Below are 121,896 nucleotides of genomic sequence, written 5' to 3' on the forward strand. Positions count from 1 at the left end.
AAAACGCCTGTTGCAGATAAAGGCCTGGATCTCTCTGAAGAAGACATCCAAAAAAAGGGTGCATTTCAAAACTTTAGAATTTAAGGTAATTCAAAGCCTACAGAGCTACAGCTATATTTTAACTATTTAATGGTTGTCATAGATACAAATGTGCTAAACAAGCCAAACAACAACCACTCAGTCACTGTGAAAATGAGACATGTCTGGCAGGACAAAGTGGCGAGATTTAAACACTGTTTGGAGAGATGTTCAGTCAGAAAAAACGTGTGAATTTGTTTGTATTTTAATCATGTTCTTCCAGCCGAAATGCATCAGTCTGTCTTAATAACACAGGACCTCCGATACACTTTTTTTTGTTACTTTAATCTACAAGAATAATTCTCTTGTGTCATTTTAATATGTGACTATTAATGTAAAGTAGAAGCCACTGTAGCATTAACACATACTGTAAATGTAACACTAGCTTTTTGAATTGTGTCACAATTTTGTAAGATCTTGCCTCGATGTCTACAATGTAAATCATTAAAACTTTATAAAAACTCAACATGCGAATTTGTGTTTTTACTATAAAGCATGCAAAATTGTGACACAATATGCTCATAAAGTCTATAACTCACCCAGTACGTTGTTCTAATTCAGAGAGTCTGAATGCCTAATTAAGCATTTCAGTACCATATTTATGAGCACACATTTTTAAATTGATTCCTCATAAAAAGTTACGCAAAAGTTCGCATCATTTGAGAGGATCATTTAAATTTAAAGTGTTATATACTGTTACTGTAATTATGAACACAGGTTTTTACGTTGATAACTAGTAAAAATGTATTGGTCCAAATTTTTCAACATTTAAAGTGTTATAAACTTAATTAACGTAATTATGAACAGTTGATTCCTCATGAAAGTATGTTATTGCAATTTTTCACAATATTTTACATTAATTTTTAAGTGTTAAGCAAAAAAAGAAGCAATAAAAAGCAAATTTCAAAATGACGCCAAAATTATTATTTTTAAAAACATATGTATACTTTTCATATACGCACTCACCTCAAGGTTCCCAAGATATATGGAGGACATAAAGACAGATTTTTTACTTTATAGTTAGATTTTGATATGTGTACACACACTTGGCCATTAACCCTTTGAAACCTGAGAAAATGGACTTGATTTTTTTTTTTCAAGAATATAGGAAGAGGGCAATTAGCAACGAAAGAAGAAATGACCCAGAAAATTAACAAGAAATTAAGAAATTAGTTTTTAAATGAAAGAACTACAACATTTACCTGAAAAGATTTAAAAGTAAATAAATGGATACATTTTTTTTTTTAAAAAAGCTGCTTGAAAAAGTGCTTTAAAATAATAATAATCCAGTAACCATTTTAATTATGTGATTATGATGATAATAAATAATTTTTCCCTAGCTTTTTTCTTTTCCCTCGACATTTTTCTCTAGACATTTTGCCTAGCTTTTTTTTTTAAAAACAATTCTAAATCTACTAATTTCTTGCAATTTGTGGAACAATTCTCCCTAAATTGTTCATTGCCTTTTTCCCCATGTTTTGAAAGCAATCTCAATCTGCTCAGGGTTCAAAGGTTAAAATAGATGTCTGAAAGAAGCACAAGAAAAGTGATGTTGCCCAAAACTTCAAAGGGTTCTTCTGATGTTTAGTGTGGACGTGTCTGGTCATCTCTGCGTCTTTCTGTCGACTTTACATCAATTTGTGGAGAAGCGTCACTAAGCCAGTTAGAGGAGGAACTTGCAACAGCGTATTTTTAGTAGTTTCTGCAGTTTCTGCTTGCATTATAGCAGTTCTGGTGTTTACTTCACCTGCAGCTCTGTACTTCATGAGTTGTTTTCTCATCTAATTCTCTGCAAGAAAGCATGAAAAAATAATATTTCTCAAAATGTCCAGCTGTTTGTTTGAATCCATGAATGTACCCTGATGAGATTTAAGTTATTAACCTGATCTTAATGCTGCTGTGTCCCTCTCACCCCCCCTGCTCCCTCTCCTCCACAGTCTGCAGCACCTCAGTCGACGCCTGTGATATCTCTAGACCCCAGCAGCTTCGTGGCCGTCCAGCTGAGGGTACCGGACACCAACACACCAGCCAACCCCAAAACACAACCGCAGCAGAGACCCAGTAACAACCCTCTCAGCTCTGAATACTCTCTGTTCGAACTGGAGACATTCTTCAACCGCTGGGCCCCTGATAACGAGTCTGTATCGGCCCACGGTGGCCCCCCGTGTCCTTTCACCACTGATGACTCAGCAGAAGGTGACCAGGATGGAGTTATTATTGTAGAGAGTGAAACTAAAGCTCAACCTGTGCTTCAGGCACCACAAGGCTCCGTGTCGTCAGCAGGGAGGAGGAGCGGAGGACAGAGTTTCTCCTCGGTTCAGATCCAGCCGTCTGCGTCACAAGGTAAGAGATCCCCTCCTTTACTTAATAAACTGGCTGTTTTTGTGGTTCTTGTTTTGGTTGTGCAGAAATGACACACATATATAACTGTTACAACAACAAAAAGCATGAAAAAGGATCTCACTATGTCTTACTGACTGAAATTGGGGGAAATGCATAGATAATAAACCTAGAACCTACTATTAAACATCAAAAAAGAGCTCCTAGGATAAATCATAACTTCTGATTTTACAGATATTGACACTGTGTATTTAAAAACAATGGAAATGCTTTTTTGAGTTGTAACAAAAGCCTTCTGGTCTGTATTCAAACTTGAACTAAAGTAGGAGAAGAAAATTATAATTTAAAAGGGTGAGAACAAATGTGAAATATAGATGTATTTCAGTTTTGGGAGTCAAATTATGGAATTGACTTGGTGCTGAGATGAGATTGTGTTGCTCTTATGAGTTTTTAAAAAAGCTTTATAATGTTAAATGATTACAAATTCTAATGTAAAATGATTATAGTGGGAAATAATTCAAGAGTGATTATAATGTGAAAGAGGATTACAGTTTAGAGTATATTTTTTTAATTCATTCAGTTATTTTGTTTCTCTGGTGTTGCTGTTATTCTGGGTTATACTTTGGAAGATTTAGGATAGGAAATGTTGCCATGCGGTCGTCAGCAGAAATGTGATGTGTTTTTGATAATTGTTTTGACTCTATACCACCTTTTCTTACAGTTTCAATGTTTATCTGTCATAGAAATGAGGAAATACAAATATATCTGTTTTACTCAAACTTTCCTGCTTCCGTTTCAGAATAAAAGTCTGTCGACAGAATCCCATCAGACACAAGGCATTTTATTGTGAAATATTTGCAGGACAGTGCTGTTGAAAATGCAGGAGCTGCACAGCTTCATAAATGAGCGAAATATGTATCTAAAAATGTAGAAATACAAAACTCATAGCAGCAGGCAGCTGTGCAGAAGCATCGCGGCAACAACGCTGCCAGTGTGAACGCTGTGAGCGTTGAACTCGCTGCAGGTCGGCGAGGGGTTTGTCCTGCACTGCTCAAGCAGGCAGTGTGTTCCAGGTTTAATAATGAGTATTAGTAGTTATGCTTACATTTTCAAGGCAGTTGTTTTCCTAGATTTTTTTAAGCAAAATCAACTTGTCAGATTTTACAGTGTAGTTACCCCCCAACACTGGTGGAGACGTGTCTTCGATCTTTATATACAGTACAGCAGAAGATACTGTCTCATGGGGTATGTGGACAGAGAAGCCCCGTGTCATGTTTCAGTCTTTCTCAGAGAGTGAGGTCATGAATTTAAGTGCTTGTGTTTTCTGCTCCCAGCCCTGACAGCGGAGCCGTCTGGGTCCATACCTCTGAGGATGCAGGCTCCGTTCTCTCAGCCTCCATGGAGCAGGAAACCAGTGATGCTAAGAAGTGAACAGAATCAACCACAGCAGCACAGCATCCCCTCTGCAAAGACCACCGCACTGTCCTCCACGGCCGCTGTCACCAACACTCACACTGATAACACAACTCTCTGTGGTATCAGCTCAACCAGCAGGACTCTGAGCTCCACAGTGGCTCCATCTGTCAGAGGATCCACAGCAGTGCTGTGCAGCATCGCCCTCGCTGCGCAGCATCGAGCCAGCCTCCAGGCTCGCCACACTGACAGCCAGGCCGTGAGCATCGTGCCCTGCGAGCGTCGCCGGAAGAGCTACATATGCCGAACCTGCGGCAAGGCTTTCTCCGGCCTGTCCAACCTGGAGTCCCATGAAAGAGTCCACACGGGGGAGAAACCCTTCCGCTGCGACACCTGCGGGAAACGCTTCTCAGAGGCTGGCAACCTGAAGAAGCACCAGAGAGTTCACACCGGGGAGAAACCCTTCAGCTGTGAGCAGTGTGGAAAGAGGTTCGCTTGGATCTGCAACCTCAGGACGCACCAACAGTCTGCCACAGGCTGTGGACTGCAGGCCAGGGGGGGACTGGGACTGGGCTGAACACAGAGTGGACAGAGGGGGACAGGACTGTTAGTGATAGTAGCATTTTATTCACACACACGCACACACACACACACACACACACACACACACACACACACAAACACAGCAACATTGCCATTTACTCATTCTTAAATTGTGATGCAGCAACAATACAAAGTGTGGAACAATGCCTTTTATACTTTCCACATTTTGTATCTGTGATACATGATGAGACTCTGTGCGACTGTTAGCTCTCAGTTAGACCAAACCAGTGATTTTCGTCAGCTACAAATCATACGTGCGTGACATTCCTGCTGCTCGGTTACTGAAGTAGCTTATGTTGTTTTATAATTTTAAATATATTGTTCCAGGCAAAACAACAACAAAAGGAGCAGCTAGGATTCCTTCATTTTTTGTTGTTCAGGAGGTTTATTTCAGAGTCGAGTTATCCACAGAAGTCTCCTCCTCTCTAAAACAAACAGACCCGGTCATTAAAATCGTTATATATGCCAAAAAAAGCTGTCTCAAGTTGAAAATCAGTATTTCTGCAAAACTGTTTGTCTTGTTGTGGAGAGGCTTTTAGCCTAGCGCCTGCTAATGTTTGCTCGCCGGTTCTCTCTGATAGTGATTTTAAAATTTGTTTAAAAAATGTCTGATAAATCTACCTTCTCCCTTCCTTCTACCTTCGGGAGATTTTTAGGGGTAGCTGAACTGTCTGTGGAGGTCTCCTCCTCTCCAAAACAAACAAACCAGGTGAACACAACCGTTTTATACACCAAACAAAGCAGTATCACTTTAAAAATCGATGTTTTTCCAATGCTGTCTGGTTATTACGGAGGGGCTCACCCCTTTTCTCTGATCATTTCAGATCCAGACATTCACAAGGTTTTTACTAGGAGCTGAATTATCCACAGTGGTCTCTTCCTCTCCACAACAAACAAACAAATGATTAGAACCTCTAAAAATACTGAATAAAGCACTTTCAGCTGTTGATGCTGTTTGCTCAGCCAGTTTCTTTGATAACTGAAGACCAAGATGTCAGGAGCTGGTTGCACCAACTGGTCTTTACTAAGCCTGGCCCTCACTGCTAAGCCGGTCTTTGTTGAGGGCAGTCTTTAGAACAGACTTTACATCTGTTGCACAAACCAAACATATGCCAAGTCTTAGCTACGCCCAGTCTTACTGGGAAAAAGGCTTTAGCCTGGACGGTGCGACCGGCTTGACAATCAGGTCAGACTTGGCCTAACTGGCCCCTGATGGCTGAAATCCTTCATCTGGTTCAAATATATAGTTAACAACCAAGATCTAAGTAGGGTATCATAAACATTTGGCCTTAAACTAGAGAAGAAGTCAATTAACAGCTTCTTGCATACAACCACAACCCTGACACATGACGCCACTGACGGACAACAGTGACACGGATTGTGTCCTTGACTAAAACTACAAATTTCTATGGTTCTGAACATCGTTGTTAACTTTTAGAACAGTGTAAAAACACAACTCAACAGAATAATATTTTACATTACATTAGTCATTTGTAGACATTTTAACGCATAAAAGTAATATTTTTCTACCTGAAATGCCGTTTGTAGTGCAGTTGGAGTTGAGCGTCAGCTCTGCAGTACACCGCAACAATTAGCTGACTTATACAACATCAGACATGATGTTCACCGTGTCTTTTTTTCCAAGTGTCTGCAGGTTGATTCTCATGCTTTACAGAAATGAAGTGAGACTAATGGCGGCCTGGATGGGAGAGAAAGCACACTAAAAGATCCGGCAGACTTTGATATGCTTTGGGAAATTGTTGGGAGTCATTTTTCCAATTAACTCCTGTTAAATTAGCTTAAATATTGTCTGGTCTTCCCTTAAACTTGTTCCCAAAAATACCCAGGTGTTGTTCCATCGCCAGTTAACCCTTTCCGCTGCAAACAGAAAAGTTTATTTTAATAAAATATAATCATTCTGTACTTAGTAATACAAGTGATACAACATTTCTACAATGGATTAAACACAAAGAACAAATACATATTTTAATCCGACATCCATGTTTTTATACTGTGGGGATGAAGTGTTCATGGTGCCAGCCCAAGCCAAAATCTTGTCATTGTGGATGGCAAAATGATCCCGGAAATAATTGTGTTTTCATAAATGTATAAATTTCGAGCCATTGGTAAACACCGTAAACAAATGAGACCAATCTCATTGTTAGAGTTCTCTTTCAGCCCTGCAGTCCAAACAAAAGACACTGGGATGTAGCTTTCAGGGTTTTCTGGTCTTACTTTTGAGAGACACCACAGGTATAATTCCACAGGTGAGAAAGTTGTGTCATAAGTTGTTAACAGTAGTCTCAATAAATCTGACAGTGATGCCCTCGAGGTGCTACTTCAGTTTTTCTCTTTATTTCTGGCTGTCTTTGTATGTCCCACCACACCTTGAGCCTTTGTCAGTGCCCAGCTTTGGGATCAACTGGATGATATGACTTTGTGCTTTAAAAATATCGAGTATGTTTTGTTAAAATGTGCAATAAACATTATATGAGGCACAATGACAGTTTAATCCTGTCTAATGCCATTTTGGACAATATACCGAAGTATAATGTATTTATGCCATTTGGATGACATACTATAATATAAAGTTTTTCTACCATTTCGGATGACATACTATAGTATGACGTTTTCTTGCCATTTTGGAGGACAAACAGCTCTGTCATATACAGTATTTCTTCAATGTATCGCGCTTTGGCATTGTAACGTTTATGATAGGACGTCTGTTACATAGATATAACTGTCCCTGGTGGTCTAGTGGTTAGGATTCGGCGCTCTCACCGCCGCGGCCCGGGTTCGATTCCCGGTCAGGGAACATCGTTTTTGTAGTTTTCTTTAAACATTTCAGCATATGTAATACCAGGCATTCCAAAAGACAACACATCTTTATAAAGGTTTCAAGTGGTTGAGTGTAAATGCATTTTCTAGCGTTTTCTAAATGGCATCGGGCCTTAGTGGGTTGGCAGCAATTACAGTAAAAACGGACACAATATTATATAATCTGTAATAACCACAGCGAGAGTACAGTTACAAACTGTAGCAGTGTAAACATGCAGTATATTTGGACTCTAATCAAACAATATTGTTATTATTATTATTAGAATTATTAGGACATATCATACCTCCTAGAAGCTGTGTAGGGTTTGAAGCGATTGGCTTTTGTTTCAGTACTTCGATAATTGTGAAATGTCTCTGCACTTCTATACACTACATAGGTCAACTTCAGACTAAACGAGAAAAGGAACCTCCTTCGAGCCGGATTCGAACCAGCGACCTAAGGATCACTGCGTGTTACACCTACAGTCCTCCGCTCTACCAACTGAGCTATCGAAGGGGCGTGCATGAAGACCGTGGTTGTCTGAGCAATAAAATGGAACGGACATCTCTGCTCACTGATGATAAAATGTAAGTAGGGTATATTCATTCGTTACACTTTTTTATAATAATCTTCCACACTTCAGCGATTACATTACATTATATTGTGACAGAATACAGTGAAGTGTAACTAATGTCCACAGACTCAGGTAAAAAAAAATACAGCAGAACTTTAAAAGCAAGTGAAGAGATGTAACGCTTCTACTGAGAAACACTGAACTAGTACAAGCACCAAAAGGATTCTATGACTAGTACGACTTTTTACCTCATTTTCTCAGCGTTTAAGGTCCCTGCAAACTTCACCAACTACGAATCCAACTGGAAGCGCTGGGGGCGGGATAACGAGAATCATCCTGTACTGTCATTGGCCGCTTTGTCAAAGATGGAAAAGCTCGACGCCGTATGGTTACAAATGACGAGCTGTGATTCGATGACAGTAAAAATAAATAAATAAATAATGTAATCAATTAGTACAGGAAGAAATAAGTTAGCAATTAAAGACATGCATGAATAATTGTTTAAATAAATGCCGAAATGATAATAAAACAAACAACACAATAAACATAAAAAATGCATACGTGAAATACCAAATACGTTAATAAATGCATAAATAAATAAATGAAAGTTGATCATTAAACGGGAGATAAATATTTAATTTAAATATATATATATAACTACATTTATTTAATTATTTCTTTGTGTAACTAAGTAGTGTAGTAAACACAATGCAACTAAGTACTAAATAGATGAGAAATAAAAAAGATTATTAAAGAATAAATAAATATATGAAAGGTAATAATTAAATACGATATATATAATTATCTTAAATTTATTTACAACTACATATATATATATTTATGTATTTCTGCGTTTGTATGTTACTTTTTTCCTGAACTGTCTGAAACTACAGGCTATTTTTTACTCAAAACTCTCCACACAAACTACAAAATCCTACACAAAATAATTTGACATTTCCTGTAATATTAAAATACACAAACAATTTGAATAGGCACATTAAGTACCAACTACACACTAAATTAAAAATACTTGTGGCTTTGGCTTCTGTGTGTAGGGCATAACTGTGCAATAAAGGTACCATACAGGTAGTTAAACACACATTCACACAGGTATCTAAATGTGCAGAATAGATGTGAGCAGCGAGAATCATCTTCTCCTGTCATTGGCCGTTCTGTCGGAAAAGCTCAGTGCCGATTGGTCATAAAATGATGGAGAAAAATAGAAAAGGTCTCTAATGATTGACTTTGTAATGGAGAAAAAAGGCTATGAAAAGTGATTCAATGATAGTACAGAGACAGGTACCTTCAAAGAGGGATGCTCATTTGTTTTGACTGTTTTAATTTTTCTTTTTTCGTGGAATAGAAGTGTAGATCAGAAATATGTTTTCAAATATAAAAATGAATATTCTCAGGTTTCCCTTTATAAAGCTTTGTCAAAGGACACAACAGACAGCTACTAGAAAACAGAAAACAAGTAAGTTTCATTCATTCTTTATTTTTTTCTTGTATTAATCATCCATACTTCAGCAATTATTTTGCAATATGTACACTTTGCTGTTGATGCTCTCTCTCCATACCAGCACCCCGCCCCACCCCTCACAAACAAGAGGACAACGTCACAGAAGGCCCTGATCCACACACTTCTGGAGCAGGTTTGGCCCTCAGCAGGGATGAGAACTGGTGATGGGAAAGAAATCCACATTTTTAAGACAGGGACAAAACTGACACGGTGAGTTACGAGTCGTAGCTCACGTTGGCTTCACACACTGCACACTGTGGACCGAAGCCTTCAAATCAAACATTATGCTCTTCTAAAGACACATGGGGTTCAAGATAAACACACTTCAAGGTCAAATCAGATTCAAATCATACCGTTATCAAGTCAAGAGAAATATTTAAATTTCTTGTTCATTGCTTTTAAAAGGATTTTTTTTTAATGTCAAAAAGACGAGTTAAAATTAACAAAGTGATTTATGGATCATAGAAAATCAGGGTTTTCCCATGTCATTGTGCAGTGTTTGGGCCAACGGAGCAAGAAAACTGCACCAACACCAGAGAAAACTGTGATTTTATTACATTTTACAATGTTTAAAAGGATCATTTTCATCATGCCTGCGCTCGAACTATTCTGCTGCTTTAAGACAGTTGGACATAAGACAAACACCAATGTCCATCATCATATCTGCTACGAAACCTTCCAGGGTCACACATGTTGAGAGGTCCGGTGGACAGATAAAGGCTCAGTGCAGAACAGAAGCAGGACAGATGATATGTAGAAAATAAAAATATTTTTTTACCTCACAGAAGAGCAAGTGTACATGGGTTTGCTGCTTAAATTCATTACATTTCACACTCAGATAAAAGTCTACCATCAAAATCCTTTTCCAAAGAAAAGATGATGCAAATCAGCTTAACTTTTGTATACAATGAAAAAAAAAGACAATATTTAACAACATCGTCTTTGTAAACCAACTGTAACAAATGAAAAGGGGCATAATTAATACAACATAAACATACAAAATGAAAAAAGGCAGTTTACTCTAGAATAGTGTCAAGAAATGCTATAAAAAAGCAAAGGTGTAACTACATTTCATATTAAAATAACATAATAAAAAAGGAAGGGAGTGCCATCATCAGTCATCACTACAGTTAAAGGATGATGGGAGTCCCGTGGAGTACCGAAATAATACCCGAAACTGGGAGCATGTTGGTAGTATACACAGTACACAGATTCTCTTTTTTTCTCTCTCTCTCTCACACACTCACACACACATTTCGTAACATTATGATTTTCAGACCCAACTCAAAGACCGGGCAGTGTGTAATCAGTCAGGAGAGGCAGAGATTCAGGGAGTTGTCAAGATAAGAATGATGCTAGTGATCTCCATAAAGAGAGAAAGAAAAGCCGTAAATCATAGATTAAAGGTCCCATATTATGTATCTTTTAGATTTTAGCTTTTTTTCAAACACATTGCTTGTCTGGGGCAAAATATTTTTTTTCCCTAAAAAATCTGCTAAAAAAGTTACCAGAATATTGATAGCATTATTTCAAATTCTCAGAGAAATTGTAACACCGTCACAGAAAGAAATGACATCACAGACTGGCCGAATTATTTACATGCTGAAGTGATTCACTGTGTGGTAGATCTTTACTTAATATATGCACTGTTTTTGTTTTTCTTTCACACTTACTTTGGCAATACAGGTGTAAGTTTTCCCACCCCAATAAAACCTCTTGAATTACTCTGACCAAACCCTGTAGTTTTTAAAGGAAGCCCGAAACTGTGGTTAATGTCTGATCATTTCTTATGCTTTTTGTTATGCCCATAAGACCCTAAATTACATATGAAGAAAGTTTTCCCAGAGGCTTTAAAAAAATGACTGTATTATGTTTTGTCGCTTTCAGGAACTTTCAATTTAACTTCTCACGTAACAATTAAGAAATAGTCTTACTTTTTTTTTAATCTCTGATGACACACCAGAGGGGGATTTATATTTTAAAAAATATGGGACCTTTAATAGATGTCTGTTTTATTGTGATGTTTCACTGTCAGTTTGGGAGTTTAAAGATTGACCAATTTATTTGAACATTGCTTTTATATATTTTTTAATATGTTTGACCCGGCCTTGACTTCTGCTTCAGGTCTACTTAGAGTCTGTCCTCTCCATCCCCCTAAACCCTCCGGCCGTCTGCCCAGTCTGAGAGGCTTTCTGGACGTAAGCTCGGCACCAGGCTCCTGCTTCATTTCTCTTGCAGCGCTGTCAGCAAAGCTCATTCAACTCAAATGAAACACTTAGGCTTTGAAGTAAATCCTCAGCTTTTCATCTAGAAACCTGCAAACATCTTCATCATGTTTCCCCTCACATCCTCGCCTTCTCTCCCTGGTGCCGCGCTGCGTACAGGATACAGCCTTTACATCCACTCACACCATGTGAACCAACAGAGGGGACACAAATAAACATATTTAAGTAAATACTGGTACCTGTGTATCTAAGATTAACTTGTACCACAGTGGCTCAATAGTAAGACTCCAAATAGGCCCGGGTGAGCAGGCCTTCATTTGGTCTTTTGTCATTTCACACACAATCATAAACACGCAGAGCCGAGGTCGCGTGAACCCATCGAGTCACAAGTCGGAGGTAATGAATGGAATGGCGTTAAATGTAGTACCACAGGTGGATAACTCAGAGTAACATTTGGATGTGTTCCAGTAGCTCGCAGGCTGAGGTGTAGTTCATCGGTACCGCCACGAGAGGGCGCAACAGCACTTTGAGCACAGACAAGCAGGTGGTTTGAACAAAGCCAGCACACAGTCTCAGTCTCTCTCCCTTCATCACTCTTAGTTTTTGTGTTTTTAGTGATAGTCAAAGTACCTGTTAAGTACCATACAAGTTAATTTTACTCTACTCCTATCCTACGCTGCATTCGTACACCATCTTTGTCTCTTTCTGCTACATTATTCCTGCGTTCCCTCCTCCTGTCCCCTCCCCCACTGCTACAACTTCTCTCTCTTTGTCCTTTCTCTCCCAGTTGTCGTTGAACTGCTCGAACATGTTACCTTCTTTCCCCGGTTATTCTCTCTCTCAGTAAAGTGAACTTGTTTTTGTCCTAAATATAAGTACCTATTCATTCTCACTTTTAGTACCTAGCTGTTTAGTAGCTAAAACCATGAGTGCTATCATTCTTTCTGCTGGTTTCTTTCTGCCTCCTCCTCCTCCTCCTCCTCCTCCTCTCTGTGCTGTAGCTTCCTCAAACTCCCTCCTGCTTCTGTTGTGTGCTTGCTTACGAATCTGTGAAGTTTGGACAGACCTGCACTGACGGGAGAAACCAGCAGTGACTCAGTCAACATCTTGAAAAGTGGTTTCCATTGCAACACAATATCAATGTTTTCTACAACCCAAAATGTCCCCCTGCAACCATTTTAAGTGCTGGCAGAGAGTGTGTGTCTCAGTCCAGACCTCCTCTTTTCGTCCTCCTGCTTGTGTTATTTTCTCTTCCTCCACTCCTCGTCCTGCCCTCCACTCTTCACTGCTCTCGCATGGATGTCTCTTCCTGCTCGGCTGCTCCGGTCGCTTGTCCTTTCACTTTTCCATCAGTCCATCATCCTCTGTGATGCCCTGAGCCCGGAGCTCTTCCAGGACGTTGTCGAGGTGTCCGGGGTCGGGGAAGCCGTGGCCCGTCAGGTTGGAGCCAAACTCTGTCTTATGGTGGACCTGGAAGAGAGAAGAAAAATGTCATCTTTGGTTTCTATGACCATAAACCTGATGTAAGTGTATCACAATCAGGCCTGTAAGAAATCAACTTTTGTTGGATGATATATTGTCACAGAAATGATTGTGACAAACATTATTATAATTATAAGACCATTTTATACCATTGATTTAATAATATAATAGCACAATAAAGCAAGTACACTCTTTCAAAAACTTGCTGCTTTATTTTTATCTTGTGTGTGTCCCTTTTTTAACATTCTGTGTCCCCCCTCTAAATTCAGATAAATATAAACTAAAATTATAAACAGTATAGATGGAGCTTGTAATGAGTACATTGAGTAGTGGGGTTAACGATTGATCTACCAATACGGTCAGAGCTGATCAGATCGATGAATGAAAGGGGCAGCTGCTGCAGAGGAACGGTTAAGCTTCACTGTCACTGCGTGACGTTCTGTTGCGCCGTCTGTGCTGAGGGTGCGTGCTGCACTCCCATAATGTGGTGCAAAGAATAACTGTATATACAGTATATTCCAACAGTGCTCCTGATGAATGGTCCAGCTCCAAAAATATAAAATCAATATGAGGCAGAAGATCAGGCCTTCAGAAGGCTGAAGGCCTGAAGGCTTCCGGTAAGCTACACTCTGTCATCTTTAAAGTGTTGTTTTATTTACTTCGGAGTCAAGCAAGTAGGCGGGATGTAGATAAAAACAAACTGCTGAGTCTAAGTCTTACAGAGGTTGGGAAAACCCAGCTTTTTACTCTGGCATCCTGTTGTCTAAAATGTTATTGACTGATGAAAAGAGCGAGGTCATGTGCATTTATTGTACTGTAAGTCAATAGCAGGATTTTCATGACAGGCCTAATCAAAGACCACAGTCGATCAAATTCAGTCTTGAGCGACAGTCTTATGTTATTGTTTATGTACCTCGTTCCAGATGACGGTGTCAGACTCTCCAGTAGTGCTCGAAGTCCCAACTGAGAAGATCAACCTGCGGTCCCATGCTACCAGGAGCAGTCTCAGTACCTGACAACAAGTTAGGGTAAAGGTAAAGACAAAAGCTTTATTTTTAAACAAATACCTTAAAAATTGTATTTGTATTCAGAATAGATCTACATGGCTGATCAGTGTCTGTATCAGTCGCTGGATTGTGTTTACCTTGCGTCCTCGCTCGCTGTCTGGGAGGTAGCAGTGTCGGGGAAAGCCTCTGGCAGTGAAGGGCTTCCCTGGATTCGGATGCTCTGGTCCCTGAAAGGAGAAGAAGAGGATTGACATTAGTGGGTGCTCACGCTTATCAACCTTCCTCTGAGTATGTTATACCTCATAAGGGATTAAAACCAGCACTGCTGTGAGCCCACTTCCTGGTGAGTACCTGAATGCCTGGTGGTATGTTGTAGATGATGCGTATGGTTTTGCAGTCAGGATGCCCTGGTAGAGAGTGCGGGATGACGTGGTACTCCATCTTCCCTGCTGGTTGGTTGCCTGTCTTTACGCCATAGATGGTTTTGCAAGTTGGACACTGAAGACTGTGAAAAGAGAAAAAATGATGAGCTATATATTCATCAGTTCAGAGAGGACAGAAATGGTCTCTCTGTGTCTAACCTACCTGCCGTCCTTGTTGCCATTATTATACATGGCCACCAAACATTGGAAATGGTACTGGTGTCCACACTGTGCTAGCCGCCCAACAGACTCTGCTCGAGACACAGGCCCCACCCCTGGACCCTTATATCCAGACGGCCCCCCCAACGGCTCCATACAGATGGTACAGTCCTGGAAAACACAAAGAAAAAGAAAGAAAAGACGTCAGAAAAACTTTATTTTTCTATATCGTTCTAAGTGAAACAAACATTATGTGTCATTTGAGTTGAAAGACAGATACAAAGACTGCTCATACCTCCTCTGGTGGACTTTTTACTTTCTGCAGGTACTTCTTTACCACCTCCTCTGGAGTTTTACCTGCAGACAGGAGGAAGAGGGAACAGAAGGAGGGGGTGAAAGGCAAGAAACAGCCCCGGCTGTTAACCTGTGTGGCACCTGCTGGTGAATCATTTTTAAAACTGATGGCAGGAATATCTCACTCAGAACAAGCTACGGATGCACTGATTTATCAGCTGAATATCTGTGTCTCCCAGTGTTTGCCTTTTTGACTGCCATCGGCCTATCTGCAAATAAGATGACATTAACTGATGGCAGTGGCCAATGTTTTTCCATTGTGTCACATGAATTTTGTGCAGGATAAAAAGCAGGAAAAACAGCATTCCACCCTCACATTAGAAACCGTGTTTGGGATGGAGATCTCACCCAGGAGGCTTTAAGGACGCAGTAAACCTACTATTGACTCGACAGAGAACAAACCCTCCCTCCTACCCTGATAATGCTACATTGTGAACAACATATTTGTGTTGAAATCACCAGAGGGCGAGCTGGTTAACATTAGCTGTTAGCAGCCGGTGGCAGAACTAGCAGCTAACAGAGATTGCCTTGAGTTACATTATGATGCCTTCAAGCTCTGTTTAGTAAAAGTGACTATTGGTCAAGGATAAATTAGAATTATTATTATTATGTTGATGTGTTCAAATGTAACTTGTAAAATTTAGTTTTTGGCAAGAAACTTGAATAAATACAGTTGTTTGAAGGAAATATTTGTTGTCACAGCAATGTAAAACAGATATTAGAAAATGTCTGATATATTAAGTAAAAAGGCTTTTGAATTGGTTTAAAAATGTTTTTCCACATGAATGATTATATTAAAGGTTGTCTAATAAATTTTAATACAATGTATTGAATTTATGCAAATTCAAATCTAATGTAATAAAGGGCTAAATAATCTTAAAAAAGAATTAGAGAGACTGGCACTTTTATCAGGCACATGGTGATGTCCATGAATGATGACATTTCATTGGCAGAAACCATAAAACGAATTTGTGAGGCATGACTTTTTTTTCTGCTTATCTGTGGTTAGTCTCTATTCGGGTTCTTACCCTTGCGAGCCTGTTTCTTGGTGGTCTTCCTGCAGCAGTGGCCAAAGCCTGGCACAGGTTTGATGTCGCTCTTGCTGACAGGCGGAGGGTGCAGCACGAGTTTTGGAGGTCTAGTCAGACACACGGGTAGAGCGGCAGCGCTCATCAGGATACCTGTGATCCCTGCAATACAGCAGAAAAATTGTGTTAAAACAGAAAACACTTTCCTCTTGCAAAATTCCCCAATGAATCAGATCAAAATAAAACTTTTTTTTTTTAATCTGACACCAGCAGCATCCCATGGTGAGTGTGTGTAATTTACCAGCCAGTGCAGGGTGAACCGGACTGGATCCATTGAGGTTCTTCACTGGGACAGTGGGCACACTGCAAGAGAAGACACAAATGGTTTTGGCACCATGTATTCCCAACACTTCCTCACAGGTCCACAGTGAATGTCAGATCAGACAGAAGAAGCTTTGAAGTTCCTATATACTCAACCAGATACTCACTTTAAAAAACTGATGACTGTCATTTTTATACCCAGAGGTCACAATTGTGAAGCCAAGTTTCACAAAAAGACAAAAAAAGATGACAAATGAAGGCAATTTGCTTAACAAGTTAGTGTCAAATATTCCCAAAGCGGAAAAAAAAAGTCACAAAAAAAGCGACTGAGCTCTCCTCTGTTCCTCTCCCCTCTCTCTCTGATGTATCCTTTCCCTCTGTTTGTATCTGTTTGTTGTCTCTCAGTGTACTACGTCGTTCAGCTGCTGCAGAGCGTATGAATGACTACAGTCGGCTGTCTGTTTGTGTTTATGAGAGCTAATCCGCTGAGTTTCCATCTTCTCAGTGATCTCACAGAGATGGACGTCATACAGCTGCTTCCTGAGGATTACCTGCCTTGTCACAAAGCCCATCATCATCATCATTTCTGAACACACACATATCACACACACGGACCTGACCTGCTTTCTTCATAGAATTGCATAGAAATGTCCAGAGTCCAGTACATTTGAAGACAATGCTCTGCAGATCTGTTTAGCTCTATTTGAGCTTATAAACATAAACATGTTGTGCACTGTCTGAATATTCAGAGCATTTTGGTCTGAGTCCTACAGATGATATATTTACGTGGTTCTGTGCATTCACTGAAACTCTGAGGTTGGATGATAATACTGTAATTTAATTGTTATTTACAGCATCTATTGCACGTCTGTCTGTCCTTTAATCAAGCCTGTCCAAGGCAGAAATATGGCACTGTTCTGCCATCTCGCCGTTCTGTATAAAAGGTAAGATTGCGGAATGAGAGGACAGAGTTGCTTTGCCGTTGAGCCAACAAGGGGGATGGTAACAGTGCCCAAACTGTGTCTATGTATAGGGGACAGTCAACAAGACGGAACCATGAGCGGGACATGTGTGACGTTATGTGGACGACCCACAGCAGGAGATTTAAAAAGTAGCTGATAGCAGTTAGTGATTAACTAAAAGAACAGAAAAAGAAGAGACTGTACATGTCCACAAATTAGGAAAACAACAGGCAAGTTTCAACTAACCCTCAAACTGCACAAATGGAAATTGCGAACATAAAATATGCCAAATAGAAACATGTCAATTTTGAAGACTCGTTTATCGCCTTAAAAGTTTTTACACTCACATGAGGTGGTATTTCAGGTGTCCAAAAATCCATATTTCTCAGTAGAAACTGGCTCCCTCATGATGCAGCAGGAGCTACAAGAGCTGTTATTGTATCGCATAACTCTTCAAAAGTTGAGCGGATCATCCGAAAGTTTTGAATCCACAATTCCTCTGTGAAATCGTGGACTATCAGCTCCGAGAAATCCCTCATACATGGCCACTCTCAAGTATAAGGGGCTTGTCTTTTCATTATCACTCGCATAACTCCTACGTCTCCTTCAACTGGAAATTGTAACAGTTAGTGTGGTGGCTGCAATAGAAATAAACCTGCTAATGTTTTGAACATCCATTACTGTGCTTCTTGTGTTATCACCAGAAAAGAGGTCACATAATCTTGAGAGAAGTCACAGAACATCACTCACTGGAAACATAGTCATCTTGCTATTGTGTTTTATCGACATTTTGAAAATATCGCTCATGTTTTGTGCAAAGCTGTAATGGAAAGCTATATATTAGAGAGGAGGTGAACGATTGTTATTGTCATGTTATGCATTTTTTATTGTTTAGAAAGTGCTGACGATGTGTTGAATGTCACGCCTCTTTTGTTGTCACGATGCCAGTCTGCTGTCTATAATCGCGCACTGGAGCGGAATGATGCCATCGTCTTTTGGTTCTGTGTTAAGGAATAAATAATAGTAATAAAAAGGAATAAAAAAGGGACTTTGTAGCAGCTCTACAGTGCCATCTCTTTTTAAAAAGGGCTGGTGTCTGCAGGTTGTGTTCAAGAGTCTGATTACAGACTGTTGTTCTGAAAATCTGAGTAATGTGTCAGTGAAGCCATGTAAGTAAATGTAAAAATCAACTCTTAAGCTAGGGAGCCATAGCAGCTGAAAGAACACAACAATCCCACACAAGACACAGTTTTGATGAGGTCCATATAAAACAACACCTCCTTTGAGCTGGATTCAAACCAGCAACCCAGGGATACCAGTTTCACTATACAGTCCCCCAGCTAAGCTATCCGGGGGGCAGTAATGAAGCTCCTCTTATCATCCAAATGCAAACACAATCACTCATACTAACAAAGCAGCGTAGGCAGCGTGACAGGCAGAGGGACAGAGTGATGATCTGTTGTTTCCTGTTGTTGGTTTAGCTTTAACAGGCTTTCTGTCACTGCACTAAGCTGCTTTCACTTAACCCCACTCAGTGACAAATGACGACACGCCAATGACTCACTGGGATGTGTGTGTGTGTGTAAGTCTGCACTTGTGTTGATGAGGGAAAGAGTGCGAGGGGATGAGTCTGTGTGTGAAATGAGGTGTTATTTCACATACTCCTGAGAGGAAAAGCAAAACAGGAAGTGAGAGTAGAAGAACAGCAGATATACAGAGTGAGGAGTAAACAAGAGAAATGACTGGTTTCATCTGCATCAACACAAATGAGTAGATGTCACCAGATGACACTGCTTCACTGTGAGCTCCCGAAACACACTCGGAATTCAAGTGCCAACACATCACAGCATTATGACGTGATTGTTAGAAAACCGATACACAGACAGGGCAACACTGGTGGGTTTCCCTCTCTGCCCAACTATGATACACAATAGTTGTCAAGCAGATCTCCACAGAGGATATGATGATTCGAGCAGCAGTTGGACTTGTCACAATTTACATTTTTTTAAGACACATTAACCCTTTGAATCCTGAGTATATTGGTTTAATTTCTTTAAAAACATGGGAAGAAGGCAATGAGCAATGAAAGAAGAAATTACCTAAAAAAAATAAAAAATAAAAAAAAGTAAAAAAATGAAAAAAAAAACACAGAATTGACCTGGAAGAATTTTGCAATACAAGGTTAAATTCACAGCTGGCCTGGGAACGCCTCAGGGTCCCCCGGGAAGAGCTGGACGAAGTGGCCGGGGAGAGGGAAGTCTGGGCTTCCCTGCTTAGACTGCTGCCCCTGCGACCCGACCCCGGATAAGCAGAAGAAAATGGATGGATGGATGGAAGTTTAAATATGTAATTATGATTATCGAAATAGTTTTTCCCTCGTGTTTTTCTTTTCCCCAGACACTTTTTCCTAGCTTTTTTCTTTTTCGCTAGCTTTAAAAAAAGAAAAAAAATCAACTAAACAAATTGATTTTCTAAAACGACTTAGCTACAGAAAAGCTGTAATTTTCTCTTTTTCCTCTACACAACTGACTCTGCAATGGACATGGAAAGTGGACCTGGACACTCTTCTGTTCACACTTATTTACATTAGGTACCTGTAAAGGTATGCAGATTTTTTCCACACATTTATTCATTTGTAGCGCCCCCCACAATTAAAACATCTGCCGCCATAAATAGATTTTCTATTTTTGGAGCTGAATTCTTCATATGGAGTGCTATTGGAGTATACTGTATATACTATTACATTTTATTTTAACACAACTTAAGAAATTAAGATTTCATTTTATTTTTTTTACTGAGCACTTGAAGGCAGAATGTTAAAGTAATGGTGTCATAAAACATAAAAAACGCTTATTTTGTTGCAACTGTATGTTTGTGAAATTAGTAATGAAATATTTTCCGTACTTTAAAGAAAATGGAAAAAATAGCCTGAAATATCGTTTTATTACTTTAGGGCTACATCACCCACCCCTAGCAGGTTTATGATAAATGTCACTAACAATTTCTTCAGAAAAGAACAAATTGCCTCACACATAACGATGTTGTACAGGTACAAATGTTACATGTCACTTTACAAAATGTCAATCCTACCGAGCAGTAGTATTTCTAGTTTAGGTAGACAACTGTCCAGATGGATTGGAGTGGGAAACCAGCTGTCCAACAACAGACTGGAGAGACTGCATGGCACAATGTGGCTCCCACCACTTCTTAATCACATCAAATTTCCATCTACGTTTGATACGTCAGATTAGTCTGAGCCTCGATCTGTAATACGAGCGCTCTGCTGTCGCATGCAGTCAAAGTGGTTTAAGATCTTACATTTGTCATACAGATTTATTTATTTATACAGTGCCTATAATAGATCTGTGCAGGACTGAGTCAATGGGTAACGATCACAGTGATCTCACACACACACATACACACACACTAAGCACTTGTTGCCAGTCCCTGGATCTATTAATATTTAATAAGCTGCTGCGTTAGCAAGGAAGGCTTTACAGGGTGAGGTAAGGAAGACAGAGGGGAGTGCTGAGTCACGTCTGATCCTGGATTAGCTACATGAAGCTCATTAACACACTTTCCAGCTGCCCCACTGATGTGCAGATGACACACGCCCACACATGCACGCACACACACACACACCTTGTGATTTCTGAAAGACAGCTGCGGACAGCTGCTTTTCTTGTGTCAGTATACACACTTAGGGTATATACTGCAGGGTTTCCCACACAATCATTTATTTGTGTTTATTAGCAGTGCTATTGGAATATATATATATATATATAGTTTGGTTATTCATTACTCCGCACCCTCAAAGTGCACAGAAATCAAGTTGAAATAATTAAAACAAAACAAAAATGTATATAGTTATCCAGGACACTTCCATGTCTTTATGTTGAAGAACATTTTGCTTATAACAAAAGACAACTTGAAATGTGAATTTACGATGGGGACACCAGCAGCAATTTCCACTTCACAGTTATTGAAAAAAACTACTTAAATATATGTGCGTGTTTACATAGTCATAAATATATATATTTATATGCATATGTTATTTTTGGTCCTCCATGAAACATAATCCAAGAAGAGGAGGAAGTATTTGGGGAGAAGCAGAAAGTCAGGCAGTTTTGATGGATGATAAATATATACTTTGCAGCTCTTTCATTTTAAACGGTTGCATTTCACTTAATTTTGAAACAGAATATTTCAATATTTTTAGTGTAATTATTATTATCTATTCTATATTTACTGTGATTTTTGTCTATGCACAAAATCACCAAAGCAATTTCCTTGTACCTACTAATAAATACTAACAACAACAGTAAACTGGATCAGATCTGGATAAGAAAGAGCTGCACGAGAAAAAAGAGAAAAGGAGGATCCCGTCCCTGACTGGAGGGGGTGGGGGCTGGGGGGGCGAATGGGACTCCAGTCTCTTGACCCCCTGCGACCTCAAACCCGCCCTCCTACCCTCCGCCCGCTTCCCACCAGATCACACATTCCCTCAGCTTTGTCTCACACTCTCTCCATCCCCAGATGGACATCAGCTGGACTGATTTAGACACCAGACAATAACACACTCCCACACATTCTCACACACATATTGTCACACGCACATAAAGCTGCACCCACAGCCTCATACACATAGACACACTTTTAACACACACACTTGCTAATAATGTGTCACAGAAACTTCCCCTTCTTAAGTAAAAAAAAAAAAAATGTGATGTGACAAAAGGTGGTGGACAGGTTTACTGCTGCGAGGTGACATAAAATCATGCTATATTCCAAATGCGAGCTGGAAATTTCTTTAGTCAATAAACAGAGAAGGACATACTTTTGTTGAATAAATAATGCAAAGCTAAACAAGTCTGACATAAAATGTTCAAAAACATGTACCATATTTGTTTCTGGCATGTTTGGAAGCTGACTGAACCACTGACGCTGACCTTCTTGAGTGAACTCGCCAAACATAAACTTTTTCCAAACATATTGAGAAACACTGTCCTGGATGTAAATTTAAGATGCAGACAGACAGGCTGGGAGGCATCAGCCACTGACACCAAACAACAGATGACTGTTTGCTCTGGCTGTCTGTCTCCTCTCGCTCGATGCTCCTTGAGGTTAACTTGGATGTTTCCTATTCTTTATTTTCTGTTACTCCCCAAAAAACAAAGAGTTTAAAAGCGTAAAGAACACCATTTCACTGGCTGCCTGGTCAGCTAAGACAAATAGATCAAGTTTTGTGATGAACTGTTTAAAATGTGTATCATCCAACATACATGCATATAAGAGATTTTGTTTTTTTGGTTTTTTTTTGGTAGTTGTTTGTTTCAAAAGCTCTTGGTCCTCCTCCCATTGATTAAACCCTTAAACTCATCTCTGTTCCAAAATGACATATTCAGAGTCTTTCTCCTTGGGAAGGAAAACCCCTTTATTCCTTAAAATGGGTTAGATGTAACTGCGCCTTTGTCTCATTTTGTATATGTGGATCTATGAATATGCAAATTGATCCCTGCGACCAGCCGCTCACCTGCAGCTCAAGCGTACCTGCTCATCAAACACAAGCTGTTTCTACACAGACATCACGCTATAGGGCTGTTAACTAAGACCACATTTAGACAAGAAGAGCTCTACTAAACCAAGAGAGTATTTCCTTTACATTTTAAAAAAATCCATGTTCATATGATAACACAAAACAATCCTCGTGCACACAAATCTGTCCTTCCAGCTGTCCAGACTGTATAGTGATTATACAGGGTGATATTTCTTTCACCTCATAATAAATTTTTGAACAAGAACAAACACCAGCTTACAGAAAGCACACATATCCTTTTTAACAGAGCAAAGACAGCAGACAGCAGAGACAGTTAGCCTGGGAACTATTTATCAAGGTCAGATATTCACCTTGTAAACTTTCCCGTCTCATTACTTCATTTTTCACAATCATTCAAGAAGATCATTTTTGCCCATGGTCTCTTCTGCATAGATTCCTTGAATGTGTGAAATACATGAGATGTTTTTCTCTGTGGTTACAGCTCCATCTATGGGCCACACGTGATTAGAGGTAAGACTCCAGAGAGCCGTCTGCAATCTGTAAACAGGTGCCAACTCATTCTCACTGCCCACTGCTGCTCATCTGTCCTTATCCCTCCCAAACTAAGTCACGGAGCTCTCTCTTTCTGACACCTCTTCCTGTTTAATTTGCTTTTTTTTCCTCAGTACGCTGTCTGTCCAGCCCCCTCCCCTCAACACCCCCCCACAAACACACACACACTCATTCACTGCCTTTGTATCATTCCTATAATCCCCCACTGGAGATAGAGAGCACACATTCTTCACTGCTTCTGCTGTTAGGATTGTCAATATTTACTTTTACTGTGTGTGAGAGAGAAGGACAATGAGTGAGTGTGTGTGTGTGTGTGTGTGTGTGTGTGTGTGTGTGTGTGTGTGTGTGTGTGTGCATATTTGTTATATGCCTTCACAGGCGGGTATTGCTCTGTGTGAGTGTGTGTGTATGTCACCTCTCTCTCTCCCTCTCTCTGGTGTTGGCCTGATTTCTTGCACCACTGTGTGATCAATCTTTGACAGTTTGCTGACTCGTTTCTTTGTCTTGTACCCCCCCTCCCCATTCCCATAAGCCCTTGTCTTGGGCACTGTCTGAGACTGTGACTGTCTACACACAGACACACACAAATGTATCTACATACCCCTCCCGCTGTCTGAATTGTGATTGTCTGGGGGTAAAAAAACAATGAGTGGACCGGTACTATTGTCTACCTCTCCCCCACCTGAAAAATATTCCCATAATGAAAATGTCACTTAATCAGTCATCTGTCAATCTTTCATTTTTATTATGTTTCCACCACATCCACCCGACTCCATAAAATCCAACTTGTTTATTAAATTATGAGGGCCGTGTAAGTAAGGGATCTTTATCAAACGGGAGTTGTTTAAAATAGCCCAAAACGCTACAGGCTGCTAAAAGTCAAGCAGAGCCAGACACACAAAACAGTGAGATCTCATGATTTTTTTTTTCAAAAAGGCTGGCAAATACCTAGGAGCAAAGGAGGGGAAAGTAAAGAAATGGCAGGAAGAGAATACAGAAAGGTCTGAGCAGCGAGAGGGGGAAGGAGAAGAGAGTAGAAAGAAGAGAAACTCGCAGAGGCTCAGCATTGTGCTGCTAATGCGGCCCAGGCTTGGGTAATCCAACAAAGGTTACTGTGGAGACCAACAATGAGGCTCTGAGGGGCCCAGACTGCTGAGACGCGACGGGAGAGGAGGGAGGAGAGGAGTCCGGGAAAGAGAGGGGGGCAGGGAACATTGGACAGGGTTGAGGGAGGAGGGGGAGTACGACCAAAAAAAATCTACATCTCAAAACCATCTGACCTTGCTTTTAGTTGGAAAGTGATTATCTGGAAGAATCCCATTTTTTTGGTCTCTGATATCAAACTAAAAGTGAAAATGCATCACTTCCTGTGCAGCTGGGATTGAAACTCACACCTGCTGCTGAAACCAAAGATGGGAAAGCTTTCGTGACATTGCTTTAATCACGGTGGTATGACATCACGGAAAGCTGGAAAGTGTCAGTAAGAGATGCAGCTTCTCAGTACTGAGGAATCTGTTTGAAGAGGTGGAGTTGTGGCTGGAGGCTGATTAAAATCAGCCTCTGTGGGTAAATGAGAAACACTTTCCGCTCCTCTGTATGACTGTGAAGCATGACAACGGCAAGTGCAACCAGCAGTGCTGCCTGGGTTTAAACTAGAAAGTCTATAATAATGATAGCATTTTTATAAGACCTAAGCCCATTTCTATTACACTTGACGTACATGACCCATACAGATTCCTAACCCTTGATCCGTTTAGCATTTCCACATAGACTATATAAATAATGGACGTAGCCACTGTGGTGTCACCCACTCATTTGTGGACTGACATTTTTAAGCCTCCAGTTCAGCATTTCAGCTGTTGCCCTCTCGCTCTTTGGAGCTAGAGGTGACCACATTTATAAGTGGTTGGAGCTGTTAGAGAACGAGGGGTGGATGTGACTCACAGACTGTAGCAAAGACTTGAAGACAGGCTGTCATTTAAGAATTGAAATTTAAGGTGTGTTGATGGATTCATGTTATCATCTCTTGCATTGAATACCATTTCAAGTAAATGTTAAAAAGTTGCCAGCAGTCAGCCCAGTCAATTAAATATTTTTTCTCAATCTATGGAGGCAGCCTATCATCCTTTCATTTTATAGTTTACTAATGTATGAAAAACGTATCACAGTATGAACAGTGGTTAAAGCAGCCACAACTCAGCTTCAGCTTCAACTGACGGTTAAATTTTGACTTTAGAATCAACTGAAATGAGTGCAAAAAAGGACAACTGCAGGATGGCTTATAATGTATTTGAACATGGACATGTGAGGCAGCAGTTAGAGACAGAGGAGGCCAAAGTAGCATGGAGGGAGTTGTTTTGGAGATTTGGTTGGAAAGTCTTAGCTCAGATCAAAGGCGGAGAAAATATTATGATGAAAGAGAGCTGACAGGGAAGAAAAGGAGGAGGATAAGGGCTAGAGAATAATTGTAAAGGACACGAGAGTTCAAGAGTTCTTGGGGAGGTGAAAGAGCCAGAGAGCAAGTTTAGGCTGAGAGGAGAGCAGGTAAGGCTGGCTGTTTACTCCAAATCTGGCGTGTCTGCACATGTCAAGGTTATGATCATTGTCACACAGTTCATTCACCAGCCCCCGATTCACTGTCATCTGAAAACTGGTCAACAAATGTGTTTTTGGATTTTGGCTTCGAGTATGCTACTTCTGCTCATGAGATTCCAATTTGAGACGGTTATCAGAATGGAATCCTCGCAGAGCGGCTCTCTGCTCAGGCCTCTGCACCGTGCATACCCTTATACGCATAAAACAGCTTTAGAGAGAGGGGGGTACTGCTGACCCGTGGCCTTCACACTCACACAATCCCTCCCCCTCTGCTCTACAGATGCCACTTCACAGATGGACTTCATGCAGAAAGCACGGCTGCCTTTTAACACACACACAACACACACACACACACACACACACACACACACACACACACACACACACACACACACACACACACACACACACACACACACACTGACATGGATGCATATTCCAAGTAAACAGTTACAAGGTCAGCTCAACATTTTATAACTTTAGTTTGGCCTTGCTTCCACTTTATGCTGAAGACTGTTTGAATTCTCAGTGATTTGTTTTTTATCACTTAACATGGATTTGAATTTCAAATCTTAAGGTCACCAGAATGTACTGCCTGCTAGTGCTGTTGGCACAAGACACATGAATGGAGGGTAGGTCCTACTGAATCTCCTCCTAAAGTTCGTCCTCACTGTCACTCACTTTTATCAGGAATCCATTAGCAACATTACTTTTAATTCTGCATTTGCTCAACACAACAAGTTTTTAAATGAAAACAAGGATGTTAGCGCCTAACAGGTGTGAAACACCAAGACAAAACCAGAACTACGACAAACAAAATCAGGGATGAATGTGAAGAGTCACACCTCTGAAATCACATCCCTCACAGGCAGTGCAGTGTAACAAGTGACTCATTTCAACAATAACACCCTCCGACGGGAGTTACAAGGATTTATGTATGCATGTGTTTATGTGTACATATTTAGCGCTGTACGCCCAGTCATGCAACAGTGTTTTTGCATGTTTGAACATGCATTTGTCTCTGCATGTCTGCACAGGCTTAATAAATGTTTGTGGTTGCAGCAGCACTGATGGTGTGGGAAAATATTCATTTTGAGACACACTTTGGATTTTGCGATGACAATGTGAGGTGCATATAAATATTCAAATATAATATGGCAGGTATATATTGCCAATACATCCCCCTAAATCTTTCACACTGGCCCTTTGAATCATTTTCAACTTTAAAGCCTAATAAAAATAACAACAACATTCAGTCAGTCTAGTATGATATTATTTGCATCTTTTATGAGTCTTGGTTATAATGACACTGCAGCTCCTTGTGATTTGTATTATGGAAATTCATATTGCAATTAAGATAAAAATATATGGTAGCTTATCAGCCCTAGAGTGCACCATTATCACCTTCATCTTCCTCAGACCTCGTAAAATACCATATAAGGTCTTTGATGAGGCTCCCAGTGTTGTGTCAGCTGTCTTGATGTTTGTATGTTTGATTTACTCACCCTGATGCTATGAGCGCTCTGGACTGGGCCATTGCAATCCTCTGTAATGCTGGTCTGCTCAGCCCGGCTAAGCTTGATCTCTGTGGCAACGGGGCATGGCACACTGTCGCTGCCGAAGACGGCGTGCGCTGCGGCTTCATCACCACCGGCGACGGAGATGGCACAGGAGAAGGCGGCGTGGTCACGCTGTTGGCAGGGGTAATCAATGTGGCGGTTGGCACTGATTCGTTGGCTGAAGATGAGGAGTGCTTGGCCGGGATGGACGGAGGGTTCAGATTTGGATTGGATGATGGAGGCTGGGGAGGCGGGAGGGATGGTGGAGGCGGCCTGCTGGAAGACGAGGAGATACCCAGAGAGGAGGTGCCGGCGGTGAGGGCAGCCAGTGACTGAGCAAAGAGCTGGGCGTTCCTTCTCGGAGAGGCGACGTTTTTGGAGATGGCGAGGCCGTGTGGCAGCGTCTGATAGTAGTTGGAGTTGGAGTTGGAGTTTTGCTGCTGTCCTCGTCCCAGAGTGGCTGATTTAGATGGACTCAGAGGTTTAGAGGGGATGGGTACTGAATTCTTGGGCCGCTGCAAGGTTAGTGAGCGTCTACCTAGAGTCTGTATCCCTACACCTCCTCCCCCTGCTCCTCCTGTGTTGGTCTTCACACTAAGGACCAGCATGCACTGCTGGCAGGAACAAGGCTGGCCCAGTCCAGTGGGCGGTAAGCCCCCATTGGGGTAAACAGAGCTTCCGATCCCCATGCTGGCCCCCGACACACCAACACCCAGCAGGGCTCCTGTTAAGCCTCCACCTCCTCCCACACCGCCTCCTTTGGGTATCGGGAGAGGACCGGACACTAGAGGGTAGGCCATGTCAGCACGTCTCTGAATCCTCCGAAACCTCTGGCTCTGTCTGTTCACCTGCAGGACGACAGATCAAAATGTCAGTTTTATGACATTGCTGATTAATCTTCATTATGAAACATCACAGAGAACTAAATATCACCCATGTAGTAAAAGAATTTAAGATTTGGAAGATGTTTTAAGTTGAGTTTATCATTACTTTTGAGTCTGGCTTTTAATTGAACTTCATCTAATTATTTATTGACCATTTACTTAACATTTTAGTGTGTTTCACTTGATGGCATATCATTTAATTATTTTTAACATTTCAAGCTATCTTTACACTTTGTGCTGTTTTCCTTTTATTTACCTTTTATCTACTATTTAGAGTCTTTTATTATTATTATTATTATTTTATTTTATTTTATTTTATTTTATTCATTTAAAAAAAAATATCTTTGTATCTATAGGTTTTAGCACCTCTGGTGTTTCCTTATTTATGGTAGAGTTTCGTCAGTTCCTGGTTTTAATGAGTATATTTTAGTGTATGTGTGTAGGGGGGTGGGGGCAGGGGACTCCTGGTTTTATTGTACAAAGCACTTTGTGTTACAGTTTTGCTTGTATGAAAAATGCTATACAAATAAAGTCTGATGGATTAATTGATTGGTGTCCCTGTAAAGAATTTCCACACACCTGTGTCATGTTCTGAAAATCAATGAGGTAGCAGAAGCCGAGTGGTGTCAGGTCGAGGCAGGGCTGCTGATTGTGGGCGTTCTCAATTGCGATGGCCACCTCCATGTCATAGGCCGTCCACGTACCCGCGTCATTTTCCCACTCCCACTGCCAGCCCTGACCTGGGGCCGAGGCTGGGTCATAAAAACTCCTCCGCACCGGACGGATGGTTCCTGAAATGGAAAGAGAAGGGAAACATAAAAAATGTTAGATTATTACTTTGGCATAATATCATTTGCAAATCTTTGAGAACAGTCGAGCCAGAACCAGGCACCGGCACCGGTCGGAGCAAAAGTTTGCATGCTACAGCAACAGTAGGCAGGTTTCCATTAACCCTCAAAGTGCACAAATTGAAATTGCGAATATATAATATGCCTAATAGGAAACACATCCATTTAGAAAAAAACTCCCATTTATCAAACAAAAAAGCTTTTACACTCACATTAGGTGGTGTTTTAGGCAATTCGAAATAGCCATATATTGTGGACTATCATCTCCCAGAAATCTCTCTTAAGGGGGCCACTCCCTCGCTCATGGGGCTTGCCTTTATGTTATCGCTCGCATAGCAAAGGCAACGTAGCCAAATAGAACAACAGCAAGTGTGGTGGCTGCAATAGAAATAAACCTGCTATAATGTTTTGAACATCCATCACCGTGCATCTTGGAATGTTATTGCCAGAGGAGAAGTAGCAGAACATCAATGGAAACGCAGTCATCTCGCAATTCATCACTGTTTATCAAGAATTTAAAAAAAAAAACGCCCAAGTTTTGTGCAAATCTGTAATGGAAACCTGCCTAGTGTGTAACGATAATCTTCAAAAATGTTTCAATACTAATATTTATTTATATAAAGCCCAGCTGTAATGCAAGACGCTACATAAATGTGAGTTTGATGTTTCCATTTCCTTAAAAACAGCGTGCCTGCAGGAGTAATGAAGTTATAAAAAGGGTCTGAAAAAGGCACTTGAAAACGAATGGTCATGGAACCATAATGTAGCCTTTCTAACTACACTCATGATTTTCATTAAAATGCCTGGATGAGTAAACATATCCACTAAAATAATTCCACAAAGGGAAGTGGGTGCCAGCCTTGTGATTCGGGGCCCTGCAGGGACGTGAGTTACAGTCTCTCAAGAGCACTTCGTCCATTTTGCCCTTTCTGTTACAGTCATATAAACTTGTGTAATCTCAGTCCAATATATCACTAACAAATGTACTCATAAATCATCTGAAGACAACTGAAGTAAATAATTAAAAAATATAAATAAATAATCAGAGCACAGCAATGTTTTTGTCTCACAGAGGTACAGAGGGGTGGGAGGAGGGTCCCCAATCCAACCAACCAGAAACTACATCAGTCTCCAGGGGTAACAGCCTATTCAGTCAATGCCAGGGCAAGGAGATGAAGGCATATGTGTATGTGTGTGTGTTTGAGAAAGAGTGAGAGACTAGTACAAAGAGGTGATATTGGCAGAGTGGCATCACACAGACATCAAAAGGAAGGGGTTGAATGGACGGGGGCCTGCGTTTACTCAGAATAATCAAAGTGAGCTATCACCCTCTGTATTGCTTGTTGTGTCTATAGTTCATTTCATATAATAGTTGAATTTGCTGCAGGAATCCCAACAAAGAAGATGCCAATTGATGTCTCTGGAGTACAGAGTATATGTTACAGCCAGAGGGAGACCAAAAAGAGGCCTTAAAATGGACGTGAGACAAAGACAGAAAGAGTGTTTGTGAAAGTATATGACCCCGCCCCTCTCCTGTCTCACTCTCTGTTGAATGAATCCAGCGCAACAGGGAGCACTTGACCTGCTGATTACCACGTGAAATGTATTGCTCTCTCAAACTGCAAAGTGAACGAATCCATTTAGTCAGACAAACAGCAGACTGAGGCCAAGCTGAGCTGCTCAATGCTGGAGGGGATTGTTGTTCAAAGATTCCTGACGGCACTATTAAATAAAAATTTTTACACGTTTGCTGGAATGCAGACACTTATTCGTAGAACCTCAACAAAATTCAACTCTGACAAAAAAAAAAAAAAAAAGGATTTTGCTAATTTTGAAAATTCGAAAACTGCCATTATGTGCAGGCTTATTCTTTTTAATTCCACTGCAGCTTTTCTGCATTTTCATCCTCAAAGAATTAAATAAACTGTTGGACTTTCGCGTGGAAGACACTGCATGCATGAGTGTGAGAGTACAAACTCGACGAACTGCAGCGTGTTGCACTCTCATGGGGTTCACACTGGCAGCGTTGTTGCTCCTGCAGGACTGCCTGCTGCGACGAGTACTAAATTTCCGCATTCATAAGTACATATAGTGCTAATTTATGGAGTCTTGCAAGCTCCTGCATTGTCAACAACACAGTCCTGCAAATGTTTCACAATAAAATGCCTTATGTCTGATGGGATACTATCAACAGAGAAGCTGTCAGGGGAATCATATTTTGAAACAGAAACGGTAAAGTTTGAGTAAAACAGTTTTATCTGTAATTTCTCATCTCTGTGACAGATAAAGACATTGAAGCTGAAATAAAAGGTGGCATAGAGTCAATATAATCATCAAAACACTATCAGGGTTGTCAAGCCACTGTTTCTGTAGATGTGCTGCGGCTGACAAGTGGCTGAGATGCATGTGACCAGCGCTGCTCACGCAGGAAATGCGGCTAAATGTGGCTGCTCTAATCTGTTAACATGGGTGCTGAAAAAAACACAAAAAAACAACACGTTCCACGCCACTTAATCAGGCAGTGTGTTCCAGGCCTCACAAACAGCTGAAAAGCTCCATCTACTGCAGTAAAGATGTCCACTCAAACAGGACAAACCACACGGGTGCTCTCTCATAACCTCTTTATTATGTTAATAATAAAAAGTAATCATGTGAGCATTATGGGAAAGGGAGCTGTGTATCCAGAATGTCAAATAGCATCTGTGTATTTTGTGTTATCTGTGCTGGACTCTTGTAATCAGGCCAAGGTCTTCTCACAAAGAGGACAACCTGCCTTTGTCTCTGAACGTGGCATCAGCACTGTGAATCAGGATGCTTTGTATGTGTGTGTGCTTACAGTAGGTGCTTTGTGTGTATTATTGGGCCTTGATGGTTCATTTACAGACAATGACATTGTTAACTAGGCTGACAATATAGCGCAAATAACTCTCTCAGAAATTCAAAACTAGCATGCTAAAATTTGGAATATTATCAAAAATATAGTCTGGAGTTGCTTCATAGACAATGAATGGTGAAAGATGTTCTAAATGACACTGAGAGCAGCCAGGGGAATGCTCTGAGAATATGGGAACATTTTCTGTTTCAGAACTGAGAATTATACAGTAGAATAAAGTTCATTTAGGTATAAATAACAAACATTATGTAGGTCCACAAACTCAGGCTCCCATTCACTGTCTATGGAGCTGCTTTAGGCTCTCTACTCAATGACCTCACATGTTTGAAACTTACTGGTTTTTGGCTTTGAGAGAGAGTAGTTCATGTTGATAAATATTGATTAAACTTTCCTCAGCCATGGGGATTACATACTGGAATTCTTCATTTAGGTGACATTCCCCTTTAAGTCATAAGCACTGGAGACTGGGTGTGTGTGTCTGGGTGTGTGTGTCTGTGTAATCATGAGTTGATGTGAATGAAGTTATGCTTGGGTGTGCCCCAAGTCTACAAATTAACAAAACTTAACAGATAAAAGCAGATGTAATTGGCTCTGAAAGATACATCTGTAGGACTGTGCTGCACGCACACACACACACACACACACACACACACACACACACACACACACACATAATGTTCATGTATATCCATGTGTTGTTGACAGTTATACCATAAAAAGCCTTAATACTGCTGCTCTCTCACAGCACCACGCCCCTTCTAAATGTTTCGTCTGTCAGAGCTGGATCAACACAAGGCCCGCTGCTGCTTTCATATGTCAGTCACAGTTGGAATCTAGTGCAGCGTGTCTGGGTGTGGCCACATTGGATTTATGCACTGGTCAGACTGTGTGTGTGTTTGTGTTTTAGAACTAAAGCCAAAGTAAACACATGGGGAATACATGTATTTAAAGGGGTGGTGTGTAATATCTGGCCACATGCTCCAAACAAATAGGGCGGGGGGGTAGCATTTTACTTCTTCCACTTAGGGCTGCACAATTAATCAAATATCAATCATGATTTTGGCTTGGCACAATTAAATCAACATGATGGACTGCAATATTGATGTTTAAAAAGTGCACTCCATTCATAGGAAACTCAGCTGTATACGCCTATCACATTAAGCGCTTCATAAACTAATAGCAGCCTCCACTTTTGAAGAGCTGTCCTGCTGCTTCACATGTTCTCTGTGAAACTCTTTCCTCAGTGTTGCCACTGCAGATAGGCAAAATGGGAACCATCCGTTGTTTAGACATAGGAGAGAACAAACCAAGAGTGCATGAGAGTTGTGCATGTGCCGCAAAGCAGCATAACAAACTTGTTAAAACACCTGAAAAAAAAAACAAAAAACACCACAATCTGCAGAACAATGTATGCATGAAGGCTGGGAAGAATAATGTCGCTGACTTCACCAAGCTGTTACTGTTAATCCTTGTCCTTGTTTATCAACTGAAGCCACTTTTTCACAGACAACAAAGTGCCTCCTTTATACTGCCCCTGCATGTTCACGCAGAACTAATCAATGGCAGCATCATTACGCTCCAGTGTGTGATAATACACTGCATCACGGCATCCCGCACTCAAAAGAGGGATGATGGGCGTGACATTTATCAATGAGTGTCCACCTTTAAGGTGACGAATAATATGAGCATCGGCAGTGCTTTATACACAACAACAAAGGCAGAACATGTCAATCACAGTTATTCACTGTCCCTCTAACTGTTATATGACAGCTGATCTTATGCTCTGCTCAGAGGGTAAGAGCTCCCTAATCTCACTGTATTCCTAGTTTTGCGGACATTTACGACTGCTGTTCTTGTTCTCTTGAATTAGCTGCTATGCTAACAGCTGCTTTTTAAATCTCCTCTTCACGGCGCTGTTACTACCTGCATTCATGCCCCCCCCCCATAATTGTACGCTATATACAGAATGGCGAGGAAGCATAGTAGTGATAGAGTGATGTTCCTGCCTTGAACAGGCAGTGCCAATGCAGCTTGAGATATTCACAGCAGCACTGCAGTGCATCATGGTACCACGACTGCTGTAAAAAACATATTGCTTATATACACACAGCAGCAGATATGTAACTATAAAAAATGTATCAACTGGCAAGAATGTAGCACAATACAGAAATGAAAGCAGTGCTCTGTTGATTTAATTTTGGGTAAAAAGTTTTGGTAAAATTATATGTATATTTTGCCTCTAGGAGATGCACAAGATTTTTACATTAGTAGGAATGTAGCACATCATGGAAGTGTAACAGGCTCTGTTTATTTAAATGTCAAAGAACAATAAAAATACTTTCCCCCAAAAAACAATGAATCATTTTAATAAATAATTGTGATCTCTACATTGATTGAAATAATCGTTATTATCATTTTGGCCAATACCTTGCAGCCCTACCTCCAGTAAAAACTCACATTTAAGCAAAGCATGTTTTATGTAATGTCTCATTACTGTAACTGTCAATACAAACAGCTTTTCAGGTTACAGACACCTGTGATACATGCAAATGCAAAAATCAATAAGAAGAAAAAAAATATCTCTGCGAAAGTAGACACTACAATACCGCTCATCTGTTTATGACATATGCTAGCCACATATCAAAGAGGGGAAAATATAAAGCAATGCAGACTTGAAGAGTCTCCGAAATATTTTCCCTGATTGAACCCAGAATGATTTCTGTCCTAGCGTGAACTCAGCCCGAGGCGAACCAGGTCAAACTGCTGCTATTTCCCCAACGATAATTCACAGTACTTTTCAAAAATATTCCTTGAATTCTAGCTCCACTTCTCCACTCATCATCTTTAAAATGGCCTGAGCACCCTCAAGCAGCACAAGGATGGAGGACGATTGAGGAAATGACAAAATGTACTCATATGTACTATATGAGTCGCTATCGAGGTTAAATACCTCAAATGAAAATGACACCCTCGAAAAGGACACGAAAAGAAGAATTTGTGGCAAATGGTAACACCAACAACAGAAAAATGAGAACTGATGATGCGATAAAAGGGCTCAAACTGAGAACAGAAACTCAAAGACAAAGAAGTCCACAGGAAGACAAATTGAAAGCAGTAGGATTGTTCTCTCAAAGGTAAAAAGAGGATTGGAGTAACGAGGAAAAGAGAGTCGAAAGACGAAGTAGAAGCGTGAGATAAGAGAAGAACAGAGAGAGTGAAACATAGAGGATAAGCACGAAAATTATCTAGAAGGTCAAGCCGACCTGGAGTCACAGAAACAAAATGTTTTTTTCTGACACTCACTTCACTTCCTCTTATTTACTTTCCTTTAATCATCACTTTCCCACCCCTTCTGTTCCTAACTTGTTTCCGTACTTTGATTTGTTTATCGTGATATCTCACCCTCACTCTGTGTGATATCATCTCTTCCGTCGCTGTCACCCTTTTTTTTTCTTTCCTTTTGTCTTCTCCTTCTAACACTTCATCAATATATTTACATGTTTTTGGCTTTCTGTTTGCCTCCCGCTGTTTGTTTCTTGCCTGCATGAATGCAAACTTTCTTCTCTGGTATTCCATCCACTTCTTCACAGCTACATTTCAAAACAGCTGTCAGGACAATTTGACAATAGCTTTTGTGGTTGGATTTAGGTATGCTTCCATCAAAAAAGAAATAATCAACTAATCAAAGCTAAGTCTTTCTAAAGCTGATAAATTGATCAGTGTGCAGTCGCCAATATATTGCCCTTTAATGAGTATTAGCCTCTCTTCATGGCCAGTTTCAAGCTTCTGAATTGTCAGCCATATCCTATATATGTAAATGTATGATTTTCTGATGGTTGGAGAAGCAGTTGGCCAATCAGAGCACAAACAAGAATAAGAATGATAACACTGTCTTGGTACACAGCTTGCTGCATTTCTACATCTATTATAAATAGCGACAGTAAAAAAAAACTAGAGTTACAGCCTTACAGTTGTATGCCTTGGCAAACCACTTAACTTGCACTTACAGTTTACATCCAAAACATGGACATGTCACACACAATCCCCCTGGGCAGCACAAAAGGCCTATATTCAATCAGCACAATTACAGAGTGGACACTTAAGATTAATGACACCAATTCAGCATCTGACCACATGAATAATGGCCAGCAAAGTGATTTTGCATTATGATGTCACAGTCAAGTCGACCTTTAACCTTTTGGATATAAAATTTTATGATTTTGTCATTATTTACTATTAGATATTTGTCTGAAATTTTGCAGTGATTAGCATATTATTTATTGAGTAATGGAAAGAAATTAGTGTATTTTATGAGGTCCCAGTGATCTTGATCTTTCATCACCAAATTCTAATCAGTTCATTGTCAAGTCCAGGTGGACGTTTGTGCCAAATTTTTGACAACTCCCTAAAGACCTTGAAATATTGCATTCACAAGCATGAGACAGATATAAGGTCACAGTGACCTTTGACCGCCAAAATGGTATCAATTCATTGTTGAGTCCAGTGGAAGTTTGTGCCAAATCTGAAAAAAAAATCTTACATGCTGTTCTTGAGATATTGCATTCACAAGACAGACGAGGTTACAGTGACCTTGACTTTTGACCTTTGACCACCAAAATCAAATTAGTTCATCATTAAGTCCCAGTGGATGTTTGTGCCGAATTTGAAGAAATTCCCTCATGGCACTCTTGAAATATCATGTTCACAAAAATGTTTTGGACAACCCAAAAACAAAATAACGACTCTCACCGGCATGGAGGCATAAAATCATGGACAAGACAGCAGTTCAGGTTTTTGTAAATCCACTCAAATAAAAAAGAAACTCTCGAGGGATATTCTAATCATTTATTATTGAACTACAATAAAATTGGGGGAGCTTATACCAGAAAATTTTATCCAGATTTTTTTTTTTTAAAGAATGGTCCAAATTGGTTGGGTACCTTTTTTTTTGATACTGGTGCTAAAATTATATTTTTAAATGGTATGGGTGGCATTCTTTGTCCAAATCAAAGCAGCAGAGAATGAGATATATATGCTTTTAGTCCCTACATTTCCCATAGTGCAACTCAATAGTTTCTGTTGACATTAACAAGGTTATTTGTTTAATGAAGCAGTCTCACCAGCCAGACACATCATCATACGTCTGTAGCCACAGATAATTCCTCCATGCCAAGCAAACTGAACTTCATATGTAAAATGGGTGGAATACCCCTTTAAATGCCACTGACACTGCTTCAGTGTTGACTTAAAATGATGGACAAAATAAATTAAAAGACCTCCCCCATCTATCAATCCATCCATCACACACATTCTCTGGCACTACTCGGTGTTTCCATTTCTTCTCTCTTGCCTCCCTGCGAGCCCCTCTAAACCCCATCACATGAGAGTCATCAGCCCCCGGCAGTCCTCTGTGTGTGTGTGTGTGTGTGTGTGTGTGTGTGTGTGTGTGTGTGTGTGTGTGTGTGTCTTTGGTGCTTATGCTGGGTCAGTGTTTCATAGGGAGAAAATGTGACCAGTCTGACTTAAGTATGAGGGTGTTAGGTAGGGTAAGTTTAGGTTTGGATTCAGTCAGTGCGTTTAGATGATATTAGAAAAAGTCGAATTATTGTGTTAGTCCGACTAAACCTGGACAAACACACCTAGATAATGCAACTAGAAGTCGAGCTCTTCCGTCATGTGCACACCTTAGTCAGACTTTTAACTAGACTAGATGTCCTGTGCGTGCTCCTAGTCACTGTGCCGGCCTCCCTCTGTGTTTATGGATAGGGACTGTTCATTATTTGTGAGGGCAGAAGGAGTGCTGCAAAACAGGTCCGGCATTTTATAAAATTTATCACTGAGGAGGGACTTGTGTTTTTAATTTTGGCTTAGATAAGGGACATGCAACTTGAAAAGGAAGTATTTTATTTTTGTTTGAAATAAAAAAGTCACATCCCAGCTACCCCGCTCTTCTGATAAATGAAACACAGTCCCACAACACCGGCACGGAAGTTAAGCAACATACTGCTGTGGACGGGCCGCAGGAAAACATACTTTAGCCACCTAAATAAAACAAGTTCTCAATGGAGTCTGGTGTTTTTGATACAACAGCTTCAAATCCCTGTTGGGAAGAGATGTGATACAACAAGGCCAAGCGGTGAATATTCTAAATATGGTGAGCACTTAAGCGGATATAGATTTTTTTTAGGTGGCTTAAAACTGTTTGCTCAGCGTGTTTGATTATATGTACGTGACGTGGTGGTTTTCTACCTGGAAGTTACTAAAAATAAACAGTTGAGGTGGAGTTGGACATACTTTTGCCAATTAATCATTTCTCCACTGGTGCTTGTATACTGGTACAAGGACAGTAGTCCAATGAAAAGGCCCAATCGAGCTGTAACAGTAGCTCGACCAAACTGTAGATTAAACACACTGAGTATTAACCCTTTGAAACCTGAGAAGATTGGCTTAATTTCTTTTAAAGACATGGGAAAGCCAAGAGTGAATTAAGAAATGACCCCAAAATTACCACAAAATAATAGTTTAAAGTTTTCAAAGGGTTAAATACTTGTGACAGGCATCTGCCAGCAGCACAGAAGTGATGTCGATCTAGGTTTCAAAGGGTTAAGAGAAACGCGGGCTAAGATATTCTGAGGCAATCTGTTGTTGCCCACAACTAAAGTGCTATGCATGATACAGTTATGTAGCAGTGACATAAATATTTACTGATGTCTTCACTTGCTTTCATATATGTATGTCCTCTGCTTGTGTGTGTGTGTGCTGCAGAGCAGCCAGTGAGTGATATCCCCCAGAGTACACAGGAACAGTAACCCAACACGCAGAGTTTCACAACAACAACTCGGAGTGAAAAGGCTGCGCTCTGACCCCTCCACCTCTTTCATCTTCCTTTCTCTGGCTTTCCTTCCCACTGTTTTCTTGTGATTTATGATGTGTCCATGTAGAAAACAGACTGAACAGGCAGTATCTAGTTGGCTCGAAGCAAAGTTAGTCGAAGCAAAGTTAGTTCTTCCAACCAGGAAATAGCATGTTTTGAAATAATGATTCTAAAAGATAATACGTTTTAGACAGTTCCTCGAAAGTTTTCATTTATCTGCCTCAATAGTTGGATGTAAATAGGTTACTGCTTTCTCAGAATACAAAGAATAATAAAAAAAACATCTTTATGTGCAGTATTTTAAGAAAAACTGTCCATCATCAACTCATTATTTTTCTGGTTTAAAGAAATCCAACTTGTCTGTATGAAAGTCTTCACACAACCCTTTATTCTTTCATTCTCTCCTTTCAATTCCTCTGTCAGCTCTTGTCATTTTTTTCCACAGTTACTTTTATCTTCCTCCATTCCTCCTGTCCTCGGCTCCTTTCTATATCTTGACTTTCAAGCTGTCTTGTTCTCTCTGCATCTTGTCTTATTTTATCTCCCTCCAGTTATATTCTTCCTCACTGTTTAACTTTCTGATGCCCTCTCCGCACTTTTTTCACCCCTCGCTCTTCCGACTTTGTCGCCTACTCCCTTCAGCTCTCTCTCTGTCTTTGTCTCTACTTTGTCTCACCTTGAAAGAGTTCAATCCCCTGAGTGTCGAGTTCAGAGTAAATTTTCGGCTTCATAGAGTGTGTGAGAGAAAGGCGGAGGAAAGGGGTGACAGAGGAGAAAAGAGGAAGAGATAGTGAGAGATGGATCAGGTGGCGGTATAAAGTGGAGGCTCCAACACAAAAGAGGAAGAGATCCTCACCTTAACTGTCAAAGTCAAAGACCCTCCACCACCAAATTCATGTCAGGTCATTTATGAGTCTAAGTGGACCTGTGTGCCAAAATTGAGGAAACTCTCTCAAGGGCTACTTCAAATATTGCATTCATGAAATGAGATGAACGCAAGGTCAAGGTGACCTTGCTCACCAAACTTTAATCACTTCATCTGACTCAGAAAGGATGTTTTGGCCATATTTGAAATAAAAATTTCTCATTGTGTTTTTGAAATATTGCATCCCCAGCATGAGATAGATGAGGTCACAGTGCCCATGACCTTTTACCACCAAAAACTAATCAGTTTGTCTTTGAGTGCAAGTGGACATTTTGAATGAATTTCCCCCAAGGTGTTCTTGAAAAGATGCTTTCACAAACGGATTGAGAACCTGAAAACACAACCCAGTTATTATCTAACACTCCATCCAGGAACGATCAGACAGACGCTCTGTCCTTTGTTTCTATTCTCATTATCATGACTGGCCAAGTGGTTGTGGAGTTAGGTCTACTTTGTGCTGGGCCAAAACCTTTTAAAGATCCTTGGTGAATATTGTCGCAAGCTTTCGATCATTTTGATAAGCTTAGTCAAGTAATCATCCACAGAAAGTATTGAACAATTTAGTACCTCATGATCAAGTTTCGGGGTTATGGCCGAAATGCATGGGTCATGGACGTGACATGACATGTTTACCACAGCAGAGCACATCCATTACAATCAACCGAAGCTGCTGCGCTGACAGCACAAAGCCACAATTGCCAGTGCGCTCACCGTGCAGCTCAACTCTCTTTTTATGCATTTTGGGTTTTTTTTATTTTTCTTTATGCACAGATCTGTAGCCCTCCACCAGGTAAAAAAAAACCAAAACACCAACAAACGAATATAATCTGTTTAAAGGAACACCTCATTGTACCATAAGAAATATGAAGCAGCGGAGCAAACTGAGCATTTTCACATTTTATATCAAATTAAACCAATCAAATTGATGCATCCTGTACAATCCAATTAAATAAGTCAGTATCAGCTCATACAGCCTACACTTCCAAACTGTGCATAACCACCTGCATTATCACTTTACTAAACTTGTGCACACCGTTCCACTGCTCACCACTGCATGAGCGCAGAGCAGAACAATGATGATTAGTTAGTCAGTGGGACACACACATGCACTGACATACATGCACAGCTGGACCGGCTACCACAACAAAGAACAGAGAAGCTCATATTACAGCACACACAGGGAGTTTGACTTCATTCTCTGATCAGGTCACCAATACCATCATATATCATGTAATCCAGTGAAATGTCAGGTAGGTACGAAGGTATATAAAAAATAGATACCATCCAAGCCTAGTATTCAACATTTTCATCACTAGCGTCAATACAGTACTTGTGTTTATATAAAATTATACTTTTTTCAGTACTTTAATTGGAAGCATATAGATGTTTTTTCAACAAAACTCATTTTATTTATCTAAATACAAGGGGCCAGCTTCACTGCCTGATTTGTGCTGCTCTCATCAGGCCTGTTTACAGACAGCTGTTTTCAGCAGGAAGGCTAAACAGCTGAACCCACTATAAACAACCTCAAACAAAGTTAGCAATTAACTGGTCAGCACAGTGGAGAATTTGGCAGATAGAAACAGTTATTTCCAACAGAAGTTGTCATCTTATACAGTATCATAAGTGCAGGTTTCACAGTGAGTTAAGCATGTTCTGTAATTTCCTGACCTAACCTGACTTGTCCCACTAACCTGGTTAGCTATGGTGTATGTAAATGTAGTCAGAGTTTGGTTCCACTTCCTCCTGATTACTTGTCACCACAACTCACCCCCTCCCCTGTGTCTCTGGGGAGTCCCCAATCTAACCTCGCCCCCTCCCACCATGACCCTAACGCCCCTGGGCATTGTGGGGGTCTGGGAATGTGTCTCCTTCAGCAGGACCAGCTGGAACTGGAGGAGCAACATGCTGCAGGAGCAGGAAAAAAAGATGCCCTTAGAGTTTGAAAAATGCCCCTCAAAGGAAATGATGACAAGTCAGTCTTTAAAAATGCCATGAAAAAAAGAGGTAGAGACTGCTGCTAAGAGCGGGACACTTTTCTGTTTAACATATATTTTCAAGGCAAGCACCTCCAGCACCACCAAGTCCCTTCCCAACTTTTCATAATAGAGTTAAGAGGACAAAACCAATTTATTGTGTTTTAATTATAACATTATATGCATTGGTAAAATGCATATGTTGCTAATAGGGCACCTGCTGGCATACTCTGAATTCAGTCAATAGGCAGGTTTCCACTAACCCGTAATTTGAGTAAATTGAAACTGTAAATCTAAAATGTGCCGAAAGGAGTTAGTTAAGTTTTTACACTCACACGAGGTGACATTACAAACAATATGAAAAATCCATATTTTGCAAAACTAAAATGGAAACACTTTTTTGGCTTTTCTAGGTCACATGATGCTATGGCTATGTGCTTGTCAGTAGGAACTGGCTCCCTCATGATGCAGCAGGAGCTACAAGAGCTGTTATTGCATCACAGAACTCTTCAAGAGTTGAGCGGATCATCCAGAAGTTTTGAATCCACAATTCCTCTGTGAAATCATGGACTATCACCTTGCAGATATCTCTCATATGTGGCCGCTCCTATTTATAAGGGGCTTGCCTTTCCATTATTGCTCACGTAACACGCCTACATCGCCTTGGATTGGAAATAATGAGGGTTAGTGTGCTATACTGAATATATATTATTTATATACAAAATATACTGTATGTCATGTGATTTACACTTTCTGTACTGACTAAAGAACAAGTGAAAATAATCACATGTATGAGTGGAGCTCTCAAACTAAAAGGAAAACAAAGTTAATCCCCTGTCAGACTCCAGGCTCCCTTTCAATCTACAGGAAGCCTCGTTTGTTCTCTCATACACAAACAACTGCTCACAGGCCTGTAAGCCACTAAGACTTGTTCATATGGCCATAACTCAGTTTCTTGGAAAGCACGACTGTGTCTGAGAAACAAAAATTTTGAGATGGCAAAGAGCTGTTAAGTCATCATTTTAAAGTCATGATTTGACATTTTTGTATGAATATATACTTCATTTTGTACACTCTCTCGCTTGAAAACTGACACCTCAAAGCAGTGATTCAAGCCACTTCTTCAAGGCTTGTTTCACTCTGTGGTACACAGGAAGCAATGTGTCTTATATTTCTGGTTTGTTTGGGAAGAAAAAAGAGCTGCGCTGTAAGCATGAACCATGAGCACAGACATGACTCAACAGTCAAATAAAAAAGCGACACCTCAAGAAGGTTCAACAATCCAAGAAACAAGACCACCGCCACAACACTGACAGTCCTGTGTGACAGCTAATCTCAGTAACGCTGCACCGATGAGCTCCGGGAGCAGCGAAGCTCTCAGGGAACATGGGCTCCCACTTGTCACACAGAACACACAAGGCTCTGATAGAGAGACCATGCTGGAGACTGGAGGCGTTTCCTAAACGTTGCATGTTGTCAGCTTAACGCCTGTGCTATCTGTGGTGCAGAGAGCTCCTGTGTGGCTTTCATCCGCTATTCTGCTCAGAAGCCGCTTTCCTCCAAACACAACTGACAGTGCTGAGAGAACCGGCGAGATGGGAAAGTTCATAAGGACAGTGGGAGGGGTAGAGATGGCAGGCATTTAAAACGTCCTTTAATACATGACTGTAAAAACAGACTTTTACGTCTTGCTGCCATGTCAAAGTGGGGTCAAAATCGTGTGTCCTTCTCATTGAATTCTGTGTCCCATCAGTGTGCAAATTAGGGATGTCAACTGTTAATCAGTTAACCGGAGAATATTTTTGACAGGTTCCATGTCAATCTAATTGATTAATTAATTAATTTTCATTATGTTTCATTACCAGCTGTAATCCTCAAATCAGCTGTGCTGCTAGCTGGCTAATGTTAGCTCCCACCTGACCCAGGTTGTGTGCATTTCAGCATGGCTGAGGAACAAAGGGTGTGCCACATCATATTGTCCATGATAAAACCGGCATATACCAGGGACTGATCGTCAGTGCTGAGTGACGAACACTACTGCAAGAGGAGTGGAGGAGAAACAGCCGCGCATACAGGTGCAGAAAATAACTCATTCATTATAGATTAGATCACAGACAATGGTTTTTGAACTTGGCAGCTGTTTAGATGTGTCATTTTTGATCACTGTTATTTTGTTGTAATATTTATGTTTCATACAGAATCTGAATCTCACTGTGAGTTGCTGTTGTCTACAAGCTAATGAACTAAAGAGATCATTTTTGTTCAGTTTTTACTGAATATCTGAACTCCATTTATGTTGACATATACGATGACAACTGTAAATTCTTGAAATTCACAATAAAACATTCTCAGTATCTCAGTCATACCGTCAGGAATATCGTTATCGCATAAATTCCGTCAAATATTGTAAAATTATTCCACAGCCATATCGAGGAATCAGTGGAGCATGGGGGCTGGTTGGGCCAGGAAGTATTTATCCATGTTAATGACATATGGTTAATGTCATACCTGTCATTCTCCTCCATGTCTGCCTCACTGCACATCCATATCGCCAAAAATGCCAGAAACGTTTCTTTTCTTCACACATGTCTTAATGCGTACAGACATGCAAGCAAAGTTTACAGTACTTTATCCCCTGAGGTATGTTACTTAGTTGCTACTAAAATAATAAAAACAAAGGTTAGTGGTGAGAACGCTGCTACGTGGATCTTTTGTACACTGTGCATGGCAAATAAAAAGCAGCTGGGAAAAAGATCTGATATTGGACTATCAGTTTAGCCAGTACTTCATCACCTTAGAACTGGATCCTGAGTGCAAATGGCTGTCAGAACCCAACATCAACTGCTTTCTTTCCCATTTTTTCAAGTTTCGTCCTTCCCTTCATCTTATACTTTGCTGAACTTGTAACAACGTGCGACCCCCCAACAGCCCCTCCCCTCTGCCTCTGAGGTCTGTTCTGCTCCTCGAAACGCTCACTTTCACCTCCTGTGTGTCTCGCAGCCACAATGGACTAACTCACATCTGTTCGCCCAAATCCAACAATGGTGGAGGAGCGAAAGACGGGGGGAAAGAGGGACAGAGAGAGAGAGAATACAGACTCCCCAATTATCTCACTCATTCTGCAACAACCACTCCCACTCCTTCTACAACCCCCACTGCGCACACACACACACACACACACACACACACACACACACACACACTTATATCGTTCTTTCTCTCCCATGTCGCAGCCCGAAAGGCCCTCGGGACTTTTGCCTATTGACGAAACTTAAAACTTGTACAAGAGAGGGAGAGGAAAGGGGAGAGGGTGAGAGACCCCAGGGAGAGGGAGAGAAAGAGGGCTAGAGGGGAGGAAGGGGATCTACAGAGGGATGACAACTAAAGTGAACTCTCTGCTCATCTTGAAATATTCCATTCTTTCCACAGAATCAAGTTCTCTTTTTTTCTTGATGTTGGAGTGCTACAGCTGCTGTGTGTGTGTATGTAGTGCTAGAGGATAAGGGCTAAGGAATGCAGCTAACTCAGTGGTGCGATGGTCATTTGCAGCTGCTCCACACCATCATTTCAACACACACACACACACACACACACACACACACACACACACTTTCTCACTGCTTTTGACTGACAGAAGTTCCACAATAGATTAAGAATATTTCTGGTTTATCTTTAAATGACTGCATACTGGCATTTTCAATTCATCAGTGATTTATTTAAAACCACAAAAACCATTAGTGTTTTTGGATATGGGCAAAAAAAACCCAATTTGCACCTACTGTCATAATACTGCTTTCTCATATTGCCATGTGAGCCTGGCCCGGCATGCAACTAGGCATGTGATCATGCATGCAATTTCCAATCAGAGGTCTTTTGACATATTCAACACAACACATAAGGTACATTTAATGCAAGTTAGATTTTAATCCCATTTTTAATTGAACAGAGCAAAAAGGTAATATTTTCCTGCCCAGAGACAACTATCCAGCCGCAATGCTATTGGCTACTGCCGAGTACAAATGAGGAGAAAAACAAATCCAAGTTGTTAAGTTACTCCTGTACCTCCTTGTTCTCAGGCATCAGTAAAAAAATCCCTCTCCCGCCTTTAGCTTTCCCAAAATTCTGCTGCCAGGATTTTGACTCGGACTAAGAGTCATGACAACATTTCACCAATCCTGGCTTCCTTACACTGGCTACCTGTTGCTTTAGAATAGATTTTAACATATTACTAATTACTTAAAAAGCTCTGAGAGGCCTCACTCCAAGTTTCTCATCTGATCTATTATCACCCTACGTCCCATCTGGCACCCTCAGATCCTCAGATGTGTCACTTCTTGTCATTTTCAGATCCAGATTAACTCACAAAGGTGTTCCAGCCTTTACAGTCAGAGCTTCTAAGCTTTGGAATGACCTGCCTGAGACATCAGGGCTGCAAACTCTGTCTCATCTTTCACAATCACTTTTAAAACCTACTTTTCTGGAATAGCTTTTTAGTTATTTTACTGATGTTTTCAGAAATTTTTTACTCATACTTTTTACCAGAGAAGTACAAGTACCAGTGTTTGCTTGTTAGTTCATTTCATCTCTTTATATTTTTATGTGTCCCTTTTTTATTTGTAAAGCACTTTGAAACTGATTTTTGAAAGGTGCTATATAAATAAAGTGTATTATTATTATTATTATTATAATTATTAGTTAAAGACATTCTTTCAAGACATTTTTTCTCCTGAACACATTTGAGAGTGCTGAGTCAATCGTTGCAACTTTTGTGAGCATAAAAAGGGGTCCCATCTCTCACAATTAAGACATTACTGGAAGCTACTATCACTCACAAAGTTATGAATGTTTTCTGGTTATCTTATGGCTTTATTTACATAAGAGGTAGCAGTTGGCACTGCAGGAATATGTGCCACTGAGTGCAATTATGACAAATTGACTGACTAAAACTTGATAGTTGCTCATTTTGATGTGGGTTTATTTGAACTTAAAGGTTCAATCAATAATTAAAAAAAAATATTGAGCCTTTAACAAATTAGTCGACGCTAATCACTATCTGCACTGACTTTGTTGACAAAATCAATCACCCGCCCTTCCTTTGAGCAGCGCCTTCACAAATCTTTCGATGTTAGAAAATCGTTTCATTCTTTTTGGAAACATTTTAGTCCAAACTCCCCACAGCTGTCCCTAAATAAAGCTTTATATGCTGTTTGTGAGCTGGTAAGACTTATCAAACTTTAATGTAGCAAAACTGGAAATACCAAGATGTGGTACTTTGCAGTTTATATTTGGCCTGATATCTTAGACCTGCACGCAGAGATGCATACTGCTATGCTTTGAAAACTGAGTTGGTGGCTTTTTTAGATAGGAATTTTCCATAGCAGGATTGAAGAGCAGATTGACTGAATCCCAAATGATAATCTGAATTTATTATATGATGGGTCCATACAAAAGAGACTGCACCTTTATCTTGTATAGAGCTACACAATGCAGGTACATGGTGGTATGTTTTGGTGTCAACCATTCTTTAATGGGTAAAACTTCAACCTAGACTCTCTTTTCCCACGTTTTTATGTCTAAATGACTAATGGGAGCAACAGTTTTTTTAAAGTGGTCCAGTATTTTGAGAGAAGGCTGCAGCCGTCTGCAGTGAAACAGTCTGTAATGTAACTAGTTGGGGCATGTTTGCTCCTCAGTTTACATGCACTCAAAGTGCTGCACTGACAGGGTGGGATTGTTTCTGACAACATTAGGAAAGACACCTCACAGAGAACAACCTTTGTTAAAAAGAGTAAGATCATTTAATTTATCCAGAAAAAGCCCCAAAATTGCCTTCGCCAAGCAGACTCCACATAAATAAACATACATTTTTATTGTGTACAGAGCCAGCATATTTTCACATCCAACAGGGTGAATCAAGGGTTTAGTTTAACCAAACCAGAGCTTGTGAGTGTTGGAAAAGTGGAATGATGAACTAAGAAGGCTTTGGTGAGTCTTATTTTGTTTTTGTCACATTTAAATGAAGTGTGTTTAGTGTGTTGAAGATAAAGTTACTGTTTATTTAAATAGAGTCTGGTGTATTTGGCAATAGCTACTGCAGGGCTGTTTCTGGTAAAACAAAAAGGTTTTTATTTTAATCTTTAACAAAGGGGTCTGTTTCTGTAGGGTTCTTTCATGGTGTTGTCAGACACTCAGAGTAACATCTAAGCCTGCCAGTGGCCCTTTTAGTAGACAGAAATAGACAGTGCACAAATGCCCCAACATGATACCATGCAGCCTATTTAGCTGCTACCGGCCGCAGCGCTGTCATTTAATACTGGACCAATTCCAAAAATTGTTGTTCCCATTAGTTACTTGTATACAAAAGCATGGGAAAACAGGGTCCAGGTGGACAAATACCAGAGTTACCCTTTAAGCTATAAAGGAAAGCCATGATCATGAACTAGCAAACATATAAATGCCAGAGAAGCAGACTTGCAGTAATGCATGACACCCCAAGGTGCCATAGTAGCATTTTAAATCAGTTATAGCACTCTCCTATACTGCAATGTTAGTTTTATGGCCATAGACCTTAAAAAAAAAAAAGCCTAAACGTGACAGTCTCGCACAGTGCATCCTCTCCCTCTATGGTCCCCAGCCCATTCCCTGTCTTACCTGTGTCCTGTCTGAACTGGTGCATGGACTGGAGATCTATGATGTAGGGCGAGAGCCGGCTGTCCACCTGGCCAAGGACCACGCTCCCTCCGCGGGGGTCGCTGCTCCGGATGGCCGCCTCTATTTGGTGGGAGACGGCGGGGCTGTAGGGCCGCCACCGGCCGTGTTCGTTGAGCCATTCCCACACCACCACGGCAGAGGCCAGGAGCATGTTGTTACTGTTGGCCCTAGAGAGGATATTCACGATGAAAAACAAGCAAAACACTTACTTGTGAGCTAGAAGTATCGCCATCCCCTCGGAGATGAGTGAAGGATTTGCCAAAATAAAGCTCGTCTGCTCGGAGCAGCGGCTAACAACACAGCAAACCAGGTGGCATATGCACACAGCTGTCTCTTTATATCATTTTTAATCTGTCCCTGTCTGTTTATGTGAGTGTCTTTCTCCCTCGTGATAGATTAATATAGGCCGACTACCCCCAAAGCTAAAACAAAGCCAGGTTTTTCTCTTACATGGAGCCGCGGCAGAGCTAACGCCGGGGGAAGGCGAAACATTCTGCTGTGAAGATCCGAGCTCCTCGCATGGCCAAGCGGAGAAGAAAATCACGGTCCTCGCTCGACAGTCTCCGTAATAACACCGTAACGCAATGCTATACCGGCCGCGGAGGAAACCGACAGAAAAGCGGCCTAAAAGTGCCGTTTGTTTTTTTTTTTTGCCAGTCCTTGCTCCAGACACACCGATAGCTTCTCCGACGAGTCGTTGGTTTCCAGCGACGGCCTTTTGTATGATTGTTGCCTCGGTGGAAGAAATCTCCTCGGTGAGGGGAAAATATGTTAAAAAAAATAAATATCGTTATTTATTGTAGCGCATGAGCTATATCTACAGGTAAATCCCGACAGCACCGGCCTCGGCAGGGTGTAGACAGCAACAGCTAGTGTGTGTTTTTCTCCTGTAGTTTGAGGCGTAGCATAACGTTACCGAAATGTTGAGAAAGTAGTGGCTTCCAACAGCGCAACCTCAGTAGTAACCACCCTGCAACCCGGGTCATATCAGAACAGGTTCAACTGGTCTGCATCCCGGTAACACTGAAAACACATTCTTTAATACCGATTTAACTATGCAACTGTGCATTTGGTGCCAACGCGGTGTTTTATGTGATATCATTATGAATTTGCATCGCGTGAACTTATTTGGCGTTTTTCGTGTTTCAAGTTTTTCCTACAGCCTGGTGGTGCGGGCGCTGGATTCGAACCTTTGTCCGTCTGCATCAGTCTATTTATGCAATTGTGTTTCCATCACTGCACAGAAAGGACAGGAGCTGAATCAAATATTCACCTGTTGATCTTAACTTTTGGCTCCACTCTCCTCGTCCAGGACACTTTGGAATCAAATCCAGGAGCGTCACAGACCTTTAGATGAGTTACTCTTTCGTCCTCTCTGCTCCACCATGGCTCTTTTCTCTCTCCCTCTAACCCAGGTGGTCGCACAAATCAAAATCCCCTTTATTTCTCTTTAGAATAAAATGTCCAAACAGAGGAACTGGATCCCCTCTAGAGGGTTAAGGGGTGGAAAATGGCGTGTCCATTATTCACTGAAATAAGCTCCTCCATGTTTATCGTGATGCTATCCTTTCGCGTCCATCTTTGCATTTGGGAAAACTTGGTTTGAGGAGAGTGGGGGGACAGCAGCCGGTTCCTGACCCCTCACCACGCCCTGTAACCCCCTATGGTGATGAGGGGGCCGGCAGCAAATAGACAGTCCCAGACTATTGGCTGTTCATTCAAGCACCGTGCAACACCATCGACATCCATCAAATATGTCATGATGTGACCCTCTTGACAGTTTTGTTTTACTTTTTATCCATTTTTTTCTCTCATTATTGTACCCTAGAGAATATGATTTAAGTCATGCAGTAATCATGGTATTTATGTTGCAACATGATTTTGTTTCATTTTTTATTTGCTGACTTAGAAATACTTAAAGTTATAGTTTCTTTTGCTGACAGTAATGTCAACGCTGAAGGCATTTTTTTGAAGGTAGTCACATGCTGCCACCTGGTGGATAAATGGGATAGCTCACATTGTTTTTTTAAGCAGGTTTCAGCCGACATCCCGACAGTTGTATGCAGCGCAAGCAGAGGGCGCGTTATCAGTGTTAATTCGTCAATTAATGCTTTAAAAACCCAAACCAAAACATGACGTAATTTTGCTTATAGTCAAACTTTCCTGCCACACGCATTTTTCACGTCACCTGATCACTCTTTTTTTAAGATAACGTTAACCCGCTGTAGCTGGAGCATATCCCAGCGTGAATTACGTACCTGAGCCACGTCTTTTTTTCAAACCGGAAGAATATTGAAACAACGCGAAATATTAAACGAATATTCCACGCGACAACAACTACTTATATGAATATGACGTCATGTACCAACATCACAGGCTCCATAGCTCAGGGGTTAGAGCACTGGTCTTGTAAACCAGGGGTCGCGAGTTCAAATCTCGCTGGGGCCTGATGAGCACTTTTTTTCTCACTATGTTACTGCGCAAGGTCTACATGCATTATGGTAAACTGCAGCTGGTTTCTGTTTTTATACAATCGCTAAAATCTGTAAAGAATAAGCTACAGAGCAATGACAGAGTACATACAAGAGAATAATACAACATTAATATAACTGGCTTCATCACAATGACAGTCACGTCTTCACAAATACCCAAATAGTACTTTTAGATCATATGTGTCACTTCTTCTACATAAGTGAAATATTCAAGTCTAGTTCAAGTTTGCTATCATCATTATCAAATGTATGGTTTCATTATAAAAAACTTCATTTCAAACTACTTAGATTTTAGGACATAGAAGAGAAAATGAAATACTTATTACAGTTTCCTTCTTTGTAGCAGAAATTTTAGTATTTTTGCTGCATCATTTTGCTATTGAGATTCCTCTGTCTTCTGTGAGATCATCCACATGTCCTTTCAATGTTTATTTCTGTAAGCAGAAAAATCCTGCTGGGATTTTTTTAGGCCAACACAGAGTAAATTGGGGTTAATGTTAGTCACGTTTCAAAGCTGCATTGTTTATATCCATCCTACCAAATGATTTTAGCATTTTCCCACTGGCAAGGGCTCATTTCTGCTAAATGTTAGATTTGGACCAGGACAGAGCTCTATGTCCATGTCCTGCTTATTTTGTCTGTGTTTGTTTTCAAAAAGTTTAAACATAGAGACGAAAAGGTCCACTTGGACTAAACAATGAAATGATTCGATTTTGGTGGTCATAAGTCAAGGTCACTATAACCTCGCGTCCATCTTATTCTCATGAACGCAATATCTCAAGAACTTCTTGAGGGAAGTTCTTCCAATTTTGCACAAACGTTTGCTTAGAGATTAATCAATGAACTGATTAGATTTTGGTGGCCAAAGGTCAAGGTCACTGTGACCTTGGATCCATCTCATTTTCTTGAATGCAATATCTCAAGAACACCTTGAGGGAATTTCTTCAAATTTGGCTCAAACGTTCACTTGGACTCAGGGATGAATTAATAAGATTTAATGGCCAAAGGTCAAATGTCTCTGTGACCTTATGAAACATGTTTTTAACAATAACTCAAGAATTCATGTGCAAATCATGACAAATTTTCACATGAAAGCCTGACAGGATAAAATTATGAAGTGATGACATAGTATATCCAAAAGGTCAAAGGTCAACCTTACTGTGACATCCTTATCTGCAAAAAAATAAAAATAAAAAAATAAAACTATTTTTCTTTAATTTAACTGGACAATAGGAAAGTATTGGAGACATTTGGTCAGGTACTGAATTACTGACATTAATCATGGGTGCACACCATATAACTATAATGCTGTATAGATCTTCTGTGCTGCCGGGGGGAGTTGTGTGTGAAGCACCAATGTTTTCACAGACATGGATGTAAACTGTAGGTGCAACTTGAGTGACTCTGTCAAGTTATTTGTTAATTCTTGTTTTTTTTAATGACACAATTTCAACACTTTTATCTTTTATGTTGGTTTATTGACTTACATAACCTTCTAACCTAGGTTATACACATTTTAGGGATATGAAGCATTGTAAGATACTTCAAGAAATTACATCACAATAAGCAAAAATACCGATGTAGGCATTGGCGGACCATTTCTATTGCAGAGTTCAAAAGGATTATGGCCTCACAGACCACCGCTGTATATAACGCTGCCTTCGTTAAAAGGTAGATTACTATGACCTGCTCCGCTGTCGCCTTCTTTGTTGTTGTCAGAAACTTTTGACTCTGCCCTCTAGTGCCATCAGGTGGATGTATTTATGCCAACACAAAGGACGCATGGAAGTTTGTGAGCAGTGACATTTACAATGTTTGAAATGAATATATCTATTTTCGTACATAAAAAAATAGAAATGAGCCTTACAACATTTTAAATGAACAAATCTATTTTTGTACATAAAAAGGAGTATAAATGAGCCTTTCTGAAGTAACCTAAATGTAAATGCTACAGCTCTATTAGCCTACATTAGCCTCCTCAGTTTTTTCTTTCAGTTCAGACCTGTTTGTATGTTTAAATAGGTACATTAATTGAACAAAGGTGAAGCAGATCTTGGAGAATTCGTATAGCATGGCTGGAACACACTCTGACAGAGCCCAGATAGCTCAGTCGGTAGAGCATCAGACTTTTAATCTGAGGGTCCAGGGTTCAAGTCCCTGTTCGGGCGATAGCTTTTTTTGCACCAACTGACTTTTTCACTGTTTCCTTCGGATCATTCAGTCATGTATTTTGAAGACTTTTTTTGCTGTGCCTATTTTTTTAGTTCTATTCTATTCTTATTTAAGTATCTGAGTACCTGTTCATACACTGTCTGTGTGTGAAGCATGGAGTAGGTTACATCTACGTCATTGTGCAATACTGTGTTGTATGGAGGACAAGCACAAATACAAAAATAAATAAACCTAAAACTGTATACAGAAATACAGAAATAATACACATAAAACTATACATAAATAAAATGTTTCAACATTATTTTACATTTTTATTTCTGTATTTATTTACATGTTCTTGAATTCATTTATTCATTGATGCTTAAGTCATTTTCCTGTCCTTCATAGTATTGTACAATGACAATAAAAGCTTGAACCTTAGTCTTGGTAGACAGAGTAGCACCACCTGATGAATTGAGGGGTCATGTCTTGGTAATTTGTTATTTTTATTGGTTTTGTTACTGTTCACTTATTTTTTAAGGAACATAATCAATAGTCGCTAAAAATGCAGTTCAAGAGAGACATTCCCCAATTACTTGAATCAGATCATTTTTGAACACTAGATTTGCTGTTATAAAGTTACCACAATGCAAAATATAGTCTTACCGTGAAAAATAGTTCCTGTCCCATCTGTTAAAGATGTGTTAACAGTGGCAATACAGCAGTACAGTCCCAGATCTCTCTCCTCAGCATTAGTGGTCCTTGGCATCAGAGATCAGTTCAGTGACAGCACTGAAACAGAAACAGAACATAGGTTGAGCTGAAATGGTGAGAAAATGTTGTAGTCAGTTACAGGCATATCAAATAATAATAACTCACTGTGCTGTAACTGGAACTTGTGAAGTTGTCCCTCCCCCCAAGTTAAACAAGGCAGGGGCACAACATGCATGTGTGTCCCCTGAGGACAGCAGCGGGTATACTCAAACTGAACCTCTGCATTTCAAGAGGAGTCCACTGATATGCTGCTATTTATCCAACACTTGAATCAAATACTAGCTGGTCTGCATTCCCAGTTTTAGTTCCCCCTACTTTCTTAACATCATCGCCACTAAAAAACATTTGTAATGTGCACATTACTTATGAGTTTTGTGCTCTCTACAGCCTCAGTGCAGTTGGGTTTAAAACTCAGTTTTTCATGTTTCCATATTTGCTCAAACCAGCATTTAAGATCAGGTATTACTTTGTACTGGTTGTCCCTGAGGCTGGTGCAGACAGCCACAGTGGGGATGGGATCTGTGTTTGGTACTAAGCCATGTTGTGCCATAAAAGTAGAATATGTTACAGCCAAGAGTGACTGTTCAACCATACAGGACATGTTGGACTTCAGCAGCGGCAATAAGTTGCAGACAGACCAGAGGTGGAAAACAAATAGATGAAATAAAAATTTAAAAGCAATATTACACAACAAAAGTCAAAACAGTAAAAGCACATAAAAAGCATAACAAAAGTTAGTAAGAAATAACATCATAATATGCGTTAAAAATAAAGATAAGGTGGGATTAATCAAAAGCCAAAAAGTGTGCTGAAAATTAATAAAATAAAATGAAAAGTTAAGAATTAAAAAGAGTAAATCACCTTGAAAAAGGTGCTAAAAAAGTAATAATTGTGCCGTAGCGTATTAATTTTAAATTTATAAAAATGATAGTTATAGATTTCATTTGCTGCATTTTTAACTAGCTTTTTTTAAAAAAAGAAAAAAAAAGACTTTCTAAATGAACTTATTGATTCTCATTCCTTTTTCTCGTGTTATAAAAAGAAATACAACCAAATTTGTTCAAGGTTCAAATGTCTTGGTAAATGTTTAAAGAATTAGTGAAATACATCTGAACGCAGCACAAGTAAAGTGATGTCAATCCAGGTTTCACAGGGTTAAATAACATTGTTAATTGACATGACACCTATTGTTTTTCAAAGTCTAGAATTTGTGACAACGTTGCAAAGTACGACTGATGCTGAGAATATCGTTCATGTTTCCTCCTGAGTCTACAGCCATGCCAACACATTTTGACAGACGTCTGAAAGAGTTTTACTTTGGCAAGTAGTGGAGCTTCCATCTCCATGGTGTCCCTCTGGCCTAAATACTAATTCCCCTTCTTCACTCAGTCTGTTTCCTTCCTCTGGGTCACTTGAATAACATAATTCAACTGTCTCCACCATACATCCACTGTCTCCACTGCTGTAATGAGTCGGCTAATGGTGCCATATTCTGGAATAACTGACAGGAGTTACAGAAATTATTACACACATTAGCTATCCTAAATTGTAGTATCAGACTGTATTGGAGCCCACAACCCCGCGTAATTGCATTCATAAATGTAAACAGAGGTATTTTCTTTACTTACCTGCTGATGTTTAGCAAAATGCAAAAACGGCGGATTCCTCGTCGTGGGAAGTGATGCACTTTCTGAGACAGACTAGCTTAACGTTACTTTAGAAGCCCCATGCACAACAACCGCTGAAAGAAGTGGGATTCTAGACCCTTTTGCGCTGTAAATAAAATCCCCCTGACAGAGGAAAACATATCTTAGCTAACGAAACAACTAACCGCATTCAGAAGTTGACGTTGTGGTTCCTCCGCTGGATAGATGCTAGTCGTTGTTGTCCAACACCGTTATGAATTTTTCCGCGGACGGTGAAGGCCTGGCCCGCGTTACTCTGCCCCTGATTGGCTTACCGTGACATTATCACCAGGGCAACGAATACTAGCCAATCAGAGGAAGAATAGGGCGGGTCATTTGAAAAAAAGCAGTAAAAAGTTAGGAAACTCTGCTTGTACGGGACTGATGATAAGGAACTAATAACATAAGAAAAAAATCAAAGCCGTATCCACGGATTAAACTGAGGGGTGACACACTGAGGGGTGACCCCCCCCCCCCCCCCCCAAATAAATGAGCTGCTAATATGCTATAATGCAATACAACTGCTTCTGTCTACAAACTACTCTGTAATGAATCGGGCTAATAATCGTTATAGAAGGCTACTTGGGAATTTTTTTGGAGTATCTGTGGGCCAACTTTACTTGCACTTTCGGTAAAATTTCGCTTTTACTCCGCTATATTTCCCAACCAAAATGTATTATTTTACTCCAATACATTTCCTCTACGATTTTTAGTTACTACAAAATAGGGAAGTACTTTCAATACTTAATTACATTTGATTTCATGAAAAATAAAAATATACTTCAGTAAATATCAGATACTTTAAGACTTTTACTCAAGTATTGTTCTAATAGGTGACTTTAACTTTTACTGAAGTCATTTTCTGGTAAGATATCCATACTTTTACTCAAGTATGGCTTTATGGCTTTCTGGTATTTCATCTACCACTGATTACACATGCAGCACAACATATGACTGCAAGTATGTGGCTATATAACATAAAGCTGTGACTATATAGCATATTGAAGACGTTAACGTTACTTGCATACATCTGTGAGCACAGCTGATGGTTGCTGAGTTAAGGTGTTGTTAATTAACTGCAGGTATCTTCACTATGGTAACTAACAACTAAGTCAGGCATGTTAAGATTCCAGCCCGGGGGTCTGTTGTGGCCCTCAAACCAATTTTAATTGGCCCTCGACTGACTTTCAAAGTTTACTACATATACTACAGTATACTACATATCAATGCATTGTTGGTAAAAGAAATGCTTTTAGTGAGGAAGTTTTATTCTTTGTTTTCCCCCAATATATATAATATTATTACAGCCTTGAGATAAGTCCCCAACATAAAATATTGCGCTGCAATACCACAAAAGACAGTGTGATAGCACAAGCCTAATGTTATTAGATATATGCCTGTGCCTCATAAATCCAGTTTGCGTTTCTTTTATAATATGGTCGAAAATAGCCTTTATTATTTTTGCCAAAATCTGAGGTGGGATTTTGTCACCATGCAAACTGGCTATCAGTTGTTGATGCAAAGCGAAAATTTCCTACCCAGCTAGCAGGGAACGTTCTTGCAACATTTGCTATCATTATCTACAAGTTGTAATCATGTTTTAAAGAAAACATTTTAATCATGTTCAAAGAACCTTTTAAGGATGTTTATCATATCAAATCATGTCCTTGTAAGGTTAAATGCTAAATTTGACGTGATGGGCAACATTCTGAGGATGTTTTGGCAATGTTGAAAGGTGACAGATCACATGATGTTCTTCTATAAAACATTACCACAATATTACATGCGAACAAAGGAGGAATATTTTTAAAGCAATATTCAGAAAAATGTTTTTAGGATGTTACTGAGCCTGAGATTACACTTGCCTTTTAAGATAGCTGAGTAGGCTTTGGAATTTGGCTTAAGAGTCTTTGAGATAAATTGAGGGTGGAGTCTGAGCCATATGAACTCAACTATACATCTCTCCTTGGCTTCACGTTTTCCTGCGCGGTCTAGGAAAAGTGGATAGGGAATGTTTTTTTACTATTCGAACGCAGCCAGCATCTCGGCGCTTTGATGCAGGGGAATGAGGGAACCATACACAGCTGTGTTTGTTGTTGCTAGTCAGTTGACTAAAAGTGAAACAAGAGCAATGGCGGCGGCAACCACAGCTATTTCTGTATAGAAACCTCTTCGGTTTGAAACTGTCGGACTGCAGACTGAGATAAGGAACCAGCGCATGAGGGAGCGTTCACAGGTGAAGCCAGTTGTGCTGAGTAAAACGCTAGCTAGCAGTAGCATTTTTGTTAGCGCGCTAACGTTACCTGTCAAACAAGCTGTCAGCGTCATGTTAGCTCACATTTACTGTCGTCAGCCTTTTTTGTCAATTGGGTATTTTGCAGGAAAACAAAGAAACTTCACGCATTAAACGTGAAGTCCAATTGTGGGTGTAATATTAAAACAGTCCTATTAACGGGAGTGAAACATTTTCTGTCACGTAAGTTTCTCTCACGTGTTGTTTTGGTTGCCATCTAATTAGCTAGCATGCTAAGAAGTTAAGCTAGGTAGCTATTTTAAAGCATTTAATTTAGAGACGTCTGCGACTCATGTAGACTGAGATAAATAACATTCCTCACTCAAAGATACACCTTCTCGGACACAGAGACAGGGCTGTCAAAGTCTGCTTTGAAGGGTGTTTCTGTGTCGTGTTTTGACCACTGCTACTGTGTGCTATGCTAACGTCCTGTTAAGTGTGGGCCAGATACACTGAATTCAGACTAACCTACACGTTTACGTTACTGAGCACTGCGGGTTTCAACAGACAGCTACAGTAGGTTGATTTGGTGTGTTGTGTGTGTTTCAGCATGTCGTGGATCACTGGATAAGTTGTTAGCAAGCTGTAGTCAGACAACTTCAGTAGATGTTTGGGATAAAACGCCCCAGAAGGTAACATAGGAAACACCACATTGTGCTTGATCAGCAGAATAATATGAACCTGATTAAGCAGGACTCAAAGGTCTCTCAGTCACAGCTATACTATTGATTTCTACATGTACGTTATGTGCGTTTAGAAATCAGTATCATAACAAAAATGTGGCTGTGTGGAATGAATATTGGTATTTCTGAGTCACTAAATATTGCCTATTCAGATAATAGACTGACTTATATGTTGTGACATAGAATGTAAATCAAAGTGCTTCATTGCATCGGTGTGAAAATCTTCTCAAACTCTTGTCTATATAAAGTAATCACTGTCACGAATTTGCAGCTTTGCCGCTGCAGTGGTTTACAATCCATCCAAAGATATTATTTCCATGTACAAAAGATATGATGGTATGCAAATTTCTATCATGGCATTGTACACATGGTCATATCACTCAGCCTAGAGACTGTGACCTATCTGTGTAAAATGAGCCACAGGCCTATTTGTTGCCTATTACCCAGCAGACATGCATGTTACATGTTCTGCAGAAATGCTATGTTTGTCCCTGATAGTGAAGTGATAATAAGCCTCTGGGTCAAAGTCAAAGTCAAAAGAAATTTATTTTTTCCATTAGGAACGTCATGTGTGATTAAAAGCATCAGTAAGCACACAAACACAATGTAACATGACAATACCAACACATAGGATAGTATACAGGATAGGACAGAACAGCACAGCATAGACAGCTGGTTGAAGAAAATACTGTTTGATACTGTTTATACAGTTTGACTATAATTTCTGTTTCAGGATGGCAGGAGTGTTCGACATAGATTTGGAGACTGAGGACATCAGTGATACAGAGGTCTGTATCCCCCACTCCATATAAGATGACTCAGAAATACAGTGATTTTGCCTAATCACAGGTTGTGTCTGTTTTAGAGACATTTTGATCGCATAATGTATAATACTAGCTTGGATACATTGGCACAAACACTGTAATTCTAAAATGTGGAATACATTTCTTTGTGTTTTGAAAGGGTTAAAAAATAAATTCTTTTCTCTTGCCCATAGTGGTATTTATCAGTCTAGATAGTTTTGGTGTGAGTTATTGTTGGAGATATTTGCTGTAGAAATGTTCACATTCTCTCCAGTGTAATGTAACTAGATGGCAATTGGTTTGTCGTTCTCGACAGCAATAACTTTCAGAAATCTTGTTCTGGTCACTCAAGAATATCTGCAGACCTTGTTGTGAGCAGTTTCATGTAGGAACTATTTTCTCTCCACCGAACTACACCTGCTGAAGGAAGTGTGCATCTACTCATGGAGGACAGGCGCATGATCGTGACAGTGCAACATGTAACATTTATGGAATCCTCACATGCTGAGCTGTTTCGTCAGCTAGCTCAGTGGTGCTAGGTGAGCTTGCAGTAGATGCATGTTTCCTTCTGCACGTTGATTTGGTCGGCGGTTGTAGTTAGGGAGAGAGAAAATCGTTCGCACATGAAAGTGCTCCTAATAAAGTCTGATGGTCATCTCCAACACTTAGCAACTCACACCAAAACAATCTAGCAGCACTACAGGTAAGAAGAAAAATATGCATTTTTGATTTTGGGGTGAACAGTCCCTTAAGGGATATTTGGCTAAGGTGTAGAACAATAAAGACAGGGAAATGAAAAAATAACTGGGCTTTTTCTGTGAGTATCCTCATTAGTTTTATGGCTGCACAATTTGAAGAAAATATGTGATATGTGATAACTTTGTTTAATGTTGCTTAATTTAAAAAAAAATGAAAGGAAATTATTTCTTACATTATTTTATTGGACAAATTGAAAAATGAACTGAACATAAAAGGAACCAATGCAAAAAAAGTGCTAGTTACATTTTAAAGGGCTTTTTACTGATATTCTTGTTCAACTAAGTTAAAAAGTCTGAAGTGCAATATTGCAGTCTTCTGTTTATCACACAAGTTGACATTGCGATGATGATTGAATTGAAAAAAGAAAAAAGGATATATTGTGTAGTCCTAATTGTCTTGCTGTTCCCTATTTTCAGGATGAGGTCTGTGACTTCACTGTGCCAGAACCAGAGAAGTAAGTGGAAATGACCATTTCATTAAAAAAATAAAATAAAGAGACAAGAATGGATGCTTATGTGGTACCTAAATATATTTACACCAGTACTGTTACTCTCCTGTGTCGTGTTCATCCCAGTGTTCAGACAGAGGAGGTGGAGTTGACCAGTGAAAGTGTCAACAGAGACAGTGAGAGAGTTGGACCTGACTGCTTTGAGCTTCTAACTGTGCTCGGAAAAGGAGCTTATGGCAAGGTAAGTGTGTGTGTGTGTGTGTGTGTGTGTGTGTGTGTGTGTGTGTGTGTGTGTGTGTGAGAGAGAGAGAGAGAGAGAGAGAGTTGTCATGGAAGGGTTGAGACTATGATGGGCAAAACAAAAACACGAATGGCCCTGTGTAGAGCCAGTGTTTGGTTTGTCCACTCTAGGCTACTGTACGTGGCGGTGCAGCATGGTCATCTCCATAGACGTTTACACACTACCTATGTAGATATAAATGGCTCATTCTAAGTTAATGAAAACACAGCGATTCTTATTTTCAGATGACACTAAATAAAACATACTTACTATATCATATTACATATATGCCAGTATGTCCCCCTAAATCTTACAGACTGGACCTTTTAGTTCGGTTCTAATCTTAAAAGGCAACTTTGCTGATTTTTGACCAGGTCTGTGCCACCACAGTGTATGCGCAGATATATGGTGTTTTGCTGTTTGTGTATTTTATATTTAAATAAAATGCCTATTTTCAGGTTTTCCAAGTGAGGAAGGTTCAAGGAGCTCAGACGGGGCACATATTTGCAATGAAGGTCCTGAAAAAGGTACTCTGTCTCAGCCCACAGCTCCCTCCGCAGACACAAAATATAGAAAAAGCAGCACATGAAGTTGTTCATCTCTTTCTGTGTTCTTCACGCTTTTCTCTCCACAGCATGCTTTAGCTGCCTGTCATTTCTGCCTCACATATTTCATTTGCTCTTTTAACACTGTGCGGTGCTCACAGTCATGTTCATTTGTCTTCAGGCGAAGATCGTGTGTAATGCTAAAGACACGGCGCATACACGAGCAGAGCGGGAGATCTTGGAGACGGTGAGACATCCGTTCATCGTGGATCTGCTCTACGCCTTCCAGACCGGGGGAAAACTCTACCTCATACTGGAGTGTCTGAGTGGTAAGATAGAGGCACAGAGGGTGAACAGATGGGTGTAGAGGGTAAAAACATAGGAGAGACAGATGCCAGGGAAAAACATTAGTGCATATCCTACACATTACGAGATCACTTCAATTCTAGCATTCATGGTAATGCGGTTAACACAGAGATACTGTGGGACCTGTTGTACAAGAATACTGTGGAGCTTGCTCATAACAATTTAATTTGATTTTTATTTTTAGCAGATTTCTTAAATCTGCCTCCGATGAAATAAATGGGATATTGTTATGATGTCAGCATGTAATTATTAAAAATGCTATAGTGATAAAACAAGGAATGTAATGACAAATGTATGCCCTTTCAACAAAGAACAAAAAGAAAAATAGAAACGTTTTTAACAAACTTTGACGCCATTCGAGTACAGATTATTCAGTTTACACTTAAATGCAACATGAAGTCCATGTTGGCGCCCTCACACTTTGTTGTACAAAGCAATGTAGATTTAAAAGTGTCTGTGTGAATGCCAAACTCTGACGCAGACAGACAGCAGAGGACAGAGGCAGCCTGACTGGAAATGAAACCAAAATGCAGCTGAGACTTTAAGCATAAAAACATGACCATTTCAGTACCAACTGTAACCTGGCTGCGTGGCAGATAGCCCTCAGAGATTTAATCAAAAGGCTACTTGCCAGATAAAAATCTGCTACATTTGGGGCTCGGTGGGCATTTAGTCCTCACCCTGACTGGGGTGTAAATTAAGCTGCTTTTCTCATTTATAGCATTCCAGGCAGTCTTTTGCAATATGCTGATCGCATATGCCTCACGCAATGATGATGGAAATATGTATTATAATTTATAATATATTGTTCAGCACTAATGAATGGAGAGATAAAGGAATGAATGGGATGCCACTAACCCTGTCAATCCATCTGTGTTGTTGTTTCTCACCAGGAGGGGAGCTGTTCATGCAGCTAGAGAAAGAAGGCATCTTCATGGAGGACACTGCTGTGTAAGGACCAGAGATGCATTCTGAGCAGTGATGTAGTGAAGACTGCATGGGGGATAAACCCGTTTATAGTACACAGTGTACGCACCAATCAGCCAAAAAGCTTTTGGAATATACAGGAGAGTACACCTACTTCTTTCATAGCAACCTACACATATGTCTAGTAGTACACCCACCTTATCAGCTACCACGACACCACTGAAATTAGAGCTATTTACAGATATGAAAATAAATAATAATAATAATAATAATAATAATAATAATAATAATAATACTATATATATATATATATATATAATATAAATATCTTGATCTTGATGTGTAAAAAAAAAAAAGCAGGCTCGTCTTTACGTCATTTTTTGTTTCCCCCTTCATTTATGTACATTGATACAGTATTACAACCTAGCAGCATCCTCACTCCCAAGACATTGCATAACACAACAAAGCGCTATGCTCATGTACAGAGGTGACATCATACAGGGAAAAAAAGGGGCTTTGGACAAGTTTAATAAACATTAAACACCCACGGCTTAAACATTTACAATAAAAACAGCAATAATTGACTGTGTTCTAACTGGAAGAGTGCTGTCAACAGTTTTACAGACCCTGTTTTACAACAGCGGTCTATGGTAAAGTTTTCTAATACATCCATGGTGAAGACTACATAGGTTAATGTTTGCATGTAGTCTGGTAAACTAGCAATGGCTGCAATTTTTAAAATTGACTAAACACAATATTGATACATTGTCTAATTCCTAGTTATACCCATGTTTTCAGTTTAAGTCTGCCTGTCTTTACGCACTCAAATCATCTCTGTCTGTGTGTAGTTTCTACCTAGGAGAGATCACATTGGCTCTGGGTCACCTCCACTCTAACGGGATTATTTACCGAGACCTCAAACCTGAAAACATCATGCTTAATCACCAAGGTAACACACTACATGCAAATCAGAGGATTTTGTTAGTGTTACAGGAAGATAACATGTTTTTTTTTATTGATCACTACAGCAATATTGTTTTAGTAAACAAAGGGAGGGTGGGCACATGTTTGTGTGCATGACACAAAATAAAGAATCAGTATTTCAAAAAATCAATGTAATCAATAGGAGAATGATCATAACTGCATCTGAGTAGGTCGGGGGGTGCTGACGTTTTTGGCTGTCAGATTTTATTGTAAAACATCCAATAAATAAAATGTGATCTTGTAGTTGAATGAAGCTCTGAATGACAATAGATTTAAGCTTGTGTATTAAAAAAAAGAAGAAACGCCATCCTAAGCTTTTGCAAATGAGAAAATATCTAGATTTATTGAAATTAAATATAACTCTGAGTCATTAGCTCTGCAACTTTTTATGTTGAGTTTTTTCCAAGATTGTTTGTAACATTTCAGAAGTGCTAAATTGAAATTTGATCTGATCTCCCTCAAAATATACAAGATCAAAATACTTCAGTTTGACCAAAAATTGACCTGTTTGAGCCCAGTCTGGTTTGTTTGTGTTTTTTGCTGTCCTCTCTTTGTGTGACTGTTAAAACATGATTCTGTGATGGTGTAATTTCCTCTTATTTCTAATATAAATGTAGCCTCAGATATTAATCATGAATAGTTTAACTTCATTATGTGTTTCTCTTCTTGAAGGACACATTAAGCTGACAGACTTTGGCCTCTGTAAGGAGTCCATTCATGATGGAACGGTCACTCACACCTTCTGTGGCACCATAGAGTACATGTGGGTAACACTGCACTCCGTCTCATAAACACACATGTACAGTTCACACACACACACACACACACACACACACACACACACACACACTCTTACGCAGTTGATTTGTAACCCCTTTGTGTCCACATGTAAAACTGGATGCTGTTATTTTCTCTTTTGTCAGCAGTATCCCTCATGTTATGGTAAACAAGAGATTGTAACATCATTCACAAACTCTGTCATGTCACGTTTTTTTTTTTTATGACCCTAATCATTTCCTGTGTGTCTCCTCTGTGTGTGTCTGTCTCTCTTAGGGCTCCAGAGATCCTGACCAGGTCGGGTCACAACAGAGCGGTAGACTGGTGGAGCCTCGGGGCCCTGATGTACGACATGATGACAGGATCAGTAAGTTAGAACTGTGGTTAGTAGTAATAGTAATTAATTATGAGGAATCTGTGATGGGGAATCACGATGGGCTGTAATTCAGGCTGGGTGATATGTAAAAAAAATCAAATATTACTATATTATTGACCAATACCTCTATATTAATATTGTAGAGTTTGCTATTTGTGCTTACACAAAATATTCACAGAATGAGATTTTTGATAAATAATCAAAAGTTGACTATTAACTGACTGTTTTGCTTGTTTGTCACCTGTGTTTCACAGGGAACACTCACAATACCACTGCAAGTGCAACTAAAGCCCTGCGAGCAAAAAAACATTAAGAATAGATAACCACTGTAATATGCACAAAGGATGTAGCTGCAGATGACGAAAATAAACAGTCAACAGGAAACAGTTCATTCAGACATCAAAGCAACAAACACTAAAGGATGTAGAGACAATGCCAAAGAGGTGACAGAGAGAGAATAAATAGAGAGAGAAAATAAAAAAACACATAAGGTAACAGCTTGAACGCTGGATATTTTTTCTCAGTGCATCACAGTGCTATTCAGTTGTCAAGGTGCATATACATCGGTGTGTGCACTTTGCAGCTGTGTTGTCTTGGAAAATAAAAGTATTGGGATTTGGTATTGGCAGATAATGGATATAAAATGATTCAGATGGTGATTGGGGGGTAAAAACACTAATGCTGATGCTAGTGATTCTTCTTATTGCTGCTTTTATTTATATTCCTATTTCTATTTATTATTACAGCTAAATGGAAATGGTCATTTTGATCTCTTTTAGTAACGTCTGACTCCTGTGATTTTCCACCAGCCTCCATTCACAGCTGAAAACAGGAAAAAGACCATTGATAAGATCTTGAAGTGTAAACTCAATCTGCCCCCGTACCTTACCATCGATGCCAGGGACCTCATCAAGAAGGTCTGTGAAAAACACACACAAAAAAACGCAGACACACATGATGTCCAAATGTAGGTCATTTTAGGTCGTTTTTTTCCTCTCTTGTTTCAATTCTTTCGGTAGAATCTGTGGCGTTAATGCCAAATGCTGTCTATTTCAGCGTGCATTCTTTGCTTTAGCATGTTTTTCTGTCTCAGGTGTTCAAGTTCAGCAATTATGTATTTCTTTTTAATTTAACATATTTATTATTATTTTTATTCTTTTTGTTGTTCCTTTTTTTATCATAAATGTCTCCAACCATATTTTGTTAAATATTGGATTTATTAACATAACAATAAAAGCCATTGTCTATGAATTAAAATCAGTTTGAGGTTACAGACAGATACTTTGATTATAGTACAACCACTGGAGACAAATTAATTCATAGCAGTTTTAGTTTAGTTATTTTCTTGGTATGATTGCTCATTAGAAACAGTGGGAAAACAGATTTGTTCTGTAAATTAAAAAAAAAAAAAACTTATTACAAATTACAAATGTATTATTTCAAAACACACTATACTATACTGTGCACTTTCACGCAGTCATTATGCTTCATAGTGACATGTCTTTTTTTTCCAGCTATTGAAGAAGAATCCAGCCCAACGACTCGGCTCCAGTAAAGCTGACTGTGCTGATATCCAGGTAGCTTTTTCACTCTCATTCATTCTCCACTGTAGATGGATTTGCATTCGCACATATCACATTCACACATTCGCACACACTGATATACCGGTGGCTGAGGCTACAGTTCAAGGGGCCACCTGCTACTCACTTTAAGCATTCACAAACATTTCTCACTCACTATTTGCCCGACAAAATCTTTTGATGAGTAAACGACCCGCTTTTCCTCCACCACCATCTGCCACATTAGCTTTAACTGGATGTGTTCAAATGTAACATCGAACCTAAGATATATTGAAGATGAGGTGATTCAAAACCCAGGCCCATGAGGCCCATAGTGATTTTATAAATGAGTCCTTTTGTTCCTCTGCAGAAACATCCGTTCTTCAAACATATCAACTGGACGGACCTGCTGAACAAGAAAGTGGAGCCGCCATACAAGCCACAACTGGTAGGTCGTCAGTTGTCATTTTGTGCCCATAATGTTATCAAATGGTTTTTTAAGTCAGTCTTGTGCTTTTCATTCTGCGCTTTTTGACGAAATTTAGCAAACTCAGCTCTTATTTTTTAATCACTTACCACTTGCTATAAATATATTTAAAGTAAATGCTTTACACGCCTTTGTTTCCACACACACCTTAATGAATCTCATCTTTTGGGTGTTTACCTCTGTTTTCCCATGTGTCTCTGTAGCATTCAGATGAAGATGTGAGCCAGTTTGACACCAGATTCACCAGACAGACGCCAGTGGACAGTCCAGACGATACCACACTCAGCCACAGTGCGGAGCTTGCCTTTGCTGTGAGATTCTCTTTATTTTTGTTTTTTACATTTACGCACGAGAAACCAGTCTGGCTTCTCGTGCGTAAATGGAGAACAAATAGTGAAAGGCAATTTTTATGGAGATGAAGGAATTCTTAAAAAGGTATAATAATAATACGTTCACAGAGCTTTTAAAAAGGTAAAAAAATGTGCAGGTTGTGCAACAAATTGGTAACCATTTGTGCTTTGAGCAACAGCAGTGTGGTAAAGTGAATACAGTAGAAGGAGGGAGGAGGAGTGCAACATCTAGTGGCTAATGTTATCAATAACACCTTTAACTGATAATAATTAGTATAATAATATCTACTTAGAGGGATACTGAAACTTGGACCAAAATTTTATCAAATGATAATACAAAGCAGTGCTGATTAAGCATTAATCAAGATTATGACACTGCACTGCCCATTTCTCACCTAAAACCTTTTCAGAAACATATTTTAATGCCCCGTCTGCTTCCTGCACAGTGAAAACGGAAATAAGTCAGAAAAATTTAGAAGCTGTGATTAAATATGAACCAAGATTCTGTTATAGATTCTATAGTGCACATGCGCCAACATGAATGCAGCTTGTTGCAGTCGCTCCTGCTCATTTTCTTTCTTTTTCGTACTCTTAGCTATTTTACCTGAGAGTACTTGCTCTATTTTTTAACTAGTAACTTAATAAGCTGTGCCCTCTCTAAACATGCTATTGGAGAGAGTTCTGGTTTGTTTTTTCATCGTGGAATGACTACTTCTTACCACAATTTCCCACTGGGGATTTATAAAGTATTTCTGATTCTTATACTACATTTCATATTTCTCACCTTTAACATTTTCAGAAATGTTTTTAGCCCATCCTTCAACTGAAATTCGACATTGCGTGTTACAAGCCAGCCAGCATTGTCTCAATGGACAATGTCACATTACGTCATCCACCAGCAGGAGCATTTATGATATTGGTCTGGTGCAGCGCAGTGCATTCTGGTAGTTGTAGGTTTTCTACCTTTTCAACAAAGCCAATGCCACAGTCCTTTTATTCATTTTCACCAGTCATGTAGATCCAATTTCAAAAGTATTTGCGTCTTTCTTCTGCATAGATGGCCCAGTTTTATGTGAGGACCTTCTTTATATCACCGAAATACTTCTTAAAGGGAGGTTTGGGCACTCATGACACAGGGGGGGCGGCCAAACACTGCGATAACACGGAGCTGGTTGAGGATCAGCAGAGTTCCACTTTAAAAGGGCCGCAGTCCTCTCTTTTAATATAGTATTAATAAAAAAACATGTTTTAATGAGGAAGCTGGTAATGTGATAATATGGTTTCCATCTGTGATTGACTGAAAGATTGATCACTTTCAATCAGGGTTTTACCTACGTGGCTCCATCGGTCCTAGAGAGTCTAAAAGAAGGTTTCTCATTTGAACCCCGTACACGGCCTGTACGCCGACACAACAGCAGCCCACGCACACCCATCAGGTAAACACCTTAAATATTTTTTTATTTTTTTATTTTACAGTTATACATTTCCATTCTTTACATTACATACCAGGGCTAATTGTTTACTATAACTGTATTTGCATTGTATATTTCATATTTTTATATACTTGTGCAGGTTCCTTTTTCTACTTGCTATAATACTCCATGCTGGCATCAGAGCGACTGTAACGAACCACAATATCCCCCCGGGGATCAATTACGTATTTTTTTATTCTAATTCTTTTCTTAACTTTTCAGTCATCTTATATTTCTCATAACTACCATCTTTTTCTTTGTTTCTTTCAGTCCTCTGAAATTCTCCCCAGCTGGACCTTTCAAGTCCAGTATGGACGGAGAGCCGGACCTTTTCTCTCCCATTTCCCCACCAGCAGCTCCGGTATCTGTACCTCTAGAAAACGGAACTGCCAGTCAGCCGATCAGGACGCCTGCCAGGAACAAGAAGCAGAAGGGTCATCGGAGATGAGGAGGGAGTCTACACAGAGCCCGGACAGGCTGCAAGTACTTGGTCAGATTAACATTTTTCGTAGTATATAGTAAGTGTTGAGGCACAGTTTTTTTTTTGTTTTTTTTTTTGCTGGTATCATGCTTTCTTGAAGTGGTGTAACTTAGAAGTCCCTGAAAAGTAGACAGTTCTCCATTTGTGCTTCTTTTCTCTAACATTCGTCTTTGAAAACAAATCCAGTAGTATCAGGGCTTAATGTTCAGGACTTCCTCTCAGTTATATATCTACAGGCACATTACGACACCAATTCACTGGATCAGCATGGGGTTTTCATGCTTTTACTCTCATTTTGTCTCAGATGGTCACTTAAAGCTTTAATTTACAGCTTCCATATGTCTACACTTAGAGTTCACACTATTGCACTGATATGGGAAACAATGACTTTATGTATATATTTTATACAAAAAGCACTGGAAAAAAGGGCAAAAGAACCAATGATTCTTCTCCCAACTTCCCTAAATCTATCGAGGATTCAAAGTCCGGTAGATGATGAACTGATTAGTGACAGTGTTTCGTTTTTTGTATGCACATGCAAGTACAATCACAGAAAAGGGACGCTGTGATATAAAGTTTTTTTGGGGTTTAATTAGTTCAGTTTGTGCAAAGAAGTCGGCTATCATTAGAGAAGTGATGAAGAATCACGATGAATGTCTGATTCTTCTCCATCAGCTGTGAAACCGACCTTCAGCCGTCAAGTTAGTCTGCACAAGCTTAAGTAGTAACATTTGTTTATGTGTTGGGGTGGGACAATATCATATAAAAATCAACTAAATGAAATGCTACGTCGCACATGGAAGATAATGTTTTCACAAATGTCAAACTTGATCTTTGGTGAACATTTCTTTGTGAAACTATGGTGACATTCATCAGTGTTTTTCATTTCTCTGAGCTTTCTTAACAGAGAATCTTCATGACTACTGCCAAAGCTTTTCACACAACCTATCCTCATATTGTACAAACGGACCAATCGCGATGTAATAGAGTGCATTTAACAAGAAGGATATGCCACATTTATTGATTTGGATTGATAAGGACGTTGTAATCTATTTCATCAGTTCATCAGAAAAGCTTCTGTATATTAATCGAAACATCACCATGTGTTCACATAAATGTATACCTCCGTAGAATTAGTAAGATGTACAGTCAAAGCAGACTGTTTGAAGCTGTTTTCTCTGGAAAGAAATTATAATGTTGTATAAAAAGTATTTTTGGGTTACTAAACAAACCTATTTTTACACATGAAATCTAGGTCAAATAGAATTTGGAGAAAAAATAGAGAGAAAATCCTAGATATTTCCAAGTGTTTGTCATTTCCTGACATACCTGTAAGGGGTGATGATGTCACTGCTTAGTCAAACACTAACTCAGCACTTGGATCACAGAAAGGTTACGGGGTTTATTTGATGCCAAAATTCTTTCTTTTTTTCTTAAAGGACTCATAGATTGAGGTAAATTGAACCAAATTCTGACCAGTGTTTTTATGTCTTGTTACAGTGCAATAAAAAAAAAAAAGCAGTTAAGCATGCACGAGTCTTAAACACAGGCACGGAATTATCTTGAGCAGGGATTTTAAGTAATAATATTACAAATTATTTTAGCTTAACAAAATATATTATTGGTTATAAAGGGGAACAATAGCCATTTTTAGGGGTCCAAGCAGTGTCACTCAGTGCTCGAGCTCCTATGTTTTTGTTCTCCTTCTTCTTGCTTTCTTACTTTCTCATTGTTTTCCACTAATACCCCTATGCCAACACAGTACAAGTCGCAAAAAGAGAAAGTTCTTGTGATTTCAAAGGTAAAGAAGTTAACATTTGCTTATATTTGTTGGCTAAATAATCCACTTGCTTCAATGCTGCCTATCTATCATGGACTTTACTGGAGAATAAAGAATATATTAGGCCCTCACGGCTTTAAAATGAATTTTCATAGAGGCCAAACAATGGAGTTATACCATCACGTGATGCCCTGCAGCCCAAAATCTTTTCACATCGACTCAAATGGCAAAAGAGACATCTGTTACACAGTGGATACATTTTGTTGCACGTCACAACCACCGCAAAAGTGACTTCAGGATTGAATTTGTTTGGTCCGATAACATTTGGAAAGTCTAGATGAGTTGCATGATGGAATCATTTATTCCTTATCAAAGCTGATGGAGCACTGAAGTGGAAAAAGCTGACTCAGCTGGTAGAAGTCTGGTGAGCCTGCTCTGAGAGATCATGATGCACAAGCAGTGCAGATCATCTGGGAAATTTTATACACAACAGTTGAACCATTTTGGCTTAGTGCACCACTGAACAACTCTCATAGGAATGAACAGGCACCGTCGCTGGATCCAGGTATCTTTATACATCCATGATTTTACCAGCTGTAAACTATTATTTGCATTAAGTAGAGACCTAAAACGTTCAGTAAGGCATAATAAAAAAAAGAATATTATGAATACTTGCAGGCAAAATATGTATCAGAACCATGAAATTGTAATATAATCCAATAACTATAGGCTGCATAAGCAGCTTGGCTCCAGGGACTGCAAGGTCGGTCTGTTACTTTGTTCAAGGCTGAAATATTTTAACAACGCTTGGCTGGATTAACATGAAATGTAATGAATGTACAGATGTTCATGGGACCCAGAGTATGAACCCTAATGATTTTCGTATTCATCCGCCTTCTCCTAAAGTGCCAAAAGCAGGTCAGAGTTTTTCTCTAACTATTAAAATAACCCAACATGTACTCAGTGGATTGTCACAAAATTTCATACAGACATTCATAGTTTAGGGTGAGTCCTTCTGATTTGGTTATTCCCTGACTTTTCCTCTTGTGCCACCACAAGATTCGGTACACGGATTCAGGTTACCCTCAGGATTACATGCTTTGGCAATCTGATTTCTCACGAACCACCATCATCAGGTCAGAATGTCGTCACTGTGAGCATGTTAGCATGCTGACATTAGCATTTAGCTCAGATTACTGCTGTGCTGAAGTTCAGCCTCACTTAGCTGCTGGCAAGGCTGTAGATTCTCGTCTTGTTAACTCACATCAGTATTAACTGACTTTCTGCTCATTCTGACCAAAAATGGCAATAAATAAAACAGACTTTAGAAGGACATTGCAAGATTAAAAACAGCTGGAATAAATAAAAAAAATAAAAAAAAAAACACCAGCAAAAAAACTATGAAATAACATTTCATAATAATGAATTAAGGATTTAGAATTTATTAAGTGAGTCTATAGTGCCCCTAAAGTCCGGAAAGGTGATTTTTTATTTTATTTTTTTATTTTTTTGTTTGTGTGAGAACAAGTAATTACTTCATTATCCTGTGAGCACATAAATTAATTCATATGTCTTCAGATGCACACAGGAAGGGAACATATGGAGTCCCCAAAGTCCCATATAACATGATCATTTTTTATTGTTAGCACATCTTGTGCCCACTCACAAACACACACACACACACACACACACACGCACAAATACAAAGTTATATGGTATTTTTTGCTGTATTTATTCATATCATAATTTCTTAAGATATTATTAATGTGTTTAATATTGAATGTATTGGGTGTCCACAAAATCAAGCTGCCTTTTATTCTTTAAAAACAAAAACAAATTCACCCCCCCCCCCCCCTCCATTGACTCTGGGTACAGTGTGAACAGTGCATGTTTGATGCTGAGTTGTGAACACTATGTGTCACCACTGTGTGAGTTATTCTCAAGAAATGGAAGAAAAAAGTAGGAAAAAACTCTTCATAATGCAGTTTGTTTCTGTAATGACATTGTAACTGCTTATACATTATATGTAATGCAGGATAAAAGGATACAGGGCTTTTTTTGGTCTCAACTCAAAGTTGCTTCACTTTCATCATGAAATTTGCAGTTGGACAGCTGGAGCAGCTGTTAAATTGTGTTCAGTTTTGTGTAGTTATTAACATAATTAAGAATAATTATAGAGTGATATACAGAGCTGTGAAAAGGATTCTACCCTCCAGAGTTAATGAAATTTGTAAAAGTTTATTTTTGTGATGTTTTCTGTTTTTTTTCTTTCTTTTATTTTTTTGGTCATGTTTTCCTTCTGAGAACTGATGAATGTGTTAAGAATAAAGAACCAGTAATTGCTGAATTGTTGCATAGATAATTTTATTGATGCAGGTTTTGGGCTCACTGATGGATGGATGAATATTTAAGTCCAAAGAAAATTACAGTTTATGATGATGTCTCATGAGGAATCATAAGATTTTTATTTTCTCTTAGATGGACTGAAACGCCATGTAGGATCACCTGCTCAAGTGTGTGGTAAGAATGGTAACAATCATAAATGTATCTTTCTGCATATCCTTTCCTTCCATCCTTCTCTTAAACAACTCTGTTCTCTCGCAGCATAACATGCAGTTCAACATTTTGGATTTTCTTGTTTGTTAATAGAGGAAATGAACCAGCTTTTTCAGTATGACCTGCGCTTACGAGGAAAGCTGGTGTGTATAACAGTCAGCAGACATGGCAGCAATTAGGACAACATTAAAGGGACAGTTCACCTCAAAATCAAAAATATATATTTTTCCTTTTGACTGTATTGCTATTAGCCTAAATAGTTATGGTGTTAGAGATATCATGACCCGTTAACTCAAGACAATCCACAGACTCTGTTATGAGCAGTTTCATTAAGGGACTATTATCTTTTTACCAAAGTAAACCTGGCATCTGTATCACTGGGCAGTGAGCTAGCAACACCTTTTAATTTACACTGTCACTGGATCTGTTGCTAAAAAAATGACATTAATCAGTGCAGCTTTAAACTCCTGCTTTCATTATTAGAACTCTGCTTTTATTTGAATAATTTCACACTTATTATACTAGAGGTCTACAGGATATTCAAATGTAATGTACATTTAATGGATTTTACATGATCTAAATCAAGTTTGTTGGCATTTGAAATCACTTAATGGTAGCCTTTAATGACAATAGTTGGATTTAATGATATATTAAACCAAATTTATACACATTATTATCAGAAACAAACTGTGAGTCAGCAGATTCAAACTTAGGGCTTTAAATGAGCAACAGCATGTTGAGAAATATTGCCTGACATATTTTCCAAGACACAAATTAGTCGTATCTACAGCAAATACAGCAAATACAGTAAATACCATCTGTTGAACCTTCAAGTATAAACTGCCCGACTTTACTAGTGACCTTCACTGACTGATTAGCAGCCCATTTATTTTATTTCCCAGCAGCCACAGTCAGCAGGTTGCCGCTTTAGGTCAATGAGTCATGTCGTCTAAACTAAAAATCATCCTAAAACAAAACATGCAAACCTCTCATTTTCTGTCATTATCTACTTATTGCTGCTTATATTCACAAACATAGTGTACTCCAAACTTGAGAGGTCTGGATTTGTTTCTAACTTCCTGGGAAAAATACATTTAAAACTGCCTAGCAACACAGATTTTTCCAACAGCTTCTGGAAACTACTTGAACAAACACAGATAGATTGAGATGTGAGTGCCGACATGCTGATTAGTTTATCACATGTATGTTAAGTACACATCAGACTGAAATGTGTTGACGTGATGTGGGACTATAAAGCTCAGAGGTGTGCAGGAGCTCCCTGTCGAAGACCATTTCTCACGTACGAGAACCAGGTAAACTTTTTCTGCTGCCTTCTTCGCCTCATCATAGCTGTAATAAGAGCTGATGTAAATTTTAAGCGCTGAGTGATGAGTTTTCTTCCCTTGCAGAAAAGTGTCATTCATCACCATGAAGTCGTCTCTCGTCCTCTGTGCTCTCCTTGCTGTTGGCATCTCTGTCAGAGCTGCATCAGGTAACTTGCTCCATTTGACACAAATCTGTCTGTAAACAGTTCATTTTAATCTAAGCAAGAAAGTTTACTTTTTAACATTGTTTTTTTGTTACTGCACACAGCTCTACATAGCCCTATTTAGAGTTCAGTTTCAAAGCTGCACTAATCGATATTTATTTTATGATGTGCACGAAATGACTGTATTCTGTTAAAAATGGAATTTGTAGTAATGAGCACATATGCATATTAGCCACCTCTGCAGCACTGTTGCAACACTAGTTGTGAGGTTTAAGTCGAGCGACTGTAATGTAGTTCTTGTATAGCCTAACAATAGCTTTTTGCTTCTGGTGATTTCATTGAAGATTATCATGCTGAACAAAATGTGTAAGTCTCATAAACTTGTGTCCATCAGAGAGATAATGCAATTATCGCCAATAATTTGGCAATAATCGCAAATCCTATTCAAGAATCCCATAAGGTTTCTGACGAGGGAACCGGTGCGATGCTGACTTCCTGGTTGGCCTACAAAAATACGTCATCCCTTCATCAGTCTATTAGGTTCACCTGTTCAACTCTTTGTTTATGAAGATATCTAATCAGACAGTCATATGGCAGCAGCTCATTGCATTTAAGCATGTAGACATGGTCAAGTTCAAACCGAGCATCAGAATGAGGAAGAAATGTGATTTAAGTGACTTTGAACGTGGCATGGTTGTTGGTGCCAGACGGGCTGCTCTGAGTATTTCAGAAACTGCTGATCTACTGGGATTTTAACGGTAAAACCATCTGTATGGTTTACAGAGAATGACCCAAAGAAGAGAAAAATATCCAGCGAGCGGCAAAAATGGCCTCCTCGATGCCAGAGGAACCCTTAAAATGGTTTGATATCTTGATAATGACCAACTTGGCCAGAAATGTCTCACAGACTGTGAGAAATTAGTAAAAGGTGGCAAGAAAATAACCAGAAAATTAGTTTTTACAAAGGAGGGAGGATTATTTGAAAATTCTTTTTTTTTTTTAAAAAAAAAGAAAATAGTTTCCAGAAAATGATATTTATTATTATTAGTAAATGTTTAAAATTCTGTTACGGGGCAAAAAACATATACATGTATATTTATTATTCTGGTCTTTTTCTTGTTTGTTTTTGTTATTACTTTTTTTTTTTTTTTTTTGCTTTTTTTTTGTTGTAACTTTTGTAGATTTTCTGTGTTGCTGTGTTTTTGAAAGAAATCAAACCAATTTCTTCAGGTTTTAAAAGGTTAAGCTTTTAAAACTATTTACACATGAAGCAACAGACTCTCTATTACAAGGCAGCCAAAGCTCTCACTGCGACTTTCCTCTCACATCATGGAACTCCCCAGTGATTATCTACCCGAACAGTTTATTATGTCGTGCATGTGCACGTGCACGTGCACGTGCACGTGTCACTGTAATCGCTGGACACTAAAACATAGAAACAGACACTTTTTCCTTGTTATCATTGAATCAGGAGATATGATGCAGAATACATAATTTGATTTTGGTGGAAAGTGAAATGGCTGCCATCGTGACCACGAGGCATTTTTTTGATGGCTTTATTTTTGAAAATGTTCAGGGCCTAAAACTGTACAAATGTACCAAATTTCAGGCATTAATGTAAAAATGACCATATATCCTTAAATTTGGCACATATCACCTGGATAACTTTTCCACCAAAATTATCAATATCCAGCAAAATGCTTCTGATATGGCATGTGAGCAAATCTTTATTACATGAGAATGCTGACTTCATCTCTTATCTGTCTGTGAAACCTCTATTAAACCTCTTATTTCCTCAGGTTAGCCTAATGTTAGCTTTGTGTTCATTTACATTTGGCAAAAGACGTGGTGATTTGTGGCAGATTATGATTGTAAACATCTTGTACAGGGGTTTTACATGATGATTTTTTAAAAATTAATACAGGCTTTAATTTTTGTCTTCACAGTGCCTCCCTCTGTGGAGGCTGTCACTCTCACAACCCAATTCCCAACCACTCACACAGTGACGGGGCTTTACAATGACACTACTACTGTTGAAATGCAAACCACTTCGACAACATTTCCTTGTTGTGCCACTTCTACAACAACTACAACGACACCATACATTAGAACAGAAGCTCCTCTAACACCAAGCCAAATGTGTCATGAGGGATGGGAGGTGTACCAGGGACGCTGCTACTACTTTGTGAATGATGCAATGCTCTGGCCTCAGGCTCTGGTAAACACTCAACGCCACCACAGCACCAAACACACTCTATAGAAAACTCAAAGTCAAGGATCTATTTATAGCATTCTCTGTATTCATTTCATAGACTGTATATAAAGATGGACAACATGACAGCTCCCCCAAAGTGTAGCTTTTTAATGTGGATCGCCCCCTGGTGTCTGACTGTGGTATAGGTCATAAAACCCACCCCTCCATGTTAATAAATAGGACATAGGCCAAACTAAAAACTAGTACACGTAAAATAAATGTTTCCCAAAGATGGTTTCTGTCACTGAAAGTAGTTCTCATTGCCCTGATGTTTGTCAAGTGTTTTGTTATTTTTTTATGGTAAGTTTGGTTTTAATGAATTCTGCAAAAAAAGGCATTTTCTGCCATTACTGGCAGCTGTGACAGCCAATCCATGCACTTGCATTCAATGGGGCTGCTCAAGATTGGTTGGATGGGTGTTTTGTCAGTAACTCCCAGATGTCAGCACCTATATTCCAGATATTTTAGCCTCACTTAAGTATAGCGAAGGTAGGTGGGAATGTGTCATCCTTCTTTATGCACAGTCTATGATTAATTTCTTCCAAGAAAAATACTACATATTTTGCATTTTTTCACTCTGTTGACTCTCTATACAGCCATCTGAGGGCAGCAGCTATCTGTTCCATCTACTGTATCTAATCAGAGCGATGATGTATCACTATACATGTTATAATTAATGTTATAACTATTATAAAAAAAATGTATTTATAAATTATAACCCTGAGCTTTTTTATAGCAGTATGAAGATTAAACAGAAACAGTTTTGTTACCAAGTTGTCAGAAGCTATTTTGGCATGTGAAGCAGTAAAGTACAATTGATATGAACTTATATCATTTTAGGAAATAAAAGAAAACACAAAAAGAAAAAAGATGGACTGTTTTTTACATTCTGCTTTTATTTTATATACAAAGGTGAAACCCTCTTGCTATGAAGTGACAGTGCTAACCACTACACCGACATGCCACTCAATCTTGATATCAGTATCCTTATGGCCTGTTTTGACTTACCTTTGACAACCATTTAATTTCTATGCAAGAATATTTTTGTGTTTATTGAGAAGGACCAAGACCATGTGCATTTCAGGAAGTCATCCTTTAATGTGTATCTTTTTGTCCCTCCCTCCTCTTCCCCTCCAACAGCTGAACTGCGCCCTGCTTGACTCCACGCTGGTCTCCGTCCACAGCGCTCAGGAACACGGTTTCCTTCAGCATCTCACCAACAGTAATGGAAAATATTTTGCTTGGCTGGGTGGCTTCTACCTACAGGTACAAACCATGAAAATGTTGTAGGATAGCATTTTTAGATATGTAGACCACAGGGTCCAGACCAGTATTTGCACTCATTGATATCAGCCATGGTAAATTCTAGTTTGATATTTTGAAAAAATATATATCTCTAGATGATGATCAGCATGATAACCTTTCCCAAGCGCAGTCAGAATGATCAACCTTCAATGACACAAATCATAAATGGGAGCACGCGATGTTTCTACAGTAGCCAAGAACCTACAAACTCCTAACCTTTCAGATCAGTTCAGTTCAGAGCTTTTATTGTCCCTCAAGGGGAAATTTGATCTGCAGTTGGCAGTACAAAACAATTCTACATTTTATATTCTTTGTATAAATTTTTGAGTGTAGTCTCCACTGTACTTATGATGATATTGTCCATCTCCTCTAGGGCGAGTGGTTATGGCTTGATGGTTCCTGGTTCTACAAGAACACTGTGATTGACGTAACCTGGGAGAGCAGCAACCCATGCCTAGCGCTAAACATTGAGGGTAAGAAACACACATGAAGATCCAGGGACCCCAATAATACACTGTATAGGTGGGTTTTATCAACATACCCCCATTTTTTATGATACCCTACAAATTAGAATACAGTTACATAATTAATGTAAAGCTAGGTTGGCTCGACTGAAGAGGACAGTCTGTGTTTTTATGACCCATCCACCACTCCAACCTGCCTCATTACAAGACAGCTCGGGACTGTTTCCTTGCTTTCCCCCGTCAGTGTATTGGAGACATGATCCCAGGTTTTCATAATACGTATGATATGTATGAATTTGAGTGCATTGCATTTTGTAGGAAAGCATATGAAGAGTTTTTAAGAAGTACAGAGGAGTACAGCAATGGTATGCCTCAGCCAATAGAATGCAGAAAACAAGTATCTGCTTAAATCTAGCATTATATAAGTTCACACAAATGTGTTGCCCTGCCAACATACTTATTTTGCCAGGGTTTTAAGAGTGAACTGCAATGAATGAACAAAGTACGATGTTGGGCAGTATTGAGAAGCCATGGTGATTAAGAACAGCCTGCTAAGCGTCTATCTTGTCTATAACCCTTGCCATTGTTGTTATTATTCCTCACTGGTTCTGGCACACTGCTTAACAACCTTTGACCACAGCATCACAATGGTGTTAGCCCCCCTATTGCACTGACTGGTTGATTGGTAGCCCACCCATGGTGCTCATTGGTTGTTTCTCAGTGCGACTGAGAATGTGCTGTTTTATATCACGATGCCAGACCGCAATCAGTCAACTCGAGGTCAGTGGAGTAGGTGGATTCAAAGGTTCTGGCAAGGATGTTAAGATACAATTGTGGAATGTAAAGTTGTAAATATTTGTCAATACTAAAATGTTAGGGTTTTAGAATGCTTCTAACATGTCACAGGTTCTAGAGTGATACAGGTTCTACAATGCTGTGGTTCTAGAATGTTACTCTTCTAGGATATTATAGCTCTAGAATGCTAGGTATAGTTGTAAAATATTAAGTTGTAAGTATTTGTTGGTTCTGTAATGTTGTTTCATGTCATGATGCAAGGCAAATCAGTTAATTTTAAACTCGGCGGAGTGTGTGAATCCCAAGGTCTCGACCCAGGCAAATAGACTTTATTTTCAAACTGAATAATCAAAGTTTTCAACACTTGAGTTAGCTCATGCATTTTTTTTTTAAATCTGCATAGTGACAGAATGTTCTTCTCCATAATGCTCATGGTGCTTTTCTAATCTTCTCTTTCCACAGAGGGATGGACCAATTCCCCATGCAACATGGGTGGCTATCCCTCCATCTGTGTGAAGGCCTCCAACGTCAGTAAGTCGATACATGTCTGCACAATGCACGATAGAAAAACATTAAAGGTAGATTAATGGTGATGTTACAACGTAAAGAAGATACATTCAAAATGAGACAGAGGCTAACATTATCCTTTATGTTGCATTGGCTTACTTTGCCAGGGACTTTGTCATCTCTTTTGGAATCCTACTTGAATCGTGGCACTGACATGATTGAATGCCCTTAAAGTTCAGTTAGTTATCAGAACAGCTTGAAATGACAGTATTTTGTTTGACACTTCACTCACGTGTTTGATCAACAGTGATCAGTTCAGGTCTTTGGTTTCTACCTACCTAGAAGTGGTGACATTGGAAAGACAGACTTTCTTAGCTGAAAGAGTCATGTTGTGGATGTGTTTGAACCCACAGTATTTTTTGTTTGACATTGACAGCCCCTACCATGCTGTGTCCTGAGGGTTGGACAGGGTACCAGGGCCGCTGTTACTACTACAACGATGACAGTCTGACCTGGCATGAAGCTGATGTAAATACACAATGAAACTGCCATTAGAGTGTGTCCATATTGTTTTGAAATAGATAAGCATGCAGTCACACCTTACTTAGCTGGATAATGACCACACAAGTTAAACATTGTATTCTTTATAAAGAGCCAACGTAGCTGGATGAAGGAAGGTTGTAGCTGATTAAAATCATGTTAGCCTGGATTACTTAATTCACATTTAAAGAGTGGAACCTGGCACTTTGGAGTTAAAATATAAGTAGGACTATAGGGTTAATTGTAGTCCTCTTTGCTTCTTCTGTTTAAAAAAGGTGGTCTTCACGTCTGACACAGTGGGCATACTTAATTCAGTCAAACTGAGTTTACTGTCCCTCTGTATCTCTGTCATCTTCCCACTTTCAATTTCTTTCCTTCTCCTCTTGCATCTCTCACCATCCTTCGTTCATCCTTATCTTCATTTCTCACCCCGGTTGCTCTTTCTACTATCTGTCTACATCTCCTTCCTTGTCATCTTTCTCTCCACCAGGCAACCTGTGCTGGTCTTGAGGCCACCCTGGTGTCTGTCCACAGCCCTCAGGAGTACAACTTCCTCTATCAGCAGACCACTAATAATGGAAACTCTCCAACCTGGCTGGGTGGATTCTACCTTATGGTGTGATGACAAAACATGTTCAGCTTTTTCTGTGTTTTACCGCTGATTTGCAGAGTTTGAACATACAAAATATCATTTTTGCTGTGAAGTAGTGTGGGATCATGGTAGATGAGTAGACTACCCACACCAAAAATGTTTCACTGTCTCACTCCAGGACCAATGGATGTGGCTGGATGGCTCCTGGTTTTATCCTGGATTTTTTGCTGAGACGTCTTTTCCACAAAGTGCCAACCCATGCCTTTCAACATTGAACTCTGGTGAGAAAAACACATAAACATTTAGTGGTTTATTGAAACAATCTCAGTTTCATCCAAACAAATCAATTCAGTCAAACTCTTGAATGCTGGAAGCTGGGTGATTGGATTGTATATTTGAGAGAAAACTGACTTGTTATATCATCCACCATCATTAAGTAGATGGCTTGAGCCATTTCTACATCTTTTGCAAAAAAAATCCCATGTTTCTGTATAGGACATAAGAACATGTTCAGATTTTGTAACAGCAGTATCTAAATGTCTCTTGTTCTGTCTTTACAGAGGGTTGGAGCAATTACGACTGTGATCAGTCTTTCCCTTCGTTTTGTGTGAAGGACATGGTTGTGTGAAGAATTTGATTGAAACATGCAGCCTACACAAGACGGACAGATTAACTAATTATTTCAATCAAGTACACATTTAAATGGTATTCTTACCAAAATTTAAAAGCACCTGTCTTGTACAAATTTTCCAAATAAATTATAGAGTCATTTACCATCCCAGAGTTTCAGGCTGGTTATTTTTGTCATTATATCTTGTAGTTTTATGTATCGATTTCTCTACACAATGAACAAAAGATTCATTCATTTTTTCAGAGAATAGTGAAAAACTCTGCTCTGCAGTAATACAGGCAGACTCTCCTTAGTAAATCCTGTATCATTTCTAAACTGTCTGTTTAAATAGACCCACTCATTCTTTGTTATTCTTGCTCTCCCCTCATAAACCTTGGCACAGCGACTCATAATCTAGAATATTACTGTTCTAGAATGTTGTAGTTCTAGAATATTAAGGTACAATTGCAGAATGTCGGGTCCTGGATGTGTTTCAGTTTCAGAATGTTAGGGTTCAAGAGTGTTATGGGTTCCAGAATGCTGAATCTTACTGTTCCAGAATGTTAAGGTACAACTGTAGGTACAAATGTTAAGTTTTGAGTGTTTGTTAGTTACAGAATGTAAGGTTTCCAGCATGTCACTGTTTCACTCACAGGTTCTAGAATATTATGGGTTCTAGAATGTGGGGGTTTTAGAATTCTATAGTGTGAAAATGTTATGGTTTGGGGTGGTCTCTAGCTAACCAGGTAGAGTGCATGCCCCATATGCCTGAGGCTTCTGCTGCGGCCCAGGTTTCGAGTCCAGCCTGAGGCCCTTTGTTGCTTGTCATTCCCCCCTCTCTTCCCACCATTCCTGTCTCTCTTCAGCTGTCCTCTGAATAAAGGGAAAATGCCCCAAAAAATAATCTTAAAAAAAATGTTATGGTTCTACAATATTCTCAAGGTATAAATTGTAGAATGTTGAGTTATTAACGTTTGTTAGTTCTAGAATTTTAGGGTTCTGGCATGTTACTACCAAATCAAAGGCTGTAGTGCATGATGGGTTCTAGAATGCTGTGGTCCTAAAATGTAATCATTCTAGACTACTATTGTTGTAGAATGTTATTTTTATAGAAAGTCAAGGAAAGTCATTCATGCATTGGTGAGTCATGGATGTTTATGTCACATGTTTTAGAATTTTATAGTTCTAGGATCATAAAGTACAATTGTAGAATGTTTATTCATGGATGTTTTTCCATTTCAGAATGTAAGGGTTCTAGAGTGTTATGGGTTCCAGAATGTGGTGGCTCTTGAATGTTACCATTTTAGAATCTTAAGGTACAATCGTAGAATTTTAAGTTATGAAAGCTTGTCAGCATGTCACTGTTTCTAGAGTGTTACAGGTTCTAGAAAGTTATGGGTTGTAGAATGTAGGAGTTATATATTGTTAAAGTGTTAGAATTGTAAGGTACTGCAACAGTATAGTTCTAGAATTATTAGGTACAATTGTATAATGTTGTTAGTTTAAACATTTTAGGATTGCGGCATGTTTCTAGCAAGTCAGGAGTTCAAGTGTATGATGGGTTCTAGAATGTTATATTTCTTGAAAGTCAAGGCCCAATTGTACATTGTTAAGTCATGAATGTTTATGTCACGTTTTAGAATATTGTAGTTCTAGAATATTACAGTACAGCTGTAGAATGTAAAGTTGTGAATGTTTTTAGTTGTAAAGATTAAGAATGTTGGTTAAGGTGGAGTGTGTAGTTGTAGTTGGTTGGCCTCTAATTGGAATGTTAGAGGTTTGATTCTCAGATCCTTCAGTAAAACTGTTGTGATTTGTGTTTTTGTGTTCGGGTTTTTGTGTGGCAGGAGGTGTGGCTGCCACCCTTTCTCTCTCCTGAATTGGCAATGAGGCCCACCTGGCCTTAATCATAAACAATCAACGCCTCTAAAAAAGCTGGTCTCCACTCCACTCCTCTGCTGGATTATTTTGCCTGTTTGTGTATTTCCAGTGTTTCTGCTGCTTGTTTTCAGCAAGTGTTTCCAGCCTGTTTTTTTATTTAAAAAAAACATCTTAATACTGCTCCTTGTTTCTGTCTCAGCCATTTTGGGTCCAGAACACAAAAACATGTCAAAGTATCCTTGAGAAAGATAAGGATTGCTCCGGATAGCTTTAACTCAGCAGTTAATCAGTATGTTGGTCTCATCTTAGATCAGCTCTGTTTCCTTCAGTTAAGAAATCAGATGTACGTTATTTTCCAAGAATCTTGAGCTATTAATACACACATTCATTTTATCTTGTTTAGATTATCGTAATTTAATTTACACTTGCTTCAGTCAAGCTCCTCTAAGTCATTGACAACTATCTATCTATCTATCTATCTATCTATCTATCTATCTGACATCCCTCCATTGGCTTCCTGTAAAATTCAGAGTAAATTGCAAGATCCCTTTCATAACATACAAGGCTCTGCATGACCTCACCCTCATTTCTGATCTCCTTGTTCCTTACTCTAATTCTCAACCACTCCGATCCTCAAATCTTGGCATCTTATCCTTCCCATGTTTCAACTGCAAAACAAGGTGACTGTACATTTGCTGTTTTAGCCCCGACCCTGAGGAACAATCTTCCCCAGTCCATCAGATTTGCTAAGTCCTTGGACTTATTTTCCATGCCGACTAAAAACCCACCTTTATGTCTGTCCATGGGTAGTCCCCTAGCTCTGACACCTCGCTATAACTGTGTCTGTAGCTCAGGTCTGTGTGTGTGATCTATAAAAAAAAAACAAAAAAGTGAAAAATTTAATTTCCTCTATGGAGACTAATGAAGGAATGATTTAATTGTAAAATATTAGGTTATGAATGATTGTTAGTTCTATAATGTTAGGGTTCCAGAATGTTCTAGCGTGTCACGGGTTGTAGAATCTTGTGGTTTGGTAAAATTGTAAAATGTTCTAGCATGTCATAGGTTCTGGAATATTACTGTTTCAGAATGTTATGGATCCTGGACTTTAGGACTTTTAGAGTGTTATACTTCTAGAATGTTAAGGTACAACTGAAGATGTTAAACACTGAGTATTTGTTAGTTCTAGAATGCTATGGGCTCTGGAATGTTTATAGTATGTCAGGAGCTCTAGAGTGACAGAGGTTCTGGAATGTTACTGTTCTAGAATGATATGGGCTACAGGATGCAGGAGTTCTAGAATATTACAGCTCTAGAATCTTCTATGATATTATATTTCTAAAATGTTAAGGTTAATTTGCGCAGTTGCTTTAATTGTACAATGTTAAGATGTGTTATGAATGTTTGTCTATAGTGTTAGGGTTGTTACAGGTTCTAGAATGTTGTGGTTCTATTATGTTATTGTTCTAGAATATGGGTCCTAGAATATAGGATATCTGGATTGTTATGGGGTTCAGAATGTCAGTTTTAGAATGGAAGGGTTCCAGAATGTTTCTAGCATGACACTGGTTCTAGAGTGTTGCAGTCCTAGATAAGAGTGGTTCTAGAATAATACAGTTCAACAATAGTAGTGTTTTAGAATATTAAAGTACAATTGCAGAATGGCAATTCTACAACTGCAGAATGGCAAATAATGAATATGTGTTAGTTCTAGAATGGTAGGGTTCTGGAATGTTTTAGTTCATGGCACTAGTTACTTACGGGTTCTAGAATGTCGTGGTTCTAGAATTCAGTTCTAAAATGTTATGAGTTCTGGAATGCAGGAGTTCTAGGTGTTACTTTTTTCAAGAATATTATAGTTCTGGAATGCCAAGATACAATTCTAAGATGTGAAGTCATGGATTTTTAAAGTTTTTGAATGTAAGGGCTCTGGATAATCTCTAGTATGTCATGGGTTCTAGAATGTTACAGGTTCTAAAATATTATGCTTCTAGAATGGCATTGTTCCAGAATGATAAATACAATAGTAGAATGTAAGGTCCTGACTATTTGTTAGTTCTAGAATGTTCTGGGTTCTGGGATGTTGGATAATAAACCTCTAATCAAAATGTGATCTGGTGATTTTGTTTTGGTTTTTTAAAATTTTGTTAACATTGATTCTGTTTGGAGCTACAGTTTAAATATGCACTTTACAAATCCTGTTGCAGTTGAATAATAGAACTATGCTTTTTTGTCACAATTTATTTCTGCTTAGTGTAATGTTCAATAACCACCACAAGGGGGAGAACAAATACCGTAACCAAAACATCTGTAGTAAGTTGCCATCAGTTGAATCATAATATTTCGCATAATAATATTAAGCACTTTTTCTGATGGTCTTTTTTTATTGCATGTATGTTTATTGTGTTAACATAAAAACAAAGGCTTTCTGTGTATGCACAACCTTTAACATGTTGCATGTGACTCTGGCTCTGCAAGCTGCAAATCAAAGACATCCTGTTAGGTCCCCTGATCTAAAACTTGGGACTGTAGATTTCCGATTGTGGGAAAACTGATGCCACAAAATGAGAATGCCAACTGCAGTGGAAAAGTACAGCTGGATGCAGATAGCACAAAAGTGAAGTCGTTCAGGTAATAATATATGCCATTTCAGAAAGACAGGTATATTTTCTTTTTTGGGATTTTTACACCATAATTAAAGTGAATTTGGTGCTTTTGGGGTCAGAGGAAAGACAGGGTCACCTTCTCAGAACTCACAGGAAATCGTTTGGATGAAGCTAACTTACAGGAGTCCAGGGGTCACAATATCTATCCATTTTCTAAATCGTTTATCCTGCTCTGTTTGCCACCTCTCTCTCCATCTCTCTCTCTCGCTTCTTTTCCTCTCTTATGCTCACTGGCTGGCTCTGTAATCAGCCCTCTCAGCGATGGCCGTTTTGTTTCTGTCTGCCTTATCTCCTGTTTGCAGTTTCCCTCTCTGTCATTACTCTGCTATTAGCTTTTCATCCCGGGGCTAAAACACAGCACTCACACTGACCTTATAGTCTCAGCTATGCTCCGAAACGTCTGCTTTGCAAGATAACGCTCTCGCCCCCCCACACACCATTTCTCTCCCCCTCTCTCTAACACACACACATGAACATGTTCAAAACACACCTACATATAGATGTGCACACACCCACATACACTAGGTTTTAAACAAAATCATACAAAACATCTTTATGCACAACATCGTTTCCATTTTGCTTTGGCATGAAATGGTTACTAGAGTTGTGGTGAATAACAAAAGCCATTTGTTTCATTTCACTGAAGAACAGAGATTACAAGAAATCCAATTAAAGATTTAGACACACCTGAGTCCCTCTCTTCAGCACCTTTCTTCTGAAATCATGATAGAAACACAGGAAGCGAGGGCAGGAGATTAATATTATAATACTGCATTATGTCCAGCATTGTAATTTAATCACTCACAATACTGTTGAGCGACACTCATACCATTAAAGTATATTCAACTGAGCTGCAGTGAATGAGAGAGAGAAAGAGATATTCCCCAAGGTCGAGTGTATGTGGCATGTTGTGTATGTTGCAGTTGGCAATTAAAAAGTTGCATGTTCACAAAGAGTCAAATTTAAATTGAGCCGTCAGCGTTAATTTCGATGTGATTAAGGTCCCTTGACCTCTGACCTCAAGATATCTGAATGAAAATGGGTTCTATGGGTACCCATGAGTCAAAAAACGTACAGATTTTTTCTGTTATCTGAGTCCTAATCAAGAAAATGTGGTAAGAACTGCTTTTCCTTGTCAATATGGACTTCACGACTGTTCTAAAATGCAGAACAATGGAACTGAAAACATATGATTAAACATTGATCATGATTAACTATTGCAGTTCTGCGATTAATCACAATTTTAAAAATGAAGCGTTTGACAGCCCTAATTTAAATTAATATCTGGTCTTTGTCTCTGACAATTCATGTTTGAATGTGTGTAAAATCAAAATTAGTTGCATGATATGTAGGAGCATCACGGTAAAGGGAAACTACCAAGGGCCTCAAATGAGAGGGGGGCCCCCCAAAAGAAGCCTGACATAAAAAAGTTTGCTCCTCTTTTTTTGCTATTTTTTAATTAATGCTATAACTAAATTGAAATTTGCTAAATAAATCAGTTAAAATTCTATATGTTATTCTATATGTTTCTATATGGAGACAGTATAGAGAGTTTAGAGGAGGTTTAGTCTGCCCCTGCACGAGGATTCACCTCATCTAAACGCTACTAGAGCTGATTGAGTGGCTGCTTACACTGCTGGAGGGAGCACCGTTGTGAGAGAGAGACGGGTCAAGAGAGGACGGACAGGGGCCCACAGAGATTGCTTATTCATAGGGCCTAGAATTTGGTGCTACGCCCCTGATGATGTGTGTGTATTCATATTTCCATAGCAGCTTAGTTTGAGAAAAAAAAGTGTTGTTACAATTGTAGTGGTGTTACTGCTCTCCATGGGTGCCCCATAACAGCCGCTGTCTGTATATAAGCAACTACATGTGTTCCAAGGTTTGGTATTGTTCATGCTGGCTCATTGGACGGGCCACCTGGGACATTTAATGGAACAGAGCCATTGTTAATGTTGGTAGTTCCTCCTTGTGCTTTTCCGGCTTTTGCTAAATGTATGTTGTGAAAAAAAGTCTGTTTCAGGGTCCTTGTATTGTAAATGCTGGCTCACATCCACACTGTCAGCCCAGAGGCCAGAAGACAGTATTGGTATTGGCACATTTTTGCAAACCACCAGATACTTTTAATCCAAACATGATATGACATGTTATTCCAAACACTGAATTTGATTGAATGTGCAGTAGGCCTTCAGTGGCTGTGTGAATTTTCTAAATCTTTTAATTTCTTGCCGTGTGGAACGTTTCTTATAGAGTTGCTTATTGTGTTCTTTTTCCATATTTTGAAGAAATTACACCAATTTGCTCAAACTTCAAAGGTTTAAATACTTGCAAAATGCATCTGAAAGCAGCACAAGAAAAGTGATGTCACTCTTGGTTTCAAAGGGTTAAAGGAGCTGATGGGATCACAAATTACTTTGTGTAACTCCATGAGACAAATAAATGAGGACTGATGGATTGATTTAATGAATGCGTCTGGAATGAGATTTTCAGCAGACTCATACAGGTGTCATGTTTTTATGTCCATATACTTTTGGCCAGGTGGTCCAATATGTTATTGTATGGTAAAGTACAGAATGGCACTCTCATAGTAACCTGCAATTGTCCACACACACACACACACACACACACACACACACACACACACACACACACACACACACACACACACACACACACCTCACCTCCCTCTCTCCCCTCATTTCCTCCCTCTCACCGTCTCAGTGAGCAGGTGCACAGTGACAGAGTCACTGGGCTGTGAAATCTCAGCTCCTTGAGACACGTTTCATGCCTCTCCCGTCCAAAAACACACACACACACACTCTCTCTCTCTCTCTCTCTCTCTCTCTCTCTCTCTCTTTTTGTCCTAATTTTTCTTCAACTCCTTCCTTTCTCATCTTTTCTCCCCGCTCGTGTCGAGGTTGAGTCAACGGTGTGATTGTGAATTTACTCACAGAAAAAAAAAAACCAAAGAAGAAAAATCAAATTACATTGGAATAAAAAATCTATAAAGATTTTCATTAGGCAACAGAAGTCCATGTGTGTGGGCATGCATGTGTGGATTTGTGTGTGTGTGCGTGTGTGTGTGAGTGTGAGCACTCAGTGTGTCTCTCCTGCATATGTCTCTGACCACATCTACATCTTTAATGTCTGAAACTGAATAATGTATGAACCCCTGGGCTGGAAGACACACTCACACACACACACACACACACACACACACACAACACCTCTTTAGTGCTTCCATCTGCACAAATATCATAAAGCTCAACTAACAGTTCACTATGAAAGAATGGCCGCGTCATCGCCAGCCCTGCACACTGTCATCTGCACAACCATCTTGTCCTGACCAGAATTAGATCACCTTGTGCTGATCTGAGAGAACAAAGCAAAGATGCCTCCAACCACGGTGGCGTCTCCACCACCAGTTTCCTGTTTACATGTTGCACACTTCCTGTTGGAGTGAACACAGAGCTCACATCAAACCTTTTTTTCTGACTCGTCTGTACCTGCGTGTGCCGACGCAGTTGACCATTTAGCATCCGAGTTGCCCCGTGATACATCCTCGTGTGTCTCTGTGATGCAGTCATGCATGCTTCTTCTTCTAATTTGACTTTCAAATAGCTGCACCCTGTCATCATTTCCACATGCCCACACACACACACACACTTTTTCCCACTGCCTCTTATGAAGATGAAGATGTGAAGCTGAGGTCAAGGTTGGTTTCTACAGCAACTGTGCATAATAATGCCCTGACCCTCCTGACCAACAGGCTTCTCGGTGAAGAGTAATAATATTAATACTCTCTGACTTGCCCACCCTCTCCGCATTCGCAAGGTTTTTGCTCTTTTATTTCCACTCTATTTTCTTCTCCGTGCATCTTGTTCGATACAGATTGGATGATAAATAAATGAATGAAAAACATGAATAAATGAATGGAGAACCTTACAGTGAATGCAGGCTATCACACGAGGGGTCACTGAGCAATTACATAGGTATGAAAAATAATTTGAATCGTATGCTTCGGCCTGTACAGTCACCAGATGTCAGTGTAGTTAGCGGTGCCTATAGCTCAGCTGGTGGAGCGGGTGCCCAATGTACAGAGGCTATGTCCTCGCTGCAGCGGCTGCAGGTTCGATTCCAGCCTCTGCCCTTTGCTGCATGTCATCCCCCTTCTCTCTCATCCTTTCACACCAAGTCTGTCCTATCAATTAAAGGCTACAAGCAAAAAAAAATCATCTAAAAAATCAAAGGAGATATGGCCTGATGTGTTGGACAGCACTTTGACAAAATATAAACTATCTTTTGGAAGATAGTATTCAATCCAGGAATATGTAGAATATATACCAGTGCATATTGAGGGCAGCTGTGGTTCAGGATGCAGTGTATTGTCTACTAATTAGAAGGTTAGTGGTTCAACCCCAGCTCCTCCATCAATACTTCAACATGTGTGTGATTGGGACACAATTTTTAAACACAGGTAGGTTTTTCTCTTTTTTTGATTTTCTTTCTCTCCACATCCACTCAACTGATGTGAACTTGACTCTACTATAACTCTGCCAACAAATAGACTACATAACCCCCCCTCCCCCCCAAAAAAACCCCTTCAATCACACATAACTGCTCTGAAGACGAATGTTTTGGGGGCTTTGTAATGTTCTGGAAAAAGACTACAACTGACAGAGGCCGGTTCCGCCCACCTCCACAAATCATCCCTAGTGGGCCATCTCTTATGGAGACTGTGTTATCTTGTAGCATCAATTTACAGTCCTGAGCTACCCTCTGCCAGGAATGTGAGTGGAACTCTCTCATGAGTCACTACTGTACAAACAAGCCCCAGCGGCTCCCATGTGACGGCTGTTACAGAGCAGAAACATGGGAGAAGTATAGGACACACACACACACACACACACACACACACACACAGAGTTTTGATGTTCTATTTCTTTGAAGGGGTAGTTCAGATTTTTTTGAAGTGGCATCATATGGGGTACTTATCCATAGTCAGTGTTTTACATACAGTAAATAAAAGTCGTATCACCACAGATTTGGAGAAGCAGACTGGAGTCCGACAGTGAAACTAAGCAATGTACTGCTGTGGATGGGGGCCAGCAGCAAAACGTATCTAAGCCATCTAAATAACGTCCAATGTAAAAAAAAAACAGAGTATCGTATACTGCTAATGTTTTGAACAGCCATCGGCACGCTTCTTCTCCCTCATCTCCTTGTCTGCACTCATCTCTCTCCACACCTGGTGTCACTCATCAATAAACACACCTGCCTGCACTCAAGCCAGATATCTACAAGAGAGCCAGCTCCACAACCATTCCCTGCCGGACTGTTGCCATACACACTTTTTTTCGTTACATGTCCCGCTTGTCAGTTTGTTTTTTCACTTAGACCTGTTTTTCAGTGATCTTTCTGAACCTTCAGCCGTAGAAAACCTCAGGAGCATAGATCACCTCAGCAAGTCATCTTGTTAATCCTTCACCTGCACAGTTCATTTGGTGTAAAGAAAAGAACTCTTTTTCTAACATCCGTTTTGGCTGACTGCTTTAGGGTCTTTAGTCCCAAGCGTGACAGATGGAGGCAACGGCAGACCTTCAGCTGCTGTTCAGTGACATTAAATCACTGTTTTTCTTAATGGAGTCTGGCTCTAAAGAGAGTGACAAAACCACATAATTTCCCTGTTGGAAACTAAAGTCTGACATTAAGGTAAAGCAGTAAAAATACTCCTTATACGGTGTACACTTCTCTTGATATGGATTTTTCTAGTTGGGCCTTTTTTAGGAGGATAAAATACATTTTGTTGCTGGCTCCCATCAAGAGCAGTACATTGCTAAGCTTTCTTGTCAGCCTGCTTCTCCAAACTGGAGGTGTGCTAGCTGACATCTATTGTATGTGACACACTGACTATGGATCAATACACACAGCCCCACTTCAAAAATCTGATCCACAAATTGCAAGAAATTAGTAGACTTTGAAAATTATTTTTTTAAAAGCTAGGAAAAAATGTCTAAGGGGGAAAAAAAGAAAAAAGCTAGGGAAAAACTATATTTATAATGATCATAATTACATATTTTAAGATATGATTAGCCTCTATGCCTCCCTCTCTGACATTTGAGAGGACACAGGTGGCACAGCCACACACATACAATCAAACTACAATTAACAATCAGTCTCCTCCAGATCCTTACACCCGAAAGTCCTGTGCACTTGACCCAGGTGCGTTACAGAATTATTATATCTTTTTAGGCACTTTTTCCAAGTCTTGCTTGACTTTTTTTTTTTTATCATTCCTTATTATTTTTTGTTTTACTTCATTCTGTTTTTTAACTGTTTTTTTGTTTTTTTTAGCAACTTGGTAAGAAATGTTTCAAATTGTGTGGGAAATTTGTAGATTTAGAAAATATTTTTTAATATCTGATAATCAGATATTTAAAAATTTTGTTACAAAATGATTATATTTCTAAATGTGTTTCCCAGGTCATTTCTGTGTTTGTTTGTTTGTTTCATTAATTTTTTTTTTTCAATTCATGTATTTTTTTTACTTGCTTACAAACTTTCAGTTTTCTTTTTGTTCGTTTAGTTTAGTTTAGCTTTTTTTGTTTTTGTTTTTGTGTTATTATTTCTTTCTATTTCCTCTTTCATTGCTATTTTCCTTCTTCCAATGTTTTTTTTTTGTTTGTTTGTTTTTAAGAAATCAAGCCAATTTGCTCAGCTTTCAGAGGGTTAATTGTGTTCTTAACTGTGGTGGTTTGTTTTGGTTGATGTTTTTTCATACCATCAGAAAAACATTGCTTTAACTTGTATGTTTCTTGCCGTGATAAGAACCACTTGGATTGCTCAATATGTTTTTCATAAAGGAAATCAGTGGAAGACACTTTTGCGGTGGCCTGATAACAGCCCACAGTGAGCCATCAGGACTGTTTCCACCGCACTGAGGAGAGGCAGAGAGGAGAAAAAAACAAAAAGGGATAGAGCGGAGCGCAGGGGCCGCGCACGGTGCCATGCGCGCTCCCGTTTTCTGCTGCGCACAGCGGAGAGAGAGAGAAAGAGAGAGAGAGAGAGAGAGAGAGAGAGGGAGGAGAGGGCTGTTATTACTAGTGACAGGAAGCGGCAGCGAGCACATACAGTCTGGATAGCAGCTGATGCGACAAGGTAGGAGAGAAAAAGCCGCTCCGCATCCCTGCGTTCAGAGGCGCGCGCTGTCCGCCGCTGTTGTGATGCACATTGAGTCGCCTGTTTGTTTTTCGATCGCGGTGTGTCCTCCAGCCTGATCCGATGTCCTCTCTCCGTGCTCTTGTTGTGTGTGTCCGCAGATGCTGAGCGTCGCCCTGCTGTGTGTGTGCGCCGTCGCCCTCGGACACGTCTCCGCTCGCTCCGACAGCGGCAATTTTTTGGATGATAAGTGGCTCGCCGGGAGATGGGATAAATTCAGAGATGTAAGTGGGATTTTGTGTCTTATTATTAACGCCTTCACCTTTCTCATTATCTCATTTACACCAGCACCCCCCACCCCCCTCAGCCCCCTCCTTTCTCTCCCTACAGCCACCCTCATTGGTTTGTGATCATGCGCTCCTCGTTTTGTGTCCGAGCGACGCGTCACGGGGCCCGTTGTGCTGTTTGTCACACGTCCATCACACGCGCCACTCGCACAGTAAATACACTAACGATACTGATCCCTGGCTGGGAGTGTGTTTTCGCGGTAGGAGAGATAGGAAGGGCCTGTGCGAGACACTGATGCACGAGCTGTCCGACAGAGTCAGCTCAGTCAAGGGCCTGACTGTGGGCAGGTATGAGGGAGGCAGTGCGCAGCATGAGGCCTGGATGTGCTTTTTGTTTAGAGGAATAAACACCTGCCAGGAGGTAGTGAGCAACAACGTGTCCGGCAGTTGTGCCTTAATACAGAAGATTAGCCAGTTTGTGTATACAATAGCAGCAGATATTAATACTCTGAACCCTGAGCAAAATTCTTTTGAAAACATGGGAAGAGCCCAGCTAGCAGGGAACCTTCCCACAACATTGGCTAACGTTACCTACAAGTTACAATAATGTTTTCAAAAAACATTTTTAATCTATTGTTCAAATAACGTTTTATGGAAGTTTATCATTTCAAATATTTTTCCTTTAAGATTAAATGCTGACTAAGCGGTAATGTTATAACTGCAACATTCAGTTTTGGTGATGTTGAGAGGTGACAGATCATAGAAAAGATAGATAGATAGATAGATCAAACAGAGGCATATTAATAGAAAAAATGGCAATAGCAGAAATGAATGATAATAAATACTCAATGAATAGATTCAAACAAACAAAAAGAAACTGAGATTAGAGTTCATTTTTTCAAATGAAAATGTAATGTAAAATGATATGTTAACAAAAAGCCCCATATTTAACATTTTTTTATGTATATAGAGAATGTTGCACTAACTTTAAGAAGAAAATTCTGGGAACTAAAAGAAAACTTGCTGCTGAAATGTTACTAAAGCATTGCTTTGGTTGGATTACCATTCTCAGAACGTTTTTAAAACCAAAAATTACTAGCTGGAAAGGCAGCGAGCAACTGAGGAAGACATGACCCAGAAATTGTCAAGAAATTAGTAAAAAGTACAAAAAAATAGCAAAAAAATATACAAAAAAAAGGATTTAATTTTTTTTTTTTTTAGACCCCCTGTAAAAATAATTGTAATTACATAATTATGATAATAAGGCCTAAGCAATATCACACAAGAGGGAGTGCTGTTGTACTGTATATTATCACAGCTGTGATGTGTGGCAGAGTGCTGAAGAATTTTGTGTAGGTTTTTTTGGAGTGATGATGTCGGTCAAATGAGATGTCCTCGCTCTTTAAACATTGGTACAATCTACAGTAACATTAGATAACTACTGACCATTAATGTTGGCCTAATTAATACTTTAAAACAGCTGTTGAGCGGAGTGATACATGCAGAGTTAAAAGTCCCAGTGATGTTGTACTGTATATCAGTACTCATAGAAAGCCTCTCAACCAATCAAATTGCTTGGTCGGAACTAACTGTATAATTACTTCTCTGGACATTTCCCCCTGGCTTTTTTTAAACATTTTTTAATATTTTTCTCCATCTACTAATTTCTTGCAATTTGTGGGACATTTTTTTACAAGTTGCTGAGGATTCAAATGTTTACTTTAATATTTACTTTATTTATTTGTATATATTTACTTATGACTTTGTGTATTTCATACTTGTTAAAGATGTCTGAATGCAGCACAAAAAGAATGATGAGTGTTGATCCAGGTTTCAAAGGGTTAATGCTGTGACTCAGGAGCACAGTAAACACACAATATCCTTCTAAAAAAAACAAATTAATAAAATTCACATAATTTTCATAATTTTTTTGATAGTTTTGGGGTCATTTCTTTTTTGGTTGCTCATTGTCTCCTGTCCATGTTTTCTTAAGAAATCAAACCAGTTTGCTCAGGTTTCAAAGGGTTAAGGGTTCCTGTATTATCTCTTATTTTAAGTACAGAGTGGCTGGAGTATTTGTTCAAAACTGAATGGAGCTTTTTTTGCATTTGCCATAAAATCAGAAGTGATAATTTTACTTACTCTAATGTGGAAGGTTTTTTTCTGTGGTAGAATTTTTCTTAGAATTTATAGTTCCATGGGTTATGAAACCTGAAAGTGAATTAAAATGGCAATGCCAAAAATTTATTCTAGGATGAGCCTCTTGTATGTAAAATATTCAAAATGTAGCATTGGTTTGATTAGGGCTGGGCAATATATCAATAATGATATCGTGATATGACACGATATATATTCCACAGTCACAGTCATATCGTAAGTGTTCTTATTTTTTTTAGCAGTGACAATCACACACATTTTTTTTAGCTAGTATTAAATATACTTATCAGCTGTAGAGTACAGATGAAAGACTGTGGAAATCACAACTATTTATTTTGGAATGAATATCACAAATTGTAGAATTTAACATTATGTGTTTCATAATGTGATGTGGTGTTCAGGTGAAGTGTGCTTTTTAGAGGGATATCTTGCCTCTAACCACAGATTACAGTCAATGGGCTCACACTAGCAGCAGTGATTTGTACATGCTTGCACTTGCACACACACACACACACACACACACACACACAATCACAGATACACAAAATCAAGTGTCTATGCACATATATGCACGCACACACAAACACACACACATTCATTATGGGAAACAGGCTTTTTTGTGCAGGAGCTCTACTGGAAAAACAACAGGGTTAACATAATGCACCAGAGAAAATACACTTTTCACGCACAGCAGCTTTAATAAGTGGTTTTACCACCATGCTGCACATGCATGCATGATGTTCCCCTGAATTACAACCCTTGATGTATTCAATGTCATAGACAGAGAGACAAAAGCAGGATTAAAACTCTCTTTTATTTCCAAAGACAAGGCCAGGTGCTGTTTTTCTAAATTATAGGTTTCTTGTTTTTATGTTATATATGTACCTTGGAACAGGTGTTTTCTATCTATCTATCTCACTTTCCCTGCATGTCACACTTTAGCGTGTGAAACTATCAGCTCAGGTGGACCCATGTGACTCACCTCAGGTCCAACTATTGAGCAGGATTTGGATTATGCAAATAGGGTGTTGGGATCAAATGTGAGAGAGGAGATGTGATTTGCCATGTGATGTGCTATTTAACCCCTTGATACCTAAGCAAATTGGTTTGATATCGTTCAAAAACATGGGAAGGCAACTTACAACTTAACAAAAAGTGTTCCAAAAACTAGCATAAAATTAAAAAAGATTTTAGAAAAAAATTACAATAAAATTACCCAATAATGATAATAATAATAATGATAATAATAATAATAATAATAATAATAATAATAATACATATATATATTAATACATATATATTTTTATATATACACACAAATTTTCCTCCCATTTTATGATCATATCTAATTATCTGCCCCAGCTAATTAACTAGACATTATGTTATTTCCCGTGTTTTTGAAACAAATCAAGCCAATTTTTTCTTGTGTGTGTGTGTGTCTGTGTGTGTGTGTGTGTGAGAGAGAGAGAGAGAGAGAGAGTTGGGTGATTGTGTTAATATAAACAGAGGTCTATATAAACCCACAATGGCAATGAGAGAATATTTAACCTATTCAGAACAGAACACATAGATAGATAGATAGATAGATAGATAGATAGATAGATAGATAGATAGATAACTGAGAGTGAAGAACAGGGTAATGAAAGTGGAAAGAAAAGATGACATAGAGTGAAGTCGTTGGCGTGGAATGAGGCCTCCGTGTGCATTCACAACCGTGTTTTAACCTTGAGGCTCAGGCATTAGAAAACAGAGGTGGTGCACAAAAACATTATGTGCTCTGTATGTATGTGCATGCCTGTCATTTCCTGTTTTTGCACCGTGTCCCAGATTGTGTGTGTCACTGTGTGTTTTGCATTCTTTCACGTAGGAATGAATCACTGCTGTACTCAAAGGTATTCAGCTAAATAACTAAAGAAGCAGTGACAGTCGCAGACAGCGAAACATACTCACCTCTCTCTTTGTTAATATGTTGCCAGCAGACTTGTGGCAAAAATACAGGCCCATCACAACATTTGCTTTTGTTGATTAAGTCTTGTGTAATTGCACCTTTTTGCTCTACGGGACAGTGAACATAATGATCATACAAATTGTTCTTCTGTGATAGCCCATATATTTTAGAAAGCCTTCTTCATCACGCTCTCAAATACAATCTTTTTTTACCCTTTAACACCTGACATCAGTTTTCTTGTGCTGCATTCAGATGCCTTACACTTGCCTTTAAACTCCTGAAACCCGAGAAATTCATTTTTTCAAAAATATTGGGAAAAAAAGATAATGAGAGACTTGGCAAGAAATGTCCCGAAAAATGCAAAGCATTAGTAAAAGGTGACAAGAAATTGATCTGAAAAGATTAATTTGGGGGGGGGATTATTAAATATTTTTAAAATTGGTGGGCAAATGTCCATAAAACAATTTTTATAATTCTTTATATTATATATTTAAAATCATGCCCCCCCATTAGTTTTGCTTATTTTCAGGTCAGTTTTCTTGTTACTTTTTACTCATTTTTTGCTATTTTTTGCGCAATTTCTTGTCAAGCTGCCCGTCAAAAAAATGAGTCAAGCCAATATGCTCAGATATCAAAGGATTAAAAGGGTTACTGAAGTGTTGCTGGTTGAAGCTGCACTTTGTAACTTAGCCTAGTTTTAATGTGAGGTTCCTAAATGGTGATATACGCATGTCTAAACTGGAACAGGCTGCTATACACAAACTAGTGCTTACATAGAAATGAGTTTTTGCTGAATGTTTACCCATGCTAACTCACAGATTTAGGAGCTTCACAAGATGACAGCATTTTCCACTGAGTGAATTGCCTGAACTACCACATGCAAGCCTAACAGCTTTTTTGCAACAAATGGGAGGGTTTTTTCAAAATTGACGTGTTTCCATTCAGCGTATTTTATATTCGCAATTTCAATTTTGGCAGTTTGAGGGTTAATGGAAATCTGCTAAGTGCTGACTGAGCTATGGTGTGATGGGAGGAACCGGAGGTTGGGCGCTACGCTTCTGTGACGATGCTGTACCATAATAGCAAAATGTTTCGTACTCTGCTATTTAAGGCTAAGACTGTTGGCTGTTTGCAATATGAATGACTGTTGTGTTTGTATCAGCCATGTGGTTGAGATAGACGTGCACGACCCCTTGTGACCATCTGGTGTATGCATGAGCTGAAACACCTTTTAAATGGCATGCAGTCTCCGCCTTCTTGGTGCACTACAAGCATACACCAGCGTGGTAATAGTGCAGCCCCACCCATGCACTAACATGCATGTACTGCTGGACCTTCTACTGCCACAAACTGACTCTGGATCACACCACACACTGAGTTAGCGTGACTTCGTTCTCTGCTCAGGACGCCATTACTTCACGACATAGCAAATAGGGCTTTGCTGCAATATTAATGCTCTGAACGTTGCACACAGACCCTTTAATCAGATATTTCCTTCTCACTATGAACTGCATGAATACTACTAACCCTGAAACATCTTTATTCATGTATGCATGCGTGAATAAAACATTGGTCAGAGGTGGTCGGCTCCTAGAACTACTAGCCTAATTTTGGTAGTTATGTCACAGCTTGTGATGCTACAGCAACTTCTTGTTCACATTGTTAATTGTCTTTGAATGAGCAGAGCTACAGATGTTTTTCTACTGCAGCAGATTTACACATTAGTCAAAGACATCCTTTACACGTACGGTATGCTATAACAGTGCAGCTCACTTTGGAAAATCACTTGTGAGAAACCAGCGATTAGCTATTAAGAACTAAAGAGGGACTTTGATTTAGGAACAGCTGGTGAGACTTAATCCTGTTGCTTTAGCCTTTTGAAAACTAAGCAATTTTGCTTGATTTCTGTCAAAAACATGGGAAGAAGGCAATGACAGATTGAAGAAAAAAATGACCAAATTTAAAAGATTTATTTAAAACGAAGCAAAACCACAAGAAAAATGAAAAAAGAAAGTAAAATGAACAAGTAAATGACCCGGAAGAGGTGCTTAAAATGTATTATAATTCTGTAACATAATTTTAAATATGTAATTATGATAATTTGAAATCGCCACCCTAGAGTTATATGATTCTCTCTGTGTTCTGAGTGGTTTTGAGATATTGAACTTCAAAATTTTGCCTTCAAAATAGCAAAAATAACAGGAACCTTTTTATTTGCTAAATAAAATGTCAAAAATTTATATAAATAAACACCTTGCAAAATCTTAATAAGTTGTCATAAAATATGAATATATGAATTACTCAATTTGCACAGAAAGGTCAGAAAGAACCTTAGAATTCTAAGGTGAGAAAATATAGTTTTTCCCTAGACATTGACCCTCTAGCTCTTGTTTTAAAAAAGAATTCTCAATCTACTAATTTCTTGCAATTTGTGAAACATTTCTTACCAAGCTGCTCATTGCCTTTTTCCCATGTTTTTGAAAAGGGTCACACAAATTTGGGTTCAAAGGTTTACATACTCATTAAAAGTGTGAAAGCAGTTCAAGAAAAGTTTCAAAGGTTTAAATGACCACTGAAGACCAAGATCAGTGTGATTATTTATCATGCCGGTAGTTTGCATATCTTAGTTCGCACTCACAGCCCTATCTTAATCCTACAGTCAAATTAGCACAGTAGGCTGTTTATACATTTTATCTTTAGCTCTGCAAACTGCGTTAAAACTCCCAATACACCTACTGTTAGATCTTATGCTCTGGTATTCTATGCCAAACTTTGCTCTGCTTTGCTTTACTGCGATTTAAATTTTACATGTTAGGCATGTACTTTGTACTTTGGCTTTCATCTTTCAGCAACAGCCATAAGTGGGTCTCCTGCTAAGTGCACTAGATAGGATCTTGGCCACTGATTTACAGTGTGTCCTGTTAGGATGGCTGGAGAGGCCTGGGGCTCTCTCTGCTGCACTGGTGCCATCTCAAGTTTTTTTGACATTCTGCTCCGCTTCCTCGGCCTCAGCTCACTTTCAGCAGCCACAGAGTAAAGAGATAAGCTGAGGAGGAAGCTGGCAATGAAAGAAGAAGAAAAAAACACAATGAAGGATGTGTGATGAGGAGCATGACACTTAATTGTGCAGCATGGGAGTAAACAGTTTAGCCCAGCCTCATTAGAGCAGAGCACACCTTCTCATCCTCTGCTCTCCTCACTGTGTGTGTGTGTGTGTGTGTATGTTTGTGTGTGTTTTCACTGTGCGTGTCTGTCCTGTGTTGTTTGGGTTGCGGAGGGTGAATGATGTAGGGAAGGTACAGCGCTTGAGGCCTTTTCCACTTCAAAGCACCTCGGTGTGTATCCGTGTGTGTTTGTGCGTGCATGCATGCGACAAGCTTGAGCAAGACAAGCAGAGTCAGTACAGTGAAAACATGCACATATTTCTCCTGTTGGATGGTTGGATGGGGGGACGGGGGGGTGGAGGGGTAAAGCAGGAAGGCATCAAGACACAATTTGTGGAGAAAATCTGAAGTCACGTTGGAGAAGTGGCTGTCAGAGGCGCTGTAGTGTGTGTGTGTGTGTGTGTGTGTGTGTGTGTGTGTGTGTGTGTGTGTGTGTGTGTTCGTGCACGAGGGAAAAAAGACTGCGAGGGAGAGCGAGGAATAGAGGTGGAAAGAGATGGAGAGATAAATTGAAAAGTTGCTATTTTTAGCACACACTCAGGAGGCCATTAGACCTATTGTTGAATTTTTGGGTTTTCTGTGGTTTTTTGGAAAGTGGGTGGCTGGTTGCATGTGCGCTGAAGTGCATTCATGCAGTTATTTGATGTTTTGTAGTGCTGACAGATTCTGGCACTACAGTCAGTGTTGTGGTGATAACTTTATTTGTGCATAGAACTGAGTGTGTGTGTGTGTGTGTGTGTGTGTGTGTGTGTGTGTGTGTGTTTGCGCGCGCACGCATGGAACATGCATATGTGTATGTGTTTCTGTGCATTTTCCTGTGTGTGTGTGTGTGTGTGTGTGTTTGCCTGCGTCTGTTGATTCCATTAAGGAATCAGACTGCAAGCACTTTTGTTGTCTTGACTGGTCTAGAGGGCCTGGCCCCCATAATGCAATGTTCTCATTATTCAGTCTCAATGGTCTGCAGTGCTGGAGGGGAACGGAACAAAAGCGCCTCTCTCTTTGGCTTTATCTCTGCTAAGATCTCAGTATGTGGGTTTTCTTTATATTAAGATGTTAAGTATTTTGTGCAGTTTTAAACAAAAGAAACAGACTGAGCCAGCCTGCTGGATTCCAACCCAGTAGTCAGAAGCATGTTGGTATTGTACGTTTCTACAAACCAATGTGCATTTGTACATTATTATGTGACGGACAGTCAATTAATAGATAATCAATCTTTACATTTCAACAAGGCTGTGGTTATGGTGTGGTTAGGTTTAGGCACAAAAAAACAATTGGTGTTGGAAAGAAGAAAAGATCATGTTTTGGATTTTAAAAAATGTTTTGTGGTAAAATCCATAGACTAAAAATAATCATGATGTCACCCAATTCGTTTGTGGACTGGGACTTCAAGCTTTATGTTCTGCATTTCATCTGTCGTCGTGTTGGTTTTTTGGAGCCAGAAGTAAATATATTTGAACGGAGGTACCATGGGTGCTGTGAAACATTTTAATAGTGTGTTATGTGTGCGACCCAATGCGAGAGATTTAAAAAGTAACTGTGAGCGGTTAGAGGCTAATTCAGAGAAGAACGGTGGCTGTAAATATATGCATATTGGTAAAACAGTGAGATCTAGGAGCTCCTTACCCTCTAAGCAAAGGACGAAATCAGCCGCCACATAACAGAGAGGTAAATGATTGTTGTTGACATGTTATGGTTTAGAAAGCGCTGCTGGTGCTTATATTTTATGTCACACTAAAGGCTGACGCTGTTGTGTTACATGTCATGCACCTCATGTGTGATTTGATTCTGCAAAGCTGTGATGCACTGTATAATCCCACACCGGAGCAGAATAATGCCGTTGTCTTTTGGTTCTGTGTAAAAATACAGAAGAGGCATAAAAAGGGACTTTGTAGCAGCGTTATAGCGCCCTCTTTGTGTAAAGGGGCTACAGAGTGCCTTCATAAAATGTGAAAGTGTGTTTTATGAAATTTCACCGCCATACAGCTGTCATGAATGTTGATTAAGCTATAGAGACAAAAGAGTATCTGTTTATTTTTGTACTGGGCAGTAAATGTGTCTATTTCTGCTGTAAAGTTGGGCATTTTAACACGGGGGTCTATAAGACTGACTCTGTTTAGAGTCAGCCTCCAGTGGCCAGTACAGGAACTGCACTTTTTGGCACTTTAGCTTTGGCTTCATTTTAAAACACCAGAGTTTGCTGGGAACATATGATCTCTCTGTAAAAAATTTGTTTTTCCAGTGACACAATCCGAACTGGAAAAACAGGCCCCTAAAAAACACATTTGGTGGCTAAAAAACTGCTGGAAAATTGCAGTCAGTATACATGCACAGTTACACAGTACGGGGAAGTATGTTGGACTTCACCACAGGAGGTAGCGATTGGCCCCCTTTCAGCTACTTGCTATTGGCACTTTTGCCAGTTGACCTATTACAACACATACCAAACAAGTTGGCAAGCTGCAAACAGGTTGCACGTCAAACATGAATAACCTATAAGTGCTGTACTTTTCGTACATACTTTACACTTTACTTGGTACCTTTGTCTTGGTTTGTTTTCTTCCATTCTTCTTCTTCCTTTGTTTTTCCCGACTATCTTCTACAAATTTATGCTGTTTGACTTCCGGGTCAAAGCCCAGTACGGGGACTGTGGAGCATGTGAAAGAACCCCGAGGCCAGTTCAGGTCCGACTGAGGTGAACACATGAAAGAAAATCAACTCAGTATGATTTCAGTCAGACTGATATGTTTACACGTATTAGTCATGTTAATGTAGTCCAGTTTTAATCAAACTAAAATAATAATTTGACTTTTTCTAACATCATTAAGACCAATTCACTAAAAAACGACTGGTTTTATCGTTTGCTGGTCTCTGAACAGTGGTTGGCATCTTGGCAGGCGTCTCACCTGGATGGCATCTATCCACCCTCCCCTCCACCTCCTTATTACAAAGTCAGCACACAAACTATGTCACTTTAGAAACGTTGATATGATACGCATCAAACCTACATGTAACATGTTAGTGGTCTGCAGAAACATACAATGCCAGCCATTTTTGTTGGACTACTAAGCTGGGATTTTGTTTTATTTTAACATGGACCTACTGTCTATAGACTTGGTGAGAGGAAGAAGAGTGACAGAGAGAAGTGAGGCGCTGAGTAATGAAGAGTCTGTAGTGAGGATGCAGAGGGCCACAAGGGGCCAGCAATGAAGGACAAGAAGAAGAAATTAATTAGACCTGAAAAAAAGCAAGAGTTGACCCTGCTCACCTTATGGAGTGCGAGGAAGTGAGACAGAGGTAGACTTCCTGACATCGTCAAAGTAACAATGGTTTTAGGACATATACGTGCACAGATGCATAGACATCTAAATTCAGCTTCACGGTCCACAGTGTGGGAGGTACTGTGTAAATATAATATGCAACCCTTCCAGCCAAGCAGCATGGGTTTTAATTAAGTGCGTTGAGTCTAAATCTTGCAGATGTAAAACAGTAAATATGAAATCAAACTAGAGAATTTGCAAAAATGCATTGATATAATAAAGCGCAGTCAGTAATTCTGTTATTGTCAAAGGTGGCACTACAGGAAACAAACTGTGCCTGCATCTCACAAAGAGACAAGACAGACGAGTATAGCTTCCTGAAGCAAAATGTACTGCTGGTTAACTTTGCAAAACTGCAGTAAGGTCCTGCAGGAAGATAACATACAAAACCACATTTCAGTCTGAACTGAAAGCTTTCTTACATAATGAGGTGCTAACTTATAAAGCCAGAACACCTGGGGAACACTTTGCAGACTAAAATCAATGCAACACTTTCTCCAAAATCCATACAGAAGACAACCTGAAGTAGTGCAGCACCGTATAGTACACTGTAGTACTGCATAATCAAGAACACCTCTCCACCGCTTACCTTTTTAACATCAACATGTTCTTACATTTAATTCTTGCCTTGCAGGTACTGAAACCTTCAACTTACTGTCAACATTCAGCACTTTTTCATCCTCAGTCTGTCAAATACCGACACTTTGTCACGCTGCTCTGTGTCATATTAACACCAAAGGCATCCTTTAGCATCTTTATTGCAAACAATGGGGTTTTATATACTTTCTATGTTAAATATTATGATACGAGGTGGTAATTTTTTTTTTCATAAAATAGACAAGGTAAACATAATTTTACGACATTTAAAGAAATACTAAAAACTGTCATGGCAGGATTCCATAAATATACAGCGTTGATTCAATGCAACATTTGCATTTTTTTTTCAGTTACTTAACTGTCAAAAAAAGTATATTGAACAATTCAAAATGAAACTTTAATCATCTATTATTGTGAATCCAGTTTCCTTTTAGCCTGTAAAATGACAGAAAAAGACATTTTTAAGATCATATTTATGGAGAGAGTTTATGGAGCTAAACAATGCAAGGAAGTCCCCCAAAATGCCGTTGCCATGTGAATGAAAGGCCAAACTGCAACAGCATTTTAAAGTTTTCTGCAAGCACCGTTGCCATGTAAACAGCCCTATAGGCACATTCCACTTCACTATTCTCTAGTTTTATACTGCATCATTGATAGCTGCCTTATAATTGATGTTACCGTGGTCTACCTGTTTCAGTTCAGCTATCTGCTGTCTAAACCACCCACTGCTATATGCAGAAAAATATATAACAATAGTGCAATGAATCTGCAGAGGTAACTGTGTCCATAGAGAGTGTTGATCTGTATGCCAAAGAAAACTGAATGCAGAAACATTTACAGCTTTGGGACAGAGCTCTCACTCATCGCTGTTTTAGTGGACAGTTCTGAATTTCACTCTTTAACTGAATTTGAAACAACATGGAAATGTGAAAATCTACGATGAAATGCTTTAATTGGCTGGATAAAACAGTTGTCTCCGCTCGGTCACATTGTGGGATTTGTGCTGATAAGATGTTATTTTTCTCCCTCCCTTCCTGTTTGTTCTGGCATATAGAATTGAATGAGTCACACACACACACACGCACGCGCGCGCGCACACACACACACACACACACACACACACACACACACAACCTGTGCGGTGCAGGTTGTCATTGTGACAGAGTGAGAGAGAACACAATGGCGTGTTGGGTTTGAATGAATGCCCAGAGAGGGAACTGAGAGTAAAACCAGAGAATGAGACGTCTGAACTCAGACTTAGAGAAAAGGCACACAGCTCACTATTTCTTAAGCTGCTTTTACATTTGCATCATGAGCCAGCACCCCCTGGGTGTGTCTCCTCCTTGTCCTGCTATAAAAAGCAGGCAAATCACTCACCTCCTGCAATCCTTATTTAGACTGCTGAAACACATCCACAGGCCATGGATTGAACCATTTGACGACATCGAGGAAGGCTTTAAAAACAGCTCACTTTGAATCCACTTTGGGAAAGAATACAGCTCTTTGGTGTGTGGGAGATAAGACTTTTAATATGATTAGCATTTGATTTTTTTTTGTTTTTTCCTAAAAGGGACAGTTCATCCCAAAAACAAAAATAGGCCTACATATTTTTCCTTGGTGTGCCATATCAGCCATGAAGATATCTGTCTTCTCTCTAATATAACGGAAGTAAATGGTACTTGTGGTGCACTAAGCACAAAAAAGCACAAATTTGGAAAAACTCAATAGTAATGTCTCTTCATGACCCCGCTACTCAAGATAACCCACAGACTTTGTTGTGAGCAGTTTCATGTAGGAACTATTTTCTCTCTACTGAACTACACCTGTGAATGGAAGAGTGCATCTACTCATGGAAAAGAGTAGCTAGCAGTAGATGCATGCTTACTTCTGTACCGCGATACAGTTGGAGGATGTAGTTTGGCAGAAAGAAAATAGTTCCTACATAAAGCTGCTCACAACAAGGCGTTTGGATTATTTTAAGTAACCAGGTCATGATTTCTTGAAACAGACATCACTGTTGAGTTTTCCAATTTAGTTTTTAGGTGCTTTTAGCACCACAAGCCGAGTGCCATCTAGTTCCGTTATATTGGAAAGCAGACCGACATCACCAACAGTCGCCAACACCAAAACAATCTAGACCCATAATTGGCACTATGGGTAAGATCAGATGCATTTTGCAAAAACAATGCATATTTATGTTTTTCTGCTGCTCTGCTTTGCAATGCACATTTTACTGACTGATCATAATTTAGGGAGCCCAAGTTTTACTCTGCTGAAAGTCTCGTGCCTTCCTTTAACTCTTAATTACCTGGATCAACATTAATTTTCCTGTGCTACGTTCAGACGCCTTTCGCAAGCATTTAAACCTCTGAAACCTGAGCAAACTGGCTTAATTTCTTTTGAAAACATGGTAGAAAGATCATGAGCGACTTGGCAAGAAATGTCAAGCAAAGTGCAAAAAAAACTTGTAAAAGGTGAAAAGGAAATGACCTGAAAATTTGTTTGGGTGATTATTAGATATTATAAAAAAAAAAAAAAAAAAAAAATCCAGAAAAATATGTATTTTTTTTTTTTGTTTTTTTTTTTCTTTTTCTTTTTTTTTATGTTTTCCAGGTAATTGTCTCGTAACTTATTGCTAATTTCCATCATTTTTGCCATTTCTTGTTAAGGTGCTCAATACCTTCTTCTGATATTTTTGACAGAAGTCAAGGCAGTTTGCTCAGGTTTCAAAGGGTTAACTCTAAATACAGTATTTTGAATTTACATTTTAAGCCTGTCATAGTTAGTCCATTGTAATCCACCCCAAAGTTTCTGTCACATCTTTAAACAGTTCAGTGTGTCTGGTTGGTGTGGTGTGTTCCCTCTGTTGTCTTTGGTTATGTCACATATGGTGTATAAACAAAATTCCACAAGGTGATAATAAGGTCATTATAAGCAGCACATACATGAACACACTCATACAAAGATGCACAGAGCTTCTGTCACAACACAAACATGATTCTGACTTAATAAGTGCATGCTCTGCGTGTTTGCACATGATGGTATGTCCATGTGAGTGTCCATCAATTTATTTCAAAATGTAAAGTTTCCACTCCCGCAAAGAAAAGCTTATCACAATGAACTCCCTTTATTCTCTCTCTCTGTAATGCTCTCTGCAAAAGGAAGTGGAGGTTTGTATGACAGCTTCACAGTCTCGTCTTTGTCATGTATTATTTGCCCTCTGTGTCATTTGAACAATATTTTTACGGTTTTGTTTGTTGGTTAACCCTGTTTCAGGAGCCTGGAACATGGACTCCATCCAAGCCCTTCGATCAAGGTGGGTGTGAGGAAGAGAGCCTCGAGTGGTTGTGCTGTTGGCTTTTGTGATAAAGCAAACAAACAAAAAAACCTTTCAAAGGACAAAGAGGACTCATACCTCCTCCAAAGCTCGACAAATCTTAAATTTGGCATTTTATTAATAGAAAGTGTTACATAGTTTTGTGTCAATGAGACACAAAACTATCTTTAAAGAGACATAAAATGAAAAGAAAGATGCAAAGAAATTACAAAGAGATACAAACTAACTTCATAGAAACCCAAAATAACCACAAAAGGATAAATAGTACCTACAAAAAATACAAAACGACTAGAAAGAGACAACAAACAACCAAAACAAAACAACAAATTAACCTCAAAAAGACACAAAATTACTTCAGAGACACAAAACAACCACAGAGAGATACAAGAAACTATACACAAAACGGCCAGAACAGACACAAATATAGCTCAAAGAGACACAAAGCTAGAGATGCAAAGTAACTACAAAGAGACAAAAAAAAAATTTAATTTAAAGAAATCCAAAATGACCACATGGACATACAAAGGAACTACAAAGAAACATGGAATGGCTCCATAGCGACACAAAACGACACAGATACTCCTCAGAGAGATACAATATGACTTCAAAGAAACATAAAACAACGACAAAAAGTTGCAAAGGAACTACATGAGGACGGAAAACGTCTAGAAAGAGACACTGAACAACAACAACAAAACACAAATATACCTTAAAAATTCACAAAATCACTTCAGAGACACAAAATGACAACAAAGAGAAACAAAGGAACTACAAAAGGACAAAAAATGGCTAAAAAGATACCACAAAAAAACCCACAAATATAACTCAAACAGATACAAAATGACTTCAAAGAAATCAATAATGACCACAAAGACATACCAAGGGATTACACAGAAAGAAAGAATGGCTACAAAGAGACACAAAAAGACAAAAAAAAATACATAAATACACCCAAAAGACATGCAAATAACCCCAAAGAGATGCAAAGGAACTACAAAAGACAGAAAAAGGCTAGAAAGAGATGCCAACAAAATAAACAAAACAACACAAATATACCTCAAAAAGACAAAATAACTTTAAAGAGACACTTTATAATCACAGAGAAATACAAAGGAACCACATATAAAAGAGTCAAAAAGACACGAATACAAGCCTAAGAGACACAAAATGACCAAACAGACTCACAAAATGACAAAAACATGCTGTCAACAAAGAAAAAGACACTAAACAACAACTAAAAAAGAGGCAAAATAAGCACATGTGTCCTGTCCCGATTGCCTCTTGTATTGACTTTGCCCAGGAGGCCCACTGTCTCATATTTTGTCCATAATGTGAGTGTGTGTTATTTTTGGGCTATCCCGAATTCTTTTCACCACATCAACCAGTTGATTTCTGCAGCAAACATCTACAGTTGAGGATGATTTTCTCTTCTTTGATCACCTAATTCCCCATTGTGTCACAGACAGAGATAAGCTCATACACACATCCAGGCACACCATGACATGCACACATTCACTCTCACTTATCACTGTATCCTCAAACACACTCACACACACGCATCCACACATACACACACACACACACACAGACATGTCAGGGAAACAATAGCATTAGATGCTGCGTTGGAGGATGGAGGCTAGATAATCTGCCAAAGCTGCTCAGGGATTACTGTAAGGTTCTTTAGAGCAGAGGTCATTCACAAACTGTTCCCAGATCAGCTGACGGCCTCACATCCTGCGCGATAGGTGCCACTCTGAAGGCAGACCAGCGGTCAGTGTCAGCCAACTTGCCTTCACCAACAAGGATCACACCCTCAGTCTGACAGATCTAAAATCAGCCCTGAAAGCCACATATGGCGCTCAGCTGCGAGATCTGACTCCAGCTCAGTTTGAGGATTTCAGCAAGAGCGCACATGAGAGTGACACCCAGTGAAGGCTGGTTTAAGGTCAGAAGTAGCCTCTATTACCAGCTCCATCTGTTTTTAGCTGTAAAGATACTTAATGGTATTATGGCTTCCAGTTCAGCATGAGAGAGACACTGCCAGTAAGTAAAGAGACAGAGGCTAGATTTAACACACACGCACACACACACACACACACACACACACACACACACACACACACACACACACAACACACACACACACACACACACACACACACACACACACAGATCTCTAACACCTCTCCACACAGCTTGAATCTGTAAAAATGAAAAGGAAGTACACGGTTTGACTAAGAATCATTGATCTTGGATTTCAAAGAACAAAAGGGAGATGTAACCTTGGAAGACTTTCTCTCTGTTGATGCTCATGGGCTCAGTCTCTCTAGGAAGCTCTTTGAATAGAGAGGCCGTGTTTTGTAAACATTTGTTTATAGATTTTATACATTTAATGGGTTGTGCATAGATATAGTATACCCCCCCCAACACACACACACGATTAAACATATTTCATTATATAAAATACCAACATTATTATCATATTAAAAATAATTATAGTATTATAGTAATAATAATCATTCATGTTATTATTATTATTATTACTGTAAGTAGTAGTAGTAGTATTTAGTAATTATTATTATTTAATAATAATCGTATAATAATAATAATAATAATCATAATAATAATAATAATAATAATAATAATAATTATTATTATTATTATTATTATTATTGTTGTTGTTATTGTTGTTAATATTAATGGCATTTTCATTGTCATTATTTTTATTGGACCAAAATATAAATAAATAAATAAATAAATAAATACTTGAAAATGGATTAAAGGTGAAACTTTATAATTAACAATCACAAATTTAAAAAAAGGAACATCAAAATAAAATATAATTAAAAAGAAAATGCCACAGACACTGTAAAAACAAACCATTTTTTAAACTCAAAAAGTTAGTGTCCAGGCTGCCTTAAACTTTTAAGTCTGACTGAATTTGAGAAGACGAGCTGAGTCATTACAAAATTACCTCAACTTGTCTTCTCAAAATTCATCAACTTAAGATTATAAGGCATGTTAAATCTATTTTTTTTATTTTACTTTGCCTGAGGGGCTGACTTTGGTAGCATTCCTCACAATGACATAGTTTATATCCATCAAGAGGATGCATTTTGGTTGTACACAAACATACAATATACATAAACACACTGAAAAGAGTTGATTCTATGTCTTGTTTTGTGTTTTTTTTCAGGCCTTGATCCAGCCAAAGATCCCTGTCTGAAGATCAAATGTAGTCGTCACAAGGTGTGTGTGGCGGAGGATTATAAGACTGCCACTTGTGTCAGCCAGAGGAGAGTTAGGTAAGAACACACACACACTCATACACACTTGCTCATTTAAACAGGCATACGTTTCGAAGCTGTCCTTCAGCAGCATCAGAGAGGTGGCTGGTTTCTCTTTTCTTTTTTTTCCCAGCTGGTCCACTGGTTTCCCGGCTCTCTTGTGACCGTTGTGCGACATTACTGTTTAGTCCAATTACCCGAGCACTGGCACTGCCTTAACAACGGACACAAAGTCCTGCCAAGTGATATGAATGGGCTTTGTATGCATGTGTGTCTGTCTGGGACACTGCAGACTGGACCGAGGGCAGTAACGCCATACTGACCTCATTTCCCATTCTTAGCAACAACACAATTACCAACGCATACTGCCAGCAAATCAGAAAATAATCACACATAAATCCTAATCCTTGTCTCATTTCTGAAATGGATGTAAGCACAAGAAAATACATCAGAGATACAAAATGCTTAGAAAACATTATGAAACAGGGATGATGAACGAGATAATGGGCCTCATGCAGCAACATTCTCTCAAATTTCTCTTATATTGTCTCTAAGAGACAATATAAGATTAAATATAAGAGAGGTCAACTTCAGATGCACCAAACTTCTGCAGTAGTGAAAATGACATAGGCTCACTGTTCAATAAAGAAAGTAAATGTGATTTTAGGGGAATGTATTGAAGTATTAAAAGTAAAAGTACACATGCACAAAGATTCATGCAGAAAGTTTCAGCTACACTTGTATATTTTCATATTTTTGGTTTATGTGAAAAAATCTTAATTTGTAAAGTAGTTATCTAATAATAGCAGTGGAGTAAAAAGTGTAATATTTCCCTCTGAGGTGTAGAGGAGTAGAGAGAGTGGCATAAGATTGAAATACTCAAGTAATGGAACAGTAACCTTAAATAAGTACTTAAGCGTAGTACTTGAGTAAATGTACTTAGTTACATTCCAACTCTGGTCAGCAGAGAGACGCACAGAAACTGATATTACAGTAACTGGGATCAATGCACCAAGTATAGTAGTATACCTTTAGCTCTGAAATTAAACAATCCAGACATTAAAATTACTCTAAAACATAATCTAAATTTGATGAAATTAAATCCATGCATTTTTAACCTTATTTTTCCTTTGTTGGACAACAATTCGTGGACTGTGAAAGCGAGTTGTTTTTCTCTTATCTTGGTATGAGCGCTTTGGACCACTTGTAAAATTTTCTCTTACCTAAACAAAAAGCAAAAAAAAAAAAAGATAAAACAGTGGTGAATCCCCACAATCAGTGGTTACTAAGAAAATAATAACAAATACTGGATACGGGCAAAAATAAGAGAAAATTTGTTCATGTATCATTTCTAGCATGAGGCCCATTGTGATGGAGAAAATTATTTGAAATATTTTTCTTATGCATGCAATCAGATGTTCAATGTGTGGGTGTAAAATAAGTCTTCTTGAATAATATCTCTAGTTTTAAAGATGCCAGTTTGTACCAGAGTCCAGGCTCAAAGTGCAAACCGTGCCCTGTGGTTCACCCCGCACCCGTCTGTGGAACTGACGGCCACTCCTACTCCACCAAGGTACCCGCATGCCCAGTCTGTCCCCCATAACAGAGACATCTGAACACATTCTTTTCTTTTTCTGCTTCCTCTTAATTAGACACACATCCTGATTTCCCTTCCTTTTCTGTCTCGTCCCCTCTGTCCCTGTCTCTGTCTCTCCTGCTCAGTGTAAGTTGGACTACCAGGCGTGCATCACAGGAAAGAAGATCGCCGTGAAGTGTTCTGGCATGTGTCCTTGCCCCTCCCAGCCCGAGCAGAGCTCTGCAGAGAAGAAAGGTACACAGTTCTGCATGCATGAATGCACACTACAGGCTGGGGTATTTTACAGGAGAACCAGTAAATTCTCCTCAATTAAAAAGTCTGCTGTGGTGTCCGAGCATCCTTCCTGACAAGCTAAAGCTTTACTGCACTGATACATTGAAGGCTGTGTACACTGAAGCCCTCGAAGTCTCATTGCAGTTGTGTTATTTCATCTCCATCTGGGAGTAGGGAATAAGTGTTTTTTTACATTGGGACAACTGGGACATCTTCCCACTTCTTTTTGAAGTGGCCGATTTTGTCTGCATCACTTTTTAAAAGCATAATTTGCAAACAGCACCAAGAAATGTAAGCTAACAAAATAAAACACTGTGAAAAAGGTTTGTTTGCACAAAAAGAAAACATGATGTTAATATAGAAGACACAGATTGTACAGTGTCAAAAAAGTAAGGAAAGTTGATCACAGGAAAATAAATATTAGAAAGCAACACAGAATGTCTGAGAGTCTTACTGCAATATAATGCATTAATTAAAGAATAATAGATTTTCTTCTATATAAATTAACTTCAACCATAAATTTGTGCATAGAAAATCACCAGAATGCAGGAAACAAAGTGTTTGATGCTCAAAATGTTGGGTGGGGGGACCCTCAGACCCTACATCTGTTGTGTGTGCTCCAATAAGCTATGCCCTCATAGCCTAGGTTATTTGATGCTACTTTTTTTCCCTAACCACTGTAATTATCTACTCTGACCTCATGCTGATCCCCACAATACATATGCAGTATGAAAAATTATGTATGTTAAAGATCATTTTATATTTGAAGGAAAACAATGGGATGAATCATATTTAAATCAAGAAGACAAGGACAGTATCTTAAAAGACAGCAAATAAATTTAAAACAGCTATTGTATTAATACTAAAATAAACCCACCCCATCCCCTCCCTCAAAAAAATAAAAATAAAAAAATAAAAAAATAAATAAAAACAATCAAGCAACACGTGATTTTAGGGCAACGGTGTCAGTGCTTACTTTTACTCATATTTGCTGCTGCCTTGAGAGAGGTACAAGGCTAGAACAGCCATTAGTTCCCTCAGCCAGGTTTAAAACTGGGGAGATGAGTCAAATTTCCAGAGTCTCAACATACATGTTTTGGTAATTAACATGCCATACACCAAAACTGTGTGAGCATTATGATCCAGCTGTTCCAGTGTTGTGGAATGTCCAAGTAGTGGGTCAGGATTTAAAGTATTTAAAGTAAAGCGTAGAATACCATTGAAACAAAAGACACCAAAAATAATATAAATTATAACACGTCCAGAAGTAGTGAGCAAGTGTCCCCTCAGCTGCCTTTGCATAAAGGGGATAGATAAGGAATATAAGAGTAAAAATGATAAATAAGAAAATAAATAAGAACGCAGCCTATGTGTAACTTTGATTTGAATTAGCTGCACCATAGAGTTAATAGAACAAGATTCTATTCTTAAAGATCTTTTTAAATTTAGGGTTAGAGTTAGGGTGTTTGGTTTTTTTGTTTTTTTATTTTTTTTATTCATCTTAGCCCTTGTCCCCATCATTTTTCAATGCACAGTGACATCCTTAAGTAGGGGACAATAAAGCATCATTTTATCATTATGAATCGTGGGTGTTGTTGTTCCTCAGTGTGCAGTGAGTCGGACCTGAAGGAGGTGGTGAGCCGTCTGAGGGACTGGTTCAGAGTGCTGCATGAGAACGGCAACCACAAGAGAGTCAAGATCCAGAAGCCGGAGAAGAACAGTGAGTCACGTGGGATTACAAAAGCAGAAGAAAGAGAAAAAACTCAACATTTTGTCATGTGTTATCACACTGATACACTGAGATACCTGACTGCATCTACCCTCTCTTATTTTTAACCTTTTCCCCGCAGAGTTCGAGGTCGGGGCGTCACCTATCTGTAAGGACCCTCTTGGCTGGATGTTCTCCCGGCTGGACACTAACTTTGACGTCCAGCTGGACCAATCAGAGATTAAGAGCCTCTACCTGGACAGGAACGAGCCGTGCTCTGACGCCTTCTTCAAATCCTGCGATACACGTGCTGACCAAGTGATCACCAGCTCTGAGTGGTGCACATGCTTCCAGAGGTACACAGGTACGTACGTTTTTTTGCATACACTCACACAAATACAAACACTAAGAGTGCATTCACACCTGAATATTCGCACAAACACAGTTTAGCTTCAATCTCTGTATCTCACAATGTAAGATATCTGATTTTATACAAATCATTTTCATAGTTTTCATATATAACAAGTAAAAGGAATATGAAACATGAGCAAAGCCATAAGTTAGCCAAACCTTCTTTGGAGGACAAAACAAATTTAAAGAGACAAATTTAACAAATTTAACTGTCAGTTGTAAACATCCATCACAACAGACTGACTTTAAGTTTAATCTCTAACCTACTTTACGTATCCTAGTTTTTTTTGTGCACAATCTGCCTGAGTAAAGAGGGATTATTATCAACATTTTGGACACAATTTCAGTTTTAACTTAAATAAAGTGGTTTTGAAAGGCATTTTGTTTTGGCATTAATGTTGGCTTGTTTACAACCTGTCTCATCATATGTGTCCATAAGCCCTTCAAACCTGGTTTTAGTGATTTTTATGCCTCTGTGCTGGTAAAAGCCGTAGCCACTGGCTTTAAGTTTTTAGGTTGTCCATCCGTCCATCCATCTGTACATCCATCCGTCTATATGTCTGTAAATAATTCTGTCCATCCCATTCTCATGAATGCAATATCTCAAGAAGGCTTTGAGGGAATTTCTTTAAATTTGGCACAAATGGCAACTTGGATGCAACAATGAAATGATTACACTTTGGTGGTCATAGAACAAAGGTCAAGGTCACGGTTGACCTTGTCTTTCTTATTTTTTGTGAACATGATATCACAGGAACATAATGACCTGATTCGAATTTGGTGGTCCAAAGGTCAAGGTCACTGTGACCTTGCATCCGTCTCATTGTTGTGAACCCAGTAACACAAGAAGGCCTTGAGGGAGTTTCCTCAAATTTGGCACAAACGTCCATTTGGACTCAAGGATCAACTGAAAATTGTTTAAGGTCAAAGGTCAAGGTCACTGTGACCTCACAAAACATGTTTCTGGCTTCAACTCAGGAGTTCGTATGCCACTAAATTTTCCACAAATGTGTAATAAGATATAATGATGAGGTTCTGAAATTTTTATACCCAAGAGGTCAGAGGTCAACTGTGACATCATAATGTTCTGCAAAAACACTTTTTTGGCCATCACCCAACATCACATCTCAGGAACAGAAGGAAAGACATTTGGTCAAATACTGAATTGGTGACACTAATATTGGGTGCCCACCTTGATGATTGTAGAGATCTTCTGTGCTGCCGAGGGAAAGATGTGTGTGAAGCATTCATATTTTCACAGACATGGAAACTGTAAACGCAACTCGAGCGGTGCACCAAGGCATTCGACCGTGAGGCAGTAATTCTAGTTGTACGTTTGCAGTTACATTTGTGAGGGCATTGATAACATTACCTCGTAGGAATGATGGCCAAAACTCTGAAAACAAGACAAACAAATCAGAACTTTTCTTTCATTTCTAAGCTAACCCCTACAGACGTAGAAATAATAGACACCTTTTTCAATCAAAATGGCATATTCTTCCTTGGCATATACAGAATACATCACTGAACTCTGTATAATACAGTGACAGTGCATTAGAATGCCATTGTATGAGACAATTAGGAGTTCTTTTGGTCATAAAGAAAAAGTATTTACAGATGAGTCACCAGAATTGCACTTGTAAAAGCAAAGACGGATAACTAAACATCACGACGAAAGCAAAAAGTCCACAAAGGCAAAGTTCACCCAAACAGATGCATTCCCAGAAAAGCAGACCGCTGCAGTTTGTTACCAGCCTCCCTTGTCTCTCCTTTTCAGACTCCCCTTGTAAAGCAGAGCTGTCCAGTATCAACAAAAAGCAAGCGGGGAAGAAACTGCTTGGTGAGACACACACACTCACACACACTCAAAAGTGCAAATGCACAAAACGTGTGTTAATCCTAACTCTTAATGCGCGTCTGTGTGTTTTGGCTTGCATGTATAGGCCAGTACCTGCCGTCCTGTGATGAAGACGGTTTCTACAGGTCCCACCAGTGCCACAGCAGCAGCGGCCAGTGCTGGTGTGTGGATCGCTATGGCAACGAGGTGGCCGGCTCACGCACCCATGGCTCTGCAAACTGTGGTAAGCAAAACTCTAGGGAGGGAGTGTCATGTTTCGGTGTTTGAGGAAGAGAACAAAGACATTTGCAGTTGAGGCATCATGGAGGAAATAGTTAATAGATATTTGTGTCAATCATAGCCTAGACAAGCTCAAAACCATTACACAAATTAAACTTATCATCTGATTGCTTCGAGGCACTTTTATTGCAACCAAATGTCAAACAAAACATTTTTAGACAACCAAAGTGTCACTTTTAACTTTCATGAATTGAAAACACGCTAAAAATAATGATTGATGTAGCTATGCCTATACTCTACATCACTTTGAGCGTTAATAACATTTAAACAAGTGAATTATGTAAAAATGTATCCCCAATACAGTTTGCATTTCCTAAGATAGCAAAGCAAAGACCTGCCCTACTCTCCCTTAATTTGCCTCTGGTTGTCTTACCCAGACATTCTTACCATAATCCAAACCAGTATCATTTCTCTAAACCTAGCCAATCCGACCACCAAAAGCAACGTTTAGTAGCAAATCAGAGGGAGAGTGGCGCAGCTCATTCCTCCACTGTCCTAGGAAACACAAACTCACGTACAGTTGTCATGAATGTTGAAATTAGCTACAGTGACCAAAACCGTTTTTTGCATGAGACTGTAAACATTTTAACAGGGGGTCTGATGCTGTTTTTTGAGCCAGCCCCTAGTGGTCATTAGAGGGCCTGCAGTCTTTGGTTCTTCCGCATTAGCTTCCTTTTACAGCCTCAGAGGTTGGTGTCAACACACAGTTTTCTGTTTTGTAATGCATAAAATCAGTGAATTTGTATTTCTATCATACACTTAGTGCTTAGTCTGCAACGGTGTTTTGGTGGGTGGAGCGTGTCAAGTGGCATCCACATGAATTCCAGGACACAAGGTTTCCCAGCAGAACATTTCATTGTAACAAGATGATCAATGATATTCACTTTATCAGCCAGTGGTTTTAATGTTTTGCCTGATCGGTGTATTATTGTTATTGGAATGGATTGACATTTTGCTTGCTTGCCAAGAGTTGGATAACAAGATTGATACCACTCTCTATTACTTCACTTTGAAGCTACTGCTGCCAGCCGACTAGTTTATCTTAGCATAAAGACCGCAAACAGGAAGCCTAAATTTCTCAAGGGTAACAAAATCCACCTGACAAACTGAGAAATATCATGTTATATGTATAATTTCTAAAAACACAGAAGTGTATGAACAAGTCATGATTTAACAAAAGTTATGTGCTCAGTGTACTTGTTTACCTCTAGAGCCTTGACCTGGGAGTTTTACAGGTTAGGTTGCTTTATGCCAAGCTAAGCTAATTTAAAGTATATACTGACCGTGTGGACATGAAAATGGTGTCAATTTTCTGTTATTAGTATCTATTATTTACTGAAACAACCCCTATAATCGTAACATTTTGTTTATTCTCCATCTCCAGGCGTGATTTTGGAGTCTTCTGGAGACCTCGGCAGCGGAGACTCGCTGTTCTCTGATGATGACGAAGATTCCTTCGTCCTTGATGACCAGGCGGGTATGGACGACGAGGACGATGAGGATGATGATGACGACAACGATGAATACCTGTCGTAATCTTTTCAAAAAAAACAAAACATCACAAAAAAAAGAAAAAAGAGAAAACTGTTTGTTTGGTCAAACTGCACGTTTCTAGGTGACTTCCCAGGCAGATACTTAATCGTACTAACAGCCTATGGACTACTCTCTGTGTATTGTTTGTTCATACGTTAAAAAAAAAGAAAGAAAAAATATTCCTGGCAAACGTTTATGATTTCTCTTCCTCTCTAAGTAAAAAAATATGATTGGTTAATGGCACTTGTTCACTTGTGTGTCAGCCAACCAGAGAACATGACAAGGACTAACCAACAACCAATCCAGTGCTTTGGATTCGGTCACGTTGTGCAAAGACCTCTCCCTTCATTGGACAGTCCATGTCTTCTAGTGTGTCCTGTCCTTGTGCAGCACTCTGATGCCTGAGTGTGTTGATGCCTGAGGCGCAATGTTAAAGAGATTTCCCTCCTCTTCATTCCTTCATCCTCTCTTCCCCCCACCCGTTTACTCCTTATCAAATGTTCCTGTGTATAGGTGGGATGTCGATGATGTAGATAAGAGAATATTGCACTCTTTAGGTTTCTTTTGATCTTGATTTGTAACTGTGACTGTAACTGTGTGGAAAAACAAGATAAGAGTTATACATGCTTCATTAGGAGAATTAAGGCAACAACAACACCAACAACAACAAAAAAAAAACAACAGTTGGATAACAATCAGAACCGACATGCTAGCTGTTTTCACAGAGACACAAATCAAGTCAAATCATCTCAAAGGCTCAGCAAAGACAAATTACTGCTTGGCCAGTGGTGTTGGGGGGGGGGGTATTATTATCTATTTTTCTAATCCATTGTTGGACGAATACAGAAGATGAAACAGATTTGTCGTAGCATGTCTAATACTGCGTGATGTCGTTTCAGTCTGTAGAACCAGAGGCTAAACCTTTGTGGAACTCAAAAACATAATGGAGCTGGAGGGTGAAAAATCCCCTCAAGCGTGTACAGATGCACTTGCATAGTTCGAAACTGCTCGAGCCGCAAACTCTGTGTGATAAAAAAAAAAATGTTTACTGACCTTTCATATGTCAGTGAGCTCAAAGAAAACCTCATCGCAGTTGATGTTTTAAAATTTTCAGATGTTGAGTCTTAATGTGATTTGAGCACACAGCGTAACAGAATAAATCTCTTGCACAGTAATAAAACCACAGAGCCATGCAGACCTGTTGAAAATGTCTGGCAGGAGATAAAGGGTAAGGTGTGCCTTTTACCGCTGAGGACAGATGGTGGGGATGGTGTGAGGAGCATGCTCACTGGACCGACTTAAGCTTGTCATTACACTGCATAAGAGTGGCTTTACTGTCAAGCTCGGTTTGGGTTTTGGTATGGCTTGTGTTTCGGGTCTCTCTTATGATGGTGTTAACATAGGCCATATTTCAGATCTTTTGATTTGTTACATAGGATAGCTAGAATGTAGAGAAGCACAGATATACTTAGCAGTTAAGGCATTAAGAACACTTAGATTCAGCTGGATTTGAAAATGTTTTATATATTAGTACACTGGCTAGAGGAAGCTTTGGTTTAGACAGCTTTATATATAATATATATATTTAAAAAAGATTATCATCTTACAGTGTTTTGCTTTTACTTTGTTTCAAAAGCTTGATTTGTACCTAACCACATATAGTGTATATCTGTCAGGGTTGAAAAACTGAAACTGATTCCAGATTTGTGTTCTTGACAAGTCCCGGTACTGTTGATGCAGGCCTGGGATTGGCTGAGCTCCTGTGTTAATTTTAGAAGATCTCCTATTTTAATTTCAGCTACTCATCTAAATTAATCTCACCTGATCTTCTTTGTTAATTTCAGCTGTCTTCTACTTTTCAGCTGCTCTCCTATGTTAATTTCAACTGCACACCTAAATTAATTTCAGCTGATCTCCTATGTTAGTTTCACATGCTCATCTAAATTAATTTCAGCTGATCTCCTTTGTTAATTTAGCTGCTCTCTCATGTTCATTTCAGCTATCTCCTAGTTTTCAGCCACTCTCCTATGTTAAATTTTAGCTGCTCTCATATGTTCATTTCAGCTGCTCTCCTATGTTCATTTCAGCTGCTTGCCTAAATAAATTTAAGATGATCTATGTTAATTTCAGCTGCTCTCTTATGTTAATTTTAGCTAAATCTCCTATTTTTCAACT

General features: G+C 39.3%; 5 protein-coding genes and 4 non-coding genes across 13 annotated transcripts in view; 7 read left to right on the plus strand and 2 right to left on the minus strand.

The window, feature by feature from the left end:
* Window positions 1-6,790, plus strand: part of si:ch211-89o9.6 (transcription factor Sp2) — a 26,967-nt gene extending 20,177 nt beyond the window's left edge. The window contains exons 7-8 of the mRNA XM_042484882.1: window positions 2,016-2,421; window positions 3,753-6,790. Of these exons, the coding sequence (XP_042340816.1) occupies window positions 2,016-2,421; window positions 3,753-4,408 (1,062 nt within the window). The 3' untranslated portion in view covers window positions 4,409-6,790. The remainder of the gene's footprint in view (window positions 1-2,015; window positions 2,422-3,752) is intronic.
* Window positions 6,791-7,177: 387 nt separating this feature from the next.
* On the plus strand, window positions 7,178-7,249 carry trnae-cuc. The gene has a single exon. It is a non-coding gene; the product is annotated as a tRNA-Glu (tRNA).
* Window positions 7,250-7,680: 431 nt separating this feature from the next.
* trnay-gua lies at window positions 7,681-7,768 on the minus strand. The gene is given in 2 exon segments: window positions 7,681-7,716; window positions 7,732-7,768. It is a non-coding gene; the product is annotated as a tRNA-Tyr (tRNA).
* Window positions 7,769-9,301: 1,533 nt separating this feature from the next.
* On the minus strand, window positions 9,302-50,257 carry LOC121941909 (E3 ubiquitin-protein ligase DTX4-like). Of its 2 annotated transcripts, none has more exons than XM_042484889.1 (12): window positions 49,953-50,257; window positions 48,620-48,846; window positions 29,032-29,243; window positions 27,515-28,416; window positions 16,324-16,385; window positions 16,023-16,184; window positions 14,936-14,997; window positions 14,645-14,811; window positions 14,411-14,564; window positions 14,197-14,286; window positions 13,966-14,064; window positions 9,302-13,040 (listed from the first exon to the last, which is right to left on the minus strand). In XM_042484889.1, the coding sequence occupies exons 2-12, from the start codon at window positions 48,828-48,830 to the stop codon at window positions 12,909-12,911; spliced, it is 2,253 nt and encodes a 750-aa protein (XP_042340823.1). In that variant the 5' UTR covers window positions 48,831-48,846; window positions 49,953-50,257; the 3' UTR covers window positions 9,302-12,908. The 2 variants fall into 2 exon arrangements, with proteins under 2 accessions (XP_042340823.1, XP_042340822.1); XM_042484888.1 differs by lacking the exon at window positions 49,953-50,257 and adding an exon at window positions 49,130-49,613.
* Window positions 50,258-51,054: 797 nt separating this feature from the next.
* trnat-ugu lies at window positions 51,055-51,127 on the plus strand. Its single transcript has one exon. It is a non-coding gene; the product is annotated as a tRNA-Thr (tRNA).
* Window positions 51,128-53,266: 2,139 nt separating this feature from the next.
* Window positions 53,267-53,339, plus strand: trnak-uuu. The gene has a single exon. It is a non-coding gene; the product is annotated as a tRNA-Lys (tRNA).
* Window positions 53,340-57,840: 4,501 nt separating this feature from the next.
* Window positions 57,841-73,498, plus strand: LOC121941910 (ribosomal protein S6 kinase beta-2-like). 2 transcript variants are annotated; one of them, XM_042484890.1, is made up of 16 exons: window positions 57,841-58,017; window positions 59,491-59,545; window positions 60,736-60,773; window positions 60,894-61,008; window positions 61,506-61,574; window positions 61,774-61,921; window positions 62,852-62,909; window positions 63,734-63,834; window positions 64,542-64,632; window positions 64,923-65,013; window positions 65,832-65,939; window positions 66,537-66,599; window positions 66,952-67,029; window positions 67,272-67,379; window positions 68,742-68,854; window positions 69,161-73,498. In XM_042484890.1, the coding sequence occupies exons 2-16, from the start codon at window positions 59,492-59,494 to the stop codon at window positions 69,336-69,338; spliced, it is 1,413 nt and encodes a 470-aa protein (XP_042340824.1). In that variant the 5' UTR covers window positions 57,841-58,017; window position 59,491; the 3' UTR covers window positions 69,339-73,498. The 2 variants fall into 2 exon arrangements, with proteins under 2 accessions (XP_042340824.1, XP_042340825.1); XM_042484891.1 differs by lacking the exon at window positions 57,841-58,017 and adding an exon at window positions 58,184-58,257.
* An 80-nt stretch (window positions 73,499-73,578) lies between these two features.
* Window positions 73,579-82,421, plus strand: LOC121941911 (C-type mannose receptor 2-like). 2 transcript variants are annotated; one of them, XM_042484892.1, is made up of 10 exons: window positions 73,579-75,020; window positions 75,117-75,199; window positions 77,143-77,414; window positions 78,591-78,716; window positions 79,129-79,228; window positions 80,477-80,545; window positions 80,958-81,049; window positions 81,552-81,677; window positions 81,832-81,934; window positions 82,214-82,421. In XM_042484892.1, the coding sequence occupies exons 2-10, from the start codon at window positions 75,136-75,138 to the stop codon at window positions 82,279-82,281; spliced, it is 1,020 nt and encodes a 339-aa protein (XP_042340826.1). In that variant the 5' UTR covers window positions 73,579-75,020; window positions 75,117-75,135; the 3' UTR covers window positions 82,282-82,421. The 2 variants fall into 2 exon arrangements, with proteins under 2 accessions (XP_042340826.1, XP_042340827.1); XM_042484893.1 differs by lacking the exon at window positions 73,579-75,020 and having other exon boundaries at window positions 75,030-75,199.
* Window positions 82,422-93,876: 11,455 nt separating this feature from the next.
* Window positions 93,877-121,417, plus strand: spock3 (SPARC (osteonectin), cwcv and kazal like domains proteoglycan 3). 2 transcript variants are annotated; one of them, XM_042484894.1, is made up of 12 exons: window positions 93,877-93,968; window positions 94,130-94,252; window positions 108,600-108,608; window positions 108,715-108,754; window positions 111,972-112,080; window positions 113,527-113,635; window positions 113,785-113,893; window positions 115,539-115,652; window positions 115,783-116,004; window positions 117,829-117,891; window positions 117,995-118,132; window positions 119,573-121,417. In XM_042484894.1, the coding sequence occupies exons 2-12, from the start codon at window positions 94,130-94,132 to the stop codon at window positions 119,722-119,724; spliced, it is 1,188 nt and encodes a 395-aa protein (XP_042340828.1). In that variant the 5' UTR covers window positions 93,877-93,968; the 3' UTR covers window positions 119,725-121,417. The 2 variants fall into 2 exon arrangements, with proteins under 2 accessions (XP_042340828.1, XP_042340829.1); XM_042484895.1 differs by lacking the exon at window positions 108,600-108,608.
* Window positions 121,418-121,896: the final 479 nt, after the last annotated feature.

The sequence above is a fragment of the Plectropomus leopardus genome, chromosome 4 (assembly GCF_008729295.1).
Source record: "Plectropomus leopardus isolate mb chromosome 4, YSFRI_Pleo_2.0, whole genome shotgun sequence".
Taxonomy (NCBI): Eukaryota; Metazoa; Chordata; class Actinopteri; order Perciformes; family Serranidae; genus Plectropomus; species Plectropomus leopardus.

Excerpts from the sequence above, each read along its gene's own strand:
- LOC121941909 (XM_042484888.1), bottom strand. Across the intron at positions 28,417-29,031 it reads ATTTTCAGAACATGACACAG|GTGAACAGACAGAGCCAGAG; the intron begins GTGTGTGGAAAT and ends GTCGTCCTGCAG. Across the intron at positions 14,812-14,935 it reads TAAAAAGTCCACCAGAGGAG|GACTGTACCATCTGTATGGA; the intron begins GTATGAGCAGTC and ends TGTGTTTTCCAG.
- LOC121941910 (XM_042484890.1), top strand. The coding sequence starts at position 59,492 with ATGGCAGGAGTGTTCGACATAGATTTGGAGACTGAGGACATCAGTGAT. Across the intron at positions 61,575-61,773 it reads CAATGAAGGTCCTGAAAAAG|GCGAAGATCGTGTGTAATGC; the intron begins GTACTCTGTCTC and ends ATTTGTCTTCAG. Across the intron at positions 66,600-66,951 it reads CTGACTGTGCTGATATCCAG|AAACATCCGTTCTTCAAACA; the intron begins GTAGCTTTTTCA and ends GTTCCTCTGCAG.
- LOC121941911 (XM_042484892.1), top strand. The coding sequence starts at position 75,136 with ATGAAGTCGTCTCTCGTCCTCTGTGCTCTCCTTGCTGTTGGCATCTCT. Across the intron at positions 80,546-80,957 it reads TGTGAAGGCCTCCAACGTCA|CCCCTACCATGCTGTGTCCT; the intron begins GTAAGTCGATAC and ends TGACATTGACAG. Across the intron at positions 81,678-81,831 it reads TGGGTGGATTCTACCTTATG|GACCAATGGATGTGGCTGGA; the intron begins GTGTGATGACAA and ends GTCTCACTCCAG.
- spock3 (XM_042484894.1), top strand. The coding sequence starts at position 94,130 with ATGCTGAGCGTCGCCCTGCTGTGTGTGTGCGCCGTCGCCCTCGGACAC. Across the intron at positions 112,081-113,526 it reads GTCAGCCAGAGGAGAGTTAG|TTTTAAAGATGCCAGTTTGT; the intron begins GTAAGAACACAC and ends TAATATCTCTAG. Across the intron at positions 117,892-117,994 it reads AGCGGGGAAGAAACTGCTTG|GCCAGTACCTGCCGTCCTGT; the intron begins GTGAGACACACA and ends TTGCATGTATAG.